The sequence below is a fragment of the Adiantum capillus-veneris genome, chromosome 10, assembly GCF_014529385.1.
Source record: "Adiantum capillus-veneris isolate H3 chromosome 10, ASM1452938v2, whole genome shotgun sequence".
In the NCBI taxonomy this organism is placed as follows: domain Eukaryota; kingdom Viridiplantae; phylum Streptophyta; class Polypodiopsida; order Polypodiales; family Pteridaceae; genus Adiantum; species Adiantum capillus-veneris.
The window spans coordinates 146,957,798-147,101,976 of NC_140940.1; the positions used below are offsets into that span (position 1 = coordinate 146,957,798).

The 144,179-nt window shown below is 43.1% G+C and overlaps 2 protein-coding genes across 3 annotated transcripts; one reads left to right on the forward strand and one right to left on the reverse strand.

The window, feature by feature from the left end:
- Positions 1 to 6,365: 6,365 nt before the first annotated feature.
- LOC147449815 (uncharacterized) lies at positions 6,366 to 11,501 on the forward strand. Of its 2 annotated transcripts, XM_086522699.1 has the most exons (5): positions 6,366 to 6,684; positions 7,805 to 8,329; positions 8,448 to 8,493; positions 9,689 to 9,763; positions 10,930 to 11,501. In XM_086522699.1, the coding sequence occupies exons 2-5, from the start codon at positions 8,249 to 8,251 to the stop codon at positions 10,962 to 10,964; spliced, it is 237 nt and encodes a 78-aa protein (XP_086378825.1). In that variant the 5' UTR covers positions 6,366 to 6,684; positions 7,805 to 8,248; the 3' UTR covers positions 10,965 to 11,501. The 2 variants fall into 2 exon arrangements, 1 of the variants encoding a protein (XP_086378825.1); XR_015189558.1 differs by lacking the exon at positions 9,689 to 9,763 and having other exon boundaries at positions 7,805 to 8,493.
- Positions 11,502 to 19,260: 7,759 nt separating this feature from the next.
- LOC147449816 (mitochondrial pyruvate carrier 4-like) lies at positions 19,261 to 81,316 on the reverse strand. Its single transcript, XM_086522178.1, has 5 exons — positions 81,160 to 81,316; positions 56,071 to 56,169; positions 55,876 to 55,928; positions 19,752 to 19,825; positions 19,261 to 19,660 (listed from the first exon to the last, which is right to left on the reverse strand). Exons 1-5 carry the CDS (start codon positions 81,212 to 81,214, stop codon positions 19,609 to 19,611), a joined length of 333 nt encoding a protein of 110 aa, XP_086378304.1. The 5' UTR covers positions 81,215 to 81,316; the 3' UTR covers positions 19,261 to 19,608.
- Between the last annotated feature and the right edge of the window lie 62,863 nt (positions 81,317 to 144,179).

Consider the following 144,179-nt stretch of genomic DNA (forward strand, 5'->3'; position numbering starts at 1 on the left):
CACTTTGTATAGTTCATGATGGTGGCCCACATTATTGAAAAAACATGACTGTCCTATCCATGTGTTCTGCTTATAATATGTGCTTGTTGGCATATGTTAACACTAGCACAAAAAGCGTGGCACGTTAACATGCTTTCACCCTTGTAGGTCTTAGGAGGTTCTCAGGTAGCATTGTAGGCCTACAAGGTTGTGTGGTTGGACTATTGTGCATTTTTTGGATACTCTACAGACCAAATGTTTGGTATACCATTAATTTTTACCTCGGGATCTCCTTACGTTAATGAGAGCATAGCATGAAACCATGAGAGGATCACCCATTTCTCAAGTATCTGGTTTAGGCCATGGTTCTAAAGTGTGAATTTCTAACAACAAAGCACTGATTTTTGGTGGTCATGATTACAACATGCATGGCATAAATATTTTCTTCAAACATTATTACACTCATTCTAATTTGTTCTCAGATTTGCTCAAAATTTGTCTATGCTCGATTTTTCTGGCTCGTTGATTAGAATCCCCCCAAAAAATTTGCTTCTAATGTAATTATATATGCTCATAGATTAGTCTCTCATTGTTTCTCCTGGATGGGAAGCAAGGTAGGGATCTCCTATTATTTTTTCCTCAAGCATAGCGCAACACCTTCTTAAGTTGTAGTAGCTGCCATTATGCAAATGTGCGGGAGGGAAGTTATCTTACTTTATAGACCCATTTGCCTTCAATATGCAAGCATACATCACCGAATTTGTAGAGAGACCCTCACTTTGCCTCCAACAAAACCATAAAGCTTCTTTGCCACACCCATGATCAAGACACTAGTTCTCGAAAGAGCATCGGAATGGACGTACATAGTGGCCAACATGCTCCGTAAGTATTTGTCCTGCTCGACCAACCCCTTCTACAATCATCAAAATGTATCATATTGACTTGGTATAAATAAAGAATTCCTTTCAACGAGACCACAACTGACATGCACAACATACATGTCGAGTAAGCCACAACTAACCTAGTGCTTCTCTAACATTTTAATGGTCTAGTAACTTGTGTGTAGAGGAAAATAGCAAGTGAGCTTTTCATTAGAATAGATTCCTAATGAGAATAACAAGAGTGCTTGGGTGGAGAGAGCAACAACAAGTATAACACCTAGTTAGATAGCATGAACAATACTTCAAAAGAGAGAGAAATTAAGCTATTGACAACATTTGAGGACCGGATTTGCATGGAGCCGGTCCCCCCTCCAAAAGGCTTTGTATTATGGTTTCTCCCATCAAGAGAGACATTTTACAATACAATTCTTTGTGTTCCTTCAATACTAGCGAGTGCAATGAAGATGGAAACTTCAAGCACTAAGCAAAACACTTATATAAACACAACAGCAATTCCCTCACGGTCTCAGACCCAAGACCTCACACACCTTCGAAGATGGTGAGAGCTAGCGGGGTATGAGAGTAGATTGAGAGGAAGAAGGATTAGTCTTACGAGAAAGATGTACATCTCCTCACATAATCACTCATATTAGCATAGCTTAGCTTAGTAATTAGCATGGTAGAGGAGATGAGAATGCATTGAAGCTTGGCTCTTGGTTGGATTTGCTTCACAAAGCCAAGAGTTGTTGGTGTAGGCCTTCCTTCTCACAAGGTTGGAGTAGGTGATAAGCTTTCCATTAAAGCTTGAAAAGGACAGAGAGAGTCTTCTTACTCCACACATGGACTTGTGTGTGTGCATGCAATAATTCCTTTGAAAAATCAGCCCCCTCTCTTTCTCTTGGTCAACCCCTCCTGCTATTTGCTCATGCTCACACCCTATTGGCCCATGCCAGGCTTAGCCAATGAAATTTAAGCAGCATAAGTGATAGCCTTCTGACATGTGTCCCCCTTTCCCCTTTTGTGGGAGCTTTTACTAATTAATTAATGCAACTAAACTCTCATTGGACCCCTTTGTCTCCTGGCCAATAGGAATCAGGCAAGCCATTGGGCTGTTGAATGCTCATTGGACCCCTTGGGAGACTGTCCAATAGTCTTCTAGAGAGCTTAATTCCTATTGGTTCTTTTATTACGTGTTTTTTTATTAAACTAGATTTATTGTAGCCTCATTCTCATTGGTCCACCTCCATGGCCATCCAATAGGGATTGAGTACACCTTATGGGCATCTGGGCTAAGGAGCTGACATGTGTCACTCTTTCCCCTTGTGTGTAAAGGAACCTTGTGAGTGTGTGTGTGTGTGTGTGTGTGTGTATTTCTCTCTCATCCCCTACTTCTTGGGCTTGCCCATCCTTTGTAGGACTTGAGAAGACTTTTTTACACACATACAAAGCATCCAAATTTCCTAAGCTTAACCATTGGACACAACCTTTGAATTTTGGAACCTTAGCATTTTGGAAGTCTTAATGGGCTAAACCTTAGGGTCTTCTAAGCACATTGTTGCACATTGCTCTTTTGCAGATGGCCCCCCCTTTGGATCCCTATTGTGACCGGTCTGCCAGCTTAACCACTATTCTAGCTTTTTCTCCCCAGGTACTTCCCCATATTAAATGATCAGTTTAACATGAGAAAATCATTTAGGAGAATTAGATATTAGTTATTATGACAGCTTCCTAGCTATGTTGAGGGTATTGTGCAATCATTGTATTGAAATATTCCAAGAAATGACATCCCAAACAAGTAAAAGAAACTATTGTTGGAAGTTCTTCAATGACATGCTCTCACCACACTTGGCATACATGAAAACCTACGTTATCCCTAAGCATAAGTTGTACTTCTCAAGTATAAACCGTCATGACTATCAGCATGTATCCTTCTACCTTGGTACAAATCCCCCATTAGCACACATGAGGCTTATCCAATAGGTTTTGTGTTTTTGAGAAGAGCCCTTGGCTAACAAAGACACGAGGAATTCATTTTCTCATCTCCATCTATGGCATAATTTCATCTACATTCAAGGTGCAAGCATAGGGTGTTGCATTTAGATGGGAACCCCTTTTTTGTCTCGCTACCATTTGGAGTTTTTTAGTTGGATTTTCCATGTCCTTCATCACCCAAGCTTGCACTTGAATGATGAATCACTTATCAAACATAAGCCTTCTCGCCTTGAACTTGATTGGCATATGCCGAGAGCAAAGCATTCCATGTGATAATGTTGTGCATAAACCAAAAAACACTATTTCAACTTCTACGCATGGCCACAAAGGGAGGTGTTAATGAAATCCAAGGAAAATTTTTCTTTTTGAGCATCTACATGCAATGCACGACCTATCTCATGAACCCCTTTTTGTGCATGTTCCTCTATGAGACTACTACTTTTGCCTCTTCTGAAACAATGTTGCATGCTTGAAACCGCTCGGCAAAACTACCATTCAACCGGAATGCACCAAAATGTCTCAAGACACCACTTCCAACTCACAACATACTCCAATTCGTTTTGAAAAATTGCCCAAAATACGAATGAGACTTTGCCCAAATTTGGTTAGATTACTTATATTGGTATGCCAGCCTTACTTTCCTTGTATGATGGTTCTATTTCTTTTACACATAGCTAATCTTGATACATTGAATATATGAAATTTGTACTCCATATCACGAAATGTGGCCAGATTTTGGTCAAATTACCTATATTGGTCTTTTAAAGGACAAATATAAACTTTATACATTATGTATGGAAACTTGATAATGGCTGCTCCTGGTACAAATAGAATACTGCTTAAATTTGGTATCGAGTTTATAGTTGAAATGCACATTGGGAGTGACTCTTTTGGATGTTAATCTGGTTTTTGTTTGAGTTAAATCATGGAATTGGTTGTCAATACATAGCAAGTAGACATATAGTAAATTGAGATATGATTACTGAATATTTGGAATCCTTTTTGAAATAAAAACACAACGCTACCAAATTTTATAATGCGACGTATCACTCGTTTTGATACATGACATACCTTTTTTTTAAAAATGAAGTCGTAAACCTCCTCTTGTTAAGAGATGGCATTACTAAGCTCTTGAAAAATTAATGGAATTACATACAAGATGTTACCTGGTTTTTGTTTGTCAGTGGCCTATAGTGATATTTAACCTAGATATGTATAGTTGTTTGCATCATATTTAGTAGTAGACATTAGCATCATTTCTCTGGGGAAACTCAATGAACATTGTCATCCACATGACTCTACACTTGGAGATTATCTTAGTTAAAAGTTCAACTCAATGGTCAATCCTCAAGGCAAGCTATTAACTAGGTCTACAGGTGTGACATGATGACAACTGGATCCAGTGTTGACACCTGCAATACGCACAAACATAGTCAGTTCTAATTGAATGTTTTTGTATAAATGCAGATAACAGTTGCATCCTTCTCCTTGTAGGTGTAGTGGAGGCTAATCCCAAGAGATGGATGCATTATAGATACAACTACAAGATGTCAATGTAATGGTCAAAGATCAAAGTTTTAATCTAGATGACTTTTTTTACCATCAGATTCAGAGTGTTGTATTGATTTATACACGATATGTTTATTCATTTTTATGAAGTATTGTTTTGAGGTATTATTATTAAATGAAATATTTAATGCAATTGTCTAAGTAAGGTTCAGTTATGAGGGGATTTTCACACACACACACATTTGCCTTGACATAAAGGATTTTGAATTTAGTTTTGGAAATATTCATAGACTGGTAGGCATGAACTTGTTTTTCTTCCGAGCTTGTACGTCCAACTCCCTTTCACACCCCCAAGCCTCTTGAAAAGATCCTCACATGCATAGGTACATGCATCTACCCCTGGGCACACATTCTTTGGGGCTCTTTGCATATTTTCTCTATTTCCTCTCTCAGCTTGCATGCATGTATCGGTAAACCTTTATGGGCTCAATCTGGATGTAAGTACATTAGAGGCTTGGACATATACATAAATGTTTGCAAAAACTAGGGTGTTACTCCACAAAAAATCATGATGTGGTTGGTGACCCAAATACATAATTGATCGTCTCCAAGTGGATATGTTTTAGCTACCTCTTAGTTGAGTAGTTTCCACCTAAAACAACCTACCAATATAATGCTTGACCACTTTACTCCTACTTTGTGATCCACTTACATTCTATTATTAGCTCGCATGCCAAAAAACCTATGGCATTTCTATGCTCACACGCTCAATAGAAGACTACATAACTTTCCCTCGCCTCCTTGCAAAGAGTGTCAGCACACACACACAAAGTTGTATGGGCATGCAGGCTCCCTCTTCTTGCTCGCCATACCCTTTTATCTTGCTCGCAAAGAACACTCCTTGCCGAATCCATTTCCTTATCAGATGTTTTCATGTATCCATCTCCTTGGTTGTTGGATTCCTTCTTTATGATCGCGTGTACACACACACACACACACACACATACATTATTATCTAGACAAGAGAGTATTTTTACCCTCAATTGGCTATAGATCACAAAAACTTGCAACAATCAAGCTCAAGCATGTGCTCACACTCGGTATCATAATCTCAATGACATATTTTTCAATCTCTCACAATTGCTCAATGAGCATGCTCTCTCTTTAAGGGTTATCCATGTCCCCACTTGCTTGTTTGTATCTACCTAAGGGGCTATACATACATAAATGCACGATTGTAGTCGATTGACCTACAAAGGGTGGTGTATCTTTAATTTGATCAAGCTGGATGTTTAGATGTTGATTACACACACACACACACACACACACACACACCCCTACATAGACATATCCATATTTTTGTTGACTGATCACACACACACACACCCCTACATAGACATATCCATATTTTTGTTGACTGATCACACACACACACACACACATACACACACAATATAACATTCACACGTTCATTAATTTATGAGTTCTAACAATGTTCTTGAAATATCCAATATGGAAAACGAAGCATTCGAACTGGTTCTTTTATATAAATCATGACACATCACTGATTTGGTTTTATATATATATAGAGCGTGACACGATCATCGATCATCGATCACCGATCACGATATATCCTATAAGAAGGTATGATTAATTTTTCGAAAGAGAGAAGCGTTTAGAGATAAGGAGTTAAAGTCTTTATGGACTTTTACATTAACGAAGGCATGGCAAAAAAAAACAAAAAGGAGCAGCTTTAAGAAAATAGGGAGCAATCAAGGGTCTTCATGGACCTTTACATTAGGTGCTATCCAAGGGAGGCACATGCATACACACAAAATGACAACTCAATAGAGATAACTCTTCACCAAAAATATACTGAACGGATAGGAATACATTTGGCTCAACCTAAAGACTCTCCCACTATACCCACCCATCATACGACAACCTAGCTAATAAAAACATTGAAAAATTCCACACAAGTTCAATATCACTTGCCTTTGCATTCATGCAAAGGCGCGCACACACACACACACACACACGGCAGATGCCTGTCACACTTCATGGAGTAGTGCCAAGTCTTTTGGGGCGCACGCACACACACACACACACACACACACACACACACACACACACACACACACACATGCACATGCACCTTAGTGCAAGGCTTAGGCTGGTTACAGACCGCGTGCCCAAGCTTGGGCGTGCAGACGTGGAGGCTAGGCGGCGTTTGCTGATACGCAGGGCAGAAAGGGCAGAGGACAAGGTCTTGGACAGGCGATACCCCCTGCCCAAGCTCGGGCGGGGGTTGAGCTTTTGCCAGGTAAGCCAAAACCAGGCGGCGAACCAATGAGCTGCTGAAAATGATTTTGCTTTATGATAAAATAATGTAGCCAGTGTGTAATGCATGCCCGCCCATCATCAAAAGTGACGGGCACCCGCATTGGCATTGTGTATCCAGCCTTAGAATGGACGTAGCTCAAAAATGCCACACACAAGCGGCTTCTTGCAACACCACACACTCACACACATTGAATGTAGCGTCAGCTTTCAAATTTTAGCAAACCGATTTTCCAACTTCAACAAATCAACGACGATCGAAAACCTCTTTTTCTGCTCGAATTGGGACAAAAAACATTCCAGGCTGTACTTTGTTTCATTTTAATGGGACTCCTACTCAGTTTCAAAGGTTTGTTTGAAAGATTATACCAAACGTCATAATTTGCAAACATTCCACAAAGGTGCTCCTTTCTCCAGGAAGGCATTGGGAGTTTTTTTCCAGAGAAAACATGGGGTTAACACACCACAATTCCCACAATTTTGTAAGTATTTCTAGTTTAAATATGCTTTCAAGTCTATAGTTCTAATGAGGTTGAGGCCCCCACACACACACACATCCACACACATGTGTGTGTATGTGATGTGATTAGCATGCTCTTATAAAATCGCCAAAATCCTCTTTCTAATGTGATTTTACGAGGTTTGCTCAAATCCACAACAAAGTTATGATCTTCATCTCCCGTCCCCCCTCCCTCTCTCTTTCACACACACACACACACACACACACACAACATAGTTCTGATCTTAATCTCCCCCCCCCCCCCTCTCTCTCTCTCTCTCTCTCTCTCTCTCTCTCTCTCTCTCTCACACACACACACACACACACACACTAGCCACAATATTATGTTGATAAACTACATTTGGAGGGAATTCCACCCACCTGAGTCCATAATCTTCTTGCACTCCAATTGCACCCCAGATACTAACAAAATGCTGCCGATGAAAGCCTATCAATTATAAGTATACTTGATTTTTGCTTAGTTGGTAGTTGTTTTGTAATTTTTGACGCCGATAACAAAGGGAAGAGGTCATTACACCTGTCTTCCAAAGTAAATAGTAATAAGCGTACTGATAAGTTTGTTGTGTTTCTTGGATGGTGACAGGTAACAGGTCCTTTCCTTGGAATTACAAATGTAACTGCAACGAAATAATGGACGAGTTCTACATGCAAAGACGTGTTCTAATATTGTAACATATTGTACATGAAAATTTATTGCAGTGTTAGTAGATCAAATAATTTCAATAGAAAGTTACGGATCTTTTATTTCTTGCCCATGGGTAATGTGACTTTAACTTCATCCATGATACATTAGTATACATCTATAAAGTCTATTCTAGTCCATTATATAGTTCAATAGTTTGTATTATTCAAACTTTTGTTAGATAATCAACACAAACACACACGCACGCACGCACGCACGCACGCGCAACTTGTCGCATGAACCCATATACCGCATGGTTCTACCCTATGGGATCAACGACATTCGGATAATAAGAATCATAGCAGTACATGAAGGTGTTCTTTTCACTTGGCCACCCTACCCCCTATGATCTTCAACAATTGGATGACAAGAATCGCATCTACTCTCCAAGTACATCCTTTGGTGTATGTTTGGATCAACATACAGGTAGGTGCTTATGCACCTACTCAGTACGTATGTGTGTTTATTTTTGTTCAAAATATAAACAATAAAATAAGCTGCAAAACATTGCTTTTCTCATGTGATTCTTGCTTACCTGTACTAGGAGAAAGATGACGAGGCATCTAATATAACACACTCTGCTAAAATGGGTAAGGAAAATTGAGTTTTTTAAATATAATTGCTGATTTTGATCTATATTTTGACATATGAGGGTATCTTGTGTTTGCGGCCAAGAATAATATGGATAGGTGAATTCTGCTAAGGATGGTTAACATTGTTGATTATTTTGAACATTTTTTTGGTAATTATATTGTTGATGCACATATGGGGTGGTGCATTATGACTAATACACACTAAGCATCACGTCATCCTCCTTAGTAAAGTAATACTAATTATGCTCTACATGTTGGCAAAATGATTCTAAATTTGTATGAATATCATTTTGCTTTCAATCTCATGGTAAACTAGATGGTAAATTTGGAGGAAGCTTGGTATTAAGCATGATGCATGGGGGGATTTGTTGTAGCATATTGTTATAACACATCTTTTTAACAAAAAATATCAACTTAATCTTAGCATTGGTTTTTAGGTTTGTTTGAAAGCCCTTAAGGCAAGATCCCGTCTATGAATTGGAAATGGACTTCAATATATGTCTCTTAGCAAGGTTTTGAGAGACCTGATTGGGGATCTGTTAGCACTGATATCTCTAACTGCAATAGTACATATATTTATATATATTAATGAATGTGATGATCTCTTTTTGGCTTTGACTTTTCCCCATATTGATTACCCTACATCTGGGTAGAAATAATCTTAGAAAATTTTATGTCGCCATATAAAGATTTTGGGCTACAAATTTGTTGGCTCTTGAGCTACGAGCTCATAGGTGTCTGACTAGAGTTCTATGGTATTTTAGGATGAACACCCATAGATTCTTTGAGGTTGAAAGTTCGGGGAGCTGCCAATAATTAGATCGATAGGGTATGAAAGAATGATTATCATTGTCCAATTCTGACCATCCAATTCCATCGTGGAAACATACACTTGGTGAATGTTGGATCTTGAGCAGCAAGTTGGCCAATGTTGGATCTTGAAAAGCATGTTGCTACCCTTTTTTATTTCTTACATAATGACATGCTTTTTATGATGCTTGTATAGATAGATTTCAACATCCGCCTCTTAGCAAGGTTTTGGGAGACCTAATTCGGGATTCATTAGCTGTCTGCTACTTGTCAATTTATTTGTAATTTTTTACATTGATAAGAAGGGTAAGCGATCGTTGTGACACATGTCTTCCCAAGTGATGCCAATTTTGATGGGCTTGTGTTTCTTGGATGGTGACAGGTAAGAGGTTCCTTCCTTGGGATTACTTAGAAAACTATAGATGTAGCAACAGATTCAATTTGGCTTGTGATAAATGTATGATGTTGTCTCTATAAAGATAACACGTGAAATTTGTTTGTATGACTATTTGAATACATTCTACTAATTCAAAAAATCAATTTTTCAAGATGTTTTTACAACTATATCTTATTGTAGTTTATATATTGTCTAGTAAATTCCATTATATGATTCAGTAGATTGTATGATTCGAAGCTATATTTTATGGTAGTTTATATATTGTCTAGTCACATAGAGAGAGAGAGAGAGAGAGAGAGAGAGAGAGAGAGAGAGAGAGAGTATCATGGTATAGGCAATGTCATTAGTTTCTTTAGGCTTGGATTAGAGCTAGATCGGAGCCACATCTCATGGCACTATACACTAGAATTGAGGAAAATTCTATATCTCTCATATCTAAGCATAATGCCTCCATGGCCTGCATAATGCCTCCCAATTGTTTGTGTAACTGTCTCCTTGAATCGTGTGCCTAGTTGCACAGGGTGCGTGGAGTGTGGTGTTGTGTAGACAATGAGAGAGAGAGAGAGAGAGAGAGAGAGAGAGAGAGAGAGAGAGAGAGAGACTATTCTCACCCAATTACAATACATACAATCTAACATATATTAGACTTGCATATACATTAGCAACGTAGATTTTGCATGTAGATGAAGCTTATGGCCATGTACAAAAGCTGTTTGGACACTCTTTGTTGCCTTGCATATAAACATGCTTGCCTAATTTTTGTAGTAGTCCTTCCACACCTCCAAGTTCTTTCCTAAAGGTATGTCAATGCAAGTGTGCCATCAAATCTCGAGGCATGTGTTGTGTTCAACTTGGGTGACTAGATTCCATGGTTGGATTCTCTTATTTGGTGTTGAAATGCCTAATTGTATCCCAACCACAAATAGACAATATTATGTGTAATAGGCAATGTAGATTAGCAACATGAGGTCTGTATGTACTCCGAGGAATGTATCTCTTCATCTTTGTCTTTTCATGTGTTCTTTCTCCTCGCAATAGTAGGTACTTCCAAGTTGTCCATCCTAAAGAGTTGTGGCTAGAGTGAAATGAGTTCATTTGCAATGTTCATATGTCTTTAAACTACCATTAAGGAGCTATTTAAAGAGCCTTCATTTTTTAAAAGACATGGATAGCTCTTCCAATTCCTCTCTAGTGGTCTTTGCTGAAGGTTTTCGTTATCGTAACAGGGTCATCATACAAACACCTTCTAGACATAACATAGTGAGAGGTGCAAAACAACTTGCACAATTAAGGATAGAAGTACAAGGTGAATCTTCATCCAAGCAATTGTCGACTATTCAAGAATATTGTGAGCAAAGTGATGCAAACCAAATGTAGTGTAGAGCTTGCTCAAAGGATCTACAAAGGCAGTTGCAATGACCTAAAGGCGGCAAAGACCATGAAAGTCTTCGCATGGACTTGTTTTCAACCGTGCAACAGTTCAAGGATAACGTTACACGCTCAAAGATGAACCAATATGGAATATTTAATATCAAGGAGAACTTCCGGCTCTCTAATGGCTCTCTTTATCTTTTGTAGTGCACAAGCATCATGTTTTACCTCTAAAGGAACAAGTCACTGCTTTGGGCAACAATCTTATAGCTTTAAATATGGCAATCAATTGAGTGAATGCCATCCAAAAAAGGCTCATTCTTAAGTCAATGCCAAAGCTTGTGTGCAACTAAGCATGAACTGTTTTTTTTTTCTTTCTAAAGCATGAAGAGACATTACAAACGAATGTAATAAACTGAATTTTGAAAGCTTCTTTTTTCGATAGATGTAACTATACTCTCTTGGTGTTGTCAAACAAGTAAAGCGTGGAGGTGGAGAGAGAGAGAGAGAGAGAGAGAGAGAGAGAGAGAGAGAGAGAGAGAAAGATTAATAAAATAAATAGTTAATACAAGAATGTGCTTTGAACAATCATGGTATCATGCATTCTACCATATTGGTGGACTAAAGATATCACTGTGTGTGTGTGTGTGTGTGTGTGTGTGTGTGTGTGTGTGTGTGTGTGTGTGTGTGTGTGAGAGAGAGAGAGAGAGAAGAACGTGAGGGTGACAAAGAGAGCATACATGAAAAACTATTAAGAAAAAATATATATATGTTGTGTGACCTTTGAGCACCATACACAACTTCAAATGCATTTTCTTACATGAATTGTGTTTGAAAAAAGTATGGCAATAAACATCTTGCTCTATTGGTGCACACAAATTGTCTCCATATGAGAGAATGAGAGAGAGAGAGAGAGAGAGAGAGAGAGAGAGAGGGAGGGAGAGAGGGTGAGAGAGAGAGCAAGTGTATACTCTAAACAAAGATAAATAAATTGTATGCTTTGGGATCTATAAGCAAGATAGCTTATGGTGGAAATAATCATCTTGCTATATTAGTATCGTATGCAAAATTAGACTATTTAAACAAAAGAGAGAGAGAGAGAGAGAGAGAGAGAGAGAGAGAGAGAGAGAGAGAGGAGAGATAGTCATTCATTGCATGTCGTTGAGCACCTCGGTACAGATGCTCCATAAGAGAAAACATTCCCATAGCAATGTACTAGAAAAGGAAATATAAATTGTGTTACTTACACCATAATGTACTTCTCTTAGATAGACTTGATAAGATTTATAGAGAATTGAGAAAATTAGGGTGTCTTTCAATTGCACTCTTCATGTGTACCTAGTAGAAAAATATTTTCGTTATGCATTCTTATGTGCCATACTTTATGTACATTAATGAAGAGAAAATGACTTGAGTCAGACCCCTTAGTGACAATCAACGGCACCGTCACGAAGCTTTGTGTGTCACCCAACAAGCACAATTTGCATCCAGAGATGAACATGCCCTTGGCATCATTATTACCACATTGGATGACAACTACGCATATTACATCGATGAACGTAGCATTTCACTCCAAGCATGGGAGAAGCTCAGGGGTCCACCTTAAAATATGTAAATTTAGCATGTGAGTTCATCAAGAGGGTAATTTAATTTCAAGAAAGTTATATGTTTACATCAACAAAAGGGGTTTTAAAAACAGTTTTGGAAAAAAAACTACATGGTTTAAAGGAAGAGGGGTCATTAATTCATTAGAAGAAGGTCGATGTGTGTAGAGTCTCTTAATAAGAAAAAGTTTCTAGAGTTATATGAAGTCATACATCATTCAAAAATTCATGTACTGTGTGTGTGGAGCCTTCAATAGAAACTCTCCTTGCATGATAAATGAAATGTGCAAACATCACTACCCTAAGCGGTTCTCCCCTATGACTGTGATTGATGAGGATGGTTACCCTTCCTACATGCAAAGTAGTGGTGTTGTCCAGGTCAAGGAAAATACTTTAGATTGCCAATGGATTTCCCCATGGAATCCCTGCTTTTCATTTTGATATAAGGCACACATCAATGTTGTACGCTCAACAATTACAGCTATTAAGTACCTGTATAAGTACATATATATATATAAATTGCAAGATACAAATACAGTTCTTGATGATATTAATTTGGATAAAAGGTATGTGTCTGCTTTGGAGACATGTTGGTGTATTAACTCTTATACGATGCATCCAGAAGAGCTAGATGTATAAAGATTGAAAGTTCATCTGTCTATGCAAAACGGTGTGGTCTTCAATGATGAGGATAATTTATGAGATGCATTAAGATAGAAATTTAAAAAAACTACTCTTATAGAATGGTTTAAAGGTAATGAATTGTTTGAAGATGCATGTTCTATTTTGTACGTTGATTTTTGTGTGGATGCGTTTGGAACCATTCCTCCAAGAAATGGACAAAAAGAAAACGAGGGTGTGTTATTAGCCAAACGTAAAATGTCTCTCCCAATGCTAGTGAAAAATATTACTTGCATATGCTTTTAACAATTTTTAAGGATGCACGTCTTTTGAGGAGCTTCACACCAGATGATGGAATTTTGCATCCTTCCTTCAAGGAGGATTGCCTAGCTAGGGGATTTCTATAAGGTGATGGCAAGTGGAGTGCATGTTTGCAAGAAGCTATGTTGCAACAAACTGGTGCTCAATTAACACACTTATTTCTAGTAACCTTGGTGTTTTGTGATCCATGGCCAGCTTTGTGATGAGTTTGTTGAAGAGCCTTTGGAAGGCCATGCCCATCAAACTCATCTAGGGTACGATTTTGCAAAGGACTTAGCATTGTTACAAATAGAGGAAATCTTATAGCAATACAAAAAGCATTTGTGTGATTTTCAAGGTATGTTGATGCCAGAGATATTATCACAAACTAGATTGCAAAACTGGTTGTTGCTTGATGAGGAGGTAATGTTTGATAAATGCTAATATGGAATAACCCTTAACAAGTGCCAAAGAAGAGCTTATTGGAATGCATGCTTGATGTGTGTGTATGATGAGGAAAGAGGAGAAACAAGAGAGACAGAGTTTGAAGGAACAACACACTGCGAAGGAGTGTGTGAGGGTTCCTTTATTGTATAATAAGGAGAAGTATAATTTGAGTTAGTAAGTGAGTAGGGAGTTAGTCAGTAGTTGGGTCAGCCATTACAGTGCTTTATCCCACTACAATACTTTATCCCAACAATCTCCCACTTATTACAGGCCGAGGTGGCCATACGTGGCTATGACTAAAGCTAGTATGTACAACCATGGATCACGACAGCTTCACCCTTGTATAATTGTGTTCACCCTACATCCATTGATGCTATGTGAAAATTGCTCCATATATAGGCTCTTTGTAGGAGCATCTATTGGGTTGTCATCAATGTGGACCTTGAGTAACTCCAATTGATTATCTGTCACAACATATCCTGAATGAGATGACACCTCATCTTAATGGGCTTTGACTTGGAGTAAAACACAAGATTTGTTACAAAGCAATGACGTTTTAATAATCACAATGCAACATTGGAACCTATTGGATGTCTAAGTTTTCCACTAGACATGCCAACCATATATAGCTTTCTTGCTTGCATTTTTTATGTTGCAACAAACTCAGCCTCTGTAGTGGAAGAAGAGGTACAATCTTGGAGAGATGAAGAGATGGCTCCGCCTGTATGCAAATATGAATATATAGCAAGATTGGGGCCAAAAGCAATTAGGTAAATCTTCCCTGTAGATAATAAGCGTGGTTTTAGCAAGTGGTCTAAAGGGACATTTGAGGGCATATGTATGTGTCTTTAGGCATTGCCTACTCGACCTATAAGTTTGGTTGCATATACACGTGGTTTGCTTAGTGAATTGACAAGGTTTGCTTGCTGGTGTCGTAGTTAGTGTTTGCTGCTTGACATGAAAATGAGTGTAGCTTTGAGTAGATAGGGATTATGTTTTCCAAGAGCCTAACAACCTCTTGTAGCCTCCATGCACTAGTTGAGTCGACTCCATACCATGGTATGAAATTTATGTACATGGTTCTTACTGTCTTTACAATAAAAAAGAGAGAATTGGCAACAAGCGAGCTCACAAAATCAAATATCAAAGCATACGAAGTGACATCAAGATTTTCCTAAAAAGGAAGGCCAAATGAGTATCAATGTCAATTTTTTGAGTAAGCACAAGAATGTAAAAAGTCAAGTTGTCACCACGGTGAAAAAAACCTCTTTAACATAGTCAAAGTCTGGTTCCTGAGCCACAAAGTGAGCAAAGTGTTAATTGTAAATCTTCAAGTCTTAATAGATTTTATTCTAAGAGTCGTAGTTATTAATCTTATGCTCAAGCTCGAAGAGTTGAGTCTATCTAAGTCACATCACTCATATTGAAAGAGATGAGCATAAGAGTCAAAGTCTATTAACTTAAAATGGTGGAGTGTCGTGGAGTCCTACACTCATGCACAATGGATAGTAAGATGAGTGCACAGATCCTCAACAATGAAAATCCTTTTTTATAGGGATGCCAACTTGTAAATCCATGTCATATGCTTTTATATCTACACCTTTCTTTTGAGAAACACCTGAAAAAAATTATTACATAACATATTTCCTTTCATGCATTTTGTGTATACATATATGATGTATACATCCTATATTTCATAGCATATTGTTTTTCATGCATTTTTGTGTATACACATAGGATGTCCCATAATTGGACATGTGCATTAAACACTCTTTTTTGCTTCCACCCATGCACTTTCAGAGGACTACAATAGGAAACAAAATTTTCCATATTGCTACCCTCATATTTGATGCTAGCTTATTCCTATATACATCAACAAAGAATCACTTACATACCTTGTAAATACTTCCCATGCTAATACAATATTGCAATAACACATGTATCCCAAAGGCATTTTTTTTCCAATGGGTTTTTTCCTTTGGTTATCCAAGTATTAGATCCTAATTAAGATCTCTCACCTTTCTACTTGTCTTGTACATACCTTCAATAAACAAAGCAAAGCTAGTCATTATACTGCTACAATGGACAATGCTACAACATTGACTCCCACTCTTAAGATTTTCACAAACTGGACCTTCAAGATGCTACAATAAAAGGAACCTCACCAACAAATTCATCATCCAATGAAGACAACAAAGCCTATTGACAACAAATCAACAACCTTCAAACCTCCATAGACACTTTTCAATAGTGCCTATGGATGGGAATAAAAATATAAAGGAGGAGAATGTTAACTACTCAATAGTGCATGCGATGGGCGGGAAATGTTAATTGATACAATGTCAATTAACAAGATTCTGCTAAAGGCTTAAGCCTAGCAGCAACACATCAAGTATGGATACAAAGAAGCAGCAAGGATTACTGTTGCAAATTTTCCAAATATGTGCATGTATTGTAAATTTTTTATTAATTTTTAGTCATTGTAATAATTATGTTCTGACAAGACTCAATAATAAACCCAGTTATAAATATGTGTCACCTAGTGTGTCTAGGTAGCAGATACAATAAATGTGGATCCCTAAAGGCCGCTTGGACATTGCACATTTTTAACTCTTGGTATATAAAGCATTGTGCAAATGGAATTAGGGATCTCAACCTCATTTGTTGAGAGCACATCTAGTGAGGGATCATGTGGTATATGGGTATGGAGTCCTTGAGATTCTTCATGCTTACGTAACTTGATTAACACTAATCAATGCTCTTAATTCTCTTCCACTATTCCTCTCTTAGTATCTTTTGATGGTTTCTGATGCCTTGACTAGCTAAATCTCAACTAATAGTGGATATTTACTCTCTAATTTTGTGTGATTTCTCTCTTTTCTTCTTAGCTTACACCTTGGAGAATGAGGATTTTTAGCTCAAACGGACTTTTTATAAAAGTTTGACCCATTCACACATGGGCGCCCACAATGGCCGATCGTTGCACAACTGCTGTAAAAATAAGGTAAGTGGTGCGCCTCTCATCGGTGATCACTTACACACCTATTGGACCGACAAACGAGGGCCTTGACTCTACCAAATAAATAATACGCCATCCATTATAGGTGAGAGGGTATCCGTGAGGGTTAACATGCCCCCCTTCTTGATGTAGATTCCATCCTCGGAAGCTATTGAGTTAAAGCTCGTTCATAAAGGTGGAAGAGCATTTGAGATGAATGTCCTTAGCCTTCTTCAATCACTGCAAAATCAAACAAAATCTCGATGTGAGTGCATTTGACTTGTCACTTTTAATGCAATCAGATGATTCTACATTACCATTAGAAGCACCAATAAAAGCAATGCAAATTCAAAATCAGCATAAAGATACACACACCTGAAAAGCTTAAAATTGATTCTTTGAACAATAAATTATTGCATGAATTTAATAAAGGTGTCGAAATATCACCAAAAGTTGAAAAAACTGTTAAGTTTGCAAATGATTTTGCATCCATTGACACAAGTGTGCAATCATTCACGAATCTAAGAGACACATCAAACAAGAAGATGCTCACCTCGTTAGCATCATACTTCATTTTTATAAGATAAGAGAACTCATGTACGATAAACAACTAGGCATACAAGAAATATTGTTAACGTTTTAACAAACCTTGATAAAGTTAAGGGTTATTGCCATATTTTATTCATGATGAAGCCTCCATTATAATAGATAGAAATCACAAACTTTAGTTTATCCTTCGCTCACAATAAAAGGCATGAAAAGATTACTAGAGACACCTCTCAATAGAAAACAGAGGATTAATACCTATAACGAATGGTTGCAACACTTTAAAAGCTTGCAAAATCCTCTCAAGCTATCAATGCCATAAACAATGACGTCAATAAAGACAATACAAAAGATGCAACGTCTATTCATGTTATGGTGCAACCAATCTAATATTTTAATGACAAAATTTGCAAGGGACACAATTTGTAAAGCTTTTTTGAAGATAAGAATTTTGAAGAGCTTAGTTTCCCCACAGTTTGTCACAGCGTGCCCTATAAGTACTACGAAGAAGCTACACACAAGTATCCGCACATAGCACAATGAAAAATAATGTTTCATGATGAAGATTTGGATAAGCATGCATAAAAGAATACTAGACCATAATACATTCGTCCTAGCACAAGTAATAAATAACACAAATAAAATCTTATCATATCATATTGATTATCGAAATTTTGAAGCACTTTGTAGATCCCCATATTACAAAGGAAAGTGTCACATTTGCTACGATACACAATTTTTCCTCCTAAGTTTCTCTCAACTGCCCGAAAATGACGGAAGTCGTTGCTTAATGCACTAGTTAAACTCAACCAAGAAAGGTCGCACGATTTCGACACAACAGCATTAATTATCCATCACTCTGGTCTAGTGTGTTATTTAAACCAATTTAACATGACCAAAACATTGATTTCAAAGATACATCTGGAGAGATTAAAGACTGCTTTTTGTCTTACTTCCATAACCGTGAAAGCCAACATGACCACGATGTCTAATGTTGTGATGCTTACGCCAAACTTGCAAGATGTACAATTCATCGTAAAACTCATGCTTCAAAAAGTATAATCAATGACAGTTTGATTTTCCTTGCCACCCAACGCAATCCAACATATCATAGAATCTTTGCACACAAAAACATACAAACAACTCAACCAAAACCTCTTACTATCATGAAGTAATTATTTCTTTTGACCAAGATTGCGTCAAATGGGAACACTAAAACCATGATTTATCATAAAAAGTTGCGCCGAAAATATTGACATCCGAGAGAGAGAGAGAGAGAGAGAGAGAGAGAGAGAGAGAGAGAGAGACTTATAACCTTTTTTGGGTGGGGGCCCTCCTCCCTCAAAGAAGCAGCCTCTTGAGTCTCTCTTCGGGTCGGCCATTCTTTCGGGTGGGCCACCCAAACTGGCGGGGGGGGGGGGATGGATATATAATACTATAAGGGAACAGAGCCTTTTTTGTAAAGCCTCTCTCTCTCACACGATACAATTATCCGTGCAGTTATGTTACAAAAAACCATGAAGCTTGGTCAAAATTACGGTTGACAAAATTGCAGAGAGCCAAGACAGAAGTGAGGTTCCAACAAGAAATGATGGCATGCTCCACAAACATAAGCCGGAACGATACACGCGATACATTGACATGGTACAGCAGGCATGCAAAGAGCTTGCTAATGAAAGACCAACCCGACGCTCTATTGAGGGAAAATCCAAAGTAGTCACTCTGACTGTCACCACCATCAAAAAAAATTGGATTGTTCCAAATAGCAAGGTTACACTTTGCTTACTAAAGCTGAGCTTGTTGCTATGCTTATTTAGCTTTCCTGGACACTGAGATATAATGCTCGATGAAAAGAAACAAGTGCTTTTAATTTATCCCCATGAATTCAGCTCACAGCACTCGTTGATAAATTATTTGAGAGAACCAGCGGGTGGCAAAATATACACCCTCTTGCATATAGAGGTGAAACACTGGAAATAGCTGTGGTTTCGTCATCATCGTATATATTCTGCAGTTAGTCAATGATGCTCTTCCAAAACTTTGCTGCCAGCATCAGATGAGTAATCATGCCTGTAAGACCGTTGTAGACAAATATGACTTACTCAAGCACAAAAAAGTAAATTTGCACAGTAAAATCTGGCAATTTGTTCTCATTACTTACATGACTTTCCTTGATAGTTGATAAATTCCGGTGGCAGCCATAGCTACATTCACGCTGAAAAGATTCCAGTTTTTCTGTTCCAGGATCAGCAGACGATGTTAGTCAATGCTGAATAATGTTAATCAATGCTGAATAAATGTTGTGAAATGGACATCGTCTAAGGGCCCTTGTCTCTGCTGAAGACAATCAGCAAAACTGACAGGCAAGTCATTTGGCTACAATGTTGCAGCAATTCAACTTAATACAAACGCACAAAGCCACACATGAACACAATCAAAGCACCATATAGAGACTCTGCTAAGAAAAATTCGTTGTTATCATAGAGACAGACAAATATATTTATACAAAAATAATTTCTCACTTTTCAGGCCGACTACTGTGGAAATTTTCAGAACTCGATCACCTAATTTCAAGTGGAAGATGTCTAAGTGATGTATTTTCTCATCAATCCCTTTCTTTTCCTTTGAAAAATGTTCAGCATTTGTGCTTTGGCAAGATAACTAGTTGCTTTTGCATTAATATGCCCACCTCTAAAGGTAATTCCAGATGCTTCAGACTTTCAATCAAGGAAAACTGTTTTACAATGTCATCGGATGCTGAAATGGCAGCTATACGTCTGGGCCTCTGGCTGACACGGCAACTGTACCATCACGGTGCCCTGGAATGACGTGGCAGAGTATAAATTTGTCCAAGGTGATGATGCTTTCAATTGCAGATCGTTTTACTTTCAAACATGGGATTCCTTTTCCATTGCCGAGATACGCACTCAACGCGGGATTATCATGGAGTCAGATGAGTATACCAAGTTTCTGGTTGGAGCATTAGAGGATTCGTTGGTCAATCACTGATTTTAACCGCATGGCTGCAGAAACTTCAGTAACTTCTGAACTATTTTTCAGCCACCAGTGAATTACCCAAATGGTGCCACCACAGAATCCCCTCCTCGATTTAAGAACCTCGTCACAAAATTCAGTCGATTCTTCTTCCATACTATGGAGAAATCTTTAGACGCATGGTCACAGGATCCATCATGTTCCACCTACACAACAGGGGCTCAAGATCTATCCTTTGCAACTTAACGCATCTACAATGGGGTTAACTTTACGAGGAGCATATTCAATCAACTGCTCAAAAAATTGGGATCATCTAGCTTGACGGTCACACCAATGTGCACTAGGCATAGATTGTAGCCACTTGGGGGCATGATGATCACTACAAACAATAAAATCTCTATCATACAAAAAAAGCTTCCAATGCTTTCATGAATGAATGGCAAAAAGTTCCTAATCATACACTAAGTAATTCTTTTCTGCACTGTTTAACTTTCTATTAAGAAATGCAATTGGATGGCCTGCTACTGTAGCACAGTTCCTATGGTGGCATTGCTTGCATCCGTCCATACCTCAAAGGGGTCATCCCAAGAGGCAAGGATGAGACATGGAGTTGAAGTCACCGCAACCTTGAAAGCATCAAAAGCGTCGACGGCTACATCAAGTAAGACCACGCACTGACGGCGATTCTTAACCCCTTTCAAAACATTAATCACTGGTGCAGCAATGAGTGTAAAATCCTTAATATGCGAACTACATGCCTGACACAAACCTAAAATGAGCGCACATTATATGTTGTTTTGGGTAAATCCCAATTCAATTACAAACCTATTCTACTTCGCGGGGTCGAGTAAAACACTGTTTACAACGATGATATAGCCCAGATAAGTAATCTCAGTCAAAAAAAAAAATCTGATTTCTTAGCTGAATTACTTAGCTGCAATGTGCAACCAACATTCATCTAAACGCGCTAAAACCTTCTCTACATCTCGCTCATGTTGTTCCCAATATATTGAGAAAATGAGAATCTCATCAAGGAAATGAACACACATATACCAATCGTGTCACCAAAAACAACCTACCATGAGACAATTGAAAGTATCCACAGCCCCTGTCAATCCAAAAGGCATAACAACATACTCCCACTACCCTCGCTCGATTTTGAAGGCGGTCTTGTAGATGTCACCCTTGAATACCCTTGCTTGATGGTACCCACTCTAGAGATCAACTTTGCCGAAAACCTTAGCACCATTCACCCTATCGAGAATATACTCAATGCGAGACATAGGTGTTGCTAAATTGGCTGTATGTGAAGGAAAAATAATTCTAAATGAATTATTGGATTTATAAGTGAGACGGTTTTCTCACTAGAGACACCAGGAAAAATACTTCTAAATGAATTAGTGGAATTATAAGTGAGAGGGTTTTTCTCACTGGAGACATCCGAGTACAAATATCTCTAGTGCATCATTCAAAGTAATGACGGGAGCACTGTGAACAAGAATATCTGTAAGGCCCTGTTCCAACTTATGGCTCTTAGCCAAGGCGGGGCCTAGGGGACATAAAGAATTAAAAATCAGTAAACGGCCCAACTGTACCGACTCCGCGAATCGTACTGGTTGCTGACATGGCAGAGTGTACGGATCTCCGTGATTTATATTGACTGTATGGATTTTCAGAAATCGCGCAGGCAGCTTTTGGAGCCTGATTGCTTTTGATTTACTGCTTTTGGGGGCTCTGCTTTTGGCATCCCTTTGTATTGGGGGCTCACTTCACAGGGCATCTGGACAATGAGTCTCAGAGCGAGCACTCGCGGGCACTTGCACTTATCTCAAAGATTAATATAAAAAAAAAAAACCGAAAGGGACGCCAGTCTTTGGGGCTAATATCTCTTGGCACGGAACTACGCGGGGCCGCGTCGACTCTTAAATTTGTGAAGTGTTTTAAAGTGAATATTTGTTGTGTCACAACAGAATCTTGACTTGGGGTGTCCAAGTTTGTTCCAGTGGTATCACAGCACGACCGATTTCTCTTCTATTGGGAAATCCGATCCCTTTTCTCGCAACACCTATGGAGTTCGAAAAGAATCAATCGACCTCTTCTGCAACCGCTGAGACGGAAGGAGGCAATACGGCAAATTCAAGCGATTTAGCAAAAGACGAGTAAAGGCACTTTAGGAGATGCAATGTCGACAACAGGTTGACGAGTGCACAAAGCAGATGCTTCAGTTTGCTAAAGATCCCCATTTCGCAAAATTTTTAACTCAACAATCCACGGCTGAAGTGCATACTCAGTGACAGAAAGCCACCAAACCACCAACCAAACCGGTAATCAAGAAACCTCTTTCTCCAAGGATGGTCACTGAACAAGAACTTCTATGAACGTTTGGAGATGCAACGTCGACAACAAGTTGACGAGTGCAAAAAGCAGATGCTTCAGTTTGCTAAAGATCCCGAGTTTGCAAAATTTTTGACCCAACAGTCCATGGCTGAAGTACATACTTAGTGACAGAAAGCCACCGAGCCACCAATCAAACCGGCAATCAAGAAACCTCTTTCTCCAAGGAGGTTCAAACCTAGATCAATTAGCTTTTGGACATGAAGAATCATATACCTTCATAAGTTCAGAATAGTCTGAACTCACGAATTATAAGAGGGACTACAGCACTCATAAAACTATAAAAGCAAGGGACACAAGAAAAGAAAAGAACAAACAAAGACAAAAACAAACAAACAAACTAACTAAATCACTTTGTTTGCTACGAAACAAAACTAGATAAAACAAAACATTATTAACTAGGAAAAGTTTTTAGAAAAGGCAAGCGTAAAATAAGTTGATGCAATTTACTAGGATTAAAATAAGTACTCAACTTTAAGCAAAAAAGGATAAGACATCTTAAAAACTTAATCCTAGAAATCAAACTTCACACAACAACTTCTAAAGGAACACATTCTTAAGTCCTCAGGTAAGCTAAATACGAAATCAAAAAATGAATACTACTACAAACCTACGAAAAGCAAAGATCCAAACTTGACAATATGTGACCTCAACTTCGCTGCTTGTCCAGAAAGGAAGAATAAGATTATCACCTTTATCATGCATAGCTTGGACAACAGCTATGACATCCCTACTCAGGTCGTCAGTGCCCAAGAGTAGGTGCACGGTTGTATAGAGGTCATTCATGCTTTGAATGTACTGTACAAAACCAACGAGCTGAGTTTCTATCACCCAGATCAGTTAGCTTTTGGACACGAAGAATCAATCGAAAAAGCAATTGAAGAAGCACAAGAAGGGGATTGACTACCCTGGATACTTGGGCCGTCAATCTTCTTTTGTATCTGCAAGAAAGAAGAAGAGCGTGTGCGTTTTGAAGGACTACCAGTTCTTCTTCCTCTACTTCTGACAGTTCTTCTAGCTCTTCTGACTCGAGCGAGGAGGACAGAAAAGACAAAAAGCGAAGCAGAAAGCAAAGCTTCGGAAAGGGCAAGAAAAAGGCAAAGAAGCTCAGATTCCGACCAGTTTTTGATAGCTCTATGGAGGAGTCATCCTCTGCCAGTTCGGACTCCGACGACCACATGTTTTATGCAAAGAAGCATAGCCAACCAATACGACTTCCTCGAAGATAAGAGCAAGAAAACAAAAGAGTTTAAAGAGAGTGGTTAGTCAATAAAATTTAAATTCTTTTCTGGATTCCAAGATACTCCGAGGGCTTTGGCCTTCATCCAGCAATTTGACATAGCCTTCTCTCGAGAACATTACTCATGTAGAGTTAAGGTGGATAGATTAGTGTGCCATTCATGCTAATGGCATGCTTTGGAGAGGTTAGTGTAGAGCTTGCTAGAGAGAGACCATTTCACAATACAATAGGGTATATTGCAAATGATAAAGGTTACAAATATTCAGCAGAATGTGCCTCTATATAGGCTTTTACAAGTAGACAGCCTTTTGACACATGAACACAAAAGGTGGCTGCCAATGCACAAATACAAGTGGCTTGTTCTTTACACAAAGGTTGTAAGAGGGTCTTTACAAGGCTTGACACATGAGGTGGAAGGGGTTGTTCACACAAGAGATGCAACAAAACCTAGCATCCCAACAATCCTCCTATGTGGGTTTTGGTTGCATATCACTCACACAATCCTCCCCTCAAAACACACCAGGGTGAGGCACACAATTAACAAGCCTCTCCTTGAACACAAAGTTGCCTCCCCTAGACACAAAGGGTGCAGGCACACAAAACATCAGGGTGTAGGCACACACAAGCCTCCCCTGACACAAATAGAGGGTAAGGTACAATTGAGAGAATGTTCACAGTACATCATCATAAACCAAGCCAGTATTGTTGTCGTTATCTTCGTCAGAATTTCCAGAGGTGGCAAGGTTGATTTTTTGTTTTGGTTGATCTTTGAAATGTTCCTTGTGATTGGTAACCTATGAAGATTTGTTCTTGAGTCTGCAATACTTTGTAGCTCTGATACCAATTGTAGGGTTAAGGTGGATAGGTTAGTGTGCCATTCATGCTACTAGCATGCTTTGGAGAGGTTAGTGTAGAGCTTGCTAGAGAGAGACTGTTGCACAATACAATAGGGTATATTGCAAATGATAAAGGTTACAAATATTCAACAGAATGTGCCTCTATATAGGCTTTTACGAGTAGACAGCCTTTTGACACATGAACACAAAACGTGGCTGCCAATGCACAAATACAAGTGGCTTGTTCTTTACACAAAGGTTGTAAGAGGGTCTTCACATGGCTTCACACATGAGGTGGAAGGGGTTGACACAAGCGACTCCTACCTCTACTCGCGAATTACCTACAGAACCAGGTACTTCATCACCATGGGTCATTACACAAGCCATGGTTAATTCTTGAAACAAGACCAACTACAAGGTGTTTTCCTACGTTTGCATCAATTGTGCGGATTTTGTGATTTCATTTCTTACATCATTTCAGCCAGCTCACACGGAGTTTCGGAGTACCTTTCCAGCTTGCGCATGCCCCTCAATGGATCCTTGCTTTGAAGAAGACTCTATTGAGCCTCCAGTTCTCATAGTTCTCTTTCCTTCAAGCTCTTATTGCTTGCATACAACAGCTTCATGATGAGCTTGCGAAAGTAGCAAGGTGATCACTTCAAAGGACATGGCTAGTTGACTTCTAGCCAAGCTTCCCTCGCAATATGACTCTCTTTACTAATCCCTTGTTTCCTTTGCTCGTGCTACTGTAACAAAATCGGACATCCCAAGTCTAGATTCTGTCACGACACAATAGAGATTCACTTCAAGTACTTCACAAATAAAGAGTCTGACACGGCCCTACGTACTTCCGTACCAAGAGAGATTGGCCCCAAAGACTGGCGCCCCTTTCGGTATTTCTTTTTATATTAATCTTTGAGCAAAGTATAACTCCCGCGGGTGCTCGCTCTCAGACTCTGCGTCCAAATGCTCTGAGAAGTGAGACCCCCCTTGGGTTTATTTATTCTTACAAAGGATGCCAAAAGCAAAGCCCCAAAAGCATGTAGACTCAAAAACAACTTGACCCAAAGGCTGCCAATAAAAGCGAGCAGCGCCAAAAGCGGAATTTTTGTACCTTGCTGCCACGTCATGCAATCAGCACGTTTTACGGTCGTTCGTACAGCCTGCCACATCAGCAGCCTGAATCACGAGCGTCCGTATAGCAGCCACGTCAACAGTTCTTTACGCATTTTTTTAAGGCTAGGCATCCCTTTGGCCCCTCGGCAGTTGTTCATAAGATGGAGCCAACTTATTAGTTGGTCATGCCACGTCAACAGTTTGTGTTAGCTACCACTTGGGAGAATCTTATGCTCGCAAACAACAGATTTTCACAATCGAGGCTCGCTTGACATGGTTGCGAGACACAACTTTGGCAGCTACTTGTAGAGGTGGAGCTAATCAACAAGGACAGCCTCGCATTGATACTCCAAAAACCCTCTCAGATGTTACCTGTACCTATTGTGGAAGACATGGACATACAGCAGTTAGATGTTAATTGTAACGGGGACGGGCGTCACGTGCCAACGGAAAAGAACAGACTGAACAACTTTAAGCACTTCAAATAACAACTGAACTAAAAGAGATGCACGACACATGAGACGGGGAGTGGTGAAGTTCCACCCCGAGAGAGCACTAGCCCAAACGCTGGCGCCCCTTCAGACCGCAGCCTCAGTCGTTTGGAGGTGCCGACAGTAACCACTGCTCAAACTTCTAGAGCATAAATCTTTTCATGTAACTACTGTTGAGAGGCCAAGGGCCTATAAATATGCGCTTAGGGCTCAAGTCTCTTGCACGCTCCCGCGTGGAGGTGCAGAGGATGGGGTACCGGCATTGTACTGAGTTCAAGCAATATAAAGAAATACCGAAAGGGACGCCAGCGTTTGGGGTGAGTGCTCTCTCGGGGTGGAACTCCGCCACTCCCCGTCTCATGTGTCGTGCATCTCTTTCAGTTCAATTGTTATTTAAAGTTGTTCAATCTATTCTTTTCCGTTGGCACGTGGTGCCCGTCCTTGTTACAGTGGTATTAGAGCTTCAAGCATGTGCTTTTTTGAAAGCATGCCTGTCCTATCAAAGAATCTTCGTGTCCCCACCAGGGACTTGGCAAGCTTTTAAGAAATTTTTTGCCCAAAGTTACATGCCTTCTAACATCTTCCTTTAGAGTATTGCTTCTGCAGAGAGGGTTATCTTAAAACGCTTGCCACAGAACCCTAACAGATTACAACTTGAAATTTTTCGACATCTCTCAACAGAGGTCTCTTCTCAAACTGATAACCTTGGAGCTCCGATGTTATTGCTATGTCTTTGCACTACCATCACTGCTACAAGAACATTGTCTGCCCAAAAGCTTATGGACCATGCTGCAGTTGGTTACAACCTTATGGAAGAAATCTGACCCTAATTTTGGTGCAGGTTTCAAGATGGAAAGCTAGTCGTCTTTTCGAGCTCGATGATGTCGAAAATGCTTTTTCAATTTGATTTAGCAATTTTTTGAGTTTTGTTTGAGAACTTGTTCGATGATCCTGTTTGGAATTTGTTTGAAATGGATGGTATCTGTTTTAAACCCGTCTTGGTGCCGATTTGAATTCTGGTTTTAATACCGATTCCAATGGTTGGTGGATTTACTCTCGAGTGGAGTACTAAAGAGAATTGATGTTTGAGAATGCTTGCACATACTCATGGCCCGGACCCTTGTGGTTATTTGCGGCGGGGGTAATTGAATGTTTGAAAAGTGTTGTTTTTACTCATGGCCCAAACCCTTGTGGTTATTTGTGGGGGGAGTGTTAAAAAGCATCTGGTCCCAAAAGTTGCCGCCCAAAGCTGCCAGCGCGATGTGCGGAAATGGTACAACTGCCACATCATCAACGTAAAGCGTGGGCGTTCGAACAGCTGCCACCTCAGCATGTCAGCACGAATTGCGGCAGTCCGTACAGTGTTGTCATGTCAGCAGCTCTCCATGCAATTGAGAGTGTGTTGGACCCGCTTTATTTTAATGCCTTTAGGTCCCTTGGGCCCCATCGGACGGGGTCCCATAAGTTGGTAAGCACTTCTTTTGTTGTTTCTTCTTCTATTGCTGCTTCATCACTTAGGGTTTCGACCCCTCGGCCAAGATCTGCAAGTCGGCTCAAGTCTTCAGTGGCTTGACACGTCAGTAGTTTGTGACATTATCAGAGATAGTGTGATCGTCGCAGAGATGCAGATGTTGATGGTTCGCTCGCGTTCAAGACAACTTCTACCCTTGTTGGTCCTATTGCCTCAACCAAGATATATGATGTCGGCATTGCCCTATAGCCTTGTCATTTGCTCCTCCTATGCCAATTCCGTTGGACTTGGGAGGGTTACCGGTTTCTCCTTTGATCGGAGTGTTTTGCTTCAGCCTCTCTCCGATTGCTTCATTCTAGCTGATGGGCGATGATACGTCCATCATTGCCACTTCCATTCCATCCGCCTCAGAAACTTGTTCCATCTTTTTGGACATTAATCTCACCTTCCATGTGCAACTTGATCGGTGCAACCTCCACTATGTTTATCATCACTTGGCGCTAGATGGTCCATTGTTTTTTGGCTTGGTGCTCATTTTGGTTCTCCATCTTTGTCAGGACTCCGGCACTTTCCTCCACACGTTCTTTGCATCTTCTCTTGAGGGGGGGTGTTATGATAGGGCTTTATGTTCACCTTCCACAGCTTGCACTCCCACTTACAAGCTTACACATGTGCACACAAGCCCTTGGTTGTGGATTGGCCACTCTTCCACCTAGTAAGGATTCTAGGCGCAAATAGAGTTTGTACAAGGCATTTTGCCCATTTTATTTCTTTTCCCCAATTTTGGATTTTGTGTGTTGAGTAGTTTTAGAGGTTTTGCCCAACACCGGCACACTTTATATGTGTGGCCAATGCTGGTGCCTATTCTGAGAGCAAGTACATCATTGTTTACATACCAGGCCCGTAGGCATCAAGCGGAAAACCGTAAAACAGGATACAACTAGGCATGTGGCCAAACAAAAAAGACTGAAGGCCAAGGTAAAAAAACCTCTCCTAAAGAGAGTAAAAAGTGCCCTGGCAAGCTAAATGGAGAGAGGATGGCAATAGCCTCTGAAAGATAGGCACTTCGACCAAAAGCCCATTTAGCAACTGTAAATCAAGAACCAAAGCCACCAACGGTGAAGATGACAATGAGCAGCTACGAGAAGCTTGGTGTCGGGCAAAGCCCGCCACATGGTAAAAACTAACAGCAAAAAGTAATGGAGGAACAAAAGGGAGAGAGCAATTGGGGATGAGGGTGAGGGTAAAGAGGAAACGGACATCACCAAGAGACTTCAGCAAGATGGCACAAGGTGGGTAACAAAGCACTGCACCGGAGCAGACAAGGAGCTTTCATCCGGAAGAGAGAGCAGTCCACTTGCTGAAGGTAGCTCCTGAAGACCATAACTGAAGAGGGAACTCCAGGGAGACAATGCGGGAGGCTTTGAAAACTGCGTCCAAGTGAAAATCCTCACAAGGGGAGAGAGAGGAGAGAGAAGAGTAGCTTTCCGACCAGCAAACAAGCCCTAACAAGCAAGTCACAACAGCAAGCAAAGCCAAAACAACAAAACCCTCAAAAATCCCACCCAAAAGAGGATTCAAGTCACAACAGCAAGCAAAGCAAAAACAACAAAACCCTCAAAAATCCCACCCAAAAGAGAATGAAATCAAACAAACAAACAAAAACAAAAAAGCAACAGAAAGGAAAAACAAGAACAATAAACTCGAAGGACATGCATCCATGCGCACACACACACACACACTCACTCACACACACGCGCACACACACACACACACTGAAAGATACAATGAACAACCAAGAAACAAGGAAAGAAGAGAAAAGAAAGAAACAAAAAAGGAGCAAAAAGATGAAAAACCCGAAACAAGCAGGGCACCGACGAAGCAATTGGACCAACACGGGGAGAAACGCTCGAACAGCTGTTAGGGAGTCTACACCACTAGGAGGAGGATGGCTGGTGTGGGAGGCGAGGTGGTGCAAGCAACCTTCTCCATACAGAGTGAGTGGTCCTGTAACAGACTCGGACACTCCAAGTCAAGAATCAACCGCGACAGCACCAAATAACCACTTCAAAACAATTCACAGATCACAATAGATTTGCACTGGCCCGGCGGAGTTCCGTGCCTAGAGATATTGGCCCCAAAGACTGGCGCCCCTTTCGGTATTTCTTTTTATATTAATCAGTTCAAAGTACAAGAGAGTGGGTCGGGATTCACTCTCAGACTCTGCGTCCAGATGCTCTGAGAAGTGAGGCCCTCACCACTAATTTAAAGGTTACAAGGGATGCCCAAAAGCAGAGCCCCAAAAGCTTGAAAGCAAAAGCAAATTCTCTTTCTCTTTCTCTCTCTCTCTCTCTCTCAATGAGAGTTAAAAATAAAGCAATTCAACTCTTTCTCTCATCCAAAATCCTTGCGTAGCAAAAAGCTAGGATTTGCGTCGCTCATCATTAAAATAAATAATGATCCCTGAAGCTCAAAGAGACATCAGTGACTTTAGTATCAAAATCGAGGCATCTGTTCACAAGGGAGCGGAGTGACTCCCCTCTTGTGCATCCCACTGCACCAGATCTCCCGCCAAGCTGAATTCTAGGTTCCGTTAAGAGTAGACTATGCTAAACCAAAACATTGAGGTAAAGTTTCACAATCCGAGGAGTATCTGCTAGGTCCTCCTCCTCCATCCACTTCACATCAAATGCAGGAAAGTTCCTGAACTTAACCAAGAACCGCCTTCGGACTTTACCTTTCTTCGTATCGTTATGTGCCAAAATCTGTTCAGGAACAAGGATCTCCTCGTTTTCTTCCACTTCGGGTTGCTCATCAGGCTCCCCATCATAAGGCACATCACCCTTGACAGGTTTCAAGAGACTCACATGCAATGCATTGTGAATCCTCCAAGTATCTGGCAGTTTCGATCGGAGGGAGACATCATTTATCTTGTCAGTGATCTGGAAAGGTCTGTAGTATCGTATACTAAGCTTTGGAAAAAGCCTCTCCTTTCCCTTTTTCTTTCGTAGGCGTGCCCTTTCAAAACGTAAGAGCACCCAATCATCCTCCTTCAATTTCAAGTAGCGACGATGGCGATCCGCTGCCTTTTTCTGTCGTTCTTGAGACTCCTGCAAAGTCTCGCGAACCTTGGCAAAAGCCGTATCCAAATCTCGCAAATATTCATCCGCTTCAAATATCTAATCTTTCGTGCTCCGGAAGGATGAAACCTTCGTAGCACTTTCAACAATCTCACATGGCATCTTCCCCGTCGAAGAGTGCATCGTGTTATTGTAGGCAAATTCCATCGAAATCAATCAACTATGGCAAATCACAATGGAAATGTCCATTCTTGGTACTCATACTATCATGTGCTCGTTCAGAAACTGTGTCATGCCAAGGAAGAGACATGGAATGTGACTTCCTGACATACAAACTTTTCAACTTTTCATGAACAATCCGCATACATTCGTGCTCATCCATGATAGAAACGTGCTCAACATACAATATGTCATGCCTAGTAAAAGGGATCACATAACGATGCTGACTAAAATACAGGAAACCTTCACGAATTAAACACTCGAACAATACGTGCGTATCAATCATGCGAACACATAATACTTCCTGTGAGGGTGCTTTTGACCAAGGCTCGAGAGCCAAGATCGCTTCTTCTTGAATGATCGATTCGTCTGGTGGGGGTTCTTTGGACCTCGACTCGAAAGACAAGATCGGTTCTTCGTGATTGATCGAATCTACAACGAGGTTAGCTTCGCTAGAAAAAGCATCAACTAACACATCATCCTTGTGAACAATCACATCTTCTTCATGCAGTTCATCATGCTTGTGAGAAATCACATCTTGATCATGCAAATCATCATGCTTGTCATTGTCATCCAAATCATTATGCAAATCATTGGCATCCAAATCATCATGCTTATCATTGTGCTTCAAATCATCATGCAAATCATTATCATTCAATTCATCATGCTTCTCATCCTCATGCAAATCATTATCAATCAAATCATCATCATGCTTCACACAATCATGCAAATCCTGTGTGTCATGCTTTGGAGAAGAAGAAACGGAGAGAGTCTCCTTTTCCCGAATTTCGTGCATCGATGCCGGCACTTGAGAAAAGAGTTGCAACAAGGCGGCTTTCCTTTCTTTGTACTCATGCTTTATGGCTGCCATTCTTTCTTCGTGTTCACGCTCTCTTTCTGCTTTTCTTTCTGCATTTCTTGCTTCTCGTTTTAGCTTCTGTTTCAGAAAAAATTGCTGCAAAGCCTCCATAGGAGTTAGTGCAATCTTAGTCGTAGATAGGAAAGGGGGAGGGTCGGAAAAACCTCCTGGTGGGGAAAATTCTTCTTCGCCTCTCTCATGCTCATCACCTCCAAGCGAAGTATCCATTCTGCTTCGAGTGATGACCATTCTGCAATCGTGGGTTCTTGTCGGTTCTTGGGTTCTTAAGTTCACGAGGAACTTGGGTTCTTGGGGGTCTTGGGTTCTTAAGTTCATGAGGAACTTGGGTTCTTGCGGGTCTTGGTTCTTGGGTTCTTGGGGTTCTTGAGGTTTTCTTTCGCTTGCAAATCGCATTGAGAAGGATCTTCTCTTCACCCGAGTCCTACTCCTTTCCGCGGGCGCACCCCTTGGCGGCCTTGCGCTCACACCAAGGTTGCTTTTTCCCACCTCACGTCGATTGGCCGGCCGCTAAGTACACGGTCCGCTCTCAATGAGTGAAAAGAGACACAAGGGGAGGCTGGACAAGCCCTTCTTTCTTGGGATTCTTGTCACTCTTCAACAAAACACGATTAGGAATCACCATGCCCAAGTAACTTGGGTTCGTGCGATCGCAACAAGCAAAAAAAATTCTTGTGGTTCATGTGGTTCTTTCCTTGAGTAATGCAGAACACTTCCAGAGCTCTGATACCAATGTTAGGTGCCGCGGAATGAATGTTGTTTTTTCTCAAGATTAGTGATCTTTATCGCTCAAGGTTCCTTTTAGTTCTTAGGGAAAGAGAGACCTTTCCGTCTTATGGAGAGTGCTATGATCACGAACAAAGTGAGTGGATATTGTGCGTGCAAGTGAATGAGACTGAGAGAAGGAGAGAGAAGAGATACGACACCAAGAGGTTTGTAAAACCCTCCTCCGAAGGCCCCACTCTCGTCGGCGAGAGTGGTCTATTCTTTGATTGCACAAAGGTGTACAATGCGTATGCAATGGACTGATGCAATGGGACTATGCCGATGACGACAACGGTGATGACGACGACGACCTTATGGCTGAAATCTGAGATCTTTCTACTACTGTCCAAAAACGCTATGGGCTGAAATCTGCAAATCTTCTATCTGCTGAATTCTGACTCTATGTCGGTGACGATGTCGATGACGACGATGCGACGACGACGCGCTGAAAACGCAGATGCTAAAATCTGCGTTTTCCGGGCTGAAACTGTAAACCTTGCGGAAACTGACCGTGCGGCGAGGAACTACTACGGGAAGGTGAGATCTGCGAGGTTCGAGACTTGATCTGCGGGTACTAAAGGCTGAAAACTGAAAACGCTGTAGCTAATGCTGAATCTGTCGCCAGGAATCTGCAATACGCAAGACTGGCTGCAAGTTGCAAAAACGAGGCCTGTTCTGTTGTCTGCAAAAACGCCAGGCTGATCTGGGAGTTCTGCAAATGCTAGATGATCTGCTGCAAAAACGCCAAGGGCTGTCTGCTGCAGAAACGCTAGCCTGGTCTTGATGAGGAAACGCTAGGTCCTCCTGATGGGTTCTACTGAGAAGTTGCTTGTTGAGCAAGGTGCTCCTGCTGCCTCTTCTGCTAGAAAGTGCTAACTTGGGTTTGCTTATATAGAAACTTGGCAAAATTGCCTGTCACGAGGACGTGGCAGTTATTAACCATATCACAGAGATGTGGCAACTGCTAACCTTGGTTGTTGGTTTCTTTCCAATGGGGTTTACTTTATTTGTTTTGAGACCCTCTTTTTGAAGTAGCAAACGGTCGGACATTGTATGGCCAATGTGAACGGTAGATTCACCCGCAGACGGGAAGTGGTCGGCACTGGAATTCGTATGGTAAGAGGATGTCTAGGCTCAGAGCAAGATCATATAGGTCCCCCCGTCGCACTTAGCAAGTTGGTGGATACTAGGAAGTGAACTCAATTAAGGCGTAAAGTCAAGGTGGGACTACCAACAAAAAGTATCCGACAGTTGGGCCACATTGCACTTTTGGATGCGGCTCCAATGAGGATAGATGGTCAGAAGACCAGTGGGAGCCCAACGGAAGCATCTCCTAAAATTTAGGGAACTGCTATTTTGGGCCGTGAAATGTGTTCGCGTCATTACCTCCGGTATGACTAGGGGAACATTTTATAACTCTGCCGCGAAGTCAACTGGGCAACCGGTCAGGATATTTTTAAGCGGCGAGCCCGAAACGGGCAAATGCTTGTAAATGCGCCAAGTGTCAACTTTTCATGCACTTGCCTCTTGCAGAAAAATGGGCGCTGATTTTTATGCTTGGAGAGGCCTCATTTGCAACCTGTCACAGGTTAAGAGCTATGGAGTGCTTTCTTTCCCTCTCATGTACAGTGTGGTGCTAGGAGTGATGCCCTGCACACTACACACTGCTCTCTCTCTCCCGTACGTGCAGTTATGTGATGCCCCACAAGAGGGCTACTCATTTGACTGATGTACAGTTGTGTGGGTTCATGCTTTTGTGCTGAGGCAAGAGCCTCCTTGAGCAGGAACAGGGGTAGCTAGCTGCTGCTCCAAAGCAGGCACTGGTGAGGGTCATAACCTCACCGAACAGGTGCAAAATCAGCGCTGTGTATGCGCTGTAAATTCACTGTTTTTCAGCCATACGGACGCCAGGACCATTGGGAATCGTGCCCCACTGGCAAAGGACAGTTAGGGGACTCTTTGGGGCTGAAAACAAGGCAAAAACCAGTAAATACAGCGTGCTGAATTTACTGTTTTTGGACAGGAATCAGAGGGTATACGACAGTGCAAGCGAGTTCCAGCAGGGGAATTGGTTTCGCGCAAGTTTTGGGGCTGTTATGCTGCCGAAATTTGGCCAAATCAAATGGTATCTAGGTGGATACACGTGAAGGATTCCCAGGATCTTACCTTGTAATTTACCCTCCTAAAGAATAAAGAAATACCGAAAGGGGCGCCAATTTTGGGGCCTACAGGTTGTCGGCGTCTGCTCGGAGCATTCTAGCTTCCGAGCCGTGTGTGTATTCAAGTGTTAACTCCCGTCGCAGGTTCTCTTTGCAAAGTGCTCTGTGTGTGTGTATAAAGTAAAGAATTTCGGGTGAAAGCCAACGCCTACCGCCCTACGGGCCGGTTTCATGGTTCCATTGCCGGGACATCAATCACTTTTTCCTCAAAGAGTGAGCCTGGATTGTTCAGGGTAAAGACACACAGTGCAAGAACGCGGGGATTACACTATGGCCGACAAGGGGAAGGGAATTATGGAAGAGGGTTCCTCTCCAAAGGACAGGCAGGAGATTCCTATGGTTTTTGAGATTGGCGAGAGCTCACGGCCATGTCAGTCTGTACCTCCTCTCAACGTGAATGTCCCTCCAGTAGTACAGGGCTTTATGACAGGGCAACTTGAGGATGATGCGTTTAAGACTCAATTAGTTGCCGCGGTGAATGTCTTTTCGCAGCTGGTGCAACAGCAAAATAGGCAACCTACGCCGCGTACGGAGCTTGTTGAAGCTCAAGCCCAAGTACTTCATGAGGCGCAGGAGGAAAGGGAACACTCGCATGTTGCGGAGTCAGGGGCTCCAAAGCAGGTTCCTCCCGTGCTTGAACAGGTGGCTAGAACGCCTATTCTACAGGTTATGCTAGTTCAGCCCGCCACCTTTCAAAGCCAGCATGCTGTCTTGAATGGACAGGGAGCTGGATACCAGGCTATGCACTCAGTTTTTCCACCACCCACGGTACATCCTGGGTATTTCGGGGGTGGATCAGTGTTCCAAAGTATGGCCGGTTATGCGTCTGGAAGTCAGCCGTACATGCCAGGAACAGTGTTCGGGGGTATGCAAGGCATCATGCCAAACCCCATGTATGGTACTATCGGCATGCAGCAAGGTTTCCACGGCAACCAGGGCCAGTTTGGGGTGCCACAGGCTCATTTTGGCATGGCTGGTTTTTCTGGACAGCAGCCAGATATCGCACCTCTGATGCAAAATGTGAATGGCCAACACGTGCCGATCATGCCTAGTACAGTGCCCATGTTGCAGACCATCCCGTATGACAACTTGGGGGCACTAGAGAAGCCGAAGGCTTACAAAGAAGGTGGTGCAGCAGTAAAGTTCAGTACCTTCAGTGGTTTCGAGGACAAGACAAAGGCACTCACTTTCCTCCAGCAGTTTGATACAGCTTATGCGGGAGGGAATTTTACAGAGGCCTCGAAGGTCAGGAAAGCTGTTACTTTCTTAAAGGACAATGCGCTTACATGGTGGACGACATTGTTAATGCAAGGACAGGCACCCGCCACTTGGGTTTACTTCAAGCAAATGTTTGCATCTGCTTGGCTATCAAATGAATTTGAAGCCGATGTCCTGACAGATTGGCACCAGCTTACGGCAGCTTCGTGCAAGAGCTTGCTGGAGTACAATAGGAGGTTTTGTAAAGCATTACTCTCAGTGACCTCCTACAGATTTGTGCCATTGACAGAGCAGATAGAGAAGTATTGTTGTGGGCTGCCTAAAGGGCTTCGTGACTACTGTACAAAGAACAGAGTGGCTACCCTTACTCAGCTTATGGAAGTTGCGAACACTGGTCTTGCCCTGTTGAAAGGAGAGGACAGTGGATTTCCGAGCAGTGATAAAGGAGGGCAGCAAAAGAAAAATTCAGTGAAGAAGCCCTTTGTGAAAACGGTTCCTGATGCGTCACAGGGCTCAGAACAGGCCACCAAAGACAAGGATTCAGCTGGGACTTCTGGAGCGCAGGCAAAGAAACAGAAAAGGAAGCCTTTTGTGCGCAAGTCGCTCGAGGAAAAGAAGGTCCTAATGGCTGAGAACAAATGCTTTATATGCGAGCAGCCTGGTCATATTTCTATCAATTGTCCACAAAGGAAAAGGCCAGCTGACTCAGAGGATAAAGAAGATCAAAAAGGCAAGAAGCCAAAACCCACGGCAGGTTTAGTGCCAGACATGGTGGGTGACAGGCCCAGCACAGATGCCAGTGAGTTATGCAGGGCATGGGGTAAAGTTAGAGATCAGACGGCACTCATCTTCTTTGATCCAGGTGCCAAAGCCAACTTTATCTCACCAGAGTTAGCTATGAAGCTCGGCATCAGAGCTGAAGAGATGGGGTACACCGCAGAGGCAGGGTTGGCATGTCCTGGCCACTCAGAGTGTGTTACTCCCATCATTGGAAAACTGCGTCTGCATATTCAGTCGTATGTGGACACTGAAGAGTTTTACATCATGCCGTTGGAAGGTTGTGACGCCTTGTTGGGGATCCCGTGGATGTTCCGAGTGCATGGAGTCTTGGATGCCTACAACAAAAAGATCACTGTACAGCATAGGGGCAAAACTCACATCTTGGATGTAAAGCTTAAAGGAGAGTCAGTCCCTACTGTATCTGCTTCTGCTATCACTTCTGTAATAAAGAATCATCTTTCTGTGTACTTGATTTTTGCACGTGATGTCTCAGATAGGGATCAGTCAAATTTATCTGTGTTAGATAAAGAAAGGTCAGCATTTTTGCAAAAGTTTAGTGACTGTTTTTCTGATTCATTACCGTCGCAATTGCCGCCAGAGAGACCTGAGGACCATCGGATAGATTTGGTGCCAGGGTGTAGCCCACCAAATAGACCTCCCTACAGGGTTAGTGCGGCGCAGCAGAAAGAGATTATGGGCCAGGTTGAGGAGTTATTAGAGAAGGGGCTGATTCAGCCTAGTTCTTCACCCTTTTGCTCCCCAGTGCTCCTAGTGCAGAAGAAGGATGGCTCATGGCGCATGTGTATTGATTACCGTGCGTTGAATAAGAATACCATCAAGAATAGATTTCCTATTCCTCGCATTGATGATATTCTTGATCGTTTAGAGGGTGCTGCAAGTTTCAGCAGGATAGACCTTAAGAGTGGGTACCATCAGATTCGTATAAGGCCAGAGGATGTGCACAAGACTGCGTTTAGAACGACATTTGGTCTTTATGAGTTTCTAGTGATGCCGTTTCGGCTAACAAATGCTCCTGCCACGTTCAACAGAATGATGGACAGGATTTTCCGCTCGCATCAACAGTTTGTTGGAACGTTCTTCGATGACATGATAGTGTATTCGAAGAATGAAGAGGAGCATAGGCGTCACTTGACCATTGTGTTCGAAGAGCTGCGCAATCACAGGTTACTTGTCAATCCTAAGAAAAGTGAATTCTTCCTTGAAGAGATCCACTTTCTGGGCCACATAGTCTCAAAGGATGGTGTTAGAATGGATCCCGCAAAGGTCGAAGCTATCAAGACATGGCCAGACTTGAAGACTGTGCACGATGTCAAAAGCTTCTTGGGATTGTGTTCCTACTATAGAAGGTTTATCAGAAATTTTGCAGAGATAGCATCGCCTCTTCACGCATTGCAAAAGAAAGAGGTCACTTTCAGATGGACCCAAAAAGAGATTTCAGCTTTTAGTCTCTTAAAGGAAAAGTTGACTTCAGATCCAGTTATTGTTTTGCCAGATCTCAGGAAGTCATTTGTGGTCCAGTGTGACGCGTGTGGCAGTAGCATCGGAGCAGTGCTAATGCAAGATGGACGGGTAGTAGCTTATGAAAGCCGAATTTTGCAAGGGCCAGAGAGGACTATGCAAGTCTATGAGAAAGAGCTCTTGGCCGTGATTCATGCGCTTTCTAGCTGGAAGCACTACCTCTTAGGTGCTGATTTTGTTGTCCAAACAGATCATCAGACCTTGCCATACTTCTTGACACAGTCAAAGTTATCCGAAAAGCATATGCGATGGGCGAACATTCTTTCCATGTTCCACTTCCAGATTATGCATGTGGAAGGCAAGAAGAATGTTGTGGCTGATGCGTTATCAAGAAAGCCACAAATTTCAGCTGTGTCAATTCCTTATCATCATGAGTTAGATGACATGAAGGAACAGTATACTGCTGATGAAGATTTTGCAAGGATCTTTGAACAGTTACAAGAGGGGCAACATCACGAGCACTACCTCCTCAGAGATGGTTTTATGATGATGCATGGCAGACTTTGTGTCACTAGGCCACTGCGACATAAGGTCATGGAAGAGAGTCATGTCCCACCGTATGCAGGGCATCGTGGCATTGATGCAACAGTTAAAGCGGTAGAGACGTTCTTCTATTGGCCTACCTTGAGGAGAGATGTGGATGCCTTTGTGCGAGCATGCATAGTTTGCCAAAAGGTCAAGTTTGACAGGCAAAAGGCACCAGGGTTGTTATAACCACTGCCGATTCCGGATAAGCCATGGGAAAGCATTGCTATGGACTTTATCTTTGATCTTCCAAGGACGCCAACAGGGAATGATGGTATATGGACCATTATCTGCAGGTTCAGCAAGCAGGCCCATTTTATCCCTGTCAAGAAGAAGATAAAATCTGATCAGATGGCACGCTTGTTCATGTACAATGTGTTTAAGTACCATGGTATGCCACAATCGATTATCAGTGATCGTGATCCTCGCATGACCAGTTTGTTCTGGAGAGGATTGTTTGAGAACATGGGTACTACGCTCAAGTTCTCGTCTTCGTTTCATCCACAAACTGATGGACAGTCAGAAGCGGCTAATTCTACTGTCTTAGATCTGCTGAAATGCTATGTGTCAGATAATAAGGGCAAGTGGGAACAGTATTTGCCTATGCTTGAGTATACGTACAATAATACGGTGCATTCGTCTACTGGCAAAGCACCTTTTGAGATTGTTGAAGGCGGCAAAAAGGTTCCTCCCATTTTGCACACAAAGAACAAGATCTTTGAGGCAAATCGATATGTTGAGAACATGGATGAGATGTATAAGAAGATTAAAGTTGCCTTGGAGAAGACTCAGGCAAAACAGAAAAAGGCTGCTGATCGTCACCGTCGTGAATTGCTACTATCACCTGGTAATTGGGTTCTCTTAAGGTTCGAAAAGGCAAGGTTAAAGAAGATGAAGGGCAAGGAACGGCTGTTTCCTAAGCTCAGCATGCGTTACTATGGGCCTTTTCAAGTGCTTGACAAGATCAGCGATGTGGCTTACAGGCTGAAATTGCCTGATGTGTGGAAGATTCATAATGCGTTTCACGTGAGTCTTCTAAGACCCTTCGTGGGTGATGTGCCAGAAGATATGCCAGTTGAGGATCAGCCAGAAGTTGAGGAACTTGATGAGATCCTGGTACCTGAGCAAGTTTTGGCACATAAGGACAGAAAAGTTAAAGGACAAGTTGCAAGACATTATTTGGTGAAGTTCAAGAACTATCCGCCTATGGATGCAAAGTGGATGGAAGAGCATGAACTGTCAGAGTCACCAAATGTATTGCAGCTTTACCTTGAAGCCTTTGGGTTACAGCCTACTTATGCCCCAACCCAACGTGTGCAAAGGAGGGGTAATGATAGAGCTAGTACATCAAATGTACATATGAGTTCAGTGCCATAGATGGAAATGGCAAAAGTATGAAGGCCTCATTAAGTCATTTGTATCTATGTATGTTACGACCTTTCTTGCGGATACATGCGATGATAAAAGAGTGTTAATAGCACAAGATCATCAGTGGCGTGTATTTATGGTATGCAATCGAGGACGTTTGCGATTTCAAGAGGGGGGTATGTCACGAGGACGTGGCAGTTATTAACCATGTCACGGAGATGTGGCAACTGCTAACCTTGGTTGTTGGTTTCTTTCCAATGGGGTTTACTTTATTTGTTTTGAGACCCTCTTTTTGAAGTAGCAAACGGTCGGACATTGTATGGCCAATGTGAACGGTAGATTCACCCGCAGACGGGAAGTGGTCGGCACTGGAATTCGTATGGTAAGAGGATGTCTAGGCTCAGAGCAAGATCATATAGGTCCCCCCGTCGCACTTAGCAAGTTGGTGGATACTAGGAAGTGAACTCAATTAAGGCGTAAAGTCAAGGTGGGACTACCAACAAAAAGTATCCGACAGTTGGGCCACATTGCACTTTTGGATGCGGCTCCAATGAGGATAGATGGTCAGAAGACCAGTGGGAGCCCAACGGAAGCATCTCCTAAAATTTAGGGAACTACTATTTTGGGCCGTGAAATGTGTTCGCGTCATTACCTCCAGTATGACTAGGGGAACATTTTATAACTCTGCCGCGAAGTCAACTGGGCAACCGGTCAGAATATTTTTAAGCGGCGAGCCCGAAACGGGCAAATGCTTGTAAATGCGCCAAGTGTCAACTTTTCATGCACTTGCCTCTTGCAGAAAAATGGGCGCTGATTTTTATGCTTGGAGAGGCCTCATTTGCAACCTGTCACAGGTTAAGAGCTATGGAGTGCTTTCTTTCCCTCTCATGTAGAGTGTGGTGCTAGGAGTGATGCCCTGCACACTACACAATGCTCTCTCTCTCCCCTACGTGCAGTTATGTGATGCCCCACAAGAGGGCTACTCATTTGACTGATGTACAGTTGTGTGGGTTCATGCTTTTGTGCTGAGGCAAGAGCCTCCTTGAGCAGGAACAGGGGTAGCTAGCTGCTGCTCCAAAGCAGGCACTGGTGAGGGTCATAACCTCACCGAACAGGTGCAAAATCAGCGCTGTGTATGCGCTGTAAATTCACTGTTTTTCAGCCATACGGACGCCAGGACCATTGGGAATCGTGCCCCACTGGCAAAGGACAGTTAGGGGACTCTTTGGGGCTGAAAACAAGGCAAAAACCAGTAAATACAGCGTGCTGAATTTACTGTTTTTGGACAGGAATCAGAGGGTATACGACAGTGCAAGCGAGTTCCAGCAGGGGAATTGGTTTCGCGCAAGTTTTGGGGCTGTTATGCTGCCGAAATTTGGCCAAATCAAATGGTATCTAGGTGGATACACGTGAAGGATTCCCAGGATCTTACCTTGTAATTTACCCTCCTAAAGAATAAAGAAATACCGAAAGGGGCGCCAATTTTGGGGCCTACAGGTTGTCGGCGTCTGCTCGGAGCATTCTAGCTTCCGAGCCGTGTGTGTATTCAAGTGTTAACTCCCGTCGCAGGTTCTCTTTGCAAAGTGCTATGTGTGTGTGTATAAAGTAAAGAATTTCGGGTGAAAGCCAACGCCTACCGCCCTACGGGCCGGTTTTATTGCCCTACCTACTTTTGTTGGAAAGTCACTTAAAAATAATAAGTGAAAATAATCAATAAATAGGAAAATAGGCTAAATGCACTAGAAAATTCCCCTAACTGATGCTAATGGATTCTGATGGGAATTCCGATGATCATGCTGTATACAACCGGAGGATATGCATCTATGCTAAGTGACTGGGCATGCACGGTCTACGAATAGACTCACAAAAGTGCCAGATCACTGTTAATCTAATCTGACTGAACCCTGCTGTGGTGTAGCTTGTCCACGGACACATAGGGTTGGATGTGTCACGTGACAAAGGATAAATGGCAAAGACTCAAGACTCAAGAGCCACTAGCCTGAGAGGCCTCCCAATCCGTAGTAGCCGGCTGTAAATCATGCATATCCTCCCATTCCTCATCATCGAGGTCTAGGTCTGGCTCGATCTCAGCCACAGATGAAGTACCTGGTGTTGGTGGATGTGCATCTCCACCTGCCTGAGGAGCCTCTTGCTCCATCTCCCACTGTGTAAAAGGATCTGTCTGTTTGTCTGTACTCTTGCAAAGCATTTTCAAATTTGCGCTGACGAAGACAAGATCATTAGCCTTCTCCACACCAAGCCGATTCCTCTTCTTGGAAGCAATGTGGCTAAAGGTACTCCACAATTGCTCCAAGCATGAGGTACTAACTGATTGGCTGAGAATATGGATTACCAATCTCTGAAGCTCGGGGCCATCATAGCCAGAGTCCTCCCACCATAGCACTGAACCTATCTTCCTGCGATCAATCTGAGCATCTGAACTGCCAAATGACCCCCGCATCTCTCTGTACTGTCTCAACTGATCTCTGACAATGCGTCGCCCATCTCTGTCTAGAACCATCTTGTTTAAGATCTCTGTAAATTGGTTCATGACTTCCCTATCTGTCTCTTGCCCTGCACCTTGGAACTCTGGATCCACCATGTACGCTGCCCCGTGTAAAGGAGAGGCATATGAATTCCACCTCAAGCTGCAAAGCGCATGGATCTCCTCATATCGCTCTGCGTTCGGCTCAAGCTGTGCAAGCTGCTCAATCATGCGGTCCATTGCCTCATAAATCTTGCCAATGCAAGGATCCATGCCATCCAGAACTCGAAGCAAATGAACCACCGGTTTTACCTGTGCGTCTAGACTCTTGAGCTCCTTCCAGAACTCAAGATCCTCTGCCTTATCCTTGCACAAAATCCCTGCAATTGTCTTTGCATAGGGGGAGGTGGTGAACTCATCACTGATGAAGACTTGTCGGACCGCATTTTGACATTCAGACAGCCTGCGCACAAGAAGAAAGTTGAATGCGAAGCGGGTGTCTGAATACTTTAGAAGCACTTTGCCGCCCGACCTCTTGAGGTACTCACTCCGAACCAAGTTGTGATTGTTGATGAAAGTAACAATCTTCACTGCATCAGCAATGACTGGAGCAATCCAGTCTAGCTTACCGATGTCTTTTAGAAGGTTGTTCAAGCAGTGTGCCATGCAAAAGCACACTGTCACATGCGGATAGTGGCCCTCTATAATAGCTGTTGCTGCCCTGTTTGATGCCTCCCCATCTGTGACAAAGGCCACCACGTGTTGCTCACCGATGGTTTCTATGGCCGCTGTCTACTCTGCAGAGAGGACATCGGCGGACTTGCCACTCTCAGTGGCATCATGAGAGTGCACAAAGTACATCTCTCCACTCGAGTATGCGACGAGACCATGGATAGATCTCTTCCTTGTATCGCTCCACCCGTCAGCAATGAGGGAAACGCCATGTTTTGCCCAAAGACGTTGAATATTGAGGGTTGCTTGCTCCACGATAGCCTTCTCTCGATCGAGCAAAGTGGTTCGGAGAGCCTCTGAAGATGGTGGCACATAGCCGGTGCCATACTCTCCTATCCGTTGCACCATGACTTTCCAATACTCCGACCTATTTCGATCAAACATAGAAGAGGTTAGTATCAAAAAGGTGGAAACGACGATAACGGAAGAAATGAGAGAGAAGATTGATAAATCATAAAACAATGAACATACCTCGCTGCGACAAATGGGATATGGTCGTGATAGATGAATCGGGCCACGGCCGCATCCACCTCTTCCTTCTTCTTTGGGTCCCAAGAGGTGGCAAGGGTCTTTTGGCGACGAATTGGACCTTGTGAAGATGCACCAACACCTACACCGGGTAGAGAGGAAGAAGGGAAAATAAGGGTCTTTGGATCAATACCTTTGCGTGCGGGCTTGGCTTTATGGTTGAATTGCCGATCCTTTTCCTCGAGCTCCTTCCTCTTCTCGATGGTTACGTTGGCACAAAATCTCACCTAATGTCCCAACACTCGAAGAAAGTGTGCCCTCACTTTGTCATGCCCCCCTTTCCGCGTGTAAGAGCATAGCTTGCATGCCCATGCACGAGAACCTCCCGCCGCCGACAAGGTGCCCTCCGAGGTCACTTCATCCCACCACGACCATTCCTTCGCCTTTTGAGTGTTGCTCGCATGAACGGAGGGGGTTGTACGAGAAGAAGAGGCTATGGATGATGGATTATCCGTGAAAGAGAGAGAGCTTGATCTTGAACTTTGAGAGAGAGAGAGAGAGAGGGCTTGAGAGAGAGAGGCTTGCCGCTTGATTCCGTGCGAGCTTGAAAGAGAGCTTGAGCCTTAAGCCTTGAGGGTTAGAACTAAGAAGTTAGCCCAAGAGAGAGAGAGGTTGAGAGCTTGAGCCTTGAGGCATGCCGCGGCGCCACACTATGGCTTGAGAGTTGAGAGCAAGCAAGGGAGAATGAGCTTGGCTTGAGAGTTGAGAGCAAGCAAGGGAGAATGGGCCTTGAGGCTTGATGAATGTGTGAAGAATGGGGGAGGAGGGGGGCATTATATATGTTTTTGACTGCTGAAAATACAGGCTGCCACGTCAACATGTCAGCGCATTTTTCGGGTTGTCCATACAGTTGCCACATCATCAACGTCTACGCTTTGAGAGTGTGTGTGTGTGTTTTGATCCCGCTTTAGTTTCAGTGGCTTTAGGTCCCCTAAGCCCCATCGAACGGGGTCCCATAAGTTGGTAGGACTTCTTCTGCTGCTGCTGCTTCTTCTTAGGGTTTAGGCCCCTTGGCCAGGATCTACAGGTTGGCTCCATTCTTCAGTCGCTCGACACGTCATCAGTTTGTGACATCCCCCCTTCTTGAAAGAAAGTAATCGTCCACAATTATAGCTAATCTGCAAAACAACTCAAATTAGCTCAAAAAATTCCGAGGGTCATTCCGAGAGACAATCCGAGGGACAATCAGTTTTCTCATTCCAAATTGGAGCTCTTGATATCCTGAGTCATTGGCTTCCCAGAAGAAACTCATCCAATAAGAAGTTTCATTCCAGATCGGAGCTCTTGATATCTTGGGTCATTGGCTTCCTAGAAAAATCTCATCCAGTAAGAAATATTCAGTGGTTGACACATCATGATGCAACACAAATGCGCACATATGCATAACAACGAACAGCATCGTTGAGCACTCCCCCGAGACACACGGTCCGCGGTATGAAGCTACTCAACGACTACCTCGTCACTCCCCCCGCAAATAACCTTAAAAGGTTTGGGCCATGAGATCAAAGGACTGATACAACCAAACGCTCCCCATACCGCAACATGCGTCGCTTGGAGGTTCAAGCATACAACCAAACGCTTCCCAGACATCCCGTCTGCGTCGTTTGCAGGTTTTCCAACATACAACAAAATGCTCCCCAAACATCATGTCAGCGTCATTCCAAGGTTTAGACAATACCAAAATAGCATTTCTCACTATTGCACCCGGGAGTAAATCACCAAGCATTGAAACCAGTCGTAAAACCAAAGTCAAACAGTTCAAATCGGCACCAAGACAGGTTTAAAACAGATACCATCCATTTCAAACAATACTTCCTCAAACAGAGTTCAAAAGTATCTAGCTACAAAACAACTAGAAAATTCATTCAGGTTTTTGTTAGACAGCCGAACTTTGAGGACAACTGGCTTGTCCTTCTGCATCAGGGTGTCGAGCTCACTGCGGAAGCGAATTGCGTCTCTCACAAACATGGCAAGGAGAGCGAGCATGCACCAAAGCTCTGATACCACTTGTCGAGCTTGCTGCGGAAGCAAATTGCGTCTCTCACACACATGGCAAGGAGAGAGAGCACAGACGGGAGGCGAGAGAAGATGAGGCACCAATGGAGCAAAATGAAAAGAGAGTTATCATTATCATTTCATGAACCTTATAAAGGCAATTACAACAATAGGTTCACATCTAGGTGCCCAAGTTGGGCTGACCCCAACACAGGGTAATGGTTCGGTTCCGGATGTGGAGAGTCACATCATTCTTTTCGTGCCAAGGCATGCCCAAGAGAATGTCGCACTTCATAATGTGGAAATCGTCTTTTCCATGATAATCTTGGATAGTCATGGGAAGAGCACCATTGAGCGGTACCACTTTCTGAGTTTGCCCCGTGTCTAGCTCAGCTTCAATTTCTCCACCCTTTGCATCATAATCAAAGTGCATCTGCTTCAAGAATTCTCGATGGATGAAGTTCTCTGTAGCTCCGGGGTCAAAGAAAATAAGGGTTGAAAGCCTTTCCATATGCTCGACACAATTCATTTGTAATCTCAAGGCGTATGCCATAGATATCAGGGACTAGTCCAATAGCAGGTCTAGCTCTCTTAGTTGTAGGCGGCCCTAGGGATCTTTTTTTTTTTTTTCCGAGAAAAAGATCCTTCATTAGTTAAATGAAAACTGCCCATAGGGCTACATCCACCTCTGCAGGAGAGGGCTACAACAAGCATGATGGGGAGACTCTCCCAATGAAAAAACAGCATATATACAATGGGGCTAAATCAAGAGATGGGAGGAGGGAAAAGCCACACAGGTGGACAGTAGTGCCATCTGAGCACCCCCTGGACCATGGTGTAAAAAGGCCCAGGGCGCCAGAGTCGAAGGAAAGCCTCTCGGCGCTCCCGCATGCGGTCGGAGCTGCCCTGTAGTCCCTCAAGCTGTCCTCTGAGAGTATGGATCAGCTCTAGCCAAAAGTCACCAACAGTCTCTGCTGGTGGCATAGGGCGAGCCTCAAAGATGCGGAAACAGCGGGCCCGCCAGATGAACCAGAGAGCTAAGCCGCTGATGAGCTCCCAACACTCCTCCCTCTCACTGCTCCACTCCTGTGGAGTAAGATCTGTAGCAGGCTGGAGTGTAGGTCGCCCCCCCGTATCACTATCATCCTGCTGGTGGAAGATAGCTCAAACTGAAGTGCCGGGCCCGTGAGGGTGGACCAAGCTGCTACCCCCCAAGTGTACTGTCGAGCCGTGGAGAGGGCAGGCATCAGCCGAAGAACTCGTAGCCACACCTGCTGGGCCGAGGGACAGTCCCAAAGACAGTGACGCTGACTCTCCACCAATTGGTCACAGGCTGTACATGCGGCCGAGAGACCACTATGCACAAGCCAGCTCCCAACTACTATGGCTCTGTGTGCAACCAACCACTGGAACAAAGTGACGCGCCTCGGCTGTCTGGAGTCCCACAGCCTCTGCCAAAAAGCTGCCAAGAACTCAACTGTGAGGCCCTCCTCCTGCCAATGACGTGCTGCAGCGGGGCGGGCCTCTCTGTTCGCTGCGAGTATATGACGTCCTAGCCGAACAGTGTACTGAAAGAAAAGGACTCCTGGGCAGTCTGCAGAAGAGAAGGGGTCCCTCCATAGCCAATCACCAGGATCCCACTACACTCGTGCCAATGGACAACACTCCCAAGCCCATAGCCTCCAGTGCCCTGTCTCAAGAGCTGCTGGGTCAGGGTCTATGACGCAAGTCCTCCCACAGATGCCCACAACACGGATCCTCTGGAAGCAGCACTCTGCTACCTGCGGGGCCTCTACTGCAACTCGATGTAATCGTCCCCCACCCTGAAGCTCAAAGAACAGGGCTGGGACAGTCTCTGAACAGGCCCTGACTGAGATGAGAACCTCCAATCATGTAAAGGCTCCCATCCATCGGGGTGCTACTGGCTCGAGAGGTGTGAGCCACTCAGCGGGAACTGACTCTGAGATGTCCTGACACATGCTCTGAACCCCTCTCATGCCCTGTAGCTGGACAGCCTGTACCTCCTCTGACAGACCTGTGAACTCTAGCCAGTCACCTAGAGAGCGCGCTGGACCTGCTGCCATGGGACCCCAAGAAACATGAGGCCTACTCCCAACCAAGTGGCCTCTCTGGGTGCTAACCATGGGGTTCCAGACGAGGGGCTGTCGTAGGCGCTCCTCCGTGCATGTCGGCTGTCTCTGCTCTAGGCCACGCCGTAGGAGCTCCCAAGAACGAAGCAAACTCACAGCGAATCGGTCCTCCAGTCTCCTGCTCAAACCAACTCGGCGCAACTCTGTGAAGATCCATCTGGTCGAAAGTTGCCAAGGTCCTCCTGACTGAGGCACCCTGGCACGAAGCCTCTGCAGCAAGAACTCCTTCCAGGGCTCCTCGCCTGGAAGAAGTCCTTTGACGACGAACTTCCCAAGAAGGGCTCTGCTGTGCTGTGCTGGATCAATGATCCCAAGCCCTCCCTGAGAGCAAGGGAGTGTGATGACCGACCAAGCCACCTTGGCTCGGGCAATCTGAGTGTCGTGTCCTGACCAAAGGAAGTTCCTGATCAGCCTCTCTACCTGGCTGATACAAGAACTCGAGAAGATCCAGCAAGAAGTGATGTACCACATAGTTGCCAACAACACCTGGTTGGCAACTACTACTCTACCAGCCAGCGAAAGTCGTGCTGAGCTCCAATGTAACAGCTTTCTCCTGATGGACAGGAGAAGCGGAGCAATCTGCTGCTCGGGGGACAAATCCAAACCAACCTGACAACCCAAGTATCGAACTGCAGTCCCTGGAGGAATCCACCTGAAACCCTCTCTTGGCATCCACTCTGGCACAGGAGCACTGCCAACCGAGAAAGCCACTGTCTTTCTCCAGTTGATCAGTGCGCCCGATGCACAGCAGAAGGTCTCCAGAGCCTGCCCACACCTGTGTAGATTGGCCTCCTGGCTCTCTAAGTACAAGGCTGAATCGTCGGCAAACTCAGCATCCAGAAGCTCATCTCCCCGTATAGGGAGTGCTAAGCCCCTCAAACCAACCTGCTGTGACACCAAAAATCTGCTCATCGCCTCCGCATAGAACAGAAAGAGAAAGGGGGCAAGAGGACAACCCTGTCTGACCGATCGTGTGAGCATGCAGCGCTCACCTCTACCTCCTGCCAAAAGCACCTGACTGTGCGCCTTTCTGTACAAAGCTGACACCCCTATGATCCAAGCATCTGAAAAGCCCATCCTGCGAAGCGTGCCCTCTAGAAAGTCCCAGTCAACTCTGTCGTATGCCTTCTCAAAATCGAGAAGAAGAATCACAAGGTCCTCCCCACGGAGACGTGCCAGGGCAGAAGCCTCCCAGAAAGTGAAGATGTTGTCAAGGATACTACGTTCCTTGACAAAACCTGTCTGAGTCCCATGAATAAGGCTCTCCAAAAGTGGCTGAATCCTCAAACTCAGAGCCTTGGCAAGAATTTTGTAGGCTGAGTTGAGGATGGTGATAGGGCGCCACTGTCGAATCTCATCCAAGGAGCCACCCTCCTTTGGAATGAGGTAAATCAGGCCCTCACTCATGCTATCCGGCATCACTCCTGCGTGCAGAATGTACTGAAAGGCACTACAAAGATCTGGGCCAAGCAAGTCCCAGTACTCCAAGAAGAAGCTCGGAGTCAGCCCATCCTCACCGGGACAGCTACCACGAGGAAGGGCCCTAAGAGCCGTGTGCAGCTCCTCAAGCTGAAGAGGTATCTCTAGCCTCTGGCGCATCTCCTCAGTCAGAAGACAAGGCATCTGCGCCCAAACCTGCTCCCTGCATGCATCCTGTCTCTCTGACTGAGGCTCAGCCGACAGTAGCTCACGGTAAAAGTCAGTAGCAACTGCACGCATATCCTCACGCTCACAAACAACTGACCCATCGGGTCTCCTCAGCTGTTTGACCTTGGCATGCGAGTGCCGAGGTCCCACTGTCTCAAAAAAAACACCTGTCACTCTGTCACCTACCTGAGTCCACTGAGATTCCTGTCGGTGAAAGGCAAAGTTCAAACTCATGGCGCCTCTCCTCTGTGCAAGCAAGCTCCTGTCGAGCCTGCTGTAGCTGCTCCTCCAACCATGGACTGTCTGGATGCTGCTCCTGCATCCTCTGTAGTGAAGCAATGCCTCGTCTGAGACGCTGCTCCTCCTCTCTCGCTGCAGCCCGTCGAGCCAAAGACTCCTGGAGAAAGAAGTGGCTAAGCTGAGCTAGGCCTGAGGCCACTCTGTCTGCCGGTAGAGCCTGGCTGTCCATGCCCTCTGTCCAAAGAGCCTCGACCCTCTCTCTGAGTGCTAAGTCCAACAAGACCCGCTCTGGGATACGAAGCATCGTGCTCCCACTCCTCTACCTGTTTGCCACTGTGAGGATCACTGGTGCATGGTCCGAGAAGGATGTCCCTGCCAGGATGCCCACTGATCCCCCCATGTCACTGAAGTGGTCACTAGTGTAGAAGCGATCTATCCGCGATAGATTCACTCCTCCCACTCTGCGGTCCGATCTAGAGAAGGCAAGACTCTGTAGGCCTCACAAAGCCTGAATGCTGCCATGTATCCGAGACCCTCAAAGTCATACACAACCTCTCCCAAGCTGCTAACTCGACTCCATGCACAGTAGCATGGCTGCCTCCGATCCTGTCAGAGGGGTCCTCCAACATGTTGAAGTCCCCTCCTACACACCAATGATCAACCTGTGGCAGAGACTCAACAATCTGTGACCAAAACTCTGCACGAGCACTCGCCACATTGGGCGCATAAATGTTCAGAAAGCCCACAAGGTCACCATGAACCTGCAGAGTGATCCACTGAGCCCTGCCTGGCACAATAATCCCTCTGCCCACAATGGCCAACTGTAGTGAGTCCGCAATAGTCATACATACCCCACCCTGGATGCCTCCAGGTCCAAAAGCAGCTGACCAAAAGGTATCATAACGTCCACGCAAAATCTGACCACATCGCCGAATGCGGCTCTCAGACAAATGGTGCTCCTAAAGCATAAGGAGATCAATCTCTCCTCCCACAAGGCAACGCTGCAGCTCCTGACGCAATCGGCCCCGCTGTCGCTGAAACTGGGGCCCACCTAATCCCTGCACATTCCACGAGACGATCCTCATGGGGAGCGAGAGAGAACAGATGCTGCCGCAGCAGCAAGACGGGCTATCTTCAAGGCAGGCTTGGATGGGGAGTAATCCGCATCCGAGCATCCTCTAGATAGGCGAGCCTGTAGTGAGTGTCTGGCCCAAGCCCAAGCAGAGCGAGCCATGCGTAAAGCAACCTCCTCTGTCCAGGAGTCCTCATGTATGTATACATAGCAAGGCAAACACTGCGTATCAGCAAAAAAGTATACCACAATGTGCCTACATCCTGCTGAGTCTGGGGGTGTCACCGTAAACTTGGCCAGTGGCCACAAAGTCTGCAGCAAATCTGTAACTCCAAGTTCTCCCATGTGGTGAGAGAACTCGAGAACCTGTGTATGCAACCATCCCTCCACTGAGTCGAGGGACCACTCTGTCTCGGTCCTACCACAGAGGGGAAAGGAGAAACCAACTGCCGAGTCCAAGGCCTCTGTCCCCCTAGCGGCGAGGAACAGAGCGTGGACCCTGAAGCAGGCTGCCTCGTGATTTGCTGCGGAATCGCCGAGAAAGCGAGTGAATCCGTAATCGAAGAAATCCCAGCGGCGTCGGAGGTCAATGCTCGTCAGACCACGAGGGATAGCTGCAAGGGAAGATGTCTGAATCTGCAGAGGGGGCCGCAAGAAGGGCTGACCCTCTCTCGCTAGGCGACTCGTGGCAAAATCACTGCCAAGAGATCTCCTAGCCGCCGGCGAGGGACCAGTCTCCTGGGTCGACTGAGGTACTGGAGCAGGAGGAGGGGGAGCAGGAGCAGGGGGGGGCGGAGGAGAAGAGAAGCGGGGTGGGGCGACAGAGACAGAGGGGCGAGGTGGGGAGTGGGCGGGAGCAGAGGGCGGAGGAGGGGATGAGGAGGAAGAGGGGAGATCTGGAGGTGGGAAGGCTGGCGAGGGTGAAGCGGAGGTGGAGGCTGGCGTAGGGGACTCCTCCTGCTCAAGAGGACCAAAGCGGTTCCCACGGGGAACCCACTGCTGCTGAGTAGGCACCTGAGGGCCACTCTGCGTGCCAGGCTGTCGCTGTGGCCCCTGGCGTCGACGGCCACGGGCCTGCTGCCACCCCTCCTCCGCTGGAGCCCCAGGCTAGGAGGGTGGCTCAGAATCTATGCGCTGTGGCGCTGGCTGAGGCTGCGGCCCAGCCTTGGAAGGCTGGGGCTGAGGCTGAGGTGCAGGTCGTGGCCTCCTCCGTGGACAGGCCTTCGCTAGGTGGCCCATCTGTCTGCAAATGAAGCACTGGTTCGGGAGACCCGAGTACTCCACACTCTGTCGAAACCAACTCCCACTCACCCGAGGCAAGAGGATGACCTTCGGGAGCGTGTGGGCATCTCTGACCAAAACTCGAACTGAAGGGATGCCAGCCGCCTTGGCAGCTACTGATGCTGCCGTACGAGGTGTCTCCAGAACAGTCCCGATGGCGGAGCCAATCCTGGAGAGAAGTGGAAGGTACTCCCTCCGTAAACCCGGAAAGCAGACTGAGATGGGGATGTCTGCCTCCTCTACTAGCACATCCGAAGTCGGATCAAAACCATGTCGCCACTGGCGAAAGTGGGCGTGTGATGCTCGGATAGCCAGTGGACTCATAGCTATGACCTTGGAGGCCATCTCAGAAGTCTCGAACTCGATCTGGTAGTACCCCCGTCCGAGGATCTGAACATCCAAAATCTTGCCCACCTCTGCGAGAAGGCGGGCCTGGAGAAGGTCTCGCAGCTCTCCTCTACTAGGACGGGTGCCGAGAACCTTGCAGATGACAGAAGTCGCCTGCAAGCGCTCTACCTCTGCGGCAAGGCTCGCTTGCTCTGTTGGCGAAAGAGCAAGTCGAATGGTGGGCTCAGCGGGGTCGGGCGAGGGGGCTTCAGGCGAGTCCCTCTGTGGCGGAGCTGGAGCCTCCATCTGTGTCTACTGCTGAGTCGAAGAGGCGGACGGAGAAGAACAATCTGCAACCGAGGACGCCGAACACTTGTCCGAAGAACAAATGTTGCAGAGCCAGGCGCAAAGAAACCTTCGGGGATAATGCGGACAAGGAGGGGGGGGCAGCGGGCGGGCTAGGGGGCAGCTAGGGGGGGAGGGCAGCAGGCAGCACGTGGCGGGCAGGGCTGGGAGGGGGAGACAGCGCAAGGCGGGAGGGGGTGGGGGATGCAGCGCGAGGGCGAGGGGGGCTGATGGCAGCGCGAGGGCGAGAGAGAGAAGGGGGGTGAGGGGAGGCGATGGCGCAAGAGGGGAGGGAGCGTGCAGCAGCAACAAGCCCTTTTTGGCCCTGGGGATCTTTCTGTCATGGCAGCAAAAGATTGCTCTAAAGACGTCGAGGCTCGCTCAGGACATGTAGTCAATGTATGCCATGTTTGAAAACATTCAAAGCATCTGCCTTCTTGTAAAAGGGATTCTCGTTGACACTATGTCAGACGAGGCCTCTGAGGTTGGGTTTCACGAGGGGACTGGTATGCTTTCAGAAAAGCACACACTTGAAGCTCTGATACCACTGTAACGGAACGGGCACCACGTGCGAACAGAAAAGGATAGACTGAATAACTTTATGCACTTCAAATAACAATTGAATTGAAAGAGATGCACGACACGAGACGGGGAGTGGCGGAGTTCCACCCCAAGAGAGCACTCACCCCAAACCTTGGCGCCCCTTTCGGTATTTCTTAATATTGCTTGAACTAAGCACAACTCCCACGGCTCTGCTCTGCATCCCCTGCGGGTAGACTGCCAAAGTGAGAGCCCATGGGTCATAGTTAAAGACCCTTGGCCTCTAAAAGCAGTTTATATGGAAAGCATCAAACTCAAAAGCATCTGGCCTCAAAAGCTGGTGCTGAAAACTGCCAACATAAATCACAGAAATCCGTACAGGCTGCCACATCAACATGTCAGCGCGTTTTTCGGGATGTCCGTACAGTTGCCGCATCATCAACATCTACGCTTTTTGTGTGTGTGTGTGTGTGTGTGTGTGTGTGTGTGTGTGTGTCCCGCTTTAGTTTCAATGGCTTTAGGTCCCCTAGGCCCCATCGGACGGGTCCCATAAGTTGGTAGGACTTCTTCTTTTGCTACTGCTTCTTGAGGTTTAGGCCCCTCGGCCGGGATCTCCAGGTTGGCTCTGTTCTTCAGTGGCTTGAGACGTCATCAGTTTGTGACAGTAATAGTGGCTGCTCATTTGAGAACATGGGTACTAAGTAGTCTATCTCATCGTAGCGCTGGAGATCTGAGCCAGTCACAAAGTGCTGCCACTCTTGGGCGAGGTGGGCGTTTGGTAGTTTAAATTCCTAGAGAATCAAAAGAGAGCCAATACCAACATTCCATCATAAGTATACGCCTAACCTTGAACTGTTTCAGACCGATAAATTGATGTCCAGTTATCACTGCCCAAAGTAAATGCATGCCTCCTAAGTCTCATCTCCTCTCCCCCACCCTTTCCCCCCTCCCTCCCTCCCTCCCTCCTCCTACCCCTTTTTCAGTCCCTAGCACTGGAGATCTGAGCCAGTCACAAAGTGCTGCCACTCTTGGGCGAGGTGGGCGTTTGGTAGTTTAAATTCCTAGAGAATCAAAAGAGAGCCAATACCAACATTCCATCATAAGTATACGCCTAACCTTGAACTGTTTCAAACCGATAAATTGATGTCCAGTTATCGCTGCCCAAAGTAAATGCATGCCTCCTAAGTCTCATCTCCTCTCCCCCACCCTTTCCCCCCTCCCTCCCTCCCTCTACCCCTTTTTCAGTCCCTACGCAAAAAAGGTTGCTATTCAATCTATTGTGTTAATAGCTTTTGGACAATTGGTCTACACCAAGATACTTATCTGTTTATCATGCTAAGTAGCTCACAGTTCCTAAGGTTTTAAGAGCCACAGACCTCTGAGTATAGCCCTACAAACAAAAACTTACTTTTGCAGTTCCATTGAGCTTCAAGCTTTGGTTAAAAGCTTGAAAATAATTACTCTCCACTTAGCCCTAGATTTGGCAGACCAATTATAATTCAAACGAAAGTATAAGTTGTATTGATAGGAAGTGTGAAGGGTGTACTTTGTTTTAGTAGTCTTCAAAATGTCAATCTATTTCACAAGTAACACCACTTGCAACAATCAAACTTTGATTAAAAAACAAGCCAAGTGACAGTAAAAGCTAGCCCCTCAAGAGTAAGAGAATCAAAGACTCGCATATCTCATAGACTGTGAGTAAAGAGACAATTTACTAATAAGAAAAAAAAAGTCTTGTGTCCTTCAGCATATTAAGATCACAGCCATCATCAGAAAATTTAGAGGGAAAAGAAAAGGCCAGAGATATTTACCGGCGTAATGACAGTGCTATATCGAGACCAAATCACTCCTGTAGCAGTCACAGCTGCAATGCACAAATGTGGCATCAATAGACTTCTCACTTTCTCACAGAATCAGATGCACATATCTTATGCAAAGTCAAGGATTTGGCGCATGAGTACAACAAACACAAAAATGTTTTTTTTTTTCTTTCTTGATAATCCTACCAATTTGCTGCGGATACGATATCTTTTCTGGTGGCTTGGCAAAATCAGCAACATTCGCTATACTGATGCCCCATTTAAAAGTTGGCGCCCAAAAGTGGACTGCATTTGTGTCAGAATCAGAGTAAGTTACATAGACAGCATATGCATATGAAAGGACTGAAATAGAGGCGTGCACACACACACACACAAGACAGAGACTTACACAAAACACCTCATAGATAAGAGCTGTAAGGTCAAAAAATGTAGCCAAAACTAGTTAAGGTTAGAACCAGTGAAATCAAAGGAGTCAAGTTCCATTAGGGACAGAAACGTCTACAGCCCTAGAGAGCAGTTGATTATAAGTGTCTCATACAATTATGATTCTTTACTCAACTGAACTCCAATGTTACCCCCACTTTCTTACATCCAAGATCGCACATGGGTGTCATAATTGACCACTCTTGTCTGGTCTTCAACTAAAGTTCAAGACATGTGGGCGTGCACATACACTTTAGAAGACTAGGAGGACTGGCATGGCACTAAAATGATTGCAAAATTTTTTGAGCAAGAAGAAAGAAAAAATAGCAGAAACACTTCAAAAAGGTTCCCATGAGACACTCATATTTAACATGAATTTGCAACATATAATCGCTACAAGCCTACATGTGTCAGAATATTGGCGATATAACAGGAGGGAAATGGAGATTTGACATGAATTTGCAACATATAATCGCTACACGTGTCTGAGTAACGGCAATATACCAGCGGAAAAATGGAGACTAATTTATAAATCAATCACTTTGTGTATAACTAAGCGCGTTGTAGCATAACATTTCCAAAAACATGCATAATTTCATCAAGATTCAATCACGCATGCACACATGAATTGAAACACAATTACACAAAGAGTGAATTTGATTCGACACCAGTTGAGGGCAAGAGCCGACCCCCCCCCCCCCCCCTCAGAGGACTTTGTATTGACTGTTCTCTTCAATCGAAGAGCATTTGATTACTTACAATGCTAATCACACTTCCCGCTAATCGAATTAGAGAGATGGAGACTCTAGAGTTCGACAACATCTTGTGAATAGACTTGATCTACAATTAACTCGTAGGACTTTATCTCAAGGCCTTAAACACCTCGCAAGAGATAAGACTTACATAGATTAAGTAAGAACTCAGGTTGGAAAAGAGGAATACATAAGCATTAAGAAGTAACAATCTGTTCTCTTGTTAATTGGTATAAGCAATATTAGCCATGGAGACTCGTGCGTGCGCGCGCACGCGCGCGCGAGAGAGAGAGAGAGAGAGAGAGAGAGAGAGAGAGAGAGAGAGAGAACATTGAGAAGAGCAACGAGACCTTTCCTTAGACTGAGGATCGCATGGAGCTTCAAGTGCCCAGAAGACAGATGTACCTCTGCTCTCTCCAAAGCAGTTTCGCAGAAAAACGAAAAAATCTCCCTTTTGCCGTCCTCAAATGGAAGGACTCTGAACATGAAAGTTGTTCGTCTCGCTATTTCCAGTAAGACACACATCCCATGTTTTAAGTAACTCCTTTTTTTTGAGTTATCACACTAGGTCCTTTTTCTATCTTTAGAACTTCTTTTACCTTCTCTCTTGCATGGGAAGCTTGTGGACCACATCCCTTATCTCCACATATCTTTAGGTTTGCATATTCGCCGGCTTTCGCGGTCTGTTTCGAACTCTTTTGGACTCGTAAATGTCTCGTTTTCATCCCGTAAAATCTCGATTGAATCCTTATCGAACTCTTTTGGCACATCAATAAAATGCACTCACCTTCTGGAACTCTCAAGTCTCAGAATACATTTTACCTCCCATATCACATTATTACCCCTTATACTATGTTTTATTTTCTCACAAGCATGGCCAATTCTAGAGAGAGAAAATCATTTTAGTAGACCAAAAATGAAATTTGGTGACATTACCTCGACCTTGAAATCATAGTCGTCCTCGACTATGCATATATACAAGAGAGGTATCCTTGGTCCATTGGCTTTTTGCTCAAGATCTACTTGCAGCACATTAATATTGTCAGGTGCAGCAGAAGAGAATAAGGATTTGCTCGGATATAGTACTCCGCACACAAACACAAGGGACACTTTACTTCACTTGAAAGAACTGAACTGAATTGAAAGAAAGAGAGAGACGAGAGAGAGAAAAGAGACGACATAGGGATGTCGGGTCCCAACCCTCAAGGGCCCCCTTGCTCTGTTGCTAGAGCAAGTACTTTCTTTATTCTTGCACAATGGTGCTACAATGACTAAATGTTGAGATGCTCATGCTAACGGGTATTGATGCTATTGTTGCTGGGTACTGAGGTACTGAAGGGGTATTGAGGTTCTATGTTGAAGATGATGATGTCAACGACGGGTACTGCGGGTTCTATGTCGAAGACGGGGAGGTCCATGACGAGGTCTATGTCGAAGACGATGAAGTCGACGACGAGGTACTAAGGGTCTTTGTTGATGACGACGAAGTCGACAACGGTACTGTGTCGAAGACAGTGAAGTCAACGACAGTTCTATGTCGAAGACAGTGAAGTCGACAACGGTTCTACGTCGAAGACGATGATGTCGACGACGAGTACTGATGGGTCTGTGTTGATGACAATGATGTTGACGACGGGTGCTGCGGATTCTATGTCGAAGACGGGGAGGTCGACGACGAGGTCTATGTCGAAGATGATGAAGTCGTCGACGAGGTACTAAGGGTCTTTGTCAACAACGATGAAGTCAACGACGGTACTGTTTCGAAGACGGTGAAGTCGACGACGGTTTTGTGTCGAAGACGGTGAAGTCGACGACGGTTCTGTGTCGAAGACGATGATGTCGACGACGAGTACTGCTAGTCTATGTCGATGACGATGATGTCGACGACGGGTACTGCCGGTCTATGTCGATGACAATGATGTCGACGACAACGACGATGGTGACTGTGATGATGACGACGATGGTGTCGTAGTCAAGTCCGGGATTGCGACGATGGCGACGAAGGTGTTGTCGTCAAGTCCGGGATCTGCGATGACGATGACGAAGGTATCGTCGTTGAGATAGGGATTTCGATGACGATGACGATGTCCACAATGGTGTCGACGATGACGGTGTCAACGCTAAAAACGGAAAACGCTAGATGCTCTGCTGGGGATCTTCTACTACTGTGGCGGCACTGCAGCTTGGATCTGCAACTGCCGAGTCGCACTAATGCTGAAATGCAAAAACACCGGCTGATCTGGCTGAATTCTGAAAACGCTAGGCTGATCTCGGACTAGATGGGGAATTTGGCGAGGATCTGCAACCAGGTGGGAGCGGGTTCTCGCGAGGCTAAAGCTGAAAACTGAAATGTTGGTGGTAATGGCTGAAAACGCTGATCTTCTTCTTCTTGAGAAAACGCTAGGGCTCCTGCTGAGGTGCTGCCTGACTGCTGGGTGCCTGCCTCCTTGTGTCCTTGCATCTTCTGCTTCTACTGAGTGCCCAATGGGTTTCTTTTATAGATCTTTAGCAATTTGCCCTACCTACTTTTCCAACAAACTTACAAAAAAATTTCCAAAAATCACTTTTAATAAAATGACTTATAGGAGGTGGTTCACGCGGTAAAATGACTGCATGATGAAATGATTGTTCTTGTGCAAGAGAGGGTATGCAAGTGTGCCTGGTGCTAGAGGCTCACAAAGGGCCAGGCTAGTTCCTACGCTAAGACTGGCCCGTCCAATCCCAAACTGACCAATCACACTAGCCATGCAATGTCCACTTGCACCTTTTCAAGGGTTCCGAGGAAAACAAGTAAAAAGAAAATAAATAAAAATATGTAGTACATATTTAAAAGAAGGCAACACGAAAAATACACCTCCTCATGACACTGAGTTGTGAGCGAATGGTCGCACACTTGTAAGATTCTGGATTAACAGATAAACAAATTCCACGCGGGGCGCTTGACTTGAGGGGCAATACTCTGTAGAGCGGAACTCCGCCGCTCTCGTGCCGTCTACAAGTGCAAGTGTAAACTTTTTAGTTGTTTTCAAGTATTCAATTGCAATTTACAAGATTCCGTGAGTCATTTATCCGGCAAGCGATTACAATGTCCCATGTGCCATGTCATCAGTCTATACAACCCGTTTAAGACGTTTCTATCCATCTTCAACAACCATTCTAACATGGTATTACGCTACAAAGCTTGTTCCAACTGAAATCAAATTCTAGGCTTTCCGACAACTAGTGTGGTCGACGGCTCGTAGATTCGCTCATCTGGAGGACTGATTTTCAACAAGCAATAGGGCAACTTGCAACCGTTTTGTCAGTGACATCTCATTCCGTTGTGTTTTTGCACTTTTGAGGAGTTGGTCGAGATCTGCTTCCACTTTGTCATAGAGAGTTGTTTCAATCTGCCTCTCACTCGAGACCTGGTCTTCAAGTTGGTGGTGCTATGCCATAACATTGGAGTTCTAATTCCGATCAAATCTTGGAGTTCATGTTGTCAAAGACATTACAATCATCATGGCCAAAAGAAAATTACTCAAGAAAATGTCCTATTGGCAAAAGCAAAGTAGCATCAAGCAAGGAATGAGGCCACATAAAGTGGTCAAGACTAAGACGACGAAGTTAGGAAACGAGGCAAAATACGTCAACAAAAAAAAACTTTTTTTTATTTTTGAGCTATATATGTACTACATATAGAGACTCGAGACAGAGATTTCGCAAATAATAGGAGAGGAAGCTTCAAGCTTGAGCACTCATAGGTGGAGGGGGTGTGTGTGTGTGTGTCAATGTTGGGAGGGAGCTCCCTTATACAGCAAATGGTGGGTGGCAACACTGTGGCTTTGGGCCAAAATTATCCTGTTTTGCATCCCCAATCGCCTACCATCCCATGGACGTCCCCCCAGTCTCACGCAACGTCTGGCCGTCTCGGACATGGGTTGGCATCCCCTCGTCCCTAGGCCCCGTCCCCCCATCCCCTAAGACTATGTGCTGAGGAGAATCTTGGTCGACTGCAAACTTGCAAATTCATTAGCCTTTGTCCATTTGGAGATGACATAAGATTCTGCTCTAATGACATCAAAGGTTGAGCAAACGCTTATTGTTCAAAACTCCTAGGATCAGAGTTTTATGAATTTGGAAGGAAATTCACAATCCTACAGTGTTTGGAGCGTGTTTGGATCATTGGCATTCATGCTACGGTCTACTAAGCATGTGGCTTCTTGTGATTTGCAATGTGATTTGAGGCCCTATGACAGTTACATTATCATTGAAGACAACTCGTTGGTCCTTACATATATTGAAGGGGCTATGGAGCTTATTCCGAACATTAGGGGAATGCATAGTAATGTATGTTCCTCGACAACAGGTCCATCTTATTAGTGCATAAGGTTTGCAAACCATGTCAATATAAAGATGAAGTGTCACGTGAATGTCACGTGACACATCCCAACCCTATGTGTCCGTGGACAAGCTACACCACAGCAGGGTTCAGTCCGTTAAGTCAAGTCTATATTAGCAGTGATCTGGCACTTTTGTGAGTCTATTCGTAGACCGTGCTTGCCCAGTCACTTAGCATAGATGCATATCCTCCGGTTGCACACAGCATGATCATCAGTATTCCCTTCAGAATCCAACAGATTCAGTCAGGGGAATTTTCCAGTGCATTTAGCCTATTTTCCTATTTTTGGTTATTTTCACTTATTATTATTAAGTGACTTTCCAACAAGAGTAGGTAGGGCAATTTTGCTAAGTTAATATATAAGCAAACCCAAGTTAGCACTTTTTGGCAGAAGAGGCAGCAGGAGCTTCCCGCTCAACAGGCAACTTCTCAGCAATACCCCCCCCCCCTCAGCACCCCCGGCAGATACCATCGCCTAGCCTCTTGCAGACTTGGCGTTTTCTTCACAGCAGGCCATCGCCACTCCCCACCTCAGTTCTTGGCGTCTTTCCCGCGACCAATAACCCCCAGCCATTAGCGTTTTTACTAACGCCAGCCTCAGCCTTTTTCCAGCGGTTTCAGCCAGCCACTAACGCTAGGAGAATTCGGCATTTCAGCGTTTTTCTAGCATGAAAAGCACTGCCATTCCAGCGTTTTTTCAGCATTGATAGACCTGCAATATCAGCGTTTTCAGTAGTACAACAGTTCAGCGTTTTCATCTTCAGCATGACCCCCGACAAAGCCGTTCATTTTCAGCCATAAGGACATCAGTAAACAGTCATTTTCAGCCACCGAAACAGCCATGAAATTCAGCGATTAGAAGATCACAGATTTCAGCCTAAGTCGTCGTCGTCATCACCGTCGTCATCATCGGCATAGTCCCATTGCATTCGCATTGTACACCTTTGTGCAATCAAAGTTAGACCACTCTCGCCGACGAGAGTGGGGCCTTCGGAGGAAGGTTTTACAAACCTCTCGGTGTCGTATCTCTTTTCTCTCCTTCTCTCAGTCTCATTCACTTGCACGCACAATATCCACTCACTTTGTTCGTGATCATAGCACTCTCCATAAGACGGAAAGCTCTCTCTTTCCCTAAGAACTAAAAGGAACCTTGAGCAATAAAGATCACTAATCTTGAGAAAATACAACATTCATTCCGCTGCACCTAACATTGGTATCAGAGCTTTGGAAGTGTTCTGCATTACTCAAGGAAAGAACCACAAGAAATTTTTTTGCTTGTTGCGGTCGCACGAACCCAAGTTCGCTTGAACGTGGCGATTCCTAATCATGTTTTGTTGACGAGTGACAGGAATCCCAAGAAAGAAGGGCTTGTCCAGCCTCCCCTTGTGTCTCTTTTCACTCATTGAGAGCGGACCGTGCACTTGGCGGCCGGCCAATCGACGTGAGGTGGGAAAAAGCAACCTTGGTGTGAGCACAAGGCCGCCAAGGGGTGCGCCCGCAGAAAGGAGTAGAACTCGGGTGAAGAGAAGATCCTTCTCCAACACGATTTGCAAGCAAAAGAACACCTCAAGAACCTCAAGATCCTCATGAACCCAAGATTCTCACGAATCAAGGACCTCAAGAACCTCAAGACCCTCAAGAACCCAAGTTCCTCACGAGCTTAAGAACCCAAGATTATAGTGCATGGGTCGTCACCCGATGCGGAATGGATACTTCGCATACAGGTGATGAGCATGAGAGAGGCGACGAAGACTCGTCCCCACCCGGAGATGATTTCTTCAACCCACCCCTTCGCCATCTAAGCCACCAAGTGCACCAAACCCTATGGAGGAAATGGTCAAGCAGATGATGGCCATGATGGATAGACAAGAAGCAAGTCGCCTTGCTCAGGAACGTGAGCGCGATGAAAGAAACACAAAACTTGCCGCAAAACAAGAAGAAAATCGACTTGCTCTCGAACGCGAGCGCGATGAACGAAATGAACACAAAGCAGAAAGGGACGCCGAGCGTGAAGCTCAAAGGGAGATTCGCAATCAAGAGTTTATTTCCCACATTCTAGCCTCGAAGACCGAACCACCCAAAGATCGTGGAAGTTCATCAAGTGGCGCAAGCCACGATGCGGATTCCAACCATCCAGCCACAGAAAAGTTGACTTCCAGTAAGTATGATGGTAAGATGGATGCTACGGTGATTCATTCTTGGTTGCATCAATTTAATGCTTATTTTGCGACAACTAAGAAAACAGAAAATAGCAAAGTTTTGACGGCAGCTATGTACCTTGCCGGTGATGCCATCAATTTGTACCACGCATGGCAAGAGGCACAGTTAGCCGCGCACTTAGAGGCAGCCGACGATTTCACGCCCCTCTTTTAGTTGAGCTGATTTCCAAGACAAGCTCAAGGCGCGGTTTATGCCACCTTAGTACCTTGCACAATTGAAGGACGATTGGCGTGCTCTCAAGCAAAATGGTATGCCAATTATGTCTTTTTCTAATCGTGTTTTGCAACTAGGTACCCAACTACGCATGTCGGATGATGAGCGCAAAGAGGCTTTTCTCTTTGGATTGGACGAGTATATCAAGTACGATGTCGAGGTATTCGATCCAATCGATCTCAACAAGGCGGTGGCGATTGCTCTCGCACAGGAGATAAAGCACAACAAGGGAAAGCCTAAGGAGAACAAGACTTCCACAAGTACCTCGCAGACTTCTCAGAACCCTCAGAACGGTAAGAATGATAACTCTTCTAACCAATCTTCCAACAGTCTCTCATCAAAGAATTCTTCCAAAGAATCTAAGGGTAAGGCTAACACAACTGCTAAACCTAAGCTTACTCCAGATGAAAAGGTAGCACAAGGAATTGTAGGAGGTTACATCGCTTCGGAAGAACAAAGCACGTATTCTAAGGAAGGTCGTTGTTTTCATTGTCACATTAAGGGTGACATAAAACGAACATGTCCTAAGCTTGAATTGAATGAATCTAAAGAACCCACAGCACCCACTACATCTGTCAATGCAATGAATGATAACACGGGTGTGCCCAAAGTTTCTCAGGACCCTTCCATTGATAATTCTCTCATTAAATGTTATGGTCGTACGTCGGGGCACCGTTTTGTCATATTGTTTGACCCAGGTAGTATGCATGATGTGATCAGTCCCTCTCTTGTTGAGAGAGCCCGCCTCGAAGTTAGTTCGAGATCTCCTATGGAGGTCTCTTGCTTTCTTCCCGGTATGGACGCTCTCATCACGGAGGAATGCCTTGATGTGTTGTTTGCAATTCAAAAAGCTGCCTTCACTAGAAGATTTGTTGTTTCTCCTCTCTCAGGATGTGATATGATTTTGGGCATTCGATGGTTTTGTGATAATAACCCTCTCATTGATTGGGAGACTAACACCTTCACTCTCAATGCCAAAAGCGATTCTCCCATTATCATTCATGGAGAGGACATTGTTCCTTCTCCATCTCTCATTGCTAATATGCAGGACAAGATTGAAAGGATTCGGGATAAGGATATTCTCTCAGTCTCTCTTTCTGCACAGCATGACACACAGGATTTGCATGATGATGAGAAGCATGATGAATTGAATGATAATGATTTGCATGATGATTTGAATGACAATGATAAGCATGATGATTTGGATGCCAATGATTTGGATGACAATGACAAGCATGATGATTTGCATGATCAAGATGTGATTTCTCACAAGCATGATGAGTTGCATGAAGAAGATGTGATTGTTCACAAGAATGATGTGTTAGTTGATGCTTTTTCTAGCGACGCTAACCTCGTTGTAGAATCGATCTTGGCTTTCAAGTCGAGGTCCACAGATCCCCCACCAAAAGATTCGATAGATCCCAAAGAACCGATCTTGGCTCTCGAGCCTTGGTCCAAAGAACCCTCACAGGAAGTATTGTGTGTAGTGTTTCATTCGTGACGGTTTCCTGTATTTTAGTCAGCATCGTTATGTGATCCCTTTTCCTAGGCATGACATATTGTATGTTGAGCACGTTTCTCTCATGGATGAGCACGAATGTATGCGGATTCTTCATGAAAAGCTGAAAAGTTTGTATGTACGGAAGTCACATTCCATGTCTCTTCCTTGGCATGACACGGTTTCCGAAAGAGCACATGATAGTATGAGCACCAAGCATGGGCTTTTCCATTGTGATTTGCCACAGTTGATTGATTTCGATCAAACAGAAAAGATTCATTGTTTGCATGTGTTTGATGAACGGGTTGTCACTCCGTCTTATGTTCATCGACATTGCATACACAGTCTTTAGAGAAGACAATATTTTTTTCCTTCACTTTACATGGAATGGGTATGTTCATGGTTTTGTGTTGGAGATGGTTTCAGGAATTTTCAGCCATGGAGATTCTTGAAGACGAAAGAAGCAGGATACTCGACGAAGTTGACGCATCGAAGGAGCCACAGAAGACTTTGTGTCGCTTTCGGCGCGGCCCAAAGAAGCAAGCGTTGCAGACTTTTATGAAGTTCAAGTACCGCACGACCCACACATCAAAGTGGGCCAGCGAAGAATCCCTTCAAGGATTCCGGATGCTGTTGGCGATCTCCCTCGACGCCATACAGTTCGGTACCAGTACCTCACTTTGAAAAGAAGGGGGTGTCACATGACACATCCCAACCCTATGTGTTCGTGGACAAGCTACACCACAACAGGGTTCAGTCCGTTCACTCAAGTCTATATTAGCAGTGATCTGGCACTTTTGTGAGTCTATTCGTAGAACGTGCATGCCCAGTCACTTAGCATAGATGCATATCCTCCGGTTGCACACAGCATGATCATCAGTATTCCCTTCAGAATCCAACAGATTCAGTCAGGGGAATTTTCCAGTGCATTTAGCCTATTTTCCTATTTTTGGTTATTTTCACTTATTATTTTTAAGTGACTTTCCAACAAAAGTAGGTGGGGCAATTTTGCTAAGTTAATATATAAGCAAACCCAAGTTAGCACTTTCTGGCAGAAGAGGCAGCAGGGGCTTCCCGCTGAACCGGCAACTTCTCAGCAGTACCCCCCCCTCAGCACCCCCAGCAAATATCATCGCCTAACCTCTTGCAGACTTGGCGTTTTCTTCACAGCAGGCCATCGCCACTCCCCACCTCAGTTCTTGGCGTCTTTCCCGCGACCAATAACCCCCAGCCATTAGCGTCTTTACTAACGCCAGTCTCAGCCTTTTTCCAGCGATTTCAGCCAGCCACTAACGATAGGAGAATTCGGCATTTCAGCGTTTTTCTCGCATGGAAAGCACTGCCATTCCAGCGTTTTTTCAGCATTGATAGACCTGCAATATCAGCGTTTTCAGCAGTACCAACAGTTCAGCGTTTTCATCTTCAGCATGACCCCCGACAAAGCCGTTCATTTTCAGCCATAAGGACAACAGTAAACAGTCATTTTCCGCCACCGAAACAGCCATGAAATTCAGCGATTAGAAGGTCAGATATTTCAGCCTAAGTCGTTGTCGTCATCACCGTCGTCGTCATCGGCATAGTCCCATTGCATCAGTCCATTGCATTCGCATTGTACACCTTTGTGCAATCAAAGTTAGACCACTCTCGCCGACGAGAGTGGGGCCTTCGGAGGAGAGTTTTATAACCTCTCGGTGTTGTATCTCTTTTCTCTCCTTCTCTCAGTCTCATTCACTTGCAAGCACAATATCCACTCACTTTGTTCGTGATCATAGCACTCTCCATAAGACGGAAAGCTCTCTCTTTCCCTAAGAACTAAAAGGAACCTTGAGCAATAAAGATCACTAATCTTGAGAAAATACAACCTTCATTCCGCTGCACCTAACAGTGACACATCCAAACCTATGTGTCCGTGGACAAGCTACAGCACGACAAGGGTTCAGTCAATCCAATCAGTCTAGATTTAGCAGTGATCTGGCACTTTTGTGAGTCTATTCGTAGACCGTGCATGCCCAAACACTTAGTGTAGATGCATATCCTCTGGTTACACACAGCATGATCATAGGCATTCCCATCAGAATCCTTCAGGGGAATTTTCCAGTGCATTTAGCCTATTTTACCTATTTTTGACATTTTTCACTTATTATTTTTAAGTGACTTTTGTTGGAAAGTAGGTAGAGCAAATTGAGTAAGTTTGTATATAAGCAAACGTAGACTAGCACTATTTGGCAGAAGAGGCAACAGGAGCCAAGCTCAACAGGCAACTTCTCAACAAGACCCCTTGGTGGACTTCCCTCCAAGCAAGACTCAGCCCTAGCGTTTTGCATCATCGCCAGCAAATCCTCTCATCCCTACAGTTTTTGCAAAGTTCCATCGCCGGCAAAACTGCAAACATCAGCGTTTTCAGCCCTTGTCGTCGGCAACAGAAACATCATACCTAGCGTTTTTGGAGCTTCAGCACCTAGCATTTCTCAAGATCCTCAGCTAGCGTGTTTGCATTAGATCTTCACCGATACCAACCCCAGCACCTAGCGTTTTTGGTCATATCAAGCTTCAGCCCTAAAGAGTAGCAGATTCAGCCCGGAAAGACCAGCAGTTTTCAGCCTTTAAGAACCTTAGTTTTCAGCCCCAAAACCTGCAGATTTTCAACGACAAAGACCTACAGAAACAGCCCCCAAAATCAGCGTTTTTGGACTGTAACAGATTTCTTTCTGGACAAAAGATAAAAGATTGCAGATTTCAGCCCTTAGGTCGGTGTCGTCATCTGCGTCGTCATCGCCGACATAGCCTAGACTTGCATCAGTCACATGCATTCCCATTGTACCAGATTGTGCAATCATAAGTAGGCCACTCTCGCCGACGAGAGTGGGGCCTTCGGAGGAGGGTTTTACGTCGTCTCTGGTGTCGTATTCTCTCTCTATCTCTCAGTCTCATACACTTGCACGCACAGTGTCCATTCACTTTGTTTGTGATCATAGCATTCTCTCATTAAGAACGGAAGGCTCTACCTTCCATAAGAACAAAAGGAACCTTGAGCACAGTTCGGAGCACTCATCTTGAGCAAAGCGCAAACATTCATTCCGCTGCACCTAACATTGGTATCAGAGCTTTGGCAGTGTTCTGTATCACTCAAGGAAAGAACCACAAGAATCACAAGAATTGTTTTGCTTGTTGCGGTCGCACGAACTTGGGCGTGTCGATTCCTAATTGTGTTTTTGAAGAGTGACAGGAATGCCAAGAAAGAAGGGCTTGTCCAGCCTCCCCTTGTGTCTCTTTTCACTCATTGAGAGCGGACCGTGCACTTAGCGGCTGGCCACTTGACGTCACGTGGGAAAAGCAACCTTGGTGTGAGCGCAAGGCCGCCAAGGGGTGCGCCCGCGGAAAAGAGTAGAACTCGGGTGAAGAGAAGATCCTTCTCAAACACAGATTGCAAGCAAAAGAAGACCCTCAAGAAACTCAAGAACCTCAAGACCCGCAAGAACCTCAAGAACCCCATGTAACAGATTTGGACACTCCAAGTCAAGAATCAATCGCGACAGCACCAAATAACCACTTCAAAACAATTCACAGATCACAATAGATTTGCACTGGCCCGGTGGAGTTCCGTGCCTAGAGATATTGGCCCCAAAAACTGGCGCCCCTTTCGGTATTTCTTTTTATATTAATCAATCATCAAAGTACAAGAGAGCGGTTAGGGTTTCACTCTCAGACTCTGCGTCCAGATGCTCTGGGAAGTGAAGCCCTCACCACTTATTTAAAGATACAAGGGATGCACAAAAGCAGAGCCCCAAAAGCTTTTATTAAAAAAAGCATTAGTTCTCTCTCTCTCTTAGAGAATCTTTTCTCTTTTTTTTTTATAAAAAAAAACAAAATTCGTGATTTCCGGAAATTAGGGTTTCTGTTGTCCGCCACGTCATCACTTTGTGACATACCCCCCTCTTGAAAGCATTGTAATCGACCGCGATTACGCCTGCAAAACCGACAAATGCCATAAACCGTCTTAGCAGACACTGACTGTTTGTACCTACGTACTAGGAACACACATCTAGCACATGTACAAAATCGACAATCACATCACAGGACATCACCAGACATCACAAGACATCACATGACATTCAACATTCATTCGGATCTTAGACCATGATTTATCGGCAATGTAGCTAGCAATCACATCTAGGTCCAATCGGGACCTCATCGATGTCCGATTGACTAACCCCTATTGCAACCATGTCTATTCGAGATCAATCAGACCAAAATGCTGCAGTCATTTCGGCTATCAGTTCCTGTACCCAAAAGAAGTCAAGAACAAATCAGTATCATTATCAGGAATTCCATTTCATAAAGTCATCCAGCAAAATATTGTCAGCTCTCAGTATCCCTGAAGCTCAAAGAGACATCAGTGACTTTAGTATCAAAATCAAGGCATTTGTTCACAAGGGAGCGGAGTGACTCCCCTCTTGTGCATCCCACTGCACCAGATCTCCGGCCAAGCTGAATTCTGGGTTCCGTTTGGAGTAGACTATGCTAAACCAAAACATCGAGGTAAAGTTTCACAATCCGAGGAGTATCTGCTAGGTCCTCCTCCTCCATCCACTTCGCATCAAATGCAGGAAAGTTCTTGAACTAAACCAAGAACCGCCTTCGGACTTTACCTTTCTTCGTATCGTTATGTGCCAAAATCTGTTCAGGAACGAGGATCTCCTCGTTTTCTTCCACTTCGGGTTGCTCATCAGGCTCCCCATCATCAGGCACATCACCCTTAACAAGGTTCAAGAGACTCACATGCAATGCATTATGAATCCTCCAAGTATCTGGCAGTTTCAATCGGAAGGAGACATCATTTATCTTGTCAGTGATCTGGAAAGGTCCGTAGTATCGCATACTAAGCTTTGGAAAAAGCCTCTCCTTTCCCTTTTTCTTTCATAGGCGTGCCTTCTCAAAAGTAAGATAAGAGCACCCAATCATCCTCCTTCAATTTCAAGTCGCGACGATGGCGATCCGCTGCCTTTTTCTGTCGTTCTTGAGACTCCTGCAAAGTCTCGCGAACCTTGGCAAAAGCCGTATCCAAATCTCGCGAATATTCATCCGCTTCAAATATCTAATCTTTCGAGCTCAGGAAGGATGGAACCTTCGCAACACTTTCAACAATCTCACATGGCGTCTTCCCCGTCGAAGAGTGTATCGTGTTATTGTAGGCAAATTCCACCAAAGGTAAGTTCTTTTCCCATTGAGTCTTCTGATCCGAGATACAAGACTTCAATAAATCTAAAATCACTGAATTGGCAATCTCAAATTGCCCGTCAGTCTGCAAGTGGAACGATGACGAGAACTGCAACTGCGTGCCAATGTTCTCCCAAATTTCCTTCCAAAACAAACTCATAAATCTGGGGTCTTTGTCGGAGACAATCGTCTCAGACGTGCCATGTAATCGGAAAATCATCGTGATCATTCTGTGCTCTTGGGAGATCAAAAATGAAATCCATTGCAATACTTTCCCAGGGGTGGGTGGGTATGGGTAAAGGCTGTAACAATCCCTGTGCCTTACGCCTGTCAAACTTGACCTTCTTGCATACCAAGCAACTGCGCACAAACTCTTCCACATCCTTTTTGAGTCTCGGCCAAAGAAGTATCTCTCTACCCCCTTCATGGTGGTAGCAATGGTGACCCGTAAAAGGTGGACATTGGCATTCAGTCATAACCTTATCCCTCAACGGTTGTGTAACGCACAACATAGTCTTTTTCATCAAGTAGCCTTCCCGAAGGGAGTATCCATCTATTGTCTCCCCATCCCGTATCCGTCTGAAAATATCTGCAAAATCTGTATCTGTGGCATACTGATCGACCATACCCTTGAAGCTCCTATGATGTATCGCGGAAACAGCCAGAACCAACGGTTTCCGAGATAAAGCATCTGCCACCACATTCTTCTGTCCCTGCACATGGACAATCTGGAAGTGGAACTGTGACAAGATGTTCGCCCACCGCATCTGCTTTTCCGAAAGCTTCTTCTGTGACAAGAAGTAGCACAAACTCTGATGGTCTGTAAAGACAATAAAATCCGCTCCGAGTAGGTAATGCCGCCACTGAGTAAGAGCATGGATAACCGCCAAAAGCTCTTTCCCATAGATCTGTGTTGTCATCTCCGGCCTAGAGAACAAACGGCTCTCGTAAGCTATGACATGGCCTTCTTGCATCAAGACCGCACCCAGACTACGACCACAAGCATCACAATATGCTTCAAATGACTTCTGCAAGTCGGGCAAAGTCAAAATAGGTCCCGTAGTCAATTTCTCTTTCAATGTCCGAAAGGCAGTCACCTCTGTGGGTCGCCACGAAAAAGGTACTCCTTTCTATGTCAAGGTATGCAAAGGGGAAGCAACCTCTACAAACTTTCTATGAACCGCCTGTAGTACGAACACAGTCCCAAGAAGCTTCTAACTTCATGGACATTCCTCAAATCGGGCCAATCACGGATAGTCTCTATCTTGGCCGGGTCCATTTGCACTCCTGCTGACACAATGTGTCCCAAAAAGTGTATCTCTAGTAGGAAAAATTCACTTTTATTTGCATTAATCACTAACGTGTGATCTCGTAATGCCTGAAAGACTTGAAGCAGATGATCTCTGTGTTCTGCCTCATTCTTGGAGAAAACAATGATGTCGTCAAAGAAAGTGCCAACAAATAGCCTGTACTCTCGAAAAATCCTGTCCATCATCCGGTTAAATGTCGCAGGAGCATTGGTTAAGCCAAAAGGCATCACCAAAAACTCAAATAACCCAAAAGTCGTCCGAAAAGCTGTCTTGTAGACATCTCCTGGCGCTATCCTGATCTGATGATATCCACTCTTCAAGTCAATCCTGCTAAAGCACGAGGATCCTTGTAACCTGTCAAGTATATCATCGATCCTAGGAATCGGAAATGTGTTCTTGATGGTGATTTTGTTGAGAGCGCTATAATCGATGCACATTCTCCAAGATCCGTCTTTCTTCAAAACCAACAACACTGGAGAGCAATACAGTGAAGTAGTAGGCTGGACAAGACCCTTTTCCAAGAGGTCTTTCACTGGGTTCATAATCTTTTCATTCTGTACTCGGCTCACACGATAAGGTGGCCGATTTGGTGGCATGCTTCCAGGTATCAGATCAATGGTTTGATCTTCAGGCCCTCTGAAAAGCAATCGGCATGAGTGTGGAGAAAAATCTTGGCGTTCTTTTGATCAGGTCAAAACATATTCAACCTTTATCCAGCGTTCAGTTCTCTCCCAAAAGAATGAGTAAGAAACTGAAGTTCATCAAGTACAATCTCTAAGCCCTTCATTTATCAAAGTCGCTTTCTCGGCCCGGTAGTCAACCACAGCGTAGTTCTTGTGGTACCAAGGGATCCTGAGTAGAACGTCACTCGCCTGCCCTCAACACCCCTGTCATTGCAAACAAAGTTTGCCAATGCTCGGTGTAATGGCAACATCCCATCCGGGTGCCAGTCGAACTACCTCTGCCTGTGGCGTCAGTCTGTCAGACGTAATTCCAAATCGAGCCGCCAATTCCAAGTGAAAAGAATTTGGCCTTGGCTCCTTCAAAAGAGCTTCCTGATCCTTCACTTTGCCCCAAAAGCGGCAAAGTTTGTACTTTCATTCATTAGATTCGGTGCAGGTCCCATGCCATGTGGTACCAGTTCTGCTTTTTTATCTGCCACATTCCTCAGCTGCTCTCGAACTCTCAGACCTGTCGTTGTCTTTATCATTCTGTTCTTTCTGTGCCTTATTAGGGCACTTCGCGGAGATATGTCCCTGTTCCCCGCATCCAAAGCACTTCCCCTCTCTGATGAAGCGAGCTCTCTCCTCGGGAGTAAGCTTGGGTCGTGCATCATTTTTCTCTGGGTTGCTCTTTTTCTTTCTACTTTCATTCCCAGACGTTTGTTCGGCTCGTCGTGTCATGGCCTCATCTGTGGGGTAGGTCAGACTGCCAGAGTGAATGGCAAAGCCCCGCTTCGCATGACTCATCAACTCCTGAATAGAAGCTGACTTTTGTTCCAAGCAGTGATCTCCGTAGGTAGACCCAAGGTAAACCGCTCAATCTGTTCTCTGAACGAGATCTTCTTGAATGAAGAGGCGGGTAGAAAAGAGCTCCAGAATCTTTCACAATAAGCATTGATTGTATCTTTCTTGGTCATCCGAAGATGGTTCCAAGCAGCTCGTACATCTCGTTCATATTCTTGCGTCAACCAAGAAGAAATAAAAAGCTTCTTAAATTTCAGCCATTTAACTGGCGCACTCTTGTTAAAAGAAGCGTGGACGACCAAGTACGAGCATTTCCCTTAAGGTAAGAGGTAGCTCTCCGAATCTTGGAGTGCTCTGAATAGCGTCCTCCCGCGAAAGCGATGTCAAACTGCTGTATAAAAGACAAAGCCTTCAAAGCATCTGAGTATCCTGAAAAGTATCAAACTTGATCGAGTGGCCACCTTCCTTAAACTCTCGGACTTTCTTGCTTTTATCTTCGAGAAAGTCATACTGGTTGGCTTTGTAAAAATTCTTCTTGTTCGCATAAAACTTTCCGTCATCGGAATCTGAGTTGTCTGTAGACGAGTCCTCAGTAGAACTGTCAGTCTCTGGGCGAGATGTAGCCTTCTTTGCCTTTTTCTTGCCCTTTACGAAGCTTTGTTTCTTGCTTCGCTTTTTACCTTTTCTGTCTTCTTCGCTCGAATCCGAGGAGCTAGAAGAACTATCAGAAGAAGAAGAAGAAGAACTGGGTACTTCTTCGAATCGAACACGCTTCTTCTATTTCTTTGCCTTGTCAAAAGTCGACCGACGACCCAAATAACCTGGAAAGTCAGTGCTTTTCTTCTGCTTTTTGCCGTGCTTTTTGGCTTTCTTTTGCGCGTCAAAGAGCTGAGCAATCAGTGCATCAACCACGTTCTCCAGTTCCTTCTCCGTATATTTTCTTGGAGGCAGAAGGTTTCTTGAGAGCGGGTTTCGGGAGTGGTGTTGTGGTTCTCTGCCACTCCATCTGTACCTCTTCCAAAGAGGTCTGGTTCATATATTTTGCCATCTTCGGGTCCTTGGCAAAATTGAGCATCATCTTTGTTGCATCGCCGATCAACTGGCGACGCTCCATCTCTCGCCGCTCCGCCTAAGTAGGCCAAGGTGGGCCACACTCTCTGCCGGAATCTTCGTTGTGATCCCTGCTCGCATCTCCAGATGCAGAGGGAGTCGACTGATCATTGCCTGAAGCCATAGGTGCCGCGGAAAAAAAATTCGGGGATCGGATTTCCCGTAGAAGAGAAATCGGCCGCGCTTTGATACCACTGTAACAGACTTGGACACTCCAAGTCAAGAATCAATCGCGACAGCACCAAATAACCACTTCAAAACGATTCACAGATCACAATAGATTTGCACTGGCCCGGCGGAGTTCCGTGCCTAGAGATATTGGCCCCAAAAACTGGCGCCCCTTTCGGTATTTCTTTTTATATTAATCAATCATCAAAGTACAAGAGAGAGGTTAGGGTTTCACTCTCAGACTCTACGTCCAGATGCTCTGGGAAGTGAAGCCCTCACCACTTATTTAAAGATACAAGGGATGCCCAAAAGCAGAGCCCCAAAAGCTTTTAAAATAAAAAGCATTAGTTCTCTCTCTCTCTTAGAGAGTCTTTTCTCTCTTTTTTTTTAAATTTTAAAAAAAACAAAATTCGCGTCGCTCATTATTTCCAAAAAATAATAATAATAATAATAATAGCCTCCGCGATTTCCGAAAATTAGGGTTTCTGGCAGAAATTATGGTTTGCAAGAATTTTAGGGTTTCTGGCAGAAATTAGGGTTTCTGTTGTCCGCCACGTCATCACTTTGTGACACCCCAAGACCCAAGACCCAAGACCCCCAAGAACCCAAGTTCCTCGTGAACTTAAGAACCCAAGACCACAAGAACCCACAACTTCAGAATAGTCATCACTCGAAGCGGAATGGATACTTCGCTTGAAGGTGATGAGCATGAGAGAGGCGAAGAAGAATTTTCCCCACCAGGAGGTTTTTCCGACCCTCCCCCTCCCCCATCTACGTCAAGGATTGCGATAACTCCTATGGAGTAGTTGGACCAGTTGTTTCTGGAAACAAAGTTAAAACGCGAAGAAAGAGAAGCACAAAGAAAAACCTACGAAGAAGAAATGGCAACCATAGAGCGTCAATACGACTTGGAAAAAAAAGAAAGTCAAGCAAGATTTGATCGCGAGAACAAAGCAAGAATGCAAGAGATGTTGCGACTCTTTTCTCAAGTTCAGGAACAGATGCAAGAGATTCCGGAAAAGGAGACTCTCTTAGTCTCTTCTTCTCCCAAGCATGACACACAGGATTTGCATGATTATGAGAAGCATGATGAATCGAATGACAATGATTTGCATGATGATTTGCATGATAATGATGAGCATGATGATTTGGTTGACAATGACAAGCATGATGATTTCCATGATGATCAAGATGTGATTTCTCACAAGCATGATGAGTTACATGAAGAAGATGTGATTGTTCACAAGGATGATGTGTTAGTCTTTTTCTAGCGAAACTAACCTCGTTGTAGATTCGATCAATCACGAAGAACCAATCTTGGCTCTCGAGCCTAGGTCCAAAGAACCCCTTCAGGAAGAACCAATCTTGACTCTCGAGCGTAGGTCCAAAGAAACCTCATAGGAAGTATTATGTGTTCGCATGATTGATACGCACGCATTGTTCGAGTGTTTCATTCGTGATCGTTTCCTGTATTTTAGTCAGCGTCTTTATGTGATCTCTTTTCCTAGGCATTATATATTGTACGTTGAGCACGTTTCTCTCATGGATAAGCACGAATGTATGCGGATTTTTCATGAAAAGCTGAAAAGTATGCATTCAAGGAAGTCGCATTCCCTGTCTCTTCCTTGACACGACCCAGTTGTCGAAAGAGCACATGAAAGTATGAGCACAAAGCATGGGCATTTTCGTTGTGAATTGCCACAGTTGATTGATGTGAATCAAAAGAGAAAGATTCGATCTCATTGTTTGCGTGTGTTCGATGAACGGTTTGTCACTCCATTTCTTTGTTCATCTACATTGCATGCACAATCTTTTGAGAAGACAGGATTTTTTCCACTCACTTTACATGGAATGGGTATGTTCATGTTTTTGTGTTGGAAGTGTACCTTCATAAGTTCAGAATATTCTGAACTCACGAATTATAAGAGGGAATAAAGCACTCATAAAACTATAAAAGCAAGGGACACACGAAAAGAAGAGAAAAACAAAAACAAACAAACAAACAAACTAAATCACTTTGTTTGCTTCGAAACAAAACTAGATAAAACAAAACATTATTAACTTAAAAATGTTTTTAGAAAAGGCATGTGTAAAATAAGTTGACGCAACTTACTTAGCTTAAAACAAGTACTCAACTTTAAGCAAAAAAAAAAAAAAAAAGGATAAGACATCTTAAAAACTTAATCCTAGAAATCAAACTTCACACAACTTCTTATAACGGAACACATTCTTAAGTCCTCAGGTAAGCTAAATATGAAATCGAAAAATGAATACTACTACAAACCTACGAAGAGCAAAGAACCAAACTTGACAATATGTAATCTCAACTTCACTGCTTGTCCAAACAGGAAGAATAAGATTATCACCTTTATCATGCATAGCTTGGACAACAGCTATGACATCCCTACTCACGTCGTCAGTGCCCAAGAGTAGGTGCAGGTTTATATAGAGGTCATTCATGCTTTGAACGTACTCTACAAAACCAACGAGCTGAGTTTCTATCACCCTCCGGAGGTAATGGGCATACTCAGCCATGATAAAGGCTAGCAATTGTCAAGCTATAGTGAAAATACTAGAAGCGCTAAAGATCAAAACAACATAAGATACGAGCTAAGTTTTTGTGTTGGAAGTGGTTTCACGAATTTTCTGCCATGGAGATTCTTGAAGAAGAAAGAAGCATGACTCTCGACGAAGTTGAAGCATTGAAGGAGCCACAGAAGACTTTGTCGCTTTCAGCGCGGCCCAAAGAAGCAAGCTTTGCAGACCTTTATAAAGTTCAAGTATCGCATGACCCACACATCAGAGTGGGCCGGCGAAGAGTCCCTTCCAGGATTCCGGATGCTATTGGCGATCTCCCTCGACGCCTTACAGTTCGGTACCAATACCTCACTTTGAAAAGGAGGGAATGTCACCTGACACATCCAACCCTATGTGTCCGTGGACAAGCTACAGCACGACAAGGGTTCAGTCAGTCCAGTTAGTCTAGATTTAGCAGTGATCTAACACTTTTGTGAGTCTATTCGTAGACCGTGCATGCCCAGACACTTAGTGTAGATGCATATCCTCTGGTTGCACACAGCATGATCATAGGCATTCCCATCAGAATCCTTCAGGGAAATTTTCCAATGCATTTAGCGTATTTCACCTATTTTTGACATTTTTCACTTATTATTTTTAAGTGACTTTTGTTGGAAAGTAGGTAGAGCAAATTGAGTAAGTTTGTATATAAGCAAACTTAGCCTAGCACTATTTGGCAGAAGAGGCAACAGGAGCCAAGCTCAACAGGCAACTTCTCAACAAGACCCCTTGGTGGACTTCCCTCCAAGCAAGACTCAGCCCTAGCGTTTTGCATCATCGCCAGCAAATCCTCTCATCCCTAGCGTTTTTGCAAAGTTCCATCGCCGGTAAAACTGCAAACATCAGCGTTTTCAGCCCTTGTCGTCGGCAACAGAAACATCATACCTAGCGTTTTTGGAGCTTCAGCACCTAGCGTTTCTAGAGATCCTCAGCTAGCGTTTTTGCATCAGATCTTCACCGATACCAACCCCAGCACCTAGCGTTTTTGGTCATAGCAAGCTTCAGCCCTAAAGAGTAGCAGATTCAGCCCGGAAAGACCAGTAGTTTTCAGCCTTTAAGAACCTCAGTTTTCAGCCCCAATACTTGCAGATTTTCAGCGACAAAGACCTACAGAAACAGCCCCCAAAATCAGCGTTTTTGGACTGTAGCAGATTTCAACCCATAGTGTTTTTGGACAGCAGATAAAAGATTGCAGATTTCAGCCCTTAGGTCGGTGTCGTCGTCTTCGTCGTCATCGCCAACATAGCCTAGACTTGCATCAGTCACATGCATTCCCATTGTACCAGATTGTGCAATCATAAGTAGACCACTCTCGCCGACGAGAGTGGGGCCTTCAGAGGAGGGTTTTACGTCGTCTCTGGTGTCGTATTCTCTCTCTATCTCTCAGTCTCATACACTTGCACGCACAGTGTCCATTTACTTTGTTTGTGATCATAGCATTCTCTCATTAAGAACGGAAGGCTCTACCTTCCATAAGAACAAAAGGAACCTTGAGCACAGTTCGGAGCACTATCTTGAGCAAAGCGCAAACATTCATTCCGCTGCACCTAACATGAAGCCTTCACCCAAGAGATTAAAGGAGGTACATTGTAGAATGGATTCTACCAACTTTGGCCTCTTTCTTCAAATTGTGGCACATTCCATTTACTCTCAGGCTGTATTTCTGAAAGGAGTTCAATTGCAAGGAGTTGGTAGTCGTCCCGAGAAAAGATGAGCTTCTTCTTTAGCTACCTGGCAGCTCCACGATTTTAAGTTCCATCCGGGGATTTGCAATGTGATTTGAGGTCCTGTGACAGTAACATTATCATTGGAGACAACTCGTTGGTCCTTATATGTATTATGGAGCTTATTCCAAACCTTAGGGGAATGCATATGTCGTATCTCCCTAGTAATGTATGTTCCTCAACAACAGTTCCATCTTATCAGAGCATAAGGTTTGCAAACTATGTCAATCTAAAATAAAGACTTTGGCCAGAAATTACAGGAAGTACATTGCCACAATGGATTGTACCAATTTTTTCTTCTTTCTTCAAATTATGGCACGCTTCGTTTACTCTCGGGCTATATTTATGGAAGGAGTTTAATTGCGAGGAGTTGTAGTCGTCCCGATAACAGACGAGCTTCCTCTTCAACTACCTAGCAGCTCCACGATTTTAAGTTCCATCCCGAACTAAGAGGGGGTGTTAGAGTTTGTCACCTCTCTAGTTTCCCTTTGGGTAGAGCTACTAGTGCCACAATATCTCCTAGGGGAAATTTTTAAGAAGTCAGGGCTGTTTTGTGATTGTGCTCGGCCTACACGAGGAGATTTTCTCATTGGAACACCTAAACCATGTGTTGCCCAGCCATGCCTGCTGGCACAGTGTCTATCAACCAGTTTAACACCCCGTCAATACTAGATTTGGTCCAATGTGGAGCAACAATTAACCAATTGTGCATATTTTATGGGGTAGTCATGGGAGGAGTGGGGCACAGGTATATATGGGGCACCCATTTGAAGCACTATATCACTTGAGCATACCATCAAGCCAGTAACTTTGGTGGTCCACATCACTCTCCCCCATGTTCTCACTCTCTCTAGCGTTATGAAATGAAATTGCTGCCCCTCTCTCTCTCTCTCTTGTATTTTTTGTGCAAGCTCACCACTTCTTCACCTATGGCTTCTCACCTCAGCTGCTGTTGTCATTTACTTGGGCTGATTGTAGGAGGAGCTCCGTCTCGAAGATCTACTCCCTCCTTGTGTATACATCACAGCCCAGTACCCCAGCTGTCATTTGCTCTCTCTCCTTCACCTAAAAGATCTCTCACGAGACTAGGAGTTGAGTTCCAGAGGTGATCACTCTCTGGCGTTGTATTTGCTGGTCATCATATCTCCAAGAGATTGATCGTGTCATTTCCAAAGGCTGTCCATTGCTAAGGAGAGACATACTTGCACTTATACCGCCATTAACAAGCATTTTCATCCATCTTCCACAGCCACTTCTTATGTAGGTAGCATGATCTTGACAACACCACTGAGGAGGTTGGAATCCTCCTCATCAGGCAAGCTCTTCTCACGCATAACAAGCTTTCCCTTTTATTTATTATTTGCTTGCTACTTATTTAAGGAATTTTGTGCTCACATTGTTGCATACTCAAAGTTGGGTTTTTTTTTACCGTTTTTGCCTCGTCCCCGGCCCCATTCCCACCCATTCCCCATCCCAACTTTTACCATCCCTGACCACGTTATCACCCCATTCCCCCTCCCTTGCTACTGTGGTGAGATCTAATACAAAATGAGAGCAGGCATATTTGATACATTAGACATTCGAATTCACAATGGGGTGGAAGTGTGATCATTGTGTTGACATTTAAAAACTTGTTGAATTTAATACAAGCTTTTATCTTCTTGATCATCTTCAACTGAGAACCTTCTTCCAAGCTTGATAAGCAAACACAGCTCTCTTTCAGTAGCAGTTCACAATCTCTCACCTAACAATTTGCCATGTTCTTTGTCCTTAATGGCCATTAATGAAGGGCTATGTCCACAAGTGCCCTCCCAGTCCAGAATCCGTCTTCGATGGAGCAACCAGTCACCATACTCACACCTGCTTGTAATGGCTAAAGTTCTAAGGATAACCTTAATCTTGTCTTGTCATGGGCATCGTAAACAACCTCTAAGTTCTGCCGCATCTCTCTTCCATGGCCTTGGTTTGAGCATTCCCTCAGGTGGTAATGCCATATACTTGTGTGCTCTGTGTGTGTGTGTGTGTGTGTGTGTGTGTGTGTGTGTGTGTGTGTGTGTGTGTGTGTGTGTGTGTGTGTGTGTGAGAGAGAGAGCACCCGCCCATGCGCTTTCATAGCTCTTTAGAGAGGCAGGCAGGGTAAGCCAATTTGTAATTCGCACCCCAGCGTGTAGGCACGCTCGTGCTGGTAATCCAAAAGAAGCAGAAGAAGGACTTACTTGTTTTAGGACCGGCAGGATGGTTCCAAAGGGCCGCCAGCCGAGAGGTTGCCATCGCCGATACAGAACAGATCTAGCTAGAAGAAAATCTAACATGAGACAGTCCTCATCGTTGAAAATTCACGTTACAGGTTCAACCTTTTTGGATGGCCTTGAAATCTATCTATATGTCTATTTATTTTTCGAGGAAAGTTGAAATTTGGAATTACTGAACTGAAAAAGAGTACATGGGACCCATAGGTGGGGGAGGTCAGCCACAGAACAAGAAATTCATTCCATACAGTCTCTAAATCTAAATTTAGGAGCAGAGTAAAACTTTATAAGAAGACCTTTCCATTTTTGCCACCTGTGGTTACTTTGTATTTGGAACAGGGACAAATCTTCGTGGCAGTCCTGAACTGATTCACATGCTAGGCTAGCTGACTTGTACCTTTTTCAACCCTTCCATATTCATGGAGTGAGAAGAGCCAAAGATGGCATCATTTCTTTGGAGCCAAATGTTCCATAAAACAATGCCTCTCCAGATGTTCCACAAAAGGACATCTATTCCTTTGCAAGGGCCTAGCAACAAGCTCTTAGCAGTCAAAGGGGCTACTGTGACCTGACCCCATGCTTTTTGAAGCAAGCTGATGCAGGACTTATTGTAACTACAGCTGAAAAAGAGATGGGCACAATCTTCTACATAAGTTTTACATCTTGGATACATTCCATTGCTCACTTTGGCGTGGAGGGCTCTCTTGCCAGTCCAAATACCTTGTTGCATTGTTAACCATAGTAGGTGGCTATGTTTGCTTCCCAGAGGAAAAGCCCAAATACATTTAAATCTGTACTCCCATTGCTTGCAGCTCCATTGAACCTTCCACTTCTGATTGAGTCTCCTCTTCATACTTTCTTCCAGCCCTCCTCTATTATCCAGCTGCCTGTAGATCTCGGCACATATAGAGGCTGTAGAGCTTATCTGAACCTGTCTTCTATGTGGGAGGGACAATTTGTCCAAAATTTTATTTGCCCTAGAGAGGCACCACTGAGCTGTGATGCCTGGAATACCAAAGTCCTCCTGAAGTTCTTCTAAAGACGTTAATCTATGGTTATGGAAAAGGTCCTTCCAGTATCTGATTCCATGCTTATGACAGTTGTGAGCTCTTCTTCCCAGTTCAGACTTAGCCCTGCAGGCAAAAAAGCCTAGCCAGCAAGAGTCGTTCATAAAGCAATGCAAGTTAGAAAAAAACACTTTTGAAGGTTTCCAATGATTCCTAGCCCAGTTCCAAGCCTTCCAGAATTTGCACACCAAAGGGAACTAGCAGGAATAATGTCCCTTTTGGAGGTAAGAATTTCCCTCAATTGCAGATCAAACCAAGCTTTGTACCCTTCAATTCTGAACTGGCCAGTTTTTCTTTTGAGTAGAAGAGCCTAGTAGTCATTGGAGCTGGTTGCTCTCCATATCCATTTTGCTCCCATCTTTTTAGACAAATGCTCCAGGTTGAGCAAGCCAAGACCACCTTTAATTTTAGGTTGTTGACAAACCTCCCAAGCAACCTTTGGGATCTTTTGAGAACTCATACTACCTCCCCAAAGAAAGTTCCTGGTCAGAGAGAATACTTGAGCCAATTGATACTTTGATGGGGTCCAGCAAGACATAAAAAAGATAAGGCTAGGCTAAATAAAATGGTTTAAGACAAAGGCTCTTGAAGCAATGGAGGAGTTGTGTTGCTGCCATCTGAAGACCTTTTGCTTGAACTTGCTCATGACCCAGTCCCACCTCTGCTTCAATGTTACCTTGAACCCCATGGGAATGCCTAACAACCTGAATACCTGCCCATCCCTAATTGGCTTGCATCCTGCATCAGTTACAACTTGAGAGATCATATCATTAGAGCTTTTATAACCAGTCTTTGCATGGTTGATTACAGAGCCACTGGCTGCACAAAAAATCTATAGACATTGCCAGAAGGTGTTAACAGTTTCATGCTCATTTGACATAACACCATTAGTGTCATCAGCAAGCTGTTGTAAACAAAGATCTTTAGCAGCATGAGGGATCTTGATACCCTTAATCTTGTTTCTTTCCATTGCATCTTGCACTAGCCAACCAAGAGCATCTGAACAATGGCATAGAGGAGGGGGGGGATATGGGGCAGCCTTGTCTAATGGAGTTGGTCAAAGAAAACACATCTGACAGATCACCGTTTATAGCCACTCTGGCACAAGCATTCCCAAACAAAACTTGTATACATCTGATGAACTTCCTGCCAAAGCCAAGGTCAAAGAGAGACTACCATATGAAGTCCCACTGCATTCTATCATAAGCTTTATCAAAGTCTATTTTGAAGAAGACCAACTCCTGACCAGTTTCCTGAGCATGCTCAATAGCTTCCCACAACGTGATTATAAAATCTAGCATAAATCTGTTCTTTATAAAGCCTTTTTGCTCAGGTAATATAATTTGCTGCATGACAGGGCTAATTCTTCTAGCTAGAGAGAGAGCAAAAATTTTATACAAAGAAGTCAGACATGTAATGGGCCTCCAATTTCCCAGCTCCTCCTTGTCCCCCTGTTTATGTATAAGCTTAAATACTCCTGTGTTTATTCTAGTGGAAAGGGCTCCTATTTTAAAGGCTTCCATCCATATGGCCATGATGTGGGGGCACAGAAATTCATGATACCGTTGAAAGAACTCATTTGGGATTCCATCAATACCAGGAGATTTGACTGCTTTCAAGGCAAAAATAGAGTCTTTAATCTCCTCAAATGAAAGGGGCTGGTCAAAGGCCTTGGCCAGATTTGCAGGTAGAGTCTTCTTTCTTACCTTAGCAATATTTTCTGTAGCAGTCACCTGACCAACCCCCCTCACAAGAGGAGCAGAGAAAAGAAATCATGAACAGTTTTGAGGTTATCTTTGTGAGAAGTGGCCACTATATCCTCTTTATTCCTAAGCAAAGGCACAAAGTCCTTTGTAACATTTAGTGGCCTAAAAACTTGTGTGTAGCAGAAATTAGCATGAACATAGTGGGCATTTCATTAGAATAGATTCCTAATGACAATTACAAGAGTGCTTGGGTGAAGAGAGCAACAAAAACCATAACACCTAGTTAGATAGCATGAACAATACTTTCAAAAGAGAGAGAAATTAAGCTATTGACAACAGTTGAGGACCGGATTTACATGGAGTCGGTGCCCCCTCCAAAAGGCTTTGTATTATGGTTTCTCCCATCAAGAGAGACATTGTACAATACAATTCTTTGTGTTCCTTCACGACTAGCTAGTGCAATGAAGATGAAAGCTTCACACACTAAGCAAAACACTTATCAAACACAACATCAATTCTCTCCGGTCTCAGACCCAAGACCTCACACACCTTCGAAGATGGTGAGAGCTAGCGGGGTATGAGAGTATTTTGAGAGGAAGAAGGAGTATTCTTACGCGAAAGATGTACATCTCCTCACATAATCACTCATATTAGCATAGCTTAGCTTAGTAATTAGCATGGTAGAGGAGATGAGAATGCATTGAAGCTTGGCTCTTGGTTAGATTTGCATCACAAAACCAAGAGTTGTTGGTGTAGGCCTCCCTTCTCACAAGCTTGGAGTAGGTGGTAACCTTTCCATTAAAGCTTAAGAAGGAGAGAGAGTCTTCTTTACTTCACACATGAGATTGTGTGAGTGTGTGTGTGTGTGTGTGTGTGTGTGTGTGTGTGATAATGCCTTGCAAAAATCAGCCCCCTCTCTCTCTTGGTCGACCCCTCTTGCTATTTGCTCGTGCTAAAGTCTCATTGGACCTCCCTAGAGCTAGCCAATGATAATTAAGCAGTATAAGTGATAGCCTTTTGACATGTGTCCCCCTTTCCCCTTTTGTGAGAGCTTTATGTAATTAATAAATGCAACTAAACTCTCATTGGACCCCTTTGCCTCCTGGCCAATAGGAATCAGGCAAGCCATTGGGCTGTTGAATGCTCATTGGTCCCCTTGGGAGACTGTTCAATAGTCTTCTAGAGAGCTTAATTCTCCTTGGTTCTTTTATTAAGTGTTTTTAAATTAATTAAACTAGATTTACTCTAGCCTAATTCTCATTGGTCCACCTCCAAGGCTATCCAATAGGAATTGGGTACACCTTGTGGGCATCTGGGCTAGGGAGCTGACATGTGTCCCTCATTCCCTTTGTGTAAAGGGAGCTTGTGTGTGTGTGTGTGTGAGAGTTTCTCTCTCATCCCCTACTCCCAAGGCTCGCCCCCTCCTATGTAGGGATTGATAAAGACTTTTGGGACACACACAAAGCATCCAATTCCCCCCATGCTTGACCTTTGGACACAACCTTTGAATTTTGGAACCTTATCATTTTGGAAGTCTTAATGGGCTGAACCTTAGGGTCTTTTAAGCCCATTGTTGCACATGGATCTTTTGCAGATGGCCCCCCCTTTGCATTCCTATTTTCCCTCCTATGGATCCCTACTGTGGCCGGTCTGCTAGCTTAACCAATATTCTAGCTTTTTCTCCCCTGGCACTTCCCCGTATTAAATAATCAGTTTAACATGAGAAAATTATTTAGGAGAATTAGATATTGATTATTATTACATTACCTCTCTCTTGAAATCATAGTCGTCCTTGACTATGGTGTAGAGAAGATAAAGCATATTCATGAGTCCTTTTCTTAGCGGGTAGAGGATCCCTATGTTACCCTACGACATCATTCCACAATGGATGACTAGTCCATTTGGCGCTTGAGAGACTGAGGCTGCCGCAAGCATGTCTGCACATTAGTCCTATCAATCTTCCTTAGTAGAGTGACAAGCTCTACTTGGTGTTTGGGAGACGTCGTCTCCACAAACTTGATCTAAGCATGCATACTACTTCATTTTTGTGCACAATAAAGAAAAAGAGAGTCTTATAAGACAAAAACTTTGTTCATTTTTTTTGGCGGATACGCCGCGACGGACGTCATCACAGCGAGAACTCACCTAACAAGATTTGTCGGCTAAGGACAAAGCTCGACCCACAGGCGCGTGGAAGCAAGCATAGGGTGTCAATCTACACTCGACCGACTCTCGACTAATTCCTACAGAGGTCTCTACCCAATGTCTAAGCTACAGCCTTCAGGAGTGCTTAAGAGGAGATTTCCTACAACGCTTCCAAGAGCCAAATACCCATCAAACGTTCTCGAAATGCCATAGAACTTGAAGGAGACCCTACTAACACCAATAGGTCGCTCTCCCTAAGGTCTATGAACCAAAATCCCAACCCTAAACACCTGGTGCAAAATCACGTAGGATGTCTGGTCAAAATTTACAAGTCGTCATTTCCGAAAACTAAAGTGCCTAATGTGTAGCTCTACTCAATGCAAACGCGTGGATATGCTGAAATGCGAAAACGGATAACGTATGCTCATCGAATCACCAGATGAAGCTTGTAAGTCGAGCTTGCAAAACCAGACCGTACGCCCGCAATGTAGGTATCGACGCATAGCTCTCGTCGTGGGCAACACGCTGCACTTCTCCGCACTCGATTCCGACCACCGGTGCGCGCGTAGCATCAAGATGAAGCTCTCACTCTCTCTCTCTCTCTCGTACACAGTACGCTCACTCATAGACAATTTTTTTTAAATGACAAAAGGTTTTTTCATTAAGGTCAAAAAGTGGTATAAATACCTTACAATCTCAAATCCTAATGTTCCAATTTAACCATCTACTCAATCTAAATGTCAAAACTGGGATACAATCTGGAAACTTCTGTAAGCCCCAATATTTACAAAGGTGAAATGTCGGGTTTTCTCAATAAATGAATAATTACAAAAAATAATAATCCGCCGAGCAGTCATTTTTCGTAGGGGGTGTCCAGCCGCTAACACTCCCCCCCTCCTTGTTCATGTTGTCCCTGACATGGCTGTTGAGTTGCTTCTTCAGTGTAGGCTTTGTCTCATCTTGAGAAGTGACTCATATCTTGCATGTTGAGCGAGTATCGTCGGGCCGAATATATCTGTGTTGATTGTGAAGAAGCCGGTGTAGAAGGCTTCTTCAAAGGCCTGGAAGTGATAAGATGGTAAAAACATGATCCTCTAATACAATGCATGTATCACCTTATGAGAAGGCTGACCAGACAGATCGTATGCACATCTGTATGTATCTTGAAAGAAGAAGATATTGTCTATCGCCTGGCCTCGTTTGAAGGTCTTGAAGACTGCCAAAAAGGGTTTTACAAATATTTCTCATCATGATGCAAGATAGGTCAGGCGAGCCAGGGAACAATTTGATGGCGCCCGTTAGGGTTTTCACCATGTATTGCTCACTTATTCTCTCGCCTGCATTCGAGCCTGGCAACTTTGGGTAATTTAGCCAAGTGGGTTGGCTTCTCTACAGCAACTTATGGGCTTTCCATGTTCTCATCCTTGGTAGAGGGCAGAAACTGAGGTTATCTCTGATCACTTTAGGTGCCTCTACCAAATGGATTAGATATTGAGGATACTTTGTCAGCCATGCCTTTCTCCACCTGGGCTGAGAGTCGACAATCAACTTGACCCCTTCAGGTTTGGAGATGTCTGCTTTGTACATTGGCACTGTTGGCTCCTCTCTGATCCGCTTGTTGATAGTGGCAACTTCATATTTCAGCAGAGGATATGGGAGAGAGGGCTGTTGCCATTCACGCCGAAGGTTACTGGCATCTATCTTCCTAATAGTCATTGATTTAAAGACCCTCTGCTCCCATTCCAAGGCTTCTTTGGCTGTGTCTCTGACTGCCGCTTCTATGGCCTTTTGCAGCTTCTCTTCTTCTTCTTGGGTCAGATCTTGTGGCTCTTGTGAGGGTCCTACAAGGATTTCCTCTTGCATGGTGGTGTCCACTGGATCTGCCACATTCTCTATATCTATTCCCTCCATGGCTGCTGGCTAAGTGCTAATCTGTTGCTCTTCGGTTTGTTGCTGGCCTCTCAGCTCTTCTATCTGTTTCTGTAGTGTTTTCTTTTCTTCTTCCGCTTGCTCTCCCATGTTTACAAGGAGGTCGTTTAGATCGGCATTTATCTTTTCCGCCTCTTCGAGCTTTCTCTTGATGGCTTCTAGCTCATTCTTCATGGCCTGATTTTCTTCTTCTAGGCGGTTTTGCATGGCCAATGACCCCTCGGCCAGCTTCAACCTTTGCCGCTTCTCCAATGTTAACTCCTTTTGAAGCTCTTTCATTTGTTCTTCATACAAATCAGTCTCTGAAGTAGTGTGAGTCGAGCTAGTAGCTCTGACTCTGGCAGGAGATGCCCGTAGCCTTTGGATGGTTTGATCTTTGACTTTAATCTGATCTTTAAGCTCTATTACATCATCCTGGCTCGCCTCATGCTTTATCTCTGCCTTTTCCTTGGCATTTTTGAGTGTTTCCACTTCTTTGGATTCTTCAGCAAGTTGCAGGGTTAGGTTGTCTCTTTCTCTTTCTGCATCTGTTAATGACTTGTTGATTTTCTTATATACTTCTTCAGCTCTTTGAAGCTTGTTTTCTGCTGCTTGATTCTCTCGTTCTATTTCCTGGCATCTTTGTAATGCCATGGCTAGACTGGCTTGCAGCTCTGTTTGTTTCTCTATTTGCTCTTTGCTTTGTCTTTGTAGTGTGTCGACTTCAGATTTGATAAGAACTTCATTGGCTTTGAGATTGTCAATCTCACTTTCCGTGGCCACTGATCTTGCCCTAAGCCCGATTAGCTTGTACATCACCACATCCCAATCATTGGTAGGTGGCTGTAGGTCCACTGTATTAGTGGCCATCTCTTTCAGTTCCACTAATCGCAGGCTCTGCATCGGTTCCTTGGGCCTTGTGCTTGCCAACTCAAATGCCACAGTGGCTGCCTCTTCTCATGAATACCCCGCAGCAAGTAGATCAAGGAATGTGCTAAACTTTCTTTCCTCTAGCTCTGGCTGCTCATCTTTGGGCTTAACTTCTTCTTTCTGCTCTTCCCCTTGGCTCTTTTCTTGCTTAGAATCTTCGTGTTCATCAGATGTGTGTAGCTCCTCCTTTTGTTGGGTTTGTGGAGGGCTAAGGGGAGGTGGTGATGGTGGTGGGCTGGACTCTGGGCTTGACGGTGGAGTTGGTGGCTTCTTCTTGAAGTCTCGGTCCGCCTTGGTCTTTCGCTCTCTTTCTTGGCCTTCCTGCTCTTCTAGCAGTTGTCGTCGTACGTCATCCACTTCTTCTTTTGTAAAAGGAACATTCGGAATATTTTCTGTTGTAGCATCTAAAATCTCAAAATTCTTGATGTAGTCTTCAAATCGATCTCTGTGCACCCTTCGCGACGATCCGGACATGGCTTCTAGTGAGGGCTTCCACAGCTCGCTCAAATCTCCTTTCAGTGCTCTCTCAGCTCTGAAGCTTTCCATCAATCTTTCGAGCCGTGCCGCTTTCTGTGACTTGGTCTCTTTGATCGGCACTTGTAAACTTTCTTTCTTTCCCTTCTTTGGCTCTGGCGGCTCTTCTAGCACGGTTTCTAGTCGGCGCTTCAATCTTGTGGCTACTCTTGGTGCCTTGGGCGGTTCTTCTTTATCTTCTTTCAGCCTTAGCCAATCATTCTGTGATGGAGGGTCAGGCCAGTTTCCCTTGGCATGTAGTGCTCCATAAACCACTTTCGTTATCAGCTCACCCGGCACAATGTAGGTGGGATTTTTGTTGCCCATCTTCACCAAGTTGTCATGGATGTAGGCAGCATAATTTATCATCTTTGGCTTGCTCTTCTGCATTGCCTAGGTGAAGGTGGTGGCAATGGCTCCAGCGGCATTCTATACTTTTGTGGCCGCTTTATACACATGTGGAAGTACTAGTTATAGAGCTAGCTCATGACAGCCACTTTTGGGTTTGCAATGTCTTCAAAGGTGTAGTTGTTCTTCTTTTCGGACTACACCTTGACTTCATCTCTTCTCTTGGTCACACTATCCCCTTTGTTGGATATGTCTAGTGCGGCTGCCACCATCCTCTCTGTGATGATAATCGTGGTGTCTGGCTTGCCCTGCAGATTAGTGACTCTGGCCACTCCATCTTCTTTGATAGTAGTTACAAACTCCCACACTCTTTTGATGTCGATCCCCGCTGGCAAAGCTTTGAAGTAGTTATGGAGATCTATCTTCTCCAAGTACTCTCCCATCTTGCTTCTGACAAACTCATTGAGCTCCTGTGGTATCATGGGTAGCTCTATTGCATTTCCTTCAGGATCTTTGATACGCCTTGGTAGATCTTCAAATCATTGGACTCTAGCAAATCCTTGTGAATCCACGTGTTGGTTGGCTTCAGAGTTCCTTCTGGGATGACAAACGGCTCTACTTCTTTCAAGTAGTCTTTTATTGTCATTCTCTTCTTCTTTGCCGGTGATTTTGCGACTGCCATGGATCCTGTTGCACTCAGTAGTCTGAAGTTAACGTTTATTCCCATATCAGTTGATAAACTGAGTTTTAACTATCCAAATGACTTGAAAATTGAAAATAAAACTTAAAAGGAACTAGGGAAACTCTGCATGTGCTCACAGTATCATTCTGGCCAAAATTTATCATTTAGACATCCTACGCGTAGGATATCTATTTCATCAGTTTTTGGTGAAACTTGGCATGCTGGTGGTCCTTGTCCTGTTGAACATGGCTATGTGATTGGAATTGGGTTTGGGCATCAAAAAGTGCATTTTTGGGCAGATTCAGGCTTTAGGCTCACAAATTTGGTAGGATGTCCACAACAGGTGGAAAATGATATTCAAATGGGTTGAAATTTAATATACAGGCTCCTTGCACCATGTTAATGGCTCCCATGATGTCATTTTTTGCACAGAAGGTCAAAATCATGCTGGACACATCCTACGCGTAGGATGTCTATTTCATCAAAATGGCTTGAAATTGGTTCTGTGGGTAGCTCTTGGCATGTAGAACATGGCCCTGCTTTTGGATTTTGATTTGGACAAGAATTGGTGTTGGTAAGACCCTGTGTAGTGTTTTCAAGATCAAAAAGTGCATCTTGGAGGTGTTGGGGGCCAAATGTGATGAGAATGGCTTGAAACTTGATATATGAGCTCATGAAAGTGTCATAAAGAGATCTGGAGCTGAAAAATACCATCTGGGGGCCAAATTGTTCATTTAGACATCCTACGCGTAGGATGTCTATTTCATCATTTTTTACATCTGACCACACAGATAGGTTGGCAATGTGCTCATGAGTGTATTGTGCAAGTTTCATGTGATTTGGACAAGTTTTGGTAGATCTATGGTCCATTATTGCCTCTATGCCCTGACTTTGCGTTTTTTGGTGCACATGAGGTCAATTTTTGTCCAAATGTGATGAAACTTGGTGGCTAGCTTGTACAGGCTATTCAGAAACTTTGTGTGATGAGAGATGTTGGGGTTGGTGCCCAGAATTGGCCTTGAGACATCCTACGCGTAGGATGTCTCCTGATGAAATTTTTATGGTGAGTGCTACTGGTGCCTGCCCTGAGCCCCCCTGAGTCCCTTTTAAGCATTATTTCAACAAAAAAGTCAAATTGATAGAAGAAAACTCCCTGTGTGGATTTCAAAGCCTCCGAGCCATTTTCTGACTTCTGGAGTGCTTTTCGACGATGAAATTTCTTGATGTTGGTCTCCATAGCTTCCCAATCCCTTGGGGATCCTTGCCATATGGTTTTTGTCAACTTTGGCTTCATTGGAGCTCCGTTTGGCAATTTGTCGCTCTAGAAGAGCCCGTGGTTGCGTTTACATGTCTTTGATGACTTGTGGCGGTCTACCACCATAGGACTTGGTTGTTGGTGGTCTAGGAAAGCCGCTCGTGAAGTTTAGTGGCAAACGGACATGCGGTTTGGCTGCGAGAGCTATTTGACGCTTTGTGTGTCTGATGCCGTTTCTGAAGTTTGGTGCCGCTTCGGGTCACCTTATGGCCATGTGGGCTATATAGACTTGTTGAGCATGTCGAGATGCTCCTACCCATGAGTTTTGGTAGCATTTGGGCGCCTTTTCGCCGATTTCTCATTTGGTGGCCTCTTGGCTCTAGGAATTAGGGTTTTTTTCGATGGTTTTCTACTGCCTTTGGTCATCCAAAAGTGGTCTCCTATGCTAGGGTAAGCTGCCGATGAAGTGTCATTGCTTTTGGGTTAGCCGTTAGGTGGCCACTTCTACTTGTAGGTCTCTACCGCTCGCTTTCTGTGCGAACCCTACGCTAGTTTTCGCGACAAAACAACAAACATGCGTGAAAAGCTCAAGGTGGTGAGCCTACCTCTCATGTCTGGAGCATGTCGGGTAGTTGTGCGCATCGTAGGTGGCAGAAGCTCTCTCTCAAAAGTCAATAGTAGAAATGAGCTTAAAATGAAGTGAAAATTTCTTATAATGGGGGTCCTCGAACCACTTTCCATGAAATTTGACATGTGCTCCCAACTTCTTACGAGATGCGGTTTAGGCTCAGAAATTTCCTGATTTGGACTCTATTTGCCCAGTTTACGACAAATTTGACGTTTCGATCAAAATCTGACCAAAACACGCTTTTCGCTCCCTTCTCATAATTGCACCCCCATTGTACCATAGGTTTTCCTATAGTCACTGATCATCCCTATATTTTTTGTTTTTCATTACGACCGTTTTTCACATGTTTTTTGTATTTTTGAAGTTTTTCTGCCGAAAATTAGTAAAATTAAAAGGAAAATAGAAAATTAAACCCAAAAAATCCCCAAAAATCATAATAAATCAAAAACATCACCACAAAACACAATATACACTCGCATACAATTTTTATGGCCGGATTTCTCCGTTTTACCAATATTTTGCTCGAAAAATGGTTATTTTTACTTATATACACACACACCTAGGGGCTTGATTTGGCATTTGGCCCGATATACTTGTCTATTCATGTTGTATAAGGGCATATGTACTTGGTTAGTCCAAAAAAATTTGCAATCAAACGACAACCCTTAAAAATAGTCGAAAAACATGTCCTTTTTTGCTCTTTTTGCCATTGGGTCCGCATTCGAGAATGCCTCCCCCCCTCCTAGCCGGAGTCCTCCCGAACGACAAGGTATCGCCTCGGTGTATGTGCCGTGTATGGGGTAAAAAATTGTGCTAATGCTTGGCCGTGTAATGTGGCCTTATATGATGCATACTCGGTCAATGCATGGAAAAATTAATGCTGTGCAAGAGAAGGGTATAAGCAAGATGCTTATTGGCATTCGCCGTCGAGGTTTCCTATTTTTTGTTGATTTGGTCGGCATATTTTCTTTGCAAGTAAAAGTTGTAACTCTACCGCTCTTTGTTTGATCGTCTTTCTTGCAAAAGTCGCTTGGTTTGCCGCTATTGTCGATATGGTCGTAGTCGTCTCCTTGGAGAGAATTTTCGTGGCGGAATTGGCCATAGACTTTGTCTCTTTTGCTTTCCATTTGTAGCTTTGCTTTGTCGGTTTTTGTAGGTTTATTGCCACTTCCGCGGCTGTCATGGTTTTACTGCTGATTGGCACCCACATAGATCGGTTTGCCAGTTTCATATGTAGTGTTTGTCTGCATGCCGATGTTGCTTGTACTCAAGGGAGTTCCTTTTGCTTCGGTTTTGGGATCCAAATGCGAGTCGCATTTAAGTTGTTGCTGAGCATTTTCTTTGGGATCCATATCTTTTTTATTCCCTTGGTTTTTGATTCAACTCTTTTCTCCTGTTGACTCCTGCTGTTGTGTTGTGGTTTGTTTGCCATGTCACCTCTATCCTTCCGCACCCATACTTGTTTTTCGCGTGTTGCTGACCTTGATCTTGGCACTGCGGTCTGTTTGGTTGGATGTTTGTAGTGAACATGGTTGGCAATTTCTTGTTTGTTCGCCATGTTGTTCTTTAGTGGCACCCATCCTTTTGGTTCTTTATCCAGTAATTGCATTGATGCCAGCTGATTCTTCCAGGGTTGCTGAGCAAAGGCTACCACTTGTTGTTCTTGTGCATGCTAAATTTTGACTGCATCCGCATTCCAATCTATCTGCACATTGTACTCTTTTTGCCAAGGTTGTCCCAACAACATGGGGTGTTGTGTGCTTTCATCCTCAACCACATAGAACTTGTGTGGGTAAATATATTGATGTACTTGAACATGCAATATAATCCAACCCACAGTTTTTAGCGAATGTGGTGTACTACTTTCCAGCACTTGTGGAGTAGGATGTAGTTGACCTGTGGGCTTGAGCTGTTTGGATAATCTATAAGAGATCAAATTTGCTTGAGCTCCAGAATCAAGCAATGCCGTCGATTCAACTTGATTGCTACCTACTTTGACTGCAATTAGTGGCTCCACTGTGTCTTCATCAAAATTCGTTAGTCGAATGGCATTCATTCGCAACGGTGATCCACATTGTTGTTGTTGTCGTAGAAGCCGTCTCTTTGCAATGCGTTCTTTTGCTTCTGCCTGAGCTTCTTCTCGTACCCTCTGTTTCTCCTTCATCCGTTGTTTTTCTTGATGGATTTGTTGAAGCATATCCTGTGTTAGTGGTAAATGATATTTCTTTAATCGACACCTACTAATCCAATTTGGCATTTCTTCACTTGCTAATGTAGCAAGCTTGACAACTCCACTTTGTGATAGGTCACTAATCACAAAGGGTCCCATCCCTTGCTTTTTAAGTTTCTTGACATGTTGCTCACAGTATAAACAAGTACATAATCACCTATTTTGAATTCTTTAGTGCTCACATGCTTGTCAAAAAATTCTTTTTGTCTTCTCTTTGTAGCATAGATCAAAGCTATAGCTCGTAAGCGAAGTTCATCTAGATTTTCAAGATCATCTATTCTTGAAGAGAGCTCATGCCCTATCCATTCTAAGCGTTTCGCTACTCGTAGAGTTGGAATTAAAAACTCTATGGGTAATATAGCATTTAGGCCAAACACCATGTTGTACGGTGTCGTTCCTATTGATGTTTTCTAAGCTACCCTGTATGCCCATAGTGTTGAGTGTAGCTGTTGATCCCAGTCTGTTCTTGACTCTGATACAATTTTAGTCAAAACCGTGCATAGTGTTTTATTTGTGGCCTCAGCTTGTCCATTTGCATGTGGATGATATGGAGCAGATTTTCTATGTATGACCATGAATTCCTCTAGCAGATAATCAATGACTTCATTAAGAAAATGTGTTCCTCGATCACTGACAATTTCTATTGGTAATCCGTATCGTACAAAGACATTCTCATACAAAAATTGTGCAGTGGTTCGTGCATCTGCTTTGTGTGTTGCCTTGGCTTCCGCCCATTTTGTGAGATAGTCCGTAGCCACAATGATATATTGGGTATGGGTGCCATATGCAGGGGGTGAAATAGGCCCCACAAAATCAATGCCCCATTTTGCAAATGCCCTTGCTCCCATCATTGGCCGTAGTGGCATCTCATCTCTCTTTATTGGCACCTTGGTGTGCTGACATGCGTCACAACGCTTTACAAACTCCTCAGCATCCATATGCAATGTAGGCCACCATATTCCTACGGTTAAGACAATTTTTATCGTCTTATCGCCTGAAAAATGGCCTCCACTTATTCATCCATGTGCGTGTTCTAGAATCAGCAGGTATTCACTTTCACTTGCACAGATTCTAAGTTGATTGTCCTTTCCTCGCTTATAGAGTTGGTTCCCAATTAAATTATAGTCGCAAGCCTCCAGCTCTATAGCCATTTTTCGTGCTTTTGTTATGTTTTCAGGAAATGTCCTTGTGGTTAAGAAATCAATGATATATTGACTCCACGCAGGTGCAATGTTTACCTGAAATAATGTCGCGTGATCCACTGGTCGTTTGGCACTACATATAGTACAATTGTTAACATAAGCATGTGTGTCAACATACATAGTTGGCCAATAAACCCCTAATTGTTTCAGTCTCTGGTGTGTTTTCATTGTTGAACAATGAAATGCACAATCCTGGACGTGTGCTTCTTCAAGATAACACTCATTTCCTCCGGATTTATACATAATCGTAGAATTTGGTCCGATCCTAGATGATACAGCCGTCTTGCAATCAACTGGAAGTTTTTTGTTTGTCGAATTGTTTGCTGTTTGGTTCTGTCTTCCTTGTTATCAAATCTACCTCCAAAGGAAAGAATTCTAACAATTTCCTGAGACCATTTGGGTATCATTTCAAGATTGAAAAGATACGCATCAGGTATGTCATCATCTACTCCTTCAGGAGCTTCCCCGTTTTGTAACCTTGAAAGATGATCCGCCCGTAGATGTGTTTTACCCTTTTTGACCACCATTGTGAAATCAAACTCTAGCAATATAATAAACCAACGTACAATTCTCCCAGTATTGCATGGTTTATTTACCAGATACAAAAGAGCTTGATGATCTGTGAAGAACACAAATTTGTTTGCAAGCAAATAATGCCGAAATTTCTTTACAGCATAAATCATTCCTAATCCCTCTCTTTCAATGGTTGTGTAGTTCTTTTCTGCACTGTTTAACTGTCGGCTTGCATAACAAACTGGGAAATCCATTGTTCCATCTCCAAGTTGAGCCAGAATACTCCCGATTGCATATGCATCAATGTGAACATGGAATATCTTTTCCCAATCTGGTGCTTTAAGTACCGTTGTTGATACAAGGTTTTCCTTAAGCTTTTGGAATGAAGCTTCACACTCCTCAATCCAGTTGAAACTGACTAACAAACGATATAGAGGTTGTGCAATGACTGCATACATATATATGAATCTTCGATAATATCCGCAGTGTCCCATGAAGGATTGCACTTGTTTTGCATTAGTAGGCCTGGGCAGGTCTACTATGACTTTGATTTTGTCTAGGTCAGCGGTTATGCCATTTCTTGAGACAATGTGTCCTAAGATGCGGCCTTGCTAACCATAAAAATGCACTTTTCCGGGTTAAGATAGATTCGATATGTTCTGCATTTCTCAAATACCTTTTGTAGATGGTCAATATGTTCCTCTCGTAGAAGAGAGTGTACACAAAGATCATCCATATATATTTCTAAGAATATTCTTAGGTATTCTTTGAACGCATGCGTCATTAACCTTTGAAAGGTAGCTGGTGCATTAGTTAAGCCGAAAGGCATAACTCTATATGCATAAATTCCACATTCTGTGGCAAATGCTGTTTTGTGTTGATCCTCTATTGCAATTGCCAGTTGGTTATACCTTGAAAACCCATCTAGAAAGGAATAAGCCCATTTCCCGGCCACCCTCTCAAGTACATGTTCTGTGATCGGCAAGGGATAGGATAATTATTCCTTATGGTGGCTGCATTTACCTTTTTGAGGTTCACACACACTCGCAGTTTTTCGTTCTTTTTGGGGACAACCACAATGGGTGACACCCAATCTGTATGCTCGATTTCATAGATGAATTCAACATCCATCAGCTTGTCAACCTCCTCTTTGATTCGTTTAGCAAATGTGTCATTATATGTATAAGGACGCTGTTTGCTAGGTTTGACATTTGATTTCAAAGGAATTGTATGTTGGCATATCGATGGATCAACTCCTTTGAGGTCTTTGTAGGACCATGCAAACACATCTTTATACTTCTTGAGAAGTTGTGTTAGCCGTTCTTCTTCAGGCTCTAAATCAGTTGCGATATAGATCGGCTGAGGCTTTTCACCTGGTTCAGCGAGGTCTATCTGTTTTGCATTTTCCGACCCATCATAAGATTCCTGGTTTATTCTTTCCCTGACTGGTGGTGTCATTATGATTTTTCTGTCCTGGATGGTGAATTTTCGATAGTGTGATGGTACATTCATGTTTCCTTTTTCTGACTCCTCCTTACCATCACTTTCTCCCTCAGTAGTCCATACCTCTCGTAAAGACCGTTTTCGTTCTTGGTATTTCTTTTTACGCTCTAATTTGGTCCACTCTGGGTCTTTTGTTGTTTCTTGTTTTGATTTTGTTTCTGTTTTAGTCTTCCGTGCTTGTTTTAGTTCCTCTTGCGTTCTTTTCCTTCGCACTTTCGAGAATCTTCCTGATATTTGGTCTTTTACACAATCCTCTGCTTTGACAAGCATTAAATAACGAGTTTTATCTTTTATCCTGGGCATCAGGTTCTCTCTCATTTTGTTTTCTGCTCGTTTTTTCCTATAGCGTTCCTGGCGTCTAGGGTGTTGATTGGCAAAATCACAAAACTTGATATTGTTTGTTTTCTCCCCACGCTCGCTTGAGTTGTCCGAACACTCGTTATCTGCATTGTTATTTACCTCCAGATGCTCAGAGGAGTTATAAAACTCTTCTTGTTCTATTGGTAGTGATGTGTTGAACACACTTAGGACCATCGGGCATTTTTCCCCTCACAACGAGGTTTTCCCCCCCGTGGATTGTATATAGCCCATCACTCTAGGGCTAACTTATCTTTCCATTGCACACTAAGTAATACTACTCTCTTTTGTGTGCCTTAAGCTTTTTTGTCTTCTCTAAGCTGTGAGTGTTTCCCTGCAAGCCTATTTCCAACAACTGGTATTAGAGTAGGTTGCATCCTCTTGGGCACGTCGCTAGCATCGCTAGCACATGCCTGATCACTTTCTCCAATTTGGGTGAGCTTTGGTGAGCGTCAGCAGGTCACCAAATACTTTGGGCAAGCTCGTACAAGTCGGTCTGCTCAAAATTTCCGTTTGGGCTCATTTCGGCCTTCGTTTCCACTATAGGCAGTACTGTGCAAGAAATTTCATCCTTTTGAGTAGAATTTTTGTCATTGCCATTTTTTGCAAAACAGGTGCCTTACAATATTCTTTGGGTTGTGCTATATAGCACGTGTTGGTCTTGCTCTGTTTCTCCTCTTTTTGAGCAATTTTCACATTAGGTGCAGACACTCACCATGGCTGACAACAACACATATGTGTTCAAGATGTTTCCTGCTAAAGATAAATTGGATGGGGACAATTACCAATGTGGTCTTACATGGTGAAACATGTTCTTGTGTCAAAGGGCATTTGGAATGTTGTGCATGTCATTGATGTACATCCTGATTCTGAGGATACAAGCGATGTTGAGGATGTTGCAGGTTTTGGTGGCAAGGTTGCTGCTGCCAGAGTTGTTTTGCCTACAACTGAGCAAGCTCGTTGGGATGTTAGAGATGGGCATGCTCACGCATTGATTGCATTATCTATGAAGCGCACTATTACTCATCATATTCACTTAGCTAAATCTACAAAACTGGCTTGGGATATTATGGCTGGTCTTTGTGCAAGTCGCGATGAGGCTAAAATTGCATTGCTGCATAAAGAGATGGAATCAAAGATTATGCACGAGGAAGATGAAATGGAAACTTTCCTTACTGGTATTGAGGATATTAATGAGCAACTTATTTTTGTAAGCGAAGTCATTTTTGACAGGTCCCTTGTGCAGACTGTTCTTGATGCTAGATTCTTACCAAACTTTTGCTAGTACTTGGAGACTTATGACCCAAGGAGATCTTGATGATGTCAAGTTTGATGCATTATGCACATTGCTATTGCAAGAGTTGCTTTCAAGAAAAAGTAGGGCTAAACAATGTGTAGTTGAACATGCCTTTAAGTGGTAACAACAGAGTAGACACTTCTCATGGTTCTTCTGCGACATTGTCAAGCTAATGATCACTCGATCAAGCAGTGTCCAAAATTGAAGGCAAAAGAGGTTAAGAAGTAAGAGTCTGGTTCCACTAAAAGTGCAACAATCATAGAATCTTTTGTGAAAGGAGATTGTGTATATCGATGTAGATGTAGAATGGGCTTTTAGTGCAGAGTGCACTTATGATCCTTCTGTCCATGATGCATGTATGTCAGTTGCTATAGATTCTCATGTGTGGTACTTTGATAATGGTGCTACAAAGCACGTTACCTCTCATTGGGACTTGTTTACCTCTCTTGAGGATGTCCCTCACGGGAATACAGTCACTTGCACCAACAATGCTTCTTATCCGATCAAGAGAGTTGGAAAGATTGTTTTGACTACTACGAATGGTAGTTCTTTTACACTTGTTGATGCGCTTTATTTGATGCACTTTATGTACCTAGGATCAAGAAGAACCTTTTGTATGTATCTGTGCTAGTAGCTAGACTTGGTCTTGTTGTGAAATTTGTGGATGACAGATATACAGTTCATGACCTCAGTTTGGGTGATGAAATTGTTGCATTTGGCATTTTGTGTCGTGGGCTATATAAGCTCTCACTTTGTATGACAAATGTGGGGAAAATTTTGCAAATGCAGTTGTGGATTCAAAGGTTGTTTCAAATGTAAAGATTTGGCATGAACGTTTTGGGCATTTGAATTTTACCAGTTTGCTGCATTTGCAAAAAACTGATATGGTTGCTTGTTTGCCGCCTCTTGCAGCACCTGTGAAGCATGTTTGTGAAGGCTGTATTTGGGTAAGATGCAGCATTTGAAGTTTCCAAAGGATGGTCCAGTAAGGGCCACATGCAGGCTGCAGCTTATGCATAGTGATGTTTGTGGGCACATGCAAACTCCGTCCTTGGGCAATTACCTTTACTTTGTGACTTTCATTGATGATTACTCTAGGCATGCATGGGCATATCCGCTTAAAGCTAAGTCCGAAGTGTTTATGTGCTCCAAGAAATTTTTGGCTGTGGCTAAAAATGTCTTTAAATGTACTATAGGCACCCTCTGTTCAGATCAAGCGGGGGAGTATATGTCTCATGAGTTTAATGCATTTCTAGCTAATCATGGATAAAACACCAATGCACATTGTCGTATACACCTCAACAAAATGGTATTGCTGAAAGGAAAAACAGGTCGCTTATGGAGATGGCATGATGTATGGTCAAGAGTCAAGCTTTGCCATATTTGTTTTTTCTTGAGGCCATCATGTGTACTACTTATGTACTTAACATGTGTCCTACAAAAGATTTGCAGTCTATGACTCCATATGAAGCATGGCATGACATAAATCCATCTATTGATCACATGCGTATTTTTGGTTGTTTGGCTTATGTTTTGGTGCCACAAATGTAGCGCAAAAGATTGGATGATAAGGTTGCAAATGCATTTTTGTTGGTTATAGTACTAAAAGCAAAGGCTACAGGTTATACCATCCACAAACAAAGTGTATCTTGGTTTCACGTGATGTTGTGTTTGTGAAGATTATGTTCATCCTTTGGTATCATGTACTAGAGACAGTAATGTAAGTTGACGGGACATTTATCAGTGGTGAAAACTTGGATGCAAATTCCAATGAGGCGAATGTACCGCCTATGGGGGTTTCTAAAAATGCTACAGATCAGCCTGTTTATGATGTAGATGTACATGACGTACTTCATGTGGAAAGGGTTGAGAATGAGGAGGCTAGAGGTATGCCAAAATGGTTGGTGCATACTTTGCGTGACAGTAAATTGGATGACCCTTTGTCTAGTCATACTTTTTTGCCATGCATCTTATGCATCAGATTGTTATGCTTTGGTTGTTTTTAGCTTATGTGATGTAGAAGAACCTTTGTCTTTTGAAGAATCACAAAATTCAAAAAATAAGATGGCTGCCATGCAATCAAAATATGATGCACTTATAGAAAATAACACATGGACTTTATGTGATTAGCCTCTTGGCAAAAAGGCCATTGGTACGAAGTGGGTTTACAAGTTGAAACTCAAGCTGGATGGTGAGATTGATCGCTATAAGGCTCGACTTGTTCAAAAGGCTATGCACAGCAAAAAGGCATAGATTATGAAGAGACTTTTGCTCCCACTTGTCATATGACTACTGTGCGTTTTCTATGTGCATTAGCAGCTCATTTTGGATGGGATGTACATGAATCAGACATTGTTAGTGCTTTCTTGAATGGTGACATATTTGAGGAAGTTTATGTAACGCAGCCTCGCGGTTTTGTCAAGAAAGGACAAGAGGATAAAGTGTGCAAATGTAAGAAAGTTTTGTATGGGTCGAAGTAGTCTCCTTGTGTTTGGTATGAGAAAACTGACACTCATTTGGTCAAATGACGCTTTCATAACAATAAAGCACTTTGTATGTAAAGCGTGAGGGTGATGTACTTCTCATTGTTTTTCTATATGTGGAGGATGATTTGTTGATCATTGGTCCAAATGAGTCATGTATTGCCAACTTTAAGGCTGATTTGAATGCTACTTTAAAGATGAAATATTTGGGAATTTTGCATCATTACTTGGGCATACATTTTAAGGAGTGTGATGGTGGTATTGCCTTGTGTCAAAAAAAATTCAGAGACATTGCTATGTAAGTTTGGACATGAGAATCGCAAGCCTATTGCCACTCCCTCAGAAACAGGTTTGAAGTTGAGTCTTCATGATGCTGGTGATCCTGTTGATGTCAAACTGTTGTTGAATGCCTTATTTATGTATGCAATACGAGGCCATAGATTTAGTTTGAAGTCTCATAGGTTAGCAGATTTATGCATAGCCCAAGGTCTAAGCATTGGCAGACTGTTAAGAGGATATTTTGCTACTTGAGTGGCACTTTATATCTTGGGTTGTTATATCCCAAGGGGGGATCATTGCTGCCAGATTTACATGCTTTTTGAAATAGGTCAACATCATCAAAGTTAATAAGTTAAACCTCTTCAAGACAAGATAGAATTCTCACCTGCATTCATGTAAATAAAACAATAGATTTGTTAGCATTGGATACATTGTACATGTGCCGAAGGACCTAGCAGTTGCAATCCATTGCCAACTTAAAAATTATTAAATTAACATTATCTTAAATTAAACACGATTTTCTTGAGTAAGGGAATAAAATTTCTTACTAAACAAGATTTTCTTGAGTAAATGAACAACCCCCTTTTTAATCTAAATTTGTTTTTGATCAAATTTTGGAAATCTGTCAAAAAGTCATCACTCTTTGGAATTTCACTATTGTAAAGTTTGCTATTCTTTTGATCAACTTGGAAATATAAAGCCTCAAATTTATATAAAATTTTAATTTTTGAATCTATATGTGAAATTATGCACCAAGTGGATATGGATTGACTGCTTCCAAGTTGTATCAAGTTTAACTCTAGGCACATGTGGGCCATAAAATCATTTACTTTTTACCACAGACCTTTGGCTAAGGTATAAAATCCAACTTTTGTAAAAACTCTTTTAAGTAGTGGATAATGAAAAACACGTCGCTATCTCCAAGCACTATGTAATATCCTTCTTCCTTGTGATGCTTGTATCTATCTCATGGATTGTTTGTTTGGAGTGTTGTGTGCTTCTTCATATCCATAGGTGAAAGCTCTACACAACAACGTAAATTTCTCGTGATGGTTGCATGTATTATTTTATCTCTAATCCTCTTGCAAATTAAATCATAGCTCATTGTTTATACTTAGAAACGACATGTTAGGAGAAGTATTAGGGCATCAAAGATAAGCTCCCAAGTGCAATCTAGACCAAAACCAACTAAGTCAAAATACACCTAATGATAATAATCACATTTTCTACAAGTGGTCTAATAGTGGATTTGGGACCCCAAGCGTGTGTGTATAAACCATATCTACTAGGTAAAGATTGGAGCTGGGATATTAGTAAAATGTCTTGATTTGCTTGCCAATGTGGTGGCTAGTTTTTGTAGTGTGACATATAATTGAGCATAGCAATTGAAGTAGAATGGGATTGAGTGTGTTTTCCAAGAGATTGACAACCTCTTGTAGCCTCCATGCACTAGTTGTGTTAGCTTTATCCCATGGATCGACAATTATATTCGTGATTCTTGCTATGTCTGCAATAAGATAGAGTGAGACTTGGCAACCACCCACATTTGGTGCCATTTCCGGGGATAGAGTGACTTAAACTAGGAAAATATCAATACTTGGATAGCATTGTCCATTACTTCCTCTAGGTTTACCTAGAGAAGAATATCATCTTTTAAAAACCGCATGGTTGAGGAGTGTCATCTTCAGCTATGTAGAGGTGACTTGGGAGTAGTTGTACTTGATGAGGATCTTGTACGATTATATTATATATATATTTTTAATGATTGATGAGTTAGACTATGCCAGAGTCTAAAAATTGATACTCAAATCATAAAAAACAAGAAAGAAATTCACTATTTATGGACAATTTTCAGTGAGGTTGTTTCTGTGATTTTTAAAATTTCATGTTTTGGACTTCCAAGATAAGCACAAAAAGCCACCAAACAATGGTTTAAATAAAAAACTGATCTTATGGGAGCTATAGGAGCATTTTGGTAAGCTGAAATTTGCATCCAAGGAAAATTTCCAAAAGGTTTGCAAAAAAATAAATTACTTTCTCCTGTATGGTATCTGCATGCAAATGTGACTTTTCTAGGCCAAAAAGTGCTTAAAATACATTGTATAGAACCAATTTAGCATCAACTTGTTGGAGTTAGGATTGCAGGGATGCACACACAGCTTGGAAAAGATGAAGAAGCTCAAGGCACACACCAAAGAGTGTATTGCTTAATGTGAAAAATAGAAAGATAAGTTAGCCCTATAGTGATGGACGTATATACAATGCACGGGAGAAAAAAACTCCTAGTGATGGACGTATATATATATATATATATATATATATATGGTAACAAATCCCCCCCGGGAGTGATGCAATGAATGAGAGCTAGCACATAGTGTATAGGGAAGTTCCAAACCCTAAGGACATGACCAATCCACAAAGGGAAGTAAGCCCAAAGCTTTGCGAAAAGCTTCAAACTTTTCACGTAGCAATGCCTTTGTGAACAGATCTGCAAGGTTGTTCTGTGTTGGCACATAAGCCAAGCTAATCTCTCTTGCTAAGCGTCTTCCCCTGACATAGTGATAATGCACCTCAATGTGCTTTGTGTGAGCATGAAAAACTGGGTTCCTCGCAATTGCCAATGCGATCTGACTATCAGTGTAAATGATGTTGGCAGTGTCCAACACCCAAATCATCCAAAAGGCGTCTCGGCCATACACACTCAACTGTAGCTATGAAGACTTCCTTGTAGTTAGCTTCACAATTGGAAGTAGCCACAATAGGTTTCTTCTTGCTCAACCATGCTATGCATAAAGTATCGAGCATGAAACAGAAACCACTTGTAGCCACTCATGTGTCATAACAAATAGCCCAATCCAAGATAAAAAAAGCATGCAAATCTGGCGGCAATGATACCCCTTGGGATATAACAACCCAATATCTAAATTGCCACTCCAGAAGCAAAAGATCATTTTAACGTAGCCTGCCAATTCTTAGACCCTAGGCTATGCATAAATCTCCCAACCTTTGAGATTGAAAATTGAATATCCAACCTTGCATTGCATACATAAATAAGGCATCCAACAATAGACTACTAATAAAGAGTGACATGAACAAGATCTCTAGCATCATGATGACTTAGTTTTAAACGTGTTTCAATTGGAGTAGCAATAGGTTTGCATTCCTCAGGTCCAAACTTATATATCAATGTTTCTATGTGTAATCCCTCCATCACACTGCTTAAACTGTATCCCCAAGTCTTTCATTGTGAAAGTGGCATTCAATTTAGCCTTGAATTCAAAAATGTGTGTCTCATTTCCACAAGTGATCAACAAATCATCTACATACAAAATGACGATGAGAAATACATCACCCTCACGTTTGACATACAAAATTCTCTCGATTGGACTGTTACGAAAGCCTTGTTTAACCAAATGAGTGTCAACTTTTTCATACTAAGCACAAGGACATTGTTGCAAACCATACAAAGCTTTCCTACATTTACACACTTTATTTTCTTGTCCTTTCTTAACAAAATTGTGAGGTTGTGCTACATATACTTCCTCAAATATATCACCATTCTAGAAAGAAGTAGCAATGTTTGATTGATGTATAATCAATCAAACCAAAATGTGCTACATATACTTCCTCAAATATATCACCATTCTAGAAAGAAGTAGCAATGTTTGATTGATGTATAATCAATGTTTGATTGATGTATAATCAATCCAAAATGAGTTGTCAATGCACATAGAAAACCAATAGTAGCCATACAACAAGTGGGAGCAAAAGTCTCTTCATAATCTATGACTTTTTTCTATGCATAACCTTTTGCAACAAGTTAATCTTTGTACCATCAATCTCACCATTTGGCTTACGTTTTAACTTGTAAGCCACCTTTGTACGAATGGCCTTTTTGCCAAGAGGCAAATCACATAAAGTCTATGTGTCATTTTCTATAAGTGCATCATATTTTGATTGCATGGCAGCCATCCAATTTTTTGAATTTTGTGCTTCATATAAAGAAAGAGGGTTTCTCCTTATCATATAAACTAGAAACATCCAAAGCACAACATTCTCATGCGAAGGATGCAAGGCAAGAACCTAAACGAGTACAACTAGACATAGGTGCATCCAATTTACTATCACACAAAGTATGCACCAATCATTTGGGGATACATCTAGCCTCTTCATTCTCAACCTTTTTCACATCAAGTACATCATGTACATCTGCATTAGTAATTGGCTGATCTGTAAGATTTTCAACTACCCCCATAAGCTATATATGTGCCTCATTGGAATTTATATTTAAGTTTCCACCATAAAAGAGGGGCAACAAAGTGTCATAAATTTCTTGTGAGCTTATCTCCTCCACCCTCTCCTCCTCTTCTTCTCCTCCGCCACCTCCACCTATCCCCTCTCATCCTCCCTATCCTATGTCCTTCACTCTCCTACTCTCTCCTCCTCCACCACCTCTATCTATCCCCTCTCAATCTCCCTATCCTCTGTCTTTCACTCTCCTACTCTCTCTTCCTCTCCTTGCCTCCACATCTCTTTCTCTCCTCCCTCCCTCCCTCTCTCTCTCTCTCTCTCTCTCTCTCTCTCTCTCTCTCTCCCACCCAATACCCTTGATCTCACTCACTCCCTCGATCTCACCGTAATGTCCTTTGCTCATTCCGTACCTCTCCTATTCTTTCCCTCCCTTGGCCTCCATGTGTCTTTTTAACTTACCTCTTTTCTCTCTCTTCCCCTCCATCCCTCTCTCCCTTGCGTAATCCTCAATTTCTCTCTCTCCCCCCCCCTCTCTCTCTTCCCCTCTGTCTCTTTCTCCCCCCATCTTGCATCTCTCTCTCTCTCTCTCTCTCTCTCTCTCTCTCTCTCTCCCCCCCCCCCCCATTTTGCATCCCTCCCTCCCCCCCATTTTGCATATCCCTCCCTCCCTCCCCCCCCTCTCTCTCTCTCTCTCACTCTCTCTCTCTCTCTGTCTCTCTCTCTCTCTCTCTGTCTCTCTCTCTCTCTCTCTCTCTCTCTCTCTCTCTCTCTCTCTCTCTCTCTCTCTCTCTCTCACACACACACACACACACATACACTTATGGCTAGTTCTTGCATGATTGAAATTTTCTTAATATATGTTTTGTTGGGACTATTAGCCGGGGGTGCCCTTGGTGTATTACCGGCTCAGATTTTTTTTTTTTTTTTGGGACCTTATGGTATCTATACCTTGGTGTAAAAATTGGGTGGACCTTTTGCCCTACCGGCTTGAATTCATTAAAGGTGAGACCTTACCGGTACCTAACCTAGTTAATAGAGGTTATGTGACTATGGAGGGTTTCATGGCTCTGCATTACCTGTCATTCTCCACTTTAACCCACGGTGGCTCCCTCCTAGAAGGTATGTGCTACTATCTCATCCCCTTTTTCTCTCTCGCTCTCTTCCCCTTCTCTGTATAGACAACACGAGTAAACTCTACTTCTTATGAATGGGCTCGTTGTATTGTGCTGGTAGTTGGCTACCACTTGCTCCAACCCCCCCCCCCGGCGGCTTCTCCCTCTGTACCTGGCAGCGTTGCTGCTCCAGACACCTAATGAGGTCGGGCCCGCTTTACAACCATGAAGAGGGTGCTACCTGCTCCAAATCCTATAAAAGGTGAGCTTTTCGAGCTCACTTAGCATTGGTAGTGTATGTGTGTGTACTTGGTGTATTAGTATGCATACAACCTTTCCTACTAAGAGGTAGTGTTAGGTATTGGATCTATGGCAAAGAGCAAGGAGAAGTAGGCCATTGTGGAGCTGGCCGCTCCGACTCAATCTCATGTGATTTTTGGCATTAAAATGGACTCATGTCTGTCCATATGATGGGTTGTTATTCTCTGATTGGTTTTCTCATGCATATGCCAATAGAGGTACTTGTAGGGAAACGTATACTAAATCTTTTCAGTATTCAATGCTCTCCGAATGGTAAGGTTTGATTCACTTGAAGTTATGGTGCTATTCCTCATACTTAGATTGTAATGTCACTTATACTGGGCCTTTTATGTGAATGGCTTGGTTGGTTTCTACTCCTTTAGGAAAGATTTCAATTTATTGTTGAAACATTAATGTACAAAGTTGTATCCGCGGCCTTGGTTGTGTTTCCCTTTCATAAATGCAGGGTTTTTTATCGATACACATATTCGGTCCTATCTTTGGCTTGAGTGGTTTTAACATAGGAGGGGGACTGCAGCTTGTAATGCTGGGTGTTTGGCGCCTTATACAAGCTTAAACATAGGAGTCAAGGACTTCTTAAAACTTGGTGAAGGAACCTATATGGTAATGTGGACCTACTTGTTTGGTGTGTAACTTCGGCCTGGCATAGTTATGCACCAGTCATGGGCATGGTTTTTAATAAGGTATCCTCTTGCAATACTGGAGGTTGTTACCTTGGTCCTTTGTTTAAGTTAAAATATGATGAGTGATGTCATTAACACTTAGGGAAGGAAACTACTTGATGAGCTTGACCCTTTGGTGGGTTGAATACAGTTACTTGTTAGTTTGCATGTTTTGAATAAAATTCCTCTATTGATATGTTTCTGGGTTGGATGCCGCGGTCACTATGCTTGCTCTAATATAGTTGATGCCATCTCAGTATTGTGGTCTCTTGGAAAACTACTCAACTTGGTCGGTCTAGGTTGGAGCTTTATGGTTGGTTATGAGCTTACTATTCTTGCTCTACTAGGACTTTGATGTCTGAGGACTGTGTTCCCTTAGAAAGCTGCTCAATTTGGCCGTATATACTTTGAACTACCAGGCCTTGAGATTTCCCTTATTGCTCAATTAAGGTCTAGGCTAGCTTAGGTTTGTAATCCCATGTATTACTACTCTACTTGGACGTACATGGTTAAATATTTGGTTGGGGACTGGGTTTTATTAACTATGGTTGAATATGGTTGAGAGTATGGTCGTATAAAGGTATGAATTATGGTAGATAATGGCAATCTACTACCCATGGAACTATATGTGGTTGCTCACTACATCAAGGGTATGGGCCATGTGGACTAGTTTCCTAGTTGTGGATGATGTTTGGTACCACCGAATATTCCTACTATATGTTGCTTGGGTTCAGGATAGTATCTCTCGTACATACTACTGTATACGTGCTGCAACTCTGTCTAGGAAAGTGTTGAACTTACTAACATCTTTTTTTTGTAACAGGTGACTCCAAAGTATAGATTGACCGCACATATGAATATTGTCACTGACTCTGAAAAATAACAGCAATTAATGTCAAACTTTGTAAAGTAAAAAAACAGGGATATGTGGCACACCTCGGGGCTAAATTGCCTCATAGAACTTGTTTCCGTCCTTATCTTATGAGAGCTTGCAAAGTAAAAGGAGCTCCAAATGGGTTTATGCTTGTAAATGATACCATCTCTGAATAATTGAGTAGCTTCATATTTTTTATTATTATTATCTTTGAAAGCATTTTAGTTGGGTGATATCTATAACATGTGGGATACCCATGCATGACCTGCATATGGTGCCGATGCTAACTGAAAATTGTGTTGTTTCCATGGGTGCAGGTGAGGGTTACCTTCTTAACTATGGTTTTCAAAGTCCCTTGGCTTGAAGATGGCCGACTTATATTTCTTCAGGTTCTTAATTCTCTTAGTCTTCTGTATAAAGTCTGTTCTGTACTATGAATGGGAGTTATACCACCTTTTCATTAACATAGTTTCTAGCATCTTTTGTAATTTGAAAGAATTCTTTGGTGTTTATGTTATAATGGTTATTCGAACACACACACACACACACACACACACACACACACGTGCACACATAAGTACAAGTACCACAACTTGTTAATGCTCAAAAAAATTTCCCTGGAAACATTAAAAAGTGAAACTTCTCCACCCTACGTGGGATACTCTCCCTTTGTTGCTGATTGCCCTTGGGATTTAATCCTCATAGAAACCCCTTCCTAAAGCGGAGCGTGAGTCTTTCTATACCTTGGGAAGTATGCCGCGCATTATTCCCCCCCACTCTGTGCTACATTTACATTAACACTACTCCCCACTCCTCCGCGTCGCTGTGCTCTGCTTTTGTTAACTTCAACCCCCCCCCCCCCCCCAAAAAAAAATAAAAAATATTGGATTAACCATGGTGGTTGCCGTTGGATAGTATTCTCCTTGTGATGATGACATATCAAAGATGATTCACCTTGATTGTGGCTCCTCCAAACGTGTACCAACTTGGTATTAAAAACTAGATGAGGGTTGCTCTATGTCCCTCACTTAGCCTTGACTCTTGCTTTTCCTGTGTGTGTATGTGAAAGAGAGTGGTTGAGGGCCTGCTCACTTGCTTACTATGTGGCTATGGAGATGGTTGAACACAAGGAGGCATCATAGGTTGGTACTATGAAAAAAAATTGCATTCTCTGCAGTACTCTGCACCGCCTCAAGGTTGTTAAGGTGTTGATAATCCTTGGCATTGATAGTGAATGGTGACTAGAAATTACATTTGTAGGGTTTGGATTAATGATGTGTTTTTCTATACAAAGTACGTCTGCATCATTTTTGGTCCTCTGACATGATACTGCGTATTTTTTTCTCTCTACTGCACTGACTGATTAATGTAAAAAATAGGGGGAGGTTGTGTGGTCAATGGTTGTTTGACCATTGGGTTATATGGAGATGTTCCTTGCCCCAAAGGGCGTCTGTTTTTTTTTTACCCCTGCTTTATGTTTAATGGCTTATGCCACTCTGCTATTTGCGATCTGGTGAGACCCTCTTCTATGAACTAAAATGGTATGGCTACTTGCAAAATAAGGTTGCCACCTTTTCGGTGCACTTTGATTTAGGATTGTTGGCTTATGCCGCGCTGATTGACTTTGTGCTATTGATAGCATTAACTGCCAGGATGCTTATGTGATAAAGATGCTCGCCTTTTTCCTTTTTACTTACTAGAAGTCGACTTCTTTTCCTATGAGTGAGTAGGATAGCAAGAGTAAAATCTCCTCATTTTTGTGTAACACTTATAGAAGGATGCCAAGGTATGATGAGGATGCCTTTGACCCAAGTTAAGGGTCTTTTACCATGCAATTTTTTACTTGATTTAATTAGGCTAAGTCTAATGACTAATCCGTGCAAAGATATATTGTAATAGGTAGCCAATACTAAAAATAAGGTCACTTGAAAAAGGGTGTTTCTGAACGTCCTCGACTAAATAAAAAAATTGGACAGTGTAAGCCTGACTCTTCTGTGCCAATATGGGTATTATGACACTTGGATTAGAAGGGGTGGTGGCCTTCTGATCAAAATGATATGTACAATAATATTTATTAAGGTCTATTAAAAAATAGGGGCTATATAGAAACCATATTTTAAATTATCTCCTTAAAAACTGAATAAAACACGTTTAAAATAAATCTGGATTATACGAGCACTTTGGACATTTGTTTTAAAGTTAAAAAAGTTGTAAGTTAGAAATAGATAACAATTGATATAGTCAATTGACACCTGTTAAACGCACTCAAGGCTAACATATATGTTGTCTTGTTTGAGTGGATGCAGGTGAGGACTCTATCCTTTCTTGGATTTTTTTGGCTTGAAGCAAATGTCTGTCCTTGACATCACAGGCTCTTATTACTTCTTGAAACATACTTTTTAGATCAGCTATTGTATTTTAACACTAGAATGAAACCTCATTCTTATAGCAATGTACAAAAATAATTATAAGACTGAGTTGTTTTTGTACTAATCAATGTCACTTGTCTAAAGCCAGCTGTCTTTTGAGCTTAAAAGTTCATTTATGTTTTATTATATAAGTAAAATAGCTACACACATACACACATTTCTCAATGAATCTCCTCTCTCTCTCTCTCTCTCTCTCTCCCTCTCCGTTCATAGAATTTTTTCTCCCTATGTCTTTGTTTCTATATCTCTCCTACATTATAAACACGTTCTCTCTCTCTCTCTCTCTCTCTCTCTCTCTCTCTCTCTCTCTCTAACGCCAGATTGCCTAGCTCCATCCCTCTCCCACACCCTTCCTCATTGTTTCTCTCTCATCCCTTTCTCTAGAAAGATCTCTCTCTCTCTCTCTCTCTCTCTCTCTCTCTCTCTCTCTCTCTCTCTCTCTCTCGTATAGTAGAGTCAATTAGGTTGGGCAAAACATTGTACTTTTAATTTGCAAAAGCATTTGAGACAATAGAGTGGGACTTTATATCCAAAGCATTAGCTAAGATAGCCTTTGGCTCTAAGATGAGCACATATATCTTTATATTGGGTCATGAAGATGCTTTCAAAATTTGTATCAATAAAGACCTTTCTAGGTCTGTTCACATTGGTAGGTCAGCTAGGTAGGCATGCCCATTGATCCCCCCTCTCCTCTGTTGTGTTTGCTATAACTATCCATCCATAGTTCACATATCTACATAAATGTGTGTGTGTGTGTGTGTGTGTGTGTGTGTGAGAGAGAGAGAGAGAGAGAGAGAGAGAGAGAGAGAGAGAGAGAGAGAGAGAGATTTTATTATCGTTCTCGAAGGTCAAAAATGACCTATGGGACCAAAGTTACATGTGATGTAGTGTGTGTATGGCTGATGAGTGACTCTCGATGCTCCAAAATTTTGGTGATGAGAGTCGCAATGGAGAGCCCACACTGTGGCTGGGAGAGGAAAGTTTGTAGGTCTAAGTCATGGCTGAAAATGTGAGAGAAGCAAGCTCGACGTGACCAAAAGCTGAGCACTCTAGTAGTGTGTGGTACTCAGACTCCCGAACTAGAGAGAGAGAGAGAGAGAGAGAGAGAGAGAGAGAGAGAGAGAGAGAGAGAGAGAGAGAGAGAGAGAGAGAGAGAGAGCACATACACAAATGCATATATATACACGTACATGTGTATATATAAATATTGTATATTATAAATACATATATATTTGGTATGTTCACATTGCTACATCAACTAGAAAGGAAAGCCCTGTGACCCCCCCCCCCCCCCCCACCCCCTTCCTCTTGTGTCGTGTTTGCTATAACTATCCATACATAGTTCACATATCTACATAAATATGTGTGTGTGTGCGTGCGTGTGTGTGTGTGTGTGTGTGAGTGAGAGAGAGAGAGAGAGAGAGAGAGAGAGAGAGAGAGAGAGAGAGAGAGAGAGAGAGCACACATATGTATCTACACGCAAAAAGTACATATACAAATATACAATATCTATATATACATATATATGTGTTACACACACACACACACACACACACACAAAATAGTTGTCACGGGACAAAAAAGCTTAGCTGATGATTATTTCAGGAGCCTTGCATCTACATCTCTATTATGCCGCCCATTACATGATCCCACAAATAGCTATCACAGTAGAAGCAAGTGTTTGGACGCTCAGCCAAAGGTACGATACGAGTCGCCAAGGCTACCTCATACTCCCGAGTGCGGTGAGTACAGTTAAAATATCCTCGTAGCTGATGACCATAACTACGGTATAAGAAAATCTTCTGAGGAGGTAGAAACTGGGGTAGCAGATATAGCCGGTCTGAAAAACCAGGCTTCATTGAATGCTCGATATAATAATACTTTGGCCCTAGACCCACTGCTTCAGTAACCATCGCCAATCGGATATTGTTCTTGAAATGTTCATGACCCCAAAGTGTCACTCGTGTCACTCGGTCCTGATATGTCCACCACTTTGTTTGGGAAACAGAGGTTCCTAACTGCGGGAATAGATAAAGTTCATAACGGAGTAATGTTGCTCCACGTATAGATTCATTTGACATAAAGAGATGTGCAGTTGCTATGAAAAAAACCTGGTCATGACTGTAGGCCATAATACACCAAGGATGCAAAATAGTTGAAGAATGCTAACTCTGGAAATGATACTCTCTACTCGGGTTTTATATTTGACCAACCATCTTTAATAAAACCATTTTTTTAAAAGAAACTCCTAAACCAAATTGGAAATAGGAAAGTGTTCCTAAAATTGACTTTACTCTCACATTGTAGATAGGCTCTCTTTTTTTCACACTATTGGGAGTGTTGAAGCTTAATATAGTGCTGGGATAGCAGGTGTAAATACCTACTGTATACCCGAAGCCTGATACAGCTTACTAGCTACGAGTCTATAGACCAGGCTGTGACTATGGGAATTGTTGCTATCTAATCTTACCTTGTGGTGATGTAGACTGTCTGACCGGGCTTTACATTTAACTTAAACAAAATAGTTGAAGACCACTTACTCTTGAAATGATACTCAGGACTTGGGGTTTTATATATGACCAACCATTTAGAATAAAACCAGTTTATTGACTCCTAAGCCAAATTGGGAATAGGAAAGTTTACCCAAAATTTAGTATACTCTCACAGTGTAGAACAGGTTTTTTACACTAGTGGGGTGCTAAAACTTAAAGTCGGGCTGGGATAGCAGATGAAAATACCTACTGGGTATGAATATCTGAAGCCAAATATAGTTTACTCGCTTCTAGTCGAAAAAGCTGGGCTTTGACTATAGGAATTAATGCTATCTTAAGTTACCATGTGGTGAGGTGGACTGTCCAACTAGGCTTTACATTTTCTGGTCATAGTACTAATCTTTACTCTGTAAGCGTGGTATGGAGTCCTTCTTGCCTCTACTGCACGCCATCGCTTAGGTTTTGGGGTGCGGGTCTGCTATGTCTGTCTTCCCCGCCCTTTTCCCTTGAGCATAAGATGCAGATATGGCGGAATCTCGCCTGTAATCCTCCGGATCTTGGGCTGTGAGGGATCCCGTGGTATGTGCCTGTGTTGACATCCTCAGTTGTGGGCTTAACCTGTCCAACCCAAAGGTCACGTCTTCTGCAGAGGAGCATCAACTGTATAAATAAGGCTCCTAAGGTGAGTAATCATACTCACATAGCTGCGTGCTCTGTTATCACCTCTCCGCGTGTGTTAGTTCAAAACTTTGTGTATTTATCTACTGGTTGTTGTGGCTCAACATGCCGAAAAAATCAGAGAAAGCCATTGTGGAGGCGTCGTCGTCTCCTAATCATTAACAGAAATCTTTTTTTTTAAATTCTTGAATATGTAAAAAGGAAATCTTTTCGTTCTCTCAAAGACTGATAAAAAAAACCAGTTAATAGACTGTTTTCTTTATAATTAACTTGCTCCGGAGACTGTTCTTAAAGGTTTATAAGGAGAAAAGTATGTGGTAATGTATGGTGACTTTGGGATAGATTGGAATGGGGGTTTGCTTTGACTAATGATGTATATTGCTGTATAAAGTATAGGTAGTCAGGCTCAGGAACCTGGCTCTTCCTGGTTATGTGAAAAGCTCATAAAAAACGAGGAACTACCAAGTAATGTTTGATGGAATAATAAATCTGGTTTTCATAAAAGGGGCTGTAAATCTGGTTGTTTTGAGTAAAATTTATCCTTTATACTTTTTTGAAAAAAGGCAGATTGCCAGGTTTGAATGATTTCTTATCTTATGGCTGCATGGAAAAGAGGATGGTGGGGTATTTAAAGGACATGGTGTGTATATAAGGTTGACTCTGGTAATATTGTTACTCAATTGGATAATGTACTTATGAAAGGGGTACTACAGATCTGAAAATAACCAGTCCCTCACAAAAAATGAGATGTATATGATTTGTTGGATAGTTTTGTTACTTTGCTGAGGTATTTTGGGTAAAAGGACTGACCCGGGACTGAATCGGTTACTAGTTCTGGGGCCTATTTTATTAAATCTACTTAAGATTAATCTGAGGTCAGTTGAGTACATGTTTTGGAAATGTTGGCCAAGCTTCTGATATTACAGTAGGTTATGTGAGGCTTCACATACCCGATTGTAGGAGTAAATGGCCAACAAATCTATAACTGCAATCTAAGAGATGATGTCTCTAACCATATCAATGAAGTTGTACCACACATGGTGGCAAGGGCAACAACACTAATCTAAATATCGTTCACACAAATCTACGTAACCATGTCCTCTGGGTAGCAAGTTTAGCATTAATACAATAAAATGTACATAAAGAAGCTCTATCTTGTGGAACTCACCATGGCCCAAGAAGATTTTCAACCAGTTCTGCGTGATCTCAAGTGCAAAAATGGTAGCAAAGGCACTGTTTTCTCGGTCCCTACTCTTATGATGAATTAGATTGCCCATTTCCACCTTTATGGAATCTCACATGCATTTAAAATGTAAGCATTGGTGATCTCAAACGGCGAGAGGTGCTCACTATGCATTTTCTAAAGACAACCTAAGTTCTTGCCCTACCCTTGCGTGGCCAATCCTCTTAATTGTACACTGGGGTATTCACACAAAAGCATGCAAGAGTCAAATGCCACTAACAACGATGTCCCGTATAATACTCATACAACACAAATACCTTATATGGTTGTCTCCCTTTTTGTGCTGACGTCGCTCATAAAAACACACAAAAAAGCATCAACAACCACTCGTGGGTAACAAAGTGATCAAATCTCCCTCTCTCTCTCTCTCTCTCTCTCTCTCTCTCTCTCTCACACACACACACACACACACACACACACACACACACACACACACACACACACACACTATTAATGTTGCAATGCAAGGGAGGATTAAAAGAAAATACATAGACCATAAACCCTTCCTGCGGCCCAAAGTAACACACAACATGTTGTTTTGCCTCTTGTCCTCCTCATCCTCAATGGCTTCACTTCCACCTTGCGACCCTCGCCATCTCTTGATGGGCACGATATCTATCCATATCACCCTACCTATATCAATGAACTTCTCTCCCTACTTACACTCTTAGATGCCCAGGATTATCAACACTGCTCTTTGGGGACTATTTCCAAGGCCAAGCTCGATAGAAAGTTTTGATGATGCCGTGTAGCACTATCTTTACGCGATTCATGTTGCAATTTCTCGCTTCAACGGATACCTCTGAAGGAATTTTGAGAAACGTTAGAAATGCTTGAAAATGTTGTCGACCTTGTTTGACTGCTACTTGCACAGTCCTGAGTAGTGTTGGAGCCCAACCCTCCCTCTGGTTTGCTCCCGGTGCACCCTTGTCCACTCTTTCTATACCTACTGTGTGCCAGGTCCACTTGTTGCCGCCCGTCAGCAACCCTTGCAACAACTGCTCCTCTATAGCACCCCTATTCCTGAAGTCTCCGTCTATTGCACCGACTTTGCCTCCAACCTTCAACACAGCCGTCTTCTGTCCGCTATCTGCAAAATAGGCTTCTCTCTCTCTCTCTCTCTCTCTCTCTCTCTCTCTCTCTCTCTCTCTCTCTCTCTCTCTCTCTCTCTCTCTCTCTCTCTCTCTCTCTCTCTCTCTCTCTCTCTCTCTCTCTCTCTCTCTCTCTCTCTCTCTCTCTCTCCCCCCCCCCACAGCTCGGAGGTTGTAATCTTGACATGCTAACGCAATTGCAGCCCAGCCTTTGGTCGGTCTCTCTCTCTCTCTCCCCACAGCTCGAAGGCTGCAATCTTGAGATGCTGACGCAATTGCCGCCGAGCCCTGCCTTTGGTTTGCTCTCTGTAGCCCAACCCTACCTATGGTTTTCTCTCTCTCTCTCTCTCTCTCTCTCTCTCCACAGCTCGAAGGCTGCAATCTTGACATGCTGATGGAATTGCAGCCCAGCCCTGCCTTTGGTTTGCTCTTTGCAGCCCAACCCATCTACCGTTGGTTTGCTCTCGGTCCTTGTTTGATGTCTCTACCCGCTGTGGGCTAGGTTCGCCTCCTGCTCTACCTGTCAAAAAATCCTCACATGCATGAGTTGCTTTCCAATGCCTCCCCTATTCCTACAGTCCCCGTGTACTGCACTTGCTGCTCCTCTGTTGCCGTCACCCTTTCATACACGTAGCAGTCACACAAGGTTGACGTCAACCAACTCGACCATAGAAGAACACACGTTTGCATAGCCCCCTATAGTGCTGGAACCGAACCTTCGGCCCTCTGGTTTGCTCCTAATGCACCCTTGTCCACTCTCTCAGCCACCTGCTGAGTCCCAAGTTCACTTGCTGCCGTCGTTAGCAACCCTCGCTCCCAACTCCTTCGCGACACCACCCTTGCAGTTCCTGAAGTCCTCGCATAGTGTACCTACTTCACCTCCACCCTTCGCAACACCTGTCTTCTTTGCCCCATATGCAGAACAGGCTTCTCTCTCTCTCTCTCTCTCTCTCTCTCTTTCTCTCTCCTGCAGTTGCTTCCCAACGTCTCCCCTGTTCCTAAAGCCCAACTTGTTGCTCCTCCGTCGCCTCTGTCCTTTGACACACCTGTCTTCTAGTATGCCATATCTTATACGTCATGCCTGGGTGCACGTGATACCCACGAGATGCTGGTGGTGGGCAAAAATCTGATGGCGGTGACGGAGGTGGTAGAAATCCAATAGCACGCTCATCAAAGTGCTATTGATATCGAAGGTGGCCATTGGCAAATAGTGTGAACTTGCCTTAGCCCTCTTTCTCCCTTGGTTTTCATCCCTGCACACCAGCCACAGTACCGTGCCCCTCGGCCTCGTACACCTGCCACCTTTACTCTCTACATTTGGCGGCTTTCTTTCTCTGCATGTAGCGCAATCAACTCCCTGAGAACCCCCTTTCTTGGCGGCTCTGCTTTTTTCAGTCGAGATTCTCCTCTCTCTCGCCAGTTCTGGTTGGGATTCAACCTCTCCTCAGGTCCTCAAGTCCACCAATTTGCAGTTGCACCCTTTAATGTAGTAGCCACCCGAGCTCCTTTGTTCTTTTCCTTGGTAGCCTCCCTTCCAGGTCTTGTACCAGCTCTGTCCTGTCTTTTTTTGCTTTTCTGTGCTGCCCCATCCTCACCTCGAGAGCCCTCCTCCAAGCTCGTCAGATGGCTGCCTTAAGTTGCTCCCTTCTTGAGTCCCCCCCAGCATGGCGGCTCCCTCTTGCAATGCTATAGCAAGAGCCTCAACCTATTGTCCCTGCTCGGTGGCCTCCTTCCTTCGGCTCGGGCCTTGATGCTCCCTAGCCTTGACAACTCCCCTTTTTAGCGCTCTCAGAGCTTTGGCAAGTCTCCCCTTTCCAATCGACCTCCTGCAACATTGTGTGTGTGTGTCTGTGTATGTGTGTGTGTGTGTGTGTGTGTGTGTGTGTGTGTGAGAGAGAGAGAGAGAGAGAGAGAGAGAGAGAGAGAGAGAGAGAGAGAGAGAGAGAGAGAGAGAGAGAGAGAGACGATGCAACACTCGCTATAGCATGTGTGTGTGTGTGTGTGTGTGTGTGTGTGTGTGAGAGAGAGAGAGAGAGAGAGAGAGAGAGAGAGAGAGAGAGAGAGGGACAATGCAACACTCGCTATAGCATGTGTGTGTGTGTGTGGTGTGTGAGAGAGAGAGAGAGAGAGAGAGAGAGAGAGAGAGAGAGAGAGAGAGAGAGAGAGAGAGAGAGAGAGAGAGAGAGAGAGAGAGAGAGAGAGAGAGAGAACCCGACATGACTCATATGAGTGTCAAACGTTGGCCTCTCTGACAGGGCTTCTATTCACGGCACACAGAGAGTGAGAGAGAGGCCTGTTCTATATAAGACCTCTCGGGAGGGCAGCCTACTCCAGTGGAAGAAGCCCTGATATGGGCCCATGAAGGAGGGCTGAAGAGTGTTGAGGAGGCTGAGCGGGGATGCCAATTAGAGAAGAAGGAGGGGCTGCATAAGGCAATTGGGAAGATGAGCACTACAGCAAGAGGAGTGGACTCTGGACATTGATCGTTGAGCTTAGTAATGCGTTCTCTCTCTCTCTCTCTCTCTCTCTCTAAGGTACGGCCATTGGCCAATCGCTTCTCTCTCTCTCTCTCTCTCTCTCTCTCACACACACACACACACACACACACACACACACACACACACACACACACACACACACACACACACACACACACACACACACACACACACCACACGATGCGCGTGTACATGGGCAATTATAGCTGCAAGATTGGACTCTGAACATCGATCGTCTAGCTCACTGATGCATTCTGTCTTGCTCTAATTTTTGCACCTAAAGGTTCTCTTTCCCTCTAGACTTTTTTTTTTGAGTTGAAAGCCTTTCTTGGAGTTGAAAGCCCTTGGAGAAGTAAGGAGTGAGTGACACGTGGAGGGGTTCTTCGAGCTTGAAAAATTTAAGCTGCATTATAAAGAGTATAGATTAGTGTTTTTATGAAAAGCTACAAAATTTTTCATCTTTGGAGATATTTAATCTCACACTCACGGGTGTATAATGGATAATATAATTTTATATTAAAACACTAAAAAAATTCCATCTGATTTTATGCACTCATTAAAATTTACTCTCCATAAAACTCATCCTCCCCTTCACTTAGCAGGCCTTTGGGCTTCCTCACCTGGTGCTGTTGTTTTTCCTTAGTCTCAAAAGTTTCCATTATTTTGACTAGCTCATTTTCCTTTAATGTTTAAAAGAAAGTGAGATTTTCCTTTAAACTCTCCCCTCTCTCTCTCTCTCTCTCTCTCACACACACACACACACACACACACACACACACACACACACACACACACACACACACACACACACACACACACACACACACACACACACACACTCACTTACACTTGACTCTCTCTCACACATACACCTCCCCCTCTCATCTCATATTCCTTTGTCCTCTCTCTCTCTCTCTCTCTCTCTCTCTCTCTCTCTCTCTCTCTCTCTCTCTCCCTCCCTCTTAATAATGCTCACAATAGAACTTCTCTCTTTTTGTCTCCTTCTATGCCCCCCCCCCCCCCCCCCCTCTCTCTCTCTCTCTCTCTCTCTCTCACACACACACACACACACACACACACACACACACACACACACACACACACACACACACATTCTCACATATCCTTGAAGTAGTTCAAAATGCAACCAAAGCTATGGACCAAACGAAATTGTCGGCAATACTTTTTAGCTAATTATGACATTGAGATCATACTAAAATATATCAAACATAATGTCATGCGTGATTCTTTGAGTAGAATGCCAAAGATTATTGCTATTTGTTTAGTTTAGAATGCATTACATGATAGAATGTGGAAAGCTATGACAAGGGATACACTCTGTCATGCTCATGTTCATTCCATATCCACCCCTCTTTAATGCACAAAGATGAGAGAGACAGGGTATATGTGAGAGAGAGAGAGAGAGAGAGATAGATAGATAGTTCTATTATCATCCTCGGAGGTCAAATATGACCTATGGGACCAAATGAACATGTCACGTGGTGTGAGTGGAGGTCATAAGTGACTCTCGATGCTAAAAAATGGCTGAAATGAGCGTCGCAATAGAGAGTCCACATCGTGGTTGGGAGAGGAAGGTATGTAGGGAGAGCTCATGGATGAATATATGGGGAAAAGAGGACCTAATGTGGTCAAAAGCTGAGCACTCAAGTAGTGTGTGGTACTCACTCTCTCGCACTTGACGAGGGCATAAGGTGCAAAGTCGATGACACTCCTCTCCAGTGCCCCAACGTCCTGTCTCGCAGCGTAGAGAATGGGAGCTAAGACGAATGTAGGCAATGGTGTGGATCGCACTCAACGGGATGGGCTCAAGGATGTAGGGATGGGTTCGGTTACCTCGTTCGGAGAAGAAGAGAGATTTGTAGTTTGGGGCAACGTGTGTGGTGTAATGGCTGAAGCGAGAACCTCCGGATTTCTCCCAAGCCGTGATACATTGGTGTTGTAAGAAGGCCTCATTTACTTGGGAGTTGATCGACGCATCGTTGACCAAGTGACATGAATCCCATCTTCCAAACCATTTCTTGATGTCAAGCATCCACCCCGAACTTAGTATTTTGCTCTTGCATGTCTTTTGAACCTTTTGACTTGCTTCATATGCGATTCTAGGAAGTTGATGCAAAGGGCTACGTTGTGTCTTACGCATGTACTCCACAACCCTTTGCATGCCCAAGACCTCAATGGGAAGAGATCCAGACTCAAGAAGTAAGAGCATGTAGGGTGTTTGTGTCTTGACTTGGAGAAAGTTGGTGAGAAAACACTTTTTGACATTCTCAAACTCTTTCCAAGTAGACTTTCCGATGCTTCCACCCCACACCTCCACTCCATAAAGAAGCACCGGTGTCACCAATGTGTCAAAGAGGTACTTTTTGAGATCCCAACACTTGATCTGTCCAGCATTGCACATGTTCTCAAATGCATAATAAGACCTCTTTCCGGCTTCCAAGCGACGCATTGCACAATCCTTCCATTTATGATTGGATGGAACCTCAAGGCCAAGGTACTTGAAGTGATCTACCACTTCAAGTTGCTCATTGTTGTATACAATGCATGGATTTTCGTCATTGAGGGTCTTTACAAGCATAACCTTGGTTTTGGATCCATTCACGATCAGCCCGCTATGTAGGCAAAAGCGTTCCAACACACTCATAAGCTTTTGTGCATCTTCTAAGGTATGTGCCAAGAGCACTATATCATCGGCATAAACCAAAAGCATGATCACCGCATTTCCGATCTTAACCTCTTCTATGCCTTCTTGCTGCATAAAATCAAGAACCATGCATTCCAATTCATCAATGAGTAGCCCAAAGAGGGTTGGGGAAAGTGGGCATCCTTGTTTGACACCAATGGTGCTTGCAAATTTTTTTGAAATTTCCATCTCCCATACGTAATCGACATATCACTTTTTGGTAGATGCAAAAGACTACATGCATAAATTCTCTCGGCACTTGAAGGCTTTGCATACGTCTCCAAAGATTTCCTCGCGGTACCATCTCAAAAGCTTTCTTGAAATCCACAAAGCAACAATAAATTTTTTTTCCTTTCAATTGAGACGCTTCCATAAGAACTCGAAGAGTGACAAGGTGATCAATCGTGCTATGATGCTTTCAAAAACCTGCTTGGCCAAGCGCACGTTTGCCATTCTTTTCAGCCCATTCACTTATCTTCATCTCCATGATACATCCAAATAACTTTGCCATCAAAGAACCAACCATTATAGTGCGATAATTGTTCACATTGTTTACATCTCCTCCTTTTTGCAAAGGTTTGATCCAATTTGCACTCCAATCGTGAGGCATGCCATATTGAAGTGCAAGGTTAAACATATTGCATATCCAATATCGTGTTAGGGAGAGAGATAGAGATGTATGAATAGAGATGATGCTACCTAAGATAAACACACACACACACACACACACACACACACACACACACACACACACACACACACACACACACACACACACACACACACTAAAGTACTGAAAAATGCTTGCTGGAAGCCAATTTTCTTCTCACCCCCCCACAGTTCCCCCCTCCCCCCCCCCCCCCCCCCGGCCCCTATTGGCATGATAGGGCTCTCATTTTTTACTGTGCTACTTGCCTTGTTATGGGACAATGTCCTTGTACAATAATTATAAGTGCCTTTTTAAAAGGAGTGGAAATCCTCTGCCATCATCATACAGGGAAGGCGGCCCCTTCCACCCTCGGACCATGAACCCCCTCTCCTCAGGCGATGGTATCCGCTGGCGCCTGAGGAGCTCACACAGTAGTGGGTGGCTTGGCTCCTTCATTTCGGCTGCTCTGGATGCGTGCAAACCAAACCATAAAAACCAAGGTGAGGGCACACCTTGGCCCTCACTTAGCCTGGGACTAGTTTTTCTGTTCTGCTCTATGTCGTTACTGCTTGAACTTTCTAAAGCTATGGAGCTTGCCGCTCAAACATCTCCGGTACTGTGGTTTACCAAGCTCTCGTTTGCTTTTATTGAAAGTCTAAATAATATGTAAACACTGTACATGGTAAGATTTTCTAGGCCTAGGCATTATGGTTGGCCTTGGGACGCCTTGGGACCGCCTGTGCATAAACAGCGACGGTTTGTGTTTTTTATGTTGAAAGGAAAGCTTGCATAGAATCGGGGGGTCGCCATAGAATGGTGTAAATGGCTCTGTAAATAGCCGCTGCAAGACTTCACCTTTGCATAAATTGTTATGTGTATGTGTGTGAGTGTGTGTATGTGTGTATATGTGTGTGTGAGTGTGATGGTTTAGCTTGGCTTGATGGCCGTCCTTAACATCTGCTACATCTGGACATGTATATTGCTTGATGGGGAACTGTTTTTTTGTCCCCGACGGGTAAATGGTGTTGGGATCGGAGAGCACACACACAGAGATCCAGCACGAAGAAGGAGATAGACGCAGTGTGTGGCGGGGCGGTACTCACACTACAATGTGTAGTTATGAGTATAGTTATTATGAATGAGTAAATGAATGGCTGTACATGGGCGGCTGAACAACGGGCAGCCGGGCACACGGGCCTTTAACCCAACAATCTCCCACTTAAAGGCAGTGTGCCTTTAAAGTGGCCAAAGTACAGCAAAAGAAGTCAAGCCATACCCATCAGCGATCTGCAGTGTGCAAACCGCTGTGAGGCTAACGACTTCGTGAGTAGATCAGCAGGGTTATCGTCAGTGTGTACCTTGACAAGCTCTATGCGCTTGTCCTCTAGCACCTCTCGTATGAAGTGATACCTCACCTCAATGTGCTTTGTCTTCGCATGGAAGACAGGATTCCGTGCCAATGCTATGGCACTCTGGCTATCACAATGTAGAATCGGAGCATCACAAGCCATACCAAGATCTCCCACTAGTCGTGAGAGCCATACGGCCTCCTTGGCAGCCTCAGTGGCAACCATATATTCAGCCTCTGTAGTGCTCAAAGCAACGCATGGCTGTAAACGTGATGCCCACGAAACCGGTCCACCTGCAACTGTGAACACATAGCCGCTAGTAGACTTCCTCGAGTCCACTGACCCTGCATAGTCTGAATCTGTATATCCGCAAACAGACATATCCTTCTCACCATAACATAGGGACAACTCTGAAGTCCCTCTCAAGTATCTGAGAATACCTCTCACTGCATCCCAATGACGCTTGCCCGGGTTAGACATGTACCTGCTAACCACACCAACTGCATGAGCAAGATCTGGACGCGTAGCCACCATGGCATACATCAAGGAACCAACAGCTGACGCATAGGGAATCTGAGACATCTCTGTAGTCTCCAAATCTGTCTGAGGGCAGTCATCATGGCTGAGTTTTACATATGGAGGCAACGGGGTACTAATGGCCTTCCCCCCTTCCATATGAAACGCTCAAGCACCCTGTCAATGTACTCTTTCTGACTAAGAAAGAGCATCTTGCGAGAACGATCACGAGTGATCCGCATACCCAAAATATGACTGGCATCCCCAAGACCCTTCATGGAAAAGGTCTCATGTAGCCTATGTTTCAAGGCATCCACATCAGAAATACACTTCCCTGCAATCAGCATGTCATCCACATACAAAACCAAAACAATAAGACTACCATCTGCAGCCTTGCGAGTATAGAGGCATGGGTCCTCATAACTGCGTACATAACCCAATGAACTCATGAATGCATCAAACTTACGATACCATTCACGAGATGATTGCTTCAGCCCATACAAGGTCTTAAGAAGCCGGCATACCATCTTCTTTGAACCATGAATAACAAACCCACTTGGTTGCTCCATGTACAAATCCTCGTGCAAGTCCGGATGTAAGAAAGCTGTCTTTACATCCATTTGCTTCAACTCCATGTCTTCTGTAGCTACCAAGGCAAACAACATACGCAAAGTAGACATCTTCACCACTGGGGAGAAGATCTCGTCAAAATCAATGCCCTTCTGTTGCTTGAATCCTTTAGCCACAAGCCTTGCTTTGTACCTAGGCTTTGCATCCATTGAACACAGTTTTATCTTGTAAACCCACTTGCATGGTAGTGCCTTCTTACCCTTTGGCAAAGGAGTAAGCTCCCACGTTTCATTTTGGATCAACGAATCCATCTCTGACTGCATAGCCTGCTCCCACTTGAGCTTGTCAACACTAGACATGGCCTCATCATAACATGATGGCTCCCCGCAATCAGTCAAGAATACATAATCCATAGAAGGCACAAAACGCTGAGGCTGTCTTGCACGCCGCTCTGAACGCCTCAAAGACTGTGCAGGAGGTGCATCTGGCTGTCCCACATCTACATGATCTCCCAACAAGGGCTCATCTGGCTGTCCCACATCTACATGATCTCCCAACAAGGGCTGATCTCCCACTTGAGGGTCAATGGGCTGCCCACGAGCAGCCATGGGATCATCATACCGATGTCCATCCTCCTCAAATATCACACGCCGAACCTCAACCGTTCGCGGTGATGCTCTATACATAGAGTCCTCATGAAAAACAACATCATGGCTGCGCACAATCTTCCTGTCAATAGGATCCCACAATCGATAACCCATCTCACCAGAGCTACCATAACCCAAGAAGATACATCTCTTGCTCTTTGGATCCAATTTGCTGCGTTTTGCCTTAGGTACATGTACATAAGCTTCACAACCAAAAACACGAAGGTGACCATACGAAGGTGTCAAACCTGTCCATACCTCTTCAGGCACTTTGAAGCCCAAAGGAACACTAGGTGAACGATTTATCAAATGCACAGAAGTGGCAACAGCTTCAGCCCAAAATCCATTTGACAAACCAGCCATAGAAAGCATACTACGGACTTTTTCCTGTATAGTCCTGTTCATGCGCTCTGCCACACCATTTTGAGGAGGTGTATAGGGAGCACTAAGCTCGCGCCGTATACCCTTCTCAACACATAATGTTGTGAAAGCATGAGACATAAATTCACCCCCATTGTCCGTACGTAAGCACTTCAACTTACAACCTGATTGGTTCTCAACAAGAGCCAACCATTGCTTAAATATATCAAACACCATATCCTTCTTACGAATGGGGTATGCCCATACCTTCCTGCTAGCATCATCAATGAACGTAACAAAGTACATAGCACCTCCAAGAGAAGCATTGGGCATCGGCCCACATACATCACTATGCACCAATGCTAGCTTTTCCAAAGATCTGTGTGGAACACTTTTCTTATGAGAAGACCGAGCATGTCGACCATAAAGGCAATGCTCACAAAACTCAAAACCACCAAAATCTGAAACGGGAATGTAATCCGCACGTGCCAACAACTTCATACCTTTTAGTGACATATGCCCCAAACGCTGATGCCATAAAGAAGCAGGAGGTTGCTCAGTGATCCCCACAATGTGATCAGCCACACTAGCTACACAAAGGGAATACAACGTATTCCTCTTAGCACCTTTAACCAAAACAAGGCTGCCCTTAGTGATCTTCTAACCTCCATCACCAAAAGATACATTGAAACCAAGTGAATCCAACTGACCCACATTAATCAAGATTTTTGCAAGAGCCGGCACATGACGCACACGCTGCAAGACAAACGTAGTAGAGTTTGGCATAGCCAAATGAATATCCCCAATGCCATGAATCTGCATAGAACGCCCATCGGCAATCCTGACAGTACCTGTGCTCGAAGCATCATAGTCATGAAACCACGACCTATGAGGCGTAACGTGAAAAGAAGCACCACTGTCAATTACCCAATCCATAGGCATACTACGCTCATGAGTGAGAAGAAAAGCGTCATCAAAATAGGATGCAAGCAACACATCACCAAGCTCTTCACTAGTAGCACTAGTCGGAGCACATACATGGTCATCTTGAGAGCTACACTCTCCCTGTGTTGCATTTAACTCCTCAATTTTGACATTGGATTTAGGCTTGTCCTTAGCATCATGGTCTTTCTTCTTACCATCTCCATTTTCCCTTTTCCACTTGTAGCAATCCTTTTTGAAATGGCCTTTTCTACCACAATGAAAACATTCCACATCCTTTTTACTTGTGCCTGCACGGGACCTGCTTCTAGATTTACCCATGTTGGACTTATACTTGTCCATAGTCCTGCCTCTGACAACCATTGCACTAGAAGACTTATTACCTGCATTATTCTTTCGATTAATCTCTTCCGTGAGAAGACTAGACTCCACATTAGTACTTGTCAACTCATTCGCAGGAACCGAGTTACTTATGGCTGTCCTAAATGTGTCCCATGACTTAGGCAACGTGACAAGTAAAAACATAGCTTTTACATTTTCCTCAAACGTAATTTCCTGCGTAGCAAGTTGGCTGAAAATTGTATTGAACTCATTCAAATGCGCATTCATGGAAGCACCTTCCTCCATTCGCAAATCAATAAGCTTTTTAATCCAATACACCATAGAAGCAGTCGAATGCTTATCATACATATCGCAAATCCGCTGCCATAGCTCATAAGCTCCACCCTGTGCATCTTTCACATTGTAATAAACAGACTTTGAAAGGGAAAGCCTAATGGTAGACCTGCACATCTCATCCAACTCCTCCCAATCATCCGTCTCCATGTTCTCTGGCTTAACTCCCTGCAACTTTAGAGGTCGAATCTGTTTCTTCTGCACCAAGACATCCCAAATCTGATCTTTCCAATATGAGAAGTTAGCACCATCCAACTTCTCAATATTGAAAACTGTGTCCTCTTTAGTGCCCATTACAACAAGAATGCAACAATGAGAAACATGTAACCAACCAACAAACTGCCACAACAAAGTAGTGTTGCAAATCTGACAACACCTGCTGCTCAATCAAAGAGCAAACGCATAGAGTATAAATCAGCCCATAATATGGTCAAAAAACGTACGTAGAAATCCACAAACAAATGCATAAACCCGTGACACCTGTAACTCAACCGGCCTAGGCAAACTGTGCCACAAAATGCATCAACAATGAGCTGTCATAGAGGCGTAAACATACTCCATGTCTGAATAACCACAATAGAGACATAAGCTGACCAAGCTTACACAAATCCGTGAGCATAAATGGATCCAAGTGAGCATATAACCAATGCACAAGCTCAACGAAGTCCAATCTCTATTGTCAACCAAGTACCTATCCGTACTCAAACCGCAACACTGCAAGCAAGAGCAAACCCGCTCTATGTATAAGTGAACCAAATCTCCACAATATCATGCATAAAGAGTGTCTGTCAAACTGCCATATCCACATCCATCAACATACATAGATGATGTAAACCTGTAGCTCAAGAACACGCATAAACAGACTGCCCAGAAGAGTAGAAGCTCCCACTCAAACCACAACCATATGCATGGCTGTCCCACAGTCAAAATACATGTTTTGTAACCACAGAAGAAACCTGTATCCAAAGCTCCCTGTAACCTGTAACATGTACCTGTACCTGCACCTGTACCTGTACCTGTAGTCGAAGAAGACAATGTCGCCAAACTCCCACTCTATCTGTGTGTATGAGGCCACTCCAAGAAGAGGCTACACACTCTCAAATGAGCTGTGGGCTCACGTAAGTGGAAGACACTACAACAATGGCACCTGTAATGGCTATGGAAGCTCTGGCAGCAGAAAACTACCAAAGAGAGATGAAAAACGTAGCTCCTAGTCTCTAGCTCGGATGGGATTTCTAATGGCACAAATGGCTCCGAAAGGGGGGTTAAACCCCAGGACGCCTACTGAAAATACTCGCAGAGTGTTGAACCTTCCAATGCCAAGCTCAGAAAAACCTTCTGCTCTTTGGAAATGCGCGCGTGCGCGAAACCGAAAAACGGCAATGAAACAGCAGCAAGTTTCAACACACTCAACAATGATGATGAAGCTCTCAATGCTCTCACTACCAAGCTCTGATACCACTTGTTGGGATCAGAGAGCACGCACACAGAGAGCCAGCACGAAGAAGGAGATAGACGCAGTGTGTGGCGGGGCGGTACTCACACTACAATGTGTAGTTATGAGTATAGTTATTATGAATGAGTAAATGAATGGCTGTACATGGGCGGCTGAACAACGGGCAGCCGGGCACACGGGCCTTTAACCCAACAAATGGAGGCAACATTTGGTGATGGCCATTGGTCATTTGGCTCTGATTCTAGCCGCTACAGGACCTTGCAAAAACCGGCATAATGACTGGTTTTGTCGCTGTTTTAACTGGTTTTTTCCCATTGGGAAATAGAGTTATTCGTTTGATTGTTACACGGTATGGAAAAAATGAACAGATGCCTTGCACAAACTTGGTCGGATATTACCTTTCTTTGTTTAAAAGGATGCTAATAGCTGGTATAATGAAATCATGGGTCTATTACTTCTGAAGGTAAGTAAATAAACAGCTACTTTGGGCTCTTGGCATAATAACCGAGCTATGGTTCTTAATCTATTTTCTGATAAACAGTATAACATGAGGCATGACTGGCAGGATTGGAAACTATTTGTTTAAAAACATTCTTCTACTATTGCCACACCTGGGCATGCGTACAATATTGAGGCAAAAGTTTGGGGTGTTATTTATCTCATCTAGTACCTTTTTGTTGTTGAAACAGTAAGGCATCATACTTAAACAGGGCCGGACACTACCGTTCTTTATAGGATGCTAAGGACTTGTAAAAATCTTGGGATTTTGAAGATAAGTATATAGATGGTACTTTCGGCTTTGGCATAGCTACCGAGCTATGGCAAAGCCGAAAGTACCTTTTTGTTGTTGAAACAGTAAGGCATCATACTTAAACAGGGCCGGACACTACCGTTCTTTATAGGATGCTAAGGACTTGTAAAAATCTTGGGATTTTGAAGATAAGTATATAGATGGTACTTTCGGCTTTGGCATAGCTACCGTGATATAAGGTTTTGCTTTGTAAAGATGAAGTCTCGCTACTCTGCTGACTGGTTATACTGTCATTTTACTAGTTGTAAAAAGGGAAGTATTCATAACCCTCATCTGGTACCATTGGGTAATGAACAATAGGATAAAATGATTAGGCATCTTACACTGATAAAGTCGGACATGACTCTCTTTGTTTAAAGGGATGCCTACCTGAGCCAGATATAGGTTGTGGCCGCTTTGCCTCCCTCCCTGAACTCGAGCTTTGAAAGGATCCCAAATACCAGTAGTTGGTAGGGTATCAACACCAACCATACCAGTTTAGGTGACATGCCTCTTCAATGCCCAACACTAGGTGTTTAAGCAAAGCCAAGACAAGATCCCTGACGTGTTAGACGTGTAGATCATTCAACCCCGATGCACTAACCATGTAAATGAGCCTAATACAAAAGAAGACCTAGGCAACACCCTCAATCTAGCAAAGCCCAAAAACATTGAACTTGTCTAAGGCTAAGTGATGTAGTTGATCCTAGTATTGTAGCGACAATGCCATGAGAAACATAGCACATGAGTCCAATCAAAATAGCATCTTCCATATGCACAAGCAATCTTTTCCAAGCAGTTAGATTGTACAGGGTCTTTACCCTTACACATCCACCATAAACCATCAAAACCACTTCATGATCCAATCCAAAACCATAAACCATAATCCAATCACATCACACAGGTGAGCACTCTACCCAACTCATGGTGACACACATCCCTGTAAAACCACTTCAGTAATTTTGGCAGCATTTTGATAATACAACTATATCCCAAAAAAAGATCTAAGAGCCACACTAGCTTCCACAATCAAATCATAACCATAATCCATAAGGAATCTGAGCCCTTGACCATGAACCATATCTCCCGATGAACCAACTCCCACACTTGGAGTTTGACATGTCCACTACAATCAACTGAGCCCATACACATGGCCCTTGACACATGAACTTTTTATGCATAAAAGAAGTCCTACCAACGACTAATCATATTTTCAAACTCCCATTTTGGCAATGTCTAACCATGCCTAAGTGATACACTATGATCGCACCTCACCCCCTAGCACATAGAGATAGTTTAGACCTAGAAGAGTGGAAAGCAATATACACATGCACATGAGGCATCCATATCCATCCACGAGGTTCCATATATCATATGACATCATCCCATCAACTTAACCATGATGCAAAATAGTCTCGTCACTATGATCAACCAAATACCTTAACACCACATACACGCGAAAAACAAGTTTTTTTGCATTTTCGAGTACATGCATAACACGCAAATGAAAATATGTGATCTCAAACCAATGCATCAAGCTCAGATCTATAACATAGACTAACACCTTATCACATTACTTTTTCCATAAGAGACTCATGCAACAAGCCATAACACAAATAGAAAGCCACCTTATTCATACTAGCATGGCCGACGGGCTTAGCTGCCACCTCTCTCTCTCTCTCTCTCTACATTGTGCTCGGAGGCTATAGGGAACACTGCTCTCTCTCTCTCTCTCTCTCTCTCTCTCTCTCTCTCTCTCTCTCTCTCTCTCTTGTTGTGTGCTCGGAGGCTGTAGGGAACACTACCGCGAACAAAGGAGCTCGTGACACATGGGGGGGGGGATCCCTCTCCCTTCTATAATTATATAGATTTGCCCGTACAGTTTGAGATGACGAACCATATACCCCCATATAAGTTTATGGACATCAAATACTTGAAATCAACTCGCCAAAACATATGTGAACTGCTCATCCTAGTTACACGATGTCATACGGTACTCCTCCTTGGTAGCACTCGACATGTGTAGGTAGTCCCTTGCAAGGAATGATTAATAACTCGCACTCACAAAGCGATAATCTCAGAGACCTAAATACATTTATCAACAAGTTTAATCAAGGTTTTGATTTGGCTAAGTGGGTTCGCTCATCCGATGAATCTATATGGTGATTCTTCAAGGAGTCCAGAAACCAAAATTTTGACGAATTGCAGTGGGCAACAAGCTGTATTTTGACCATAACTCTTTTCTTGTGTATAATTTTTAGATGACACCCAAGAGAGACAATGTTCTAAACAATATGTTTAATCTTGGGTTTAAAGGGTTTCACCTAATTCATAGCGCTTTAAGAGATACGACCAAAATAATGTTCCTATCGTCTATATGACGTGAAACAAAAAGCTCTTTTTATGTACGTACATGACCATAAACGCAAAGTGTGTATAAATTAGCGTGCTAAACATGATGAAACAAGCATGGATCATCCTCGTACACATCCAACAAGTCCATACATGCCTTCGTACATGAAAAAGCAACCATCGAGAGGATAGTCACTTATAAAACGAAGTAGAGAGAGAGAAAGAGAAAGAGATAATGGCTATGCATTTTAGAGCTTCTTACCGTGCTTTGGGAGTGATTATCAGGGCTGTGAAATGGCTTCTTGCTTTGCTCCAAGAGAGAGATGATGAGAGCTACATAGAGGTTTTTGCCACGAAGTTGTTGGAGGACGCGCACATCGTGAAAAGAGAAGAGAAGATAATTAGTAAGTAGAGAAAGAGTGTTCTTCTTCTTCTTCTTCTCACAAACGAGAGAGAACATCTTATGGAGATGGTGATGGAGAGCTTGCACCACTCCATATAATACGTATGTATCGCCGTGCAATAGGAGACGCAACTATCGGCATTAAAAACCAAGCACTCTAGACCAATTGATAGGTCTCTATCAGGCTGAAGTGTTGCCCAAGCTGAGGCAAGGAGCCCCCTCTTTTGCCAGGAATAGCCCCACATCTTTTGGAACTTTGCTAAAAACAAGGATTTTGCTTTTGGTGGTCAACACCCCCTATTTTCCTTCAGTTTTTGCAATAAAAATTGATTGATTGGACAATATCAAGGCAATTAATGTGATCGTGACTAAGCTGTATTGTATCATGATTCCCCGACATAATTATGAATTTTTCTTATCGACCCGACATATTTACAATACCGCTTTTTAGAAAAATAATTATCGTAATAATGTTGTTTCTTCATCAAATAGTCATTTTTGTACCTAATGGGTGACTAAAAATAATATTTTTATATTTAGATCATTCTAAAAAGATGTTGCTTTTCAAAAATTCCAAAAAGCACAAAAAGCTAAAAGCGACGTTTAAAAAAAAAAGGTAAAATTCTCTAAATTGAACCATGGGTACTCCTTGTCCACTAAATAAGAAAGAGGACTTGCTTTTTATTAAAATCACTATAAGTCACGAGAAGCTAAAAATAGCATGAAAACCGTTCGAAAAGCAGATTTTTACAAAATTGAACCATAGATGTATAGAGAAAGCCTTATTTTCTCATTTCCATTAATAATAATGATCCTCAAAACTTTACAAAAGTTGTCTATTATACCCTGGCTCCAAGTCTCCTGTACAAGGGATTTGTTTCAAAAATAGCATAAAATACAACTTGAGAGCTCATAGGCCCAAATTCTCTATAAGTACAAAGTGAACAATAGGCTAACGGTTTCGGGAAAGATAATCACAGTCATTTTCTATTACAAAGGGTAAAAAATATTATCTAATTCTCCTTTTTCAAAGCCAACATCCAAATCTTCCAACACTCCCCCCGTCCTATTTCATGTCGTCGTCGACGTGAATCAATGCCAAGGTGGTTGTTGAATTGTTGATTGTAATGGAAATGGCCTATGAACTTTGAGAGTAGCGGAATTAGGAAATTAGATGAAGTACTTTTGTGAGATTACTTTGTGAGCATAGGGGGTGAACTTAATTGATGGTAGCAACATAAACATGGTACTTAGCTAACTTGGCATAAACATGGTATGGTACTTAGTTAACATGGAATGAACAATACTTTTGCAAAGAGAGAGTTTAGAGAACATGACAATAGTTGAGGACCAGATTCATACGGAGCCGGTCCTCCCCCCAATAGACATTTGTATTATAGTTGCTCCCATTAAGAGAGACTTGGTACAATACAATCTTTGTGTTCCTTGTGACCTAGGTGATGCAATGAAGATGGAAAGCTTCATGCATCACAAGCATAACATAAACTTTGTAAAAAGAATTAACTATTCCAAGCCTCAATCCCAAGGCCTCAAACACCTTCCAAGGTCGAGAGAGCTAGCGGGGAATGAGGATAGGGGAGAGGAAGAAGAAACATTCCATAGGAGAAAGAAATAGTTCCTCACTTATCATCACCCTTCTTGTTAGCATGCATAATAGCATAATAATGAAGACGGAGAAGATTGCAAGCTTAAGCATTGAAGCATGGCTCTTGGTTGGATTTTCATTCCATAGCCAAGAGTGTTGGTGTAGGCTCTTACTTCTCACAAGCTTGGAGAAGGAGGTGGAGTTTCTCAACTTTCACCAAGTGAGAATGAATCCACAAAATGAGTGTGTGTGTGGTGTATATCCCCCTAGCACCCCCCTTTCTTGCTTGGGGCGAGTTGTAACTTTTCCACATGCTGCAAGCTCATTGGACCTCTCTCCCTCTAGCCAATCACATGCTGCATGCATTCAAGTACAACGGTAGTCTTTTGACCACTGTCCTCCTTACCCCTTAGAGAGAGAGAGAGCTTGATAATATCTAGATATTTGTTGGATGGAACTAGAAGCTCATTGGACCCCTCTTTAGCCCAACCAATAGCATTCAAACACACCATGTGGTTAAGCATAGGGAGAGTCTGACATGTGTCCCATGTGCCCTTTGGGTGAGTGGAAAGTTAAGTCGACTCCCCCAACTTTAGGACTTTCATGCATAGGAAGCTTCTCAAGCACCTTCCTCATTAAGTTTGTAGGGTCTCTTTTTGACTCAAGCACCTTAGCCCCCATGAATAGGAAGCTTCTCAAGCACCTTCCTCATTAAGTTTGTAGGGTCTCTTTTTGACTGAAGCACCTTACCCCCCATGTATGGGAAGCTTCTCAAGCACCTTCCTCATTAAGTTTGTAGGGTCTCTTTTTCACTCAAGCACCTTACCCCCCATTAAGTATGACAAACACCTCAAGTACCTTAGTCATCACGCATGACAAGCACTTTAGTCATAAAGCACGCACCTTAGTCATCAAGCACGACAAGAATCTCAAGCTTAGGTCCGATTCCCACCTCAAGGTCAACCCTAGCTTGCCTAAGGTCAAAGGACTTTTAACACTAACCATTGGAGGTCTTTAATGAAGCTAACCCTAAGGTCTTTTAAGCTCCATTAGATGCACATTACTCTTTGATAGACTACCTCCTTTTAATCCCTTATGGAGATGTAACCATCTCTCCTCTTGGTCCCTTGCTGAGGTAAGTCTAGAAGCACTTATTGCACCTTGCTCTTTGATAGACCATCTCCTTTTGGACCCCTATGGAGATGCAACCATCTCTCCTTTTGGTCCCGTATTGAGATAGACCTAGAAGCACATGTTTCTATTCTAACTCTTGTTCCCCGTTTATTCTCCCACATTAAATGATCATTTTAATATGAGAAAATCATTTGGTAAAGTTAGATATTATATTTTATGACATTACCTCTCTCTTGAAATCATAGTCGTCCTCGACTATGAGGTAGAGAAGATAAATCCTAGTCATTAGTCCATGTTACTTAGCGGGTAGAGGATCCCTTTTTACCCTTGGACATCATTCCAAGATGGATGATTAATCCATTTGGTGCTTGGGAGACATAGCTGCCACAAACATGTCTGCTCTTTAGTCCATATCATACTTCCAAAGTAGAGTGACAAATTCTACTTGGTGTTTGGGAGACGTCGGCACCACAAACATGATTCTAAGCATGCATACTACTTAAATTTGTGCACAATACAAAGAGAACTAGTCTTATAAGACAAAAACATTTTTCATTTAAAATGCAATTTCATATGCTTACTGTAGTGCAACATTGTAAGCATTGACAAGTTTATAGTATCCTTAAGCTAGGTTCCTCATCCATTTAGCATCTTTAAAAGGATAATTCTTTAACTTAATAAGATATCGTCAATTAATCTTAATGTTTCTTAATACCTTGTCTTCATGTCATAGCATGGACTCACATTGAAGTACTTGATTTTGGAGGGTGTGTAACTATTGCTTCTTTTGATGGCGCTCCTTTGTAAGGCTTACATAGGCTCTCATGGAAAACATGGTGCATGAGCCAATGGTTGGGGCAATTTTAATTGATAAGGCATCTCATTGATTAGCTTAAGAATTTAGTATCTTTTTGCTAGATTAGCATAATACTCTTGGTGGCCCATAGGATTCTTGCCCGTAGTATGCCTTGGACGAGCCTTGAGAAACTTTAACAAGACCCAATCATGTTTCTTATAAAGGCTAAGGATCTTCTATGATTATTAGCAGTAGCCCTTTTTGCCTTTTCTTTAAGATGGATAAAACCTCTTTAAGCTTTGGTAAAGATTCTTGTGATTCTCGGCTATATTCATCAGCAACAATGAAAATCTTCCCATGTAATTTAAGTAGTAAGGGATTTTTTGATCTTCCTTCTCTAACCTCAAAAGGTACTTGCCCCATAGAAGTATGCACAATATCATTGTACACATACTCTATGAGAGGTAGGTACTTCTATCATTGAGAACATTGATCTACTTCCATGACATAGGCTTTTAGTATATCAAGAATCGTTAGATTAGTTATTTCACTTTGGTTATCCGTTTGTGGATGATAAGACGAAAGAGAAATTTAATCTACTTCCTAGATTTTCAAAGAGACCCTTCTAGAATTTACTAGTCATTCTAGGATCTTTGTCCGACACTATGGGTGTTGGTAATCCACGATGCTTGAAAATTTGAGATCTAGACAGGGTTGGCATTTGATGTGCCTTAATAGTCTTTTTGACAGGCATAGAGTGTGTTTTCTTGTTAATCCTATCGACTGAAACAATCCAAGTTGCTTCCCTTGATCAAATCTCAACTTTTGGTATACCACGCATTTTGAAACATACTCTTGTAGGTTTACTTTTCATGGGAGACCAATAGAAATACATTTCTACTCTTTGAAGAGTAGATTATGGATTCCCTTTTTGCCTCCCATAAGGATAAGTATGGGATTCATACATGACTTTCTTATTGTATGGGTGAGTAACACATAGCCTACTGCCGTTTGGAAGATAACCATCCTTCAAGGTGAATGGTTTTTTTCCCCTTCCTTAATGCAAAGGCTGTAATTACATACTTAAAGTTTCGGTCAGTAGCACACTCATCTATCATAAAAGATAGATGATTGTGAGTTGCTATAGACACCACATTTACCCTTGGTCGTTGTGAAAGTGCATCGACCACTTGATTGTGCTTGCCAACAATATGAGCAATATTAAATTTAAATTGCAAAAGAAAAATTTCCCACCTCATTTGTTTGTCGAAGAGCTTGGTTTGCATCATGAAGTTCTTGAGGCTTTGTGATCCATTCATAGGACGAATGGAATCCCCAAGAGATAGTGTTTCCACGTGTTTAGGGCATATAGAATAGCTAGTAGCTCTTTTTCGAGTTCCTCAACTTTCACCAAGTGAGAATGGATCCACAAAATGAGTGTGTGTGTGGTGTATATCCCCCTAGCACCCCCCTTGCTTGCTTGGGGTGAGTTGTAACTTTTCCACATGCTGCAAGCTTATTGGACCCATCTCCCTCGAGCCAATCACATGCTGCATGCATTCAAGTACATGGGTAGTCTTTTGACAAGTGTCCTCCTTACCCCTTAGAGAGAGAGAGAGAGAGAGAGAGAGAGAGAGAGAGAGAGAGCTTGATAATATCTAGATATTTGTTGGATGGAACTAGAAGCTCATTGGACCCCTCTTTAGCCCAACCAATATCATTCAAATACACCATGTGGTTAAGCATAGGGAGAGTCTGACATGTGTCCCATGTGCCCTTTGAAAAAGGGTGCCCTTTGGGTCAGTGGAAAGTTAAGTCAAAGAATCCCCTAACTTTAGGACTTTCATGCATGGGAAGCTTCTCAAGCACCTTCCTCATTAAGTTTGTAGGGTCTCTTTTGGACTCAAGCACCTTAGTCCCCATGTATGGGAAGCTTCTCAAGCACATTCCTCATTAAGTTTGTAGGGTCTCTTTTTGACTCAAGCACCTTACCCCCCATGTATGGGAAGCTTATGAAGCACCTTACTTATTAAGTTTGTAGGGTCTCTTTTTCACTCAAGCACATTACCCCCCATTAAGTATGACAAGCACCTAAGTCATCAAGCGCGCACCTTAGTCATCAAGCACGCACCTTAGTCATCAAGCACGACAAGAACCTCAAGCTTAGGTCCGGTTTTCACCTCAAGCTCAACTCTAGCTTGCCTAAGGTCAAAGGACTTTTAACACTAACCATTGTAGGTCTTTAATGAAGCTAACCCTAAGGTATTTTAAGCTCCATTAGATGCACATTGCTCTTTGATAGACTACCTCATTTTAATCCCTTGTGGAGATGTAACCATCTCTCCTCTTGGTCCCCTGCTGAGGTAAGTCTAGAAGCACTTATTGCACATTGCTCTTTGATAGACCATCTCCTTTTGGACCCCTATTGAGATGCAACCATCTCTCCTTTTGGTCCCGTGTTGAGATAGGTCTAGAAGCACATGTCTCTATTTTAACTCTTGTTCACGTTTATTCTCCCACATTAAATGATCAGTTTAAGATGAGAAAATCATTTGGTAAGTTAGATATTATATTTTATGACATTACCTCTCTCTTGAAATCATAGTCGTCCTCGATTATGAGGTAGAGAAGATAAATCCTAGTCATTAGTCCATGTTACTTAGCGGGTAGAGGATCCCTTTTTACCCTTCAACATCATTCCAAGATGGATGACTAATCCATTTGGTGCTTGGGAGACATAGCTGCCACAAGCATGTCTGCTCTTTAGTCCACATCATACTTCCAAAGTAGAGTGACAAATTCTACTTGGTGTTTGGGAGATGTCGGCACCACAAACATGATTCTAAGCATGCATACTACTTAAATTTGTGCACAATAAAAAGAGAACTAATCTTATAAGACAAAAACATTTTTCATTTAAAATGCAATTTCATATGCTTACTATAGTGCAACATGTAAGCATTGACAAGTTTATAGTATCCTTAAGCTAGGTTCCTTATCCATTTAGCATCTTTAAAAGGATAATTCTTTAACTTAATAAGATATCGTCAGATAATCTTACCATTTCTTAATACCTTGTCTTCATGTCATAGCATGGACTCACATTGAAGTACTTGATCTCCGATTTTTGGAGGGTCTGCAACTATTGCTTCTTTTGATGGCCTTCCTTTGTAAGGCTTACATAGGCTCTCATGGAAAACATGGTGTATGAGCCAATGGTTGGGGCAAATTTAATTGATAAGGCATCTCATTGATTGGCTTAAGAATTTAAAAAGGAATATAGTATTTTTTTGCTAGATTAGCATAATACTCTTGGTGGCCCATAGGAGTCTTGCCCGTAGTATGCCTTGGACGAGCCTTGAGAAACTTTAACAAGACCCAATCATGTTTCTTAAAGGCTAAGGCTCTTCTATGCTTATTAGCAGTAGCCCTTTTTGCCTTTTCTTTAAGATGGATATAACCTCTTTAATCTTTGGAAAAGATTCTTGTGATTCTCGGCTATATTCATCAGCAACAATGAAAATCTTCCCATGTACTTTAAGTAGTAAGGGACTTTTGGATGTTCCTTCTCTAACCTCAAAAGGTACTTGCGCCATAGAAGTATGTACAATATCATTGTACGCATACTCTTTAAGAGGTGGGTACTTGTATCATTGAGAACATTGATCTACTTCCATGACATAGGCTTTTAGTATATCAAGAATCATTAGATTAGTTATTTCACTTTGGTCATCCGTTTGTGGATGATAGGCTGCTCAAGGAGAGCCTTCTAGAAATTACTGGTCATTCTAGGATCTTTGTCCGACACTATGGGTGTTGGAAATCCACGATGCTTGAAAATTTGAGATCTAGACAGGGTTCGCATTTGATGTTCCTTAATAGTCTTTTTGAAAGGCATAGAGTGTGTTTTCGTGTCAAACCTATCGACTGGAACAATCCAAGTTGCTTCCCTCGATCAAATCTCTGCTTTTGGTATACCACGCATTTTGAAAAATACTATTGTATGTCTATTTTTCATGGTAGACCAACAGAAATGCATTTCTACTCCTTGAAGAGTATATTGTGGATTCCCTTTTTGCACCGCATAAGGAGAAGTATGGAATTCATACATTACTTTCTTATTGTATGGGTGAGTAACACATAGCCTATTGTCGTTTGGAAGATAACCATCCTTGAAGGTGATTGGTTTTTTTTCTCTTCCCTAATGCAAAGGCTGTAACTACATACTTAAAGTTTCGGTCAATATCATACTCATCTATCATAAAAGATAGATCATTGTGAGTTGCTATAGACACCACATTTACCCTTGATCGTTGTGAAAGTGCATCGACCACTTGATTGTGCTTGCCATGAAATTCTTGAGGCTTTGTGATCCATTCATAGGATGGCTGGAGTCCCCAAGAGATAGTGTTTCCATGTGTTTAGGGCATATAGAATAGCTAGTAGCTCTTTTTCGTATTTGCCCAATACTCACTTATTGAAGTCGAGTCTTTGACTCTCATATGCTATGGCATGCCCTTCTTGAAGCAAAATACCTCGAAGGCAAGCACCACAAGCATCACATTGGACCTCAAATGTCGTTGAGAGATCTAATAGTGTGAGCACACATCGAGAGATAAGCTTCTCCTTAAGCTTCTCAAAAGCTTCTTGCACTTTTGCAGTCCATGAATACTTAACGTTCTTTTTTTGTTAAGTCATGTAATAGACCTGCTATTAGCGAGAATTCTTTTTTTATGAAGCATCTATAGTATGAACGCATGCCTATAACCGCTTCGTACCTCCTGTAGATTCCTTGGATTAGGCCATCCTCTTATTATCTCTAACTTTGTTGGATCCATACGGATGCCATCCTTAGAGATAATGTGACCTAACTATTGAATCTCTTGTAGGAAAAATTCACTTTTCTTTTGATTAATTAAAAGCTTATTTTCTCTCACAACTTGAAAGATTACCTGGAGGTGTCACTTGTACTCCTCAAGAGAATTTAAGTGGCCTGAAGATTTTTGTCCATCATGAGTTTGAATGTGTCTAGAGTATTTTTCAGGCCAAAATTATTAAATAGAACTTCTACGCGCGGCATGGAAAATCTATTTTTGATAGTAATCTTATTTAGTGCTCTATAATCGACACACATGTGATATGTGTCATCTTTCTTTTTCAATAAAAGCAATGGTGAACAAAATGGAGAGGAGCTAGACCTCACCATCCCTTTTTCCACCTATTCATGCACTTGCCTCATGATCTCCTCTTGTTGAGCTTGTGAAACTCGATAAGGAGGCTTGTTAGGCAGTGAGCTTCTTGATAGGAGATCAATTGCATGGTCATCATCCCTAATTTTAGAGTTAGCTCACTAGAGATGTCATCAATGAAAACATCTTGGAATCCATTTAGGAAATTAGACAACTCTAATTCCTCTTGATTCCCTTTATTGCAGGGATATGGTGTTCCCCAACTCATTAGCATCTATGTACACGCTCTTTTCCCTGTAGGTGAAGTAGATTCTCCTTTAAGGGAACTTCATGTTGGAAGCCATGCGGTTAAACCATGGTGCCCTAACGATAAAATTCTCATGTTTGAGAGGTGAGATGAAGAAATCATTTTTGTCCACATAGCTTTGGACATGAAGCCTTAATTCTCCAATTAAGGAAGTAACTTACCCCCCATGTATGGGAAGCTTCTCAAGCACCTTCCTCATTAAGTTTGTAGAGTCTCTTTTTTACTCAAGAACCCTACCCCCCATTAAGTATGACAAGCACCTCAAGTACCTTAGTCATAAAGCATGACAAGCACCTCAAGCACCTTAGTCATCAAGCACGCACCTTAGTCATCAAGCACGACAAGCACCTCAAGCTTAGGTTGGGTTCCCACCTTAAGCTCAGCCCTAGCTTGCCTAAGGTCAAAGGACTTTTAACACTAACCATTATAGGTCTTTAATGAAGCTAACCCTACGGTATTTTAAACTCCATTAGATGCAAATTTCTCTTTGATAGACTACCTCCTTTTGGACCCTTATTGAGATGTAACCATCTCTCCTCTTGGTCCCCTGCTGAGGTAAGTGGAGAAGCACTTATTGCACATTTCTCTTTGATAGACCATATCCTTTTGGACCCCTATTGAGATGCAACCATCTCTCCTTTTGGTTTCGTAGCCATCAGTCTTTGGAAAGTGAAAAGTGTATTCATTAATTCAAATGGAATCACATGATACGCAAAAGTTCCCCACTTGTTTGCAAAAGTTGTCTTATGTTGATCCTCTGATTGAATAGCCAGTTGATTATAACCTAAAAATATGTCTAAGAAGCTATATGCTTACTTGACAGCCACTTGTTCCAAGACATGATTTGTAATGGGAAGAGGATAGTTATTAGCGAATGGTGGCTATGTTCACTTTTTTGAGATTCACCCTCTCAACTTACCATTCTTTTTGGGCACTACAACAATTGGAGATACCCAATTAGTGCGCTCTATCTCATAGATGAACTCAGTCTCCCTTCAGCTTATCAATCTGTTTTTTGATCTTCTTTGCAAAGGTTTTATTGTAAGTATATAGACATTGTCTACTTGGCTTAGCATGTGGCTTAAGAGGAATTATGTGTTGACAAATTGCATGATCAACCCCCCTAAGGTCCTTATAAGACTAGGTAAATACATCCTTATACGTTTTGAGCGTTTTGATCAATAACTCTTTGTCATCATGAGATAGATCAATAGCAATGTATGCCGGCTTAGGCTCATCACCTGGCTCTCCTAGGTCTATCTTTTTAGCGTCCTTAGGTCCATCGTAATATTTCCTTGGCTCCACCTTTTCCCTAATGGGTTGCTCAATAATAATCTTGTGGTCTTGAATAGTGTGCTTTTTGTAGTGGGAGGGTACACTTATTCTATCCTTCTCTAATTTGTTTTTGTTTTCACTTTCCATCTCCATCATCCACACCTCTTTTATGGTATGTTTCAAAGTGTTATACTTCTTTCTCTACTCAACTTTTGTCCATCGAGACTCTCCAAAGTCGTCAATTGTCTTAGACATGTCCTTGGCTAGTCTAGCAGCCTTTTATTTATTTGGCTTTGCACTTTTTTGAAAAAGTGTAGAGAGTTTTTGTGACACCTTGCCCTTTATGCAATTGTAGGCTCCTAGAAGCATCAAATAAGACAGATTTCCTTCTACATGCAGCATCGGTTTCCTCTTATCTCTCCTTGAGTTTATTTGTATGTGTATTGCTATTGTTGTCGAGGTATTTGATTTGGAAAATCAAAGAATTTCTCAAGCACTATTTCACACTCACTTTCTTGGCCCTCTGATCACTCATCATCCGCACAAAAGTCCAATTTTTCTCGAGCATCC

Excerpts from the sequence above, each read along its gene's own strand:
- LOC147449815 (XM_086522699.1), top strand. The coding sequence starts at position 8,249 with ATGATCTTCAACAATTGGATGACAAGAATCGCATCTACTCTCCAAGTA. Across the intron at positions 8,330-8,447 it reads ATGTTTGGATCAACATACAG|GAGAAAGATGACGAGGCATC; the intron begins GTAGGTGCTTAT and ends TACCTGTACTAG. Across the intron at positions 9,764-10,929 it reads CAATTTGGCTTGTGATAAAT|GGTCATCATACAAACACCTT; the intron begins GTATGATGTTGT and ends TTATCGTAACAG.
- LOC147449816 (XM_086522178.1), bottom strand. The coding sequence starts at position 81,214 with ATGGCAACCTCTCGGCTGGCGGCCCTTTGGAACCATCCTGCCGGTCCT. Across the intron at positions 55,929-56,070 it reads ATCGTATCCGCAGCAAATTG|CTGTGACTGCTACAGGAGTG; the intron begins GTAGGATTATCA and ends TGTGCATTGCAG. Across the intron at positions 19,661-19,751 it reads CAACTATCAAGGAAAGTCAT|GCATGATTACTCATCTGATG; the intron begins GTAAGTAATGAG and ends ACGGTCTTACAG.